This window comes from Hyperoodon ampullatus (genome assembly GCF_949752795.1).
Source record: "Hyperoodon ampullatus genome assembly, chromosome: 4".
Classification (NCBI taxonomy): domain Eukaryota; kingdom Metazoa; phylum Chordata; class Mammalia; order Artiodactyla; family Ziphiidae; genus Hyperoodon; species Hyperoodon ampullatus.
Window position 1 is genome coordinate 175,980,277 of NC_136917.1, and position 105,161 is coordinate 176,085,437.

The window sequence follows — 105,161 nt, forward strand, 5'->3', positions numbered from 1 at the left end:
CAAGTGGAGTCCGCAGACACTGTTTCCAAGAGGAGCCTACCCAGTGAATTCACAGCCCTTCCCATGTTGGTGGAAAGCACAGACGCCAGCAAGGAGGGGGCGCCCCTCGCTCCCTGGGATAAGAAAGTATCACAAAGCAGGTGGCTTCCGACACCACTTACTGCAGGGAATCGGCATCAGGTGAGGGCAGGGCCACGCCACCTCGGGCCGCTTTAGGCTCCGGTGCTCCTAGGCGGGTAGCAGCTTCACCACAACCCCGTCTCCACGTGGCGTCGCCTCATCGGGACAGTCACGTCTGCTTAGGGCCCCCACCTCCACTCTTCCACATTGGCTGCCCACGCAGGAGGGTGCACGGAGCAGCTGGAAGCCCCCGTGTAGGCCCCCAGCCCCGACTGACTTCCTTGGGAAAGGAAGAAACCCCGCTTCCGGGACCTGTCGTGAGGTGTCCTTGTTACGGCAGCGTGGCCTGTACGTGGGCAGGTGCAGGGGGAGAGCACGCCAGGCAGTGCGGAAAGACACGCAGGGCCAGGCGCCCCTCTCCCCTGCTTTTTGGAAACCCGCTGAGTAAAACTGAGAGTTGGAAACTTCCTGACCTGAAAGACGCTTTTCGGCTGAATGGCAGTTTATAGGGAGAACCGCCCCAAGACTCGGTGAGTCTGCCACGGCCTGACAAGGTGAAGCTGCCTTCCGGCGTGGGCCGCAGGCTGTCCGTCCTGGTATACCCACTTCCCCCACCGGGCACGTGGCAGCCTGATCAAGAGGCAGGCACTGGCCTTCGGTGTGGGTGCCTGCTAGCCTTTCGCCCAGTGACCTGGAGGTGACCCTCCCCTGGGTGCCGGTGTGGAGGCCACTGCCCACCCACCGGGACGTGGCCCTCACCACACCTCCCAGCACATCCTAGCCCCGCTGGAACATGGTGGCATCTGGCATTCAGCTTGGGGCCCACCATCACACAGGTGTCCCCAGCGACCGAGGGCCCTGCCTGCCCTGTGGTGACCACTGTGTAGTCAGAGCAAGGACAGCACAGGTCACTTGGGTCTGCTGTTGTGAAGAGTCACCCGGGTATTTATTCCAGAAGTAACTCAGAGTGAAACTTCTCTCAGCCAGTGGAAAGATAAATGTTATCTTCATCATCATAAGGGGCAATGACTAACGATTGTTAACACTCGACTTTATTAATTCAAGAACTGTGTACTGAGCAGCGCTACCTACTAGACACTAGGTCTCGTCACACAGGGAACTGGAGTAACGTGTATATTGATAGCACACAGGCGAGAAACCTTGAGGAAGACCACGTCTCTTCCGAGCAACACTTGTAAGAACGCCCTCAGGTCTCCACTTAGGTTTTGATTCTTCCAAGAAAAAAGTCCCACCTGTGAACTTCTCACCCCTCGTGAGGAGGAAGTAAGAGCACAGCACCCACACTTCCGTCCTGAAAGCCTGTGAGGAAGGAACTGGACCCTCAGAGCAGCCCAGCGCCGCACACGCCACGTCCTGCATGGGAGGAGGAACGGGGTGAATGCTGGAGCCATCCCCGTGGTTCCCTCGGAGCTCGGCTGCCAAGAAACCTGTCCAGCGGGGCGGCGGCGAGGGTAGGGACCACACGGGGCTCACCGTTTACTCAGGGTGCGACTCTGCAATTCACTTGGTGGAAAAGTAAGATGGATTTGCAGGCGGTGGGGATTCACGTGCCACACCCACCCGGTGGCAGGTGTGACCCCATGGGAGGGACGAGGGAGGGAGGGAGGGAGGGAGCAGTGCGCCCACCTGACCCCAGCGGGCTGGTCATCACCAGGAAGAGACCCTCACGGCGGGAAGCCCTCATGTCCCATCAGAAGTCCAGACTCTACTGAGCAGCAGTTTCAGAAGTGTGTACACAGCGCAGAGGCGAGGGAGAGCTCTCCCGAGACAAGGCAGCCCCCAGACACGCAGCTGACGCCCGGGGTGGGGAGGGCCCGCCGGCTACTTGAGGAGCTTGGCCACGTTCAGGCTGGGAACCGCGATATCCTTGAAGATGGGCACGTAGTCTGGGCTCGCCTGGGCCGGGCCCTGCTCCAGCGTCTCGATGATGGTCTGCTTCATGTCCCGGCTGGCGTCCCCCCGCATGGCCAGCAGCGCACCAATGTGGTCGTCCCTGGGCGGGGAGGGGGCGTCAGGGTGCAGCTGCGGCCACTCAGCCTCCAAGGCCGACTCAAGCCCCCCCGACCCCCGACCGGGCGGCAGGGCTCCTGGAGAGTCACAAAGGCTGGCGGGGAGCCGCTCCCCCGCCTTCCCCCCCACGCAGGAGGGGCCCGGCTCCGTTCCCTGGTTCCACCTCCACAGGGCATAGGATCAGCCTCCAGAAACCAGTCTGCTCGGCCACCTTCCCATCGGCGCCCCGAACACCAAGTGTGTGGCCTGGTGACGCCTGGGAACCGTGACCCACGGTGGGGCTGGCGGGCACCGCTGTCATCTCTGAAACGCACTCTGCCCGCATCGCCGTCCGCACGGCATCTGGGGTCCTCGCAGGAGCCCAGACCTGCCACACTCACCTAATGCCCGGGACCCTCCCTCTCCCCAGCGACCTCAGGAATGACCCTGCCGCTACCTGATGTCTGGGTATTTGCTGACCAGAGTCGAGACCTCCAGGTAGAGCAGAGAAGGGTCCGTGAGCTTAATGACTTCGGCAACGGCGACGATGGTGTCACAGTGCCCGTCCATCTCCTCACCAAACCCCTGCAGGACAGAGCACAGATGCTGAGTGGACCGCTCAATGGGGTCTCCGTCACACCCTCTCCGGCGGAGGCCACCAGGCCGGCAAACCCCTCAGGACTCACTCCCGGTGGGGAGCAGCCAAGCCTGCCGGCAGCCCGGCCCCTCTCCGAGGGACAGGAACACCAAGCGCTGGGGCTAGAGCTGCTGCCGCCCCCCAAGTGCCCCGCCCCCAACCCCAAGGCCAGGCGGGTCTACACACAGACCGGCTCACGGAAGGAGACAACCAGCGGGGCACTCGGCTCCCGACACGACTGGTCCCGGGGACCTGGCCCGGCCAGGCGCACTCACGGAAGCCAGCTTGCGGAAGAGAAAGCGCAGCTGCTCGGCCTCCCGCCCCATCCGCTCGGCGCCCTCCTTGCGCTCCTCGGCATTCCGGAACGAGATGCGCTTCTGCAGGACGGCCCGCAGGTACTCCTGCACCACGCGCCGGTGCGCCTCGGCGATCATCCGCTACGGGGCACACGGAGAACGGGGTCAGCCTGGCACGCGGGCCCCAAGGCGAGTCCAGGCCCACTGTGCACGGGCCAGCGCGCTCCTTCCCGTTTCTCATCGATACAAATTTTAGAGTCAACCAAGTAAGCACACCTACTTTATTACAAATTCTATTTTAGAAAATTGTAGCAGGGTCACCGTGTTTCACATCTGGGACACGGGCAGACGCACCGGCCACACGGCAGCAGCCGGAAGTCGGTACTGCCTGGGCACCTCGGATGCTCACGTCCACTCTAGAAAGCCCACAGAATAAAGTACGCCACGGGGACGCCTGCCTGCAGCCCCGCCAGACACGTCGTTCTGGGCGCGGACCCGCTGCAGAGCAGCTTCCCGTCGGGGGCAAAGGGGCAAGTGCCAGGGCGGCACCTGCTTTACTGAGACCCGTCCGGGGGCTCTCGGGCCCCCCCGGGGGATCCGGGTCTATTCTCCTCGCCCTGCCCGTCCTGCACACGTCTCTCAGCTTCTCACCCCAGGAGTGTGGGGGTGGGTTCAGCGGGGGGGCTGGGGACCCTGGGCCAGGCCCCGCTCTGCCCCTCCCAGGCGGAAGGGCTCCACACACATCACCCCTCGTGCACGGAGGCGAGTCAACGACCAGTCTCTGGAGATGGTGTGACGAGTTTCTGGGAAAAGAGGAGCCCCAAGTCCACACATTTGGGGAAGTTTTGGAGAAGGCCGTGGTTTTCTCCGGAGCCCACCCGCAGGTAGATGGACACTTGGCCGTCACCCACGAATACGCGAGCACGACTCTGCTGACACAAGGCGCAGCCTCAGAGTCCCAAGAACAGACATCAGAAGCTCTGTGTACCAGGGAGGCCGGGCAGTGAGGGGGACCCCAAGGGCCCCAAACAAGACAAAGCGAGGCAACACCCGGCAGCTGCAGGGACCCGGGCGGAGGCCAGGCTCTTGGCAGAGCAAGTGAGACTGCAGGTTCCCGGCCGCTCCAGGAGGCGAGCCACCTGGACCAGAAGTGGCTGAGACACAAGCCCCAAGGACTTCACACACCCGCTATTAGATCAAAGGACAGAATGCTGAGAAACCTAAAAGGTGGAACCAAAACTGTACAAGCAACAAGAAATTCAAGATTGAACAGAGCTGGTCCCACCGACCTCTAACCCCCAGAGGCTCCTGACAGCTGTGAAGCGACCAACCAGGGGGATTTAAAACACCTGGGTCCCCCTGCAAGCATCACTTTTAATGGCACAGTTAGGAGAATTTAAACTTCCGAATGAGACAAAGATGCCCCCGTGCTGGGGGGTCCCAGCCAGGGCAGCGAGACAAAGAGAAGACAGGAAGGTACAAGAACCAGAAATGAAATGACACAGTGACGCTGCTCACAAATGAGACAAGTGTCTACAGGGATGCCCGGAGGACCTGGAGACACGTCCTGAAGTGTCTGCACCCAAGCTCTGTGTGTCAAACCACTCACGCTTCCATAAACCAGAAACAGAAAGGCTGATTTTAAAGCAACAACAGCAAAAATCACCCAAGGCCCTGAGAATTCCCCCACGGAAAGCTGCCTGAGCCCCAGATGGGAACAGGGGCATTTCACGGGGCCTGGAGGGGACCCTGACGGCTGGGGACCCTGGAGTCTCCCGTGGGCCCTGTGCTGAGAGCCGCCCGCTGCCCCCGAGCGTAGACTTGAAGAGGGAACTGCGGTTCCTGTCCAGCCTCTCATCAGAGCCATGGCCACAGCCCCACCCGCCCTTTGAGGGGTCCCTGCTGAGGAAGTCCCCACTACCCACGGGGTTCTGGGCCTGCAGCCGTGTCAGCGTGGCCTTGGACAGCAAGGTGCATGCCCCATCACCTCCACCTCTGCCACCTTCAGACAGCAACGTCTCCGACCTGCTTGGGTTCACAAAACCACCCGTGAACTTCCACCCAAGAACTGATGACACCAAATTCTACACAAGATGCCAGGGGACTCAGGCCACATGTGTGCCCCACACTCTTACCTTTCTATATGGCTTTTTAATTTTGGCAAAATCATTAAAATAGTCTTCCACGGTGACACAGATGATGTCTACAGCGTTTGATCCTAACAGCCACTTCTTTGTCATCAGCTCATTGAGATGTTGCTGAAAGCACAGACCACAGAAAACACCCTCATGACGGCCTGTCATCGGGAGAGAGGCACTTGGAGCCACCGTCCTACGCCCGCCCGATGTTCTGATCACAACAGCGATGCTCATGCAGAAACTCTGCAAATATGTACTTTAACTGTAAAGACTTATACCAGACGCATCTGTGCGTACACATCTTACCTTAATTGACTGAACCTGTTTATTGTGTGGATGCTCTGTAATTTGTGTACCCAATTCTGATGAACATTTAAAATGTCTCATTTTGCAATTATCAAGAACGCTGCAGTGAATCTGTGCATTTTTGCAGGTGAAATTCCTAAGACTAAAAGTTACTAGTCAGAAAGTAGGCAAAGTACAACCCTGACGACTGCTGCCCTCGACACTTGTGCCAGCCGCCCTCCCAGAACTGTGCCGATTCACAGTTCTACACGGGATACGGGAGTCTCATGCCCTCGACATCACGTGGTAGCAATGTTCTTAATTCTTACCGTCCTGGTAAGGAACAAAAATATTCAGTTTTAATTTGCTTTTCTTTGAAGAGCAGTTAAGACTGGGCACTCTGTTTCCTACTTAGGACACATGACTCCTTTTTCTGTGAAACAGATATTCATGTCCTTTGTCTATTTCTCTATTATGTTGTCTTTTTAAGTACACTTTGTTTTCTAAACCATTTCTGAGAAAATTACAGATATCATGAAACGATACCACCCATCACCCCAGGAGCTCCTTCCCTGCAGGACCCAAGGTGATCGTGACTCTATTTTTTAAATACATTCCGGTTTCTGCCCGTTCCATACGACGCTGAGCCATTTTCACGCCTTCTGAAATAAACGTGCCTGCTCCTCACACACCACGCCTTGGATGGGATCTGAATGCACTCTGTTTATGGCTGTGCTCTGGGCCTTTGCTCAGACCCGAGCCCGGCCGTGTGATGGGCATGCAGGCCTGCTCGTGCCCTCACGCAGGAATCTGCTAATGACCATAACCAGTCTCCTCTCCAACGCCAGCTTCCACCCTGTAACCTGTTGAGTGCTCTGGTCTAACACTTCCTGGAAGGGTCTCTCCTTGACGCCACCCCAGGGGACCCGGCCCGCGGCGCCCACCTCCAGGTCCAGGAAGACTTCCTCAAGCAGGCTGCCGCAGCCCTCCTCGGCAATGGCGTCCAGAAGCCCATCCATGCTCGGCTGGCTCAGAGACACACCTTCTTCCGCGTCATGTTGCAAATACTTTCTTTTCAAACTGACTATGGATTCTCTGCGAGGAGACAGAGGAGGAGACCGAGGGCCCGGTGAGGCGGCCGAGCGCGCCCGCCCCGCCCCGCGGCCCGGGGGCCCCCGCTCACTTGAGGGTCTGGCAGTTGTTGATGAGCGCGATCATGTACTGCACGTAGCAGTGCGGGTGCCGCCGCTGCCGCAGGTGCTCCTCCTTGTAGAGCTGCGCCTCCTCTCTGTACCTGCGGACACACGGCCCCGTCAGAGCGGCCGCGCCGCACGGCGCCAACGCGCAGCCTAACATCACATTCTGCATCACATCGCCAGCATCGGGCTGGACGAGTCTTCAAAAATAAAGGATTCTGGGGGGGGGGGGTGACCTATGCTAATGGAAGTTGATCATCGAAAAACGATTATTACAAATTAATTTCATTATCGGGCTTTGAAATATGGCTCAGTGTTCTGATTTTACAAATATTCTGAAACATTTGTAACTGGGAAAGGAGTATTTCGTCTGACGTATGACTCACCTAGAAACTCATACACCAGTGTGCGGAACACGATCAAATGCTAGATAAAATGTCCTTTTCTGAGACTTTCCCCGAAAAAATCAAACTAAAAATAAATTAGACTCTTTAGGATGTCAAGAAAACAACTGAGATGGCTACATACTTCATTTTTGAATCTACCATGGAGATTCTCAAACATATATGGGAGTACAAGAAAAGCACAACACACTGTATAAATCTGTATGCGTTTTCAATAGATGTTAAGGAAGAAGTAAACCGAAAACTGGCAAAATTAAAGGGAAGTAATCAAGCATTTATCCCACCCTTCTGTCCAAAATATGATGCAGGTAAGCACACAGCTGAGGCTGCTGAGGAAAACATCTACTTTACAGAACAATACCAACGGGATGACTAACTCAGGCCATGACCCATGGTGGACAGCTGACGGGGATCCTAAGCAGGGGCCCAGCTGTGGCACCCGAGCCACAGGAGCAGGGGCGTGGAGCACACAGCCCGTGCCAGGCTATTGGCCAACAGTAAGGAAACACGGAGGAGCCCCACGGCCTTCAGAGCCAACCTGTGGTTCATGGGCAGACGGCAGCTTGAGGCCAGGCTAGAGGACACTGGACAGGAGGGTCTGTGCGTCTCCACAAGCCAGTGGCTCAGAGCAGGAGGGGCTGCCCTCCAGCGTCACACAGTGCAGGCCTTCTGCCAACCCGGTCTGAACACACAGCTATAAACAGGTGGGTCTGAGACCAGTGGGAAAACCCAAACACAAACCTGGTGTCAGGCGGCCCCACGGAACGCTCCTGACAGATTCGGTGGGTTGACGGCACTGCAGTTAGGGTAGGGAATGCAGGAGATGAAATGCCGCAACATCTGGGATTTGCTGTAAAGCACAGCTGACCCCTGAACAACGTGGGTCTGAAGTGTGCAGGTTCACTTACACGTGAATCTTTTCAGCCAACACGCACTGCAGCACTACACGAGCCGAGGCTGGCTCATCTGTGGACGCGCAACCACGGCAGGAGCGCCGACTGCAAGCTTACACGTGGATTTTCAGCCGCACCAGGGGGTCGTCCCCTCCAACCCCCACGTTGTTCAAGGGTCAAGTGTACTTCAGCAGAGCGAGGGGGAGGGGAGCCAGATGCGGCAAGGGGTGGCTTTAAAGGGCAGCTTTTGAACCTGGATGGTGGGCTGAACAGCTTTGTAGGCCATTCTTTCTACTTCTGTATACGTCTGAAAATCTTTGTGTACAACTTGTGGAGAGCACCCCGGGAAACGGGACAACAGGAAGGCTGACTGAAGGAGGTCCCCAGCTCCAAGCCTGCAGTAGCACTAGCCCACTGCTGAGAACCCCACACCATCACACCCGGGACCCCGGGGGAATGCAACCCATTCAAAAGGCAGATAACAAGAAAGGGCTTGAGTTCTGACTAACGGAAAAAGGTGACTACAGTGAATCCAGGCTTGAATTCTGTTTTACTACTAGCCAGATTAGGATCAACACAGCTTTCCTCTCCATTAAAAAAAAAAAAAAAACTTTATAAATCAGCACACTGGCAAGAATACATACCTACTTAAAAAAGAATTCATCTGCTGAAGACACAAAACGAGTACCTTTGTTTTCAAATCTTCACTTATCTGAGCAGCGACCTGAAGGTTCTGTTCGAACATCTAAAAATTGGAGAACTTATGAATTCTGATATAAACTCACGAGGGTGCAGATTTCCCATTATATAAACCCCCCACCTGTTAACTCGTAGTCAGGACAGTCCAAATTCAGAGGAAAAAATGAAGCCAGGTGAAAAATAACAAAGTTACTTAAACAAACACACAAAACTTTCTTACCAGGTTAAAAAAAAACCCCAGGGAATCATTTCCTAATTACCTGCAAACAGGCCGGTCGCCACAAGGGGGACACGTATGTTCTCACGGGGAGACAGGGAGACGAGGGGTCCGGGGAGGGCGGGTGTGGCTGGGGTCACACGGGTACCAGGGGCTGGGCTGTGGTTTGAGATGTGGGTTCCTTAAGAAGCGCTAGGAGGACACACGCTGGAGCCGGGGGGCCGGACGTGGGAAGGTGGAGAAGCGCCAGAAGGCAGAGCTCACCCCACGTGGTCACCGGATGTCAGCTCCCAAAATAAAGGAAAGGGTGAAGCCCAACATGTCATGGACTACTGGGATCACCCAGAGCCCGGCTAGAGCCCAAGCTCCGTGTCAGCAGCGGGAGAACCTCTAACGCGGCTCGGCCTCCTACCATCAGCAATGTTTCTCAAAGGAAGGGGACTGGACAGGCCAGACAAAGAGAGCAGACGACCTCTAAGAACACACGATGACACTAAAACCCGAAGAGACTCCTCCCAAAGTACGTCGGATTAGACTCGACTGTGCAGCACTTACGAAGACAAACCTTGGCCATTACATCAGGAAATAAGCAAACTCAAATTTGAGCATCAGACACACGTAACATATAATTAGCTTCTGGTCTGAGATCAAAAACCATTAGGAGGGCTTCCCTGGTGGCGCAGTGGTTGAGAGCCCGCCTGACAATGAAGGGGACACGGGTTCGAGCCCTGGTCGGGGAGGATCCCACATGCCGCGGAGCAACTGGGCCCGTGAGCCACAACTACTGAGCCTGTGCGTCTGGAGCCTGTGCTCCGCAACGAGAGGCCACGATAGTGAGAGGCCCGCGGACCGCGATGAAGAGCGGCCCCCGCTCGCCAAAACTAGAGAAAGCCCTCACACAGAAACAAAGACCCAACACAGACAAAAATTAATTAATTAATTAATTTAAAAAAAAAACTCATTAGGAGAGCAAAAAACATTAGGTTTTGCGACCGTGGGCAAAACTACTTGGCAAGTCTGACCCTTGGTTCCGCAGCTCCAGAGAGAAGCCCGTTCTCTCCGCCGGCAGCACGCAACTGCATGCATCTGTGAAGCCCGAGGCCCGGTACCTGGAAGACGATGGCGGGCAGTGTCGTCTGGTAGTAGCCGTCCTGGTCGGCCTCAGGTTCAGTCTCTTTCACCCAGTCCTTCTTGTCTGTTTCTAGGGCTTTCCGCAGCCAGGCAATGATGTTCGACTAAGCAGGAGGGAAGAACAGAACCAGGCTTGGAGTCAACAGGCCGCTCTTCAGTGGAGCAGCTGCAGAAGCAAACACGGCCCCCTGGGGATCCCAGTCCCCACACGAGGGGACAAGCCACCTCCACGGGCGGGACCCCACCAGCCTCCCTCGACTTAACCTTCTCGACGACGGTCATGCTGGAGGACAGGCCAGGTCAGTCAGGACAGGGAAGCACGAGACCTACATGCCTCTGGCAGGCCATTCACGGAGACCAGACCCCACGGCCGCTACCCAAGCCGCCCCTGCGTCCCAGCACGGCCTCGGCGCCTCCGCCAGAGGCTGCCTGATGTCAGGCTCCCCACGTCCCAGGAGCAGACCTGACCACGTCATCACACCCTCAGACCCCCGAGGGCACTGGGCGGTACCCCCTCCCCCCCGTCACCTGCCGCCCTCCCACTCCCGGGCTCGGCGCTGTGAGGCGGGCAGGCGCCACGGCACATCCAGGACACCTCCAGACCCGACTTCTCAGAAATAGCCGCGCGTCCTCTGGAAGCCCGACAGCCAGATGGGTCCTGGCTGCAGCCCAGCTCGACCCACGTGGGCCCACATCACTCCACTCACTGTCAGAGTCGACATGTAGGTGTCGAGCAGCTCGGCGACCACGTCTGGAGAAAGCAGAGGCTCCAGGACGCTGACGTCCACCTCCGGGGCCAGCTCTGCGTTCCCCATCATCTCTGCACTGCGGGCACAGCAGGAAGGGGACACAGGAGACCCTCAGCTGAGTGGTGCTGTTCCCTGTCCCAGGGGCCTGCAGGGCAAGGTTTGCTTGCTCCACCCACGGTGCCCCCTGAGGAAGACCAGGGCCTGGCAGGTAGGAGGTCCCATGAGTTGGAGAACAACAGACAAGCACTGAATTTAGAAACGCAGGGCACAGGGGCTAACGCCGCTGGTCCAGTAGGACAAGGACCAGAGCGGAGAACACCTGACGCCTGCAACCAAACGTGAGTCAGCAAGTGAAGTGTCAGCACTTGCAGCCTATGGTACTAAAGAAGGGAGGGATGTGAACCAAGCTTCAGAAAACAGTTTTCATAAAAAACAGATAAAAGCTAGGTATGTGGCTGGGTTCCTAAATGTCCAAGGCTGATTGCTCGGCTGATTCCCTAAGTATGGATTCAGAATGACAATCCTGAGCATTAACAGCTTGTCCACCACTCCTAAGACATCCAAGGTCTTCCTGAGTGAAAAAGCACTTCATGAGATTCTGCAAATATTAAGAGACCATCTACCACTTAGATTATTTCTGCCCCAAGAACCTTAACTCCGCATGAAAATGTTTCTAGTGTGAAAGCAGTCCAACTTTTCCCATAAGAAACTCCAATACGATAGGACGTGGTGACCAACACGAAACTGTCAAGAACTGCCAAGGACAGAAAAATGCTTACAACGTGGCGAGTGAAAACCAGAATCAAGGCCTAGAACCACGCAGGTCACACAGATGCACACCCCAAGGTCTGGTGGCTGGAGCACATGAGGGCCCGACCCCAGTTCAAGTCCCGCCCCCACCCGAGGGCCATCTGACCCTGAGGGCCGTGTGACCCTGGGCACGCGTGTCCCTCCCTGTGCCTCAAAACCAAGAGGATGGTGAGAGGTCTTCCTCGAGGGTGACCTGACAACAGGATCAGGCGATGGCAATGGAGGGCGGCACACAGGAGGCGCCGAGGCCCAGGCCCAGCACAGGAGGGCAGAGAGAGCACCAGCCACAATGGATACAATGTTTTCTTTCTCTTTATATGTTTCCGTCTTGAAATGTACATATCCTCTACTACAAGCAGCTACCAAAAAACAAACAAACACAGACCCAAAAAATCGTAAAACCTTATTGCTAAAAGGAGAGGTTTAATTAGTTTCTACACACCAGCAACAAGACAGGCTAGAATAAAAGGTGCTTTCCTCTCGCCAGCTAATCCTAAAAGAATTTCAGGATACCCCACCACTGGCTGGTTTTTCAAACCCGACCTCAAAGTAATGCCTGCACAAAGTGGCTCACACCCCTTTTATGAAGTGACAAAACCTCAAGGCTGAAGTGCCAAAGGGTAGCTGATTTTCCTCTCATGCTGGTGAGAAAAAACCAGACTCGGTGGTCAGAAGCCAGCAGGGGCAAGCTGGTGCCTCCTCAGCAGCACGTGACTCTGTGCAGGTCTCAGGACCTCCTGGGTCCACGTGTCCTCACCTGTCCAACAGGTGACACCACCTGCCCTCAGTGTCACCGTGAGAAGGCGGATCACGAGCGCAGGAAACGCTATGCCAAACTGCTCACTACGGACTGACCGGCCAGAGCACAGGCACCACCCAGATGCAAGAGCGTCCACACAACCACAGGCCGGGCCCGACCTCGGGGCACAGACAGACCAAAAGGAGACGCATCAGCCAGAAGGCAACGCCCGTGGGTGCTGAGCACCCGCCCTGAGCAAGAGGACTCAGCAGACGTTTAGAAACTGTCAGTATGCTTCACCCACAGTGTCTATGAAACAGGAAACGCCAGGTATACAGGTGGAGTTACCTGGTATAAGTGTTTAAGACCCAGGTCAGCAGGCTCACGATCTCGTTTGCTTCCAGGTCCTCTGATGCGAGCTCCTGCATCCGTGTGCTTAGAGCCTGGTGGTACACATTCAGGAGGTTCCTGAAAATCTGGTAACGAGGTGGAAAACACTGCACCATCAGGTTCCTGGTGACGATGAGGTCGTCCAGGACGCACCTCCTTATGATCTCCAGGTGGCGGACGAGCCACATCCTGTCAGACTCCCTGGTGTCCGCCTGTGTGCCCTCAATCCTGGTGGTCACGGTTCTGTCCAGGATGGCAAACATCTTCTCCTTCCAGTTCTTGGGCCTTCCAGGAGGAACAAAGCCAGTTTGCTTTTTTCGGTCAAGTATGCGCCTGTCAATTTTTTCTTCCCTTTCGATGATCCTGACAACTGAGACCAGCAAGGTGGGGTCACGGCGTACAGTGACCAGAGACCTCTGCAGCACCATCCACAGCTGCTTGGCCAGCTCGTCGGACAGCCCCTGCGTGCTCCCGAAGTAGCTGTGGATGAGGGTCATGTCACGTGTGTTCCCACTGTCCATGCGGTACTGCTCGTACATCAGCCCGTCCCGGGAACACTCCAGGTCCATCAGCTTCCGGTGGGCCTGCAGCAGTGCCCCTTGCTCTATGAGGTCCTGGGTCTCCCTCACGATCTCGGGCACTGGGGGGAAAGGCACAAGATGGCACCGTGAAAAACCACAGAGGGCCATGCGGGACTCTGGGCAGATGGGGACAAGGGTGACCAGCAATCTGTCTCCCACGTGGACAACTGCTGCACTGACAGACTCCATCTGAGTACCTATTTCGGAACTCTGGAGTCTACTGAAGGCATAAAACTTCCAGGGAAAGGTGTGAAAGTAAGGTGTGGTTAATACTGGTGCATTTCAGCTCTAAGCACCAGTAGAGAAGTAGGAACTGACTGCAAATGACCAGGAGAGGCACAGGCTCAGAAAGACCTGAGAAGACCTTGAGTTTACATCTCAGCCTGACCCTCAGCACAGACACAGCCTATGACAATCAAAACAACAAAAACAATAAACAGAATCAGCAGACCCTGGCAAAGAGGAAAACCTGATTTCCAGAGTTACACGTTATGAGATTCTAATGCCCAACGTTCAGCAACAACATCACAAGGCATACGAAGGTGCAGGAGAGAACGGAGACTCAAGGAAGAGATAAACCAACAGGAACCAGCTCCGAGAAGGACTAGACGGTGGACTAGACAGAGACTCTAAAGTAAACTCTTTTCTTTTTTTTTTTTTTTTTGCGGTACGCGGGCCTCTCACCGCTGTGGCCTCTCCCAATGCAGAGCACAGGCTCCGGATGCAGGCTCAGCAGCCATGGCTCACGGGCCCAGCCACTCCGCGGCATGTGGGATCTTCCCGGACCGGGGCACGAACCCACGTCCCCTGCATCGGCAGGCGGACTCTCAACCACTGCGCCACCAGGGAAGCCCTAAAGTAAACTCTTAAACATGCTCAAAGAACTAAAAGAAAACGTGGAGGAAAGTATAATAACTAAATGAAAAATTGACTTCAGATTTTCAAAGCAGATTTGATCAAGCAGAAGAAAGAAACAGCAAACTTGAAGACAGGACAAAGGAAATTATCAAGCATGAGGATCAAAGGAAAAACAGACTAGAGAAGAGTGAAGAGAGCCTAAGGGGTCTGTGGGGTGCACACTGTGGGAGTCCCAGAGAAAGAGAGAAAGACGGGCGGAGCACTACAGGCACGCCGTGTTTTTACCGTGCTTCGCTTTACTGGGCTTCACAGACACTGCGTGTTTTACAAACCGAAGGGCTGGAGCAACCCTGCATCAAGCAAGTCCATCGGCACCATCTTTCCAACATCATTTGCTCACTTCGTGTCTGTGTCCCATTCCAGTTATTCTTTCAATATTTCAAACTTTTCAGTATGATTATAAGTGTTACGGTGATTCGTGCTCAGTGAGCTTTGACGTTACTACTGTGATTGTTTTGGGGCACCGAGAACCGTGCTCGTATAACGTGGCAAAAACATAACTGACAAGTGTGGTGTGTGTTCTCACTGCTCCCCCTGCTCTCTCCCTCTCCTCAGGCCTCCCTATTCCGAGACACAAGAATACTGAAATTAGGCCAATTAATAACCCTACAATGGCTTCTAAGTGGTCAAGTGAAAGGGAGAGTCGCACATCTCTCACTTTAAATCAAAAGCTAGAAATGATTAAGCTGAGTGAGGAAGGCCTGTCGAAAGCCGAGATAAGCTGAAAGCTGGGCCTCTTGTGCCAAACAGTTAGCCAAGCTCTGAAGGCAAAGGAAAGTTCTGGAAGGAAACTGAAAGTGCTACTTCAGTGAACACATGAATGGCAGGAAAGCAATACAGCCTTATGCTGATATGGAAAGTCTGAGTGGTCTGGAGAGAAGGTCAAACCAGCCACAACACTCCCTTAAGCCAAAGCCTAATCAGAGCAAAGCCCTAACTCTTTAATTCTGTGAAGGCTGAGGGCGGTGAGGAAGCTGCAGAAGGAAAGTTTGAAGCTGGCAGAGTCTGGTTCATTAGGTTGAAGGAAAGAAGCCATCTCTGTAACACAGAAGCACAAGATGAAGCAGCAACTGCCAGTGTAGGAGCTGCAGCAAGTTCTCCAGAGGATCTAGCTGAGATAACTCATGAAGGTGGCTGTACTAAACAACAGATTTCCAATGCAGACAAAACATCCCTCTATTAGAAGGTGACATCTAAGACTTTCATAGCTAGAGAGCAGAAGTCAGTGTCTGGCTTCAAAGCTTCAGAGGACAAGCTGACTCTCTTGTTAGGGGCTAATGTAGGTGGTGACCCTAAGGTGAAACCAATCTTCATTTATCATTCCAAAAATCCTAGGGCCCTTAAGAATTATATTAAATCTATTCCACCTGTGCTCTATAAATGGAACAGCAAAACCTGGATGACAGCACATCTCTTTACAACATCATTTACTGAATATTTTAAGCCCACTGTTGAGACCTACTGCTCAGAAAAAAAGATTTCTTTCAAAACATTACTGCTCATTGATAATGCACGTGGCCACTCAAGAGCTCTGGCAGAGACGTGCAGCAAGATCCCTGTTGTTTTCACGCCTGCTAACACAACGACTATTCTGCTGCCCACAGATAGAGGAATAACATCGACTTGCAAATCTTAGTATTTCAGAAATACATTTCGAAAGGCTACAGCTGCCACAGATGGTGATTCCTCTCACAGATCAGGGCAGAGTCAACTGAAAACCTTCTGGAAAGGATTTACCGTTCTGGATGCCATTAAGAACACCCGTGATTCACGAGAAGAGGTCCAAATACCAACATTAACAGGAGTTTGGAAGAAGCTGACTCCAACCCTCGGGGATGACTTTGAGGGGTTCACGACTTCAGTGGAGGTAGTAATGGCAGATGTGGTGGAAACAGCCGGAGAACCAGAATCAGAAGTGGAGCCTGGAGATGGGACTGCACTGCTGTGATCTCATGAGAAAACTTTAACACATGCAGAGCTGCTTCTTATGGATGAACAAAGAAAGTTCTTAAGATAGAAACTACTCCTGAAGTTTGAAGATGCTGTGGAAATTGTTGAAATAACAAAGGATTTAGAATATTACATAAACTTAGTTGACAAAGCAGCAGCAGGGTTTAAGAGGATTGACTCCAATTTTAGAAGAAGTTGTTCTGTGGTAAAATGCTATTAAACAACATTGCTGCTACAGGGAAATCACTGCTGAAGAGTCAGTCAACACAGCCAACGTCACTGCTGTCTTATTTAAGAAACGGCCGCAGCCACTCCAGCCTTCAGCAACCACTGCCCTGATCAGTCAGCAACCATCAACATTAACGCAGGACCCTCCACCAGCAAAAAGATCATCACTCACTGAAGGTTTGGATGACAGTTAGCGTTTTTCAGCAATAAAGTATTTTTTATTTTAGGTATGTACGTTGTTTTCTTTAGACATACTAGTATTGCACACTTAATAAACTACAACACAATGTAAACATAACTTACATTCACTGGGAAACCAAAAAATTCACGTGACTCGCTTTGCTGAGATAATTTACTTTACTGAGGTAGTCTAAAAACGAACCTGCGTTATCTCCAAGGTGTGCCTGTATTTTAAATAATGGTCAAAAACTTACTAAATTTGATGAAAGACATAAATATAAACATTCAAGAACTCAACAAACTCCAAACAGAAAAACTCAACCCACCACCGAGACACATTATAATCAAACCATGGAAAGCCAAACAGAGACATAGAAATCTTGAAAGCTGCATGGGAGAAGCAGCTGATCACATACAAGGGATCCTCAATGGAATATCAGCAGATTTCTCTTCAGAGACTTTGAAGGACAAAAAAGCAGCCTGCTGGTAATATTCAAAATGCTAAAAGGAAAAAAACCTGTAACTCAAGAATCCTATATCTGGTAAAACTGTCCCCCAAAAGTGAAGGAGAAATTAAGACATTCGCAAACAATAACTGAAGGAGTTTGTGACCACTGGACCTACGCTGTGAGAAATGCTAAAGAAGTCCTGCAGGTGAAATGACACCAGACAGCAACTTGAAGCTGTGGGAAGAAATGAAGGTCTCAGTAAAGGTAAATACATGGGCAACTGTAAAGCCAGTATTATTGTAACTTTGCTTTCTAACTCTTTTTGTTCTACATAATTCAAGAGACTAATACATTTAGAGGAAAAAAAAATATTAGTCCAAAGCTAGTACTAATAGAAAGCTAGAATTGCTGTAACTCTGGTTTGTAATTCCACATTTTACTTTCTACATGATTTGGAAGACTAACGCATTTTTTAAAAAATAGCAACTAGTCTCTGTTTTTGGATGCACAATGTGTAAAGGTGTAGTTCTGCGACATCAATAACTGAAAGGAGATGGGAGGTGTTGTACAGGCGCAGGGTTCCTGTGGATTATTGAAGCTACGCTGGTGTAAATTCAAGTTAGTGGTATAACCTCAGGATGTTAAACGTAATCCCCACGGGAAAAAAAAGCGATAATAGCTATAGAATATACAAAAAAAAAAAGGACTGAGAAAGGAATTGAAACACTTTACTACAAAAAAAATCAACTAAACAGGGCCTCCCTGGTGGCGCAGTGGTTGAGAGTCCGCCTGCCGATGCAGGGGATACGGGTTCGTGCCCCGGTCTGGGAGGATCCCATATGCCGCGGGGCGGCTGGGCCCGTGAGCCATGGCTGCTGAGCCTGCGCATCCGGAGCCTGTGCTCCGCAACGGGAGAGGCCACAACAGTGAGAGGCCCGCATACCACAAAAAAAAAAAAAAAAAAAAAAAAAAAAAAAAAATCAACTAAACAAAAGGCTATAATGCAGAAAATGACAAAATAAGGGCATACAGAAAACAGCTGGGAAATGACAGAATTAAGTCCCTCCGTACCAGTAATTACTTCAAATGTAAGTGGATTAAACTCTCCAATCAAAAGACAGAGACCGGCAGAATGGATAAAAACACATGATCCAGGCTTCCCTGATGGCGCAGTGGTTGAGAGTCCGCCTGCCGATGCAGGGGACACGGGTTCGTGCCCCAGTCTGGGAAGATCCCACATGCCGTGGAGCGGCTAGGCCCGTGAGCCATGGCTGCTGAGCCTGCGCGTCCGGAGCCTGTGCTCCGCAACGGGAGAGGCCACAACAGTGAGAGGCCCACGTACCGCAAAAACAAAACAAAACAAAACAAAAAGACACATGATCCAACTTTACGCTGCCTACAAGACTCACTTGAGATCCAAAGACACAAATAGACTGAAAGTGAAAGGATGGGAAAAGTTATTCCATGCAAACAGTAACCGAAAGAGAGCAGGGGTGGCGGTACTAACATCAGACAAAACAGATTCAAAGTCAAAAAAGGCTGTAAGAGACAAAGAAGGAATTTTATATTAATAAGACGTTCAACCCAGTAAGAAGATACAATTATAAACATTTACACACCTAATGACCATCAAAATATACAAACAATAATTGACAGAACTGGAAAAACGGACCATTCTACAATAATGGCTGGAGACTTCAATACGCCACTCACAATAATGAACACAACAACCAGACAGAAGATCAGTAGGGAAATGGGACTTGAACCTCACGACAGACTAACTAGATCTAACAGACGTATACAGAACACTTCACCCGACACAACAGCACACACAGTCAGTCCTCTTAAGTGCACATGGGACATTTTCTAAGGCAGACCATACCCTTAGGCATGAATTAAATTAAATCATTAGGCATGAATTCATTTAAACCATGAATTAAATCTCAATAGATTTTAAAAGATAAATATCATACAAAATATCTTCTCTGACTACAAATGGATAAAGTTAAAATTAAGCAGCACACTCTAAAGCAATGGGCCAAAGAAGAAATTACAAGGGAAATTAGAAAATACTTAGAGACAAATGAAAATGAAAACACAACATACCAGAACTTCCAGAATGCAAGCAAAGCAGTGTTAAGGGCGAAGTACAGCTATAAACACTTCAGTTAAAAAAGAACGATTTCAAATCAACAACTTAACTTTACAACTTAAGGAACTAGAAAAAGAATACACTAAACCCTCAAGTACAATGGAAAAGAATATGGAAAAGAATATACCTACATATATGTGTATACATATGTGTATAACTAAACCACTTTGTTGTATACCAGAAACTAACACAACATAAGTCAACTATACTAATTTTTTTTTAAGTTCTTAAAAAAAAAAAAAGCTAAACCCAAAGCTACTAAAAGGAAGGAAATAATAAAGATTAGAGCAGGGATAAACAGAGAATCGAAAAACAAAACAGAAAATCAACAAAACCAAAGGTAGTTCTTTGAAAAGATTAACAACTGACAAATCTTACCTAGATGGACTAAGAAAATAAGAAGACTCAAAAACTAACATCAGAAATAAAAGTGAGGACATTACTACCAACTCTACAGAAATAAAAAGGATTCTAAGAGTACCATGAACAACTGTACACCAGCAAACTGGATAACCCAGATGAAGTGCAGATTCCTAGAAACACAAAGCCTAAACCACAAACAGAAAATCTAAATAGACCTATAACTAGTAAGGGACTTGGGGGAGGGGGCATGGGGAACTATCATTTAACTGCTGCAGATTTTTTTTCCTTTCAGTTTTACTGAGATAGAATTGACACAGAGTACTATATAATAAAGATTCAATTTTGCAAGGTGAAAAGAGTTCTAGAGATGGACAGTGATGGTTTCACAACGATATGAAGGTACTTCATACTACAGAACTGTGCAATTAAAAATGGTCAAGATGGTAAATTTTATATTATGCATATTTTATAATTTTTAAAAGTGTGGAGAAAAAACAGGCTGTGTGCACAACAGTACTGAGTTACAGGCAATGAGAAAAGTCTGAAGGGAGCCGAACAAGCACAACATCTTCCCAATAAAAACATCCTCCGAACAAAAACCACATCTACATCACAGCCTCATTGTTCATCAAAGGAAGAAAATTATTTTCAACCTCTGTGGATGAACTGGTAACTTTTTGGTCATGTGGATCCAAACGTGGTCATGTGGATGAAAAGGTAACTTTTTGGTCATGTGGCATCAGCTTACAAGACTGGAAGAAAATGTCGGTCAACAGGAAATTATAAGAGGGATATTAACTAAGAAGGCTGGTTGGCTGTCATGAAGGAGATTCTGGCAGGTAGACTGGACCAGTTCCAGGTCTCAACAGCCAGCAAGAGGAGCTGCTTCCAGAGCACCCGCCGCGGTCGGCAGTGCTGCGTCATCCATGGGGGGACGGAGAAGGCCCCGGGAAGCTGAGCAGGCACAGAGGGGCGGGCCAAGTACTCAATAACGCTGCCCTCAGACACGCAGGAGGAGGCCAGCCACGCCGCGGGTTCACACGTGGTGGGCTGGTGGGCGGAGGGGAAGAACTGCACCAGGCTACACTCCGGGGTCGGGCAGAGTTCGGAAGGAAGTGCAGACAGAACTCGCTGCGACCAGACACCGGATAAAGGCAGGGGAGGGGTCGGACCATGCCGACGCTTCGGGCTGGGATGCTGAGGACCCTGACAGCGGCGAGGCGGCGGACCAGCTCCAGGGAGTGGAGCACAAGGCAGGAGGCTGTGCCGAACACAACAGGGCACCCTGGGCTGCTGACGGCTGACGCGCAGCCCACTCTTCCTGCCGCCAGCGAGGTACCGGGACAGGCTTCTGAAAGGGCCCCTCCCGCGCCCCCACCTTCCCCACCAGCCCCAAGGACTCCCCCAGGCCCGGCTCCCATGGGGACCGAGACTCCAGGGGGTGCCCTATCCGCCCCCTGCCCTGCCCCCAGCCTGCGGCCTGTGCACACTCTTCCTGTCTGGGAACTGCGCCCTCTCGTCCCGCTCGCACGCGGCGCTTCTTCATCCTCCGGCACCTGGCCGAGTCCCGCTGAGCCACACTGCAGCCGAGGGAACAACGCTCACGCCGCGCTTGCTCAGTTACCCGTTTCTGTGCCTGTCCTGACCATTTCTGAACCACGAATGTTCTACCAGCCTTTATTTGCTCAACTGATCATCCGCCCGTGTTCAAAATAAGAACCCAACCGTGCAGGCAGAAATCACACCTCTGAGCAGGCGGACGACAGCTGCAACTGCCCTGCAGCGCCCACAGGGCAAGGAGACACACACGTGAGCCGCGGGAGAGGCGCGGCCGCGGCCCGGCTACCTGAGAAGATGTTCTTGAGGTTCTCCACGGCGGCGGCGAGCTGGCTGTGCCGCACGACGGCGTCCTTCACGGCCTTGAGGCTCTCGACGGTGTTGATGCTCCGCCTCCAGTCCTTGCTGACGTCGGCCAGCGACCGCTGGATGTCCTTGACGTCGCTCAGCGCGCTGTGCAGCTGGCTGAGGCCCGTGCGCACCCCGTCCAACTGCGACTGGATCGCGGCCTACGGAAGACGCCGGGCGCGTGAGCAGAGCTGGGACGGCCACGAGCAGGCCTTCCCCGGGAGGCTCAGGGGGCAGAAAAGAGGCGTTTCAATAGTGGAGAACAGTCAGTGCCACAGACAAGACGACAAAACGCAACAAGGATTCCACTGATTCATAAGGTAGCTTTTCCTTTTTTCCACTGCTGCCTTAGAACAAAACAACGTTTTTAAAGCTCTGTTGAGAAAACCTCACAACACCCCTCATCCAGGCCCTTGACCTGAAAACGCCAGACTCCACCGTGGGAATACCCCGAGTCCCAGGGCCGCCCCTTAAGTGGCGCCCTTAGAAGGACTGTACACACCACCTCTCAGGCACCCCTCAGCTTCCCAACAGGCCTTCACTAGATGGAGAAACCGTCAGGACTTGCTCATCATCCTGAGCGGAGAGGGTTTTCCTGCCATTCGGCCAGAACCAGACTCCGCTCCAGGACGGCCGGCCCCACGACGCAGAGCTAGTACATCTGAGATTCAGACTGAGAGCCCGTGGCAATGCCACCCAGTGAGCCGTACAGTCAGAATGGAGAGGGCGTGAAGGAGCAGCAGGCGGACGGGGAAAGGAAGGGAAAGGCCAGGGAGCACGACGGTGGTCAGGAATACCTTTCACCCCTGAAACACTAAGTAGCGTTTAGAAATAGTTAATGATTTCAACAAAACACAACAACCGTTAGCTAATCCCACAAGTTCCTAGAACAGATTAAAATTCTAAATAAGGGCTTCCCTGGTGGCACAGTAGTTAAGAATCCGCCTGCCAATGCAGGGGACATTGCTCCGCAATAACAGAAGCCACCGCAATGAGAAGCCCACGCACCGCAAGTCAGAGCAGACCCCACTCGCTGCAACTAGAGAAAGCCCGCGTGCAGCAACGAAGACCCAACGCAGCCAAAAATAAATTAAAAATAAAATAAAATAGGGCTTCCCTGGTGGCACAGTGGTTGGGAGTCCGCTTGCCGATGCAGGGGACACGAGTTCGTGCCCCGGTCTGGGAGGGTCCCACATGCCACGGAGCGGCTGGGCCCGTGGCCCGTGGCCGCTGGGCCTGCACGTCCGGAGCCTGTGCTCCGCAACGGGAGAGGCCAGCGTACCGCAAAAAAAATAAAATACAATAAATAAATAAAATAAAATTCTGAATGAGAACGTAGCAGGTCTAAACTATTCTTTTTTCCTTTTTTTTTTTTTGGCTGCGTTGGGTCTTCGTTGCTGCACGTGGGCTTTCTTCTAGTTGCGGCGAGCAGGGGCTACTCTTCGTTGCGGTGCGCGGGCTTCTCACTGCGGTGTCTTCTCTTGTGGACCACAGGCTCTAGGCGCACGGGCTTCAGTAGTTGTGGCTCGTGGGCTCGGGAGCGCAGGTTCAGTAGTTGTGGCGCACGGGCTTAGTTGCTCTGCGGCACGTGGGATCTTCCCAGACCGGGGCTCGAACCCGTGTCCCCTGCGTTGACAGGCAGCTTCTTAACCACTGTGCCACCAGGGAAGCCCTAAACCGTTTTTTAAATTGACATGAAACTGTTTCAAATTAGTCCAACAGGCCTTTGGCTGCTTCGCTGGTGCACATGAACGAGCCTCATCCTGTCTCAACAAACCTGCACTTACCCGGACGCTAATGTTTTCGACTGGAGAGGTGACCTCACTGCCCTGTCAGCATGAGAAGTAACCTTCCTCAGATGCGCCTGGAGTCCTCAAGACCGCTGTGCTGCCAGTCAACGACAGCAGGCCACGGTCTCAACATTTTTATAACCACACCAAGTGTGTGTAATTTTAAAAAAAGTCCTCTCTCCGTGTGAATTAAGTTGAAAGCCAATCCAAATCACACAAGATCGATTTTCTTTCATGCCTCACTCTCACACACTCTAATAAATGTGTTGAGCTCTCCTCCTTCCTGCGCCAGGGCCAGCAGCACGCCTGGTACGCAGTCAGCCGACTACAGCATGCGCCAGAGGAGCCAAACAAAATGCTCTCTGGATGCACTCCGTAGAAGAGCTTTTAATAAAGAAGAGAAGCTGTTATTCTTCTAGTGTTTTTTAAAAAGCTAAATGGACATTTCTGGGTGCTCAAAAAGGCTGTTCCTTTGGTGTTTTCAACATCGCCCCAGTCTTGTTTGTCAATCTACTGACGGCAGGATATTGTTGGAAGGAACGTGCTAAGTCAAGGTAACGTTCAAGGCTGCCCCCTTCCACATCATCACGAAGTCCAGTTGTTAAGCAGGAACCTGAAACTTGAGATAAAAGCCTCTGCCCGCCTGGGAGTGAAGCAGGTGCCCACGGCCACTCTGGCCTCTTACCTTCAATCTGGCCTCCACAGAGGCCTTCTTCCGGGCCTCTCTTCGGCGATACTGCTCCACTTTGTCCAGCTGGTCTGGGCGCTGAAGCATCCCAGCAACCCTCTGGACGGCTGTCGCAACAGCCTCCCGGTCCGTCTCCTTCATGGCTACAAAGCTGGCAGAATCTCTGCGCCTGTCATGCTAGAGGCATCCTGTGTCCACAGGCAGAGAGGGAACAGGAGGGGGAAGATGTGTTAGGGAGGTAGAAATGTTAGCAACAGAACTTACCCCCCTCCACCAACAGTGCTGTTCACAGCGGGGCTCTAAAGAGAGCATTCGAGATCGTTAACCCAGTAAACCTGAACGAAAGCTGAACTAGGATCATGAACTCCTCGATAAGCAATACAAACCCTCAAAACACAGTTTTACCTTTAAGCGGAGCAGGGGCGATTACAGGTGTAAGATATTGACATACAGACGATACCTCTATGTGGGCCCCAGACTACTCATCATATCAGATGTCAGTCTCCAGGGCACTTCTCTGCCCCAGAGAGGGCCAATTTCTCATCTCCAGAACCCTCACACCACCCCTTTACACACCGGGGGACGGGGGGTCGGCCACGCCAGGACACCTCGTGAACACGTGGAGGCACAGGGACAGCACGCACCTTACCCTCCCTAGCTGAGGTTCCAGCACCCGTCCTACCATTTCCCTCAAAAATCACTGTCTGCAGTATCCCAAATTCCATGTCCTACTGCTTAACAGCCTTAGTCAACAAAGGTGAGAGGGCAGAAGGCACTCTGCTCAGGTGCAGTGCACAGGGCACAGGTGCTTGGACACCAAGCACACCTGCCTTCAGCGCCAGCTCCACCAACATGCCAGCCACGGAGCTAGGGACACCTGGTGAGCGTCTGGCAGAGGAAGACTGACTTCAGCTATTAGCCGCCCGTCTCCATGCGTGTTTTCTGTGCAAAATTCTCAAAGACATTTCTCACCCCTCCCCACACGCTTTCAGAGCACCACCCAAGTCCGCGCAGACCCCCGAGGGCCCTGGACACGAGTGCCTTTCGTGCCCGCCCACGGAGCGGGGCTGCGGCGCCGTCCCTCCTCGCCCCCTTTCCTGATCACAGGCCCGCGCACAGGGCCGGACACCCGGGACGGCCGCGCGTCTCCCCGCCCGCCACCCGCGCGCGCAGCTCTGCACCTGCTTCCTCCCTCCTCGCGCGGCGCGTCGTCGGCCCCTTCGCGGGCGCGAGCCTCGCAGCTCGACTCGGCCGCCCCCCGGGACCCCACTGCCACCCGCACCGCCTCCCGGCCGCGCCCACACCCGCCGGAGCCCGGGGAAGGGACACCGGGCGGCGACCGCGACCAGCACCCGGAGACGGCCCTCCCGCGGCCTCACCGTGCGCGCCGCCGCCGCCCGGAAGTGAGCGGCCGGCGGGCACTTCCGCTTCCGGCCTCGGGACTGGAAGGGTGGGGTCTGGGCGGTCCCATCGCTGCGTGCCCGGCGCGCGGGGTGAGTGACCGGGCGAGCCGGCTGCCGACGGACGCCGCCCAGAGTGGTCGAGACAGCGCGACCAGGAGGGAGCAGAGCGGGGCTGCGGCGCGGCGCGGGAGGGCGCGAGCGCGCACACACACCGCACGCACGTAAACACACACCACAGGCACACGCCACAGACACAGACACGCACGTGTAGACACACCAAACACATGCACACCACACCCAAAGACACGCACCACCCGTAGAGATACAGCACACAGAGCAGACACACACCGCACAGACACATACCACATACAGACATGCCACACACATACGCACACGCCACGGACACACGCCATAAACGTACACACACACACCACACCCACGTGAGCACACACACACGGGGGCAGGAAGGTGGAGCTGTGTGAGCCCCCCATTGCTGTGGCCACGTACACCAACAATGACCAGTCAGCTGATCAGCGGATCGGGTTCCAAGGGCCAGGACTTCAGCACCGCACTGACTCTGATGGCTCATCCCTCTGTTATGTCATCTGCACCTAGTAATTTGTGAAAATATAGCGCCAAGCTGAGAAGTGAAGAATGTAACCAAAGTTAAAGTTATGTTTGAAACTCTAACTGTAAAGGCAGTTTGATCATCCCCAGTGCAAGAGTGGACCAGGGAAAACAAACGACAAAACCCCAAAAAGCCATACTGCCCAGGTACTGGGATCCCTGGGTCAGGAGAGGCCCCCCAAGAACACATAGCCAGGGGCCTGCGCTTCGCTTGGGTTTGGTGTCCTCCTCAGCCTAGAAGCTTTCACTGAAACTCACGGCTCAGCAGAAGCAAACCAGGAGCGTTTTTAGAGAGGCTTTCCAGCCTTGGCAGGAGTAAAGAAGGGAGCCAGGTGGTTTGCTTCTAAAGCGTCCTGAGAGAACGGAGGTCTTGATAAGCTCTAGCTTAGACTTTGTTAAATATGAAGAGAGAGTGCAAGCAATCCCACAGGGACACTAGGAAGAGAAAAGCCAAAGGATCATATGTAACTAGAAACACAAAGTAAGGAGTACAGGTATGTTCAGATATATCAGTTATCAGAACAGAAGCAAGTGGGGCTTCACTGGTGGCGCGGCGGTTAAGAATCTGCCTGCCAGTGCAGGGGACACGGGTTCAAGCCCTGGTCCAGGAAGATCCCACATGCCAGGGAGCAACTAAGCCCGTGCACCACAACTACTGAGCCTGCGCTCTAAAGCACATGAGCCACAACTACTGAAGCCCGCGGGCCTAGAAGCCACCGCAACGAGAAGCCCGCGCACCGCAATGAAGAGTAGCCCCTGCTCGCCGCAACTAGAGAAAGCCCGCACTCAGCAACGAAGACCCCACGCAGCCAGGAAAAAGGAAAAAAGAACACAAGTAAATTGATTTTAAACCAACCAGTTATTTATGAGAAAAATATCTAGAACATAAAGGAACAGGATGGTTAGGTGTGGAGGAGGTTTGCACGCCGGCTAGTCCGGGCCCGAGAAAGCTGGTGTGGCAATATTAATACCAGACAAAATTAGTTTTATATCAAAGGCACGGTCAGAGAGAGTCATTTTCTTAAGATACAAAACACATAAACCATAAAGAAAAAGATAGTTTGCCGTGCTAAGATTTTAAAGCCTTGTATTTTTTTTTTTAATTCTTAAAAGACAAAGCCATAGACTGAGAGAAAATCTTTGACGAAGCACTACTATCCTGAATTTTAAAATGACGCCCACAATTCACCAAAAACGGCAAACAAGTGCAGGACAGACAGTAGAGGAGCAGCCAGCGCGCCGGGGAAGAAACCAGGACGGGGCTGCCTCCTGGCACTGCCATGGTCCTTAGGGGGGCCGTGGGGCCCCTCTCCTGCCCTGCAGCTGACGCGGCCTCCAAACCACGGCCCAGGGTGGCTTTCACCGGAAGCCCTGCCATGCTCCCCTCCCTCAGACCTGCCTGTGACCCGCTGCCCCTGCCTGACCTCATCCACCCTCTCGCTCCAGCCCGTAAGGCTCCTCCACCCCTACCCTGGACACTGTTCCTGTCAAGTCTTGGCTCGAAGTCTGCCTGGACCACCTGGGCTACAGGATGCCAGTTGATCCATCTGCGCAGCGCCCGCCGCCGCCCAATGCATCACAGAACTTACACGGTTCTTTGGTCACTTGTCTGCACCCTGTCCCCTGTCCACATGCGCAGGGATGTCAGCTTCAGCAGCATGATTTCTGCATCTTTTCTTCCCTAATGTGTCCCTGGCACTGTCACAGGGCCTGGCCTTCAGCAAGGGCTCAACAACCAGCTGATTGAAGGAGGGAAGGAAATGCACATAAAACAACTCGCTGCCACCTCACCCCTCAGAGAGACGGAGCTAAAACGTCTGATGGTACCAAATCGGTGGGGAGGTAAGACCCCAGCGGGCGCCGGTGGGATGCTGCTACGGACTGAATGCTGTGTCCCCCCAGATCTCACATGCTAAACCAACCCCCAAGGTGATGGTGTTAGGAGGTGGGCCTTGGTGAGGGTGACTAGGCCATGAGAATGGGACCAGTTCCCTTCAGAGAGACCTCACAAAACTCCCGCGCCCCTCCCACTGGTGAGGACACGGTGAGCAGTCAGCAGCCTGGAAGCTGGCCTGCGCCAGACCCCACTGCCCTGCAGCCAGGCCTCAGCCTCCAGCCTCCAGAGACGTGAGAAATACGTGTCTGTTGTTGATAAGCCACCCAGCCTCTGGTATCTTCGTTCCAGCGGCCCGAACGGGCTATGACAGCTGCCCGCGTCAGGACACCTTTGGAGGACGCCTGGGCAGCCCCTGGTGAGGTGTGAGCCATGAGCACCCTCGGGTGTGTCCTCCGTCCCGCAGAGGCGCACTGGGCAGGGGCGGGGGCCAGCCACTGGGCACGTAGAAGTCTGGGAACAACCCGCAGATCCATTGCAGCAGTAGGCTAGGTGGTGGGAGAGTCACGTGACAGCGTGAACATGAGTGTTGTCCAGCCCCAGGTCTCAACACCGTGAGTCTGAAGATCACAGATAGGGGGGAGGGTGTGGGGGATGGCAAGCCGGGCAGGTGGCCTCCAGGGACGGGGAGCAGCTGGCTTAGACCCAGCTGGCGGGGGCAGGTTGGCCTGGTCTCCCCAGGAGGGACAGGGAGTCACAGAGTAGAGACGGGGGTGGTGGCCTGCTGGACGCAGGAAGGGGGCCTGGCCAGGGCGCGACTGCTGCAGCAGGGGCAGACCCAAGCTCTGTACGGGGCACTTGACGCTTGTGCAGTTTGGGGGTGCTCCTTGACCAAAGAAATGAAAACACGGCTCCCTGGGCCTTGGGAGGAGTCTCCGCCTGGGCCCTGGTGACCTCCCGGCCCTGCCCACACACACCTGTCACCAGGTCCTGGGCAGGGCGAGGCCGACCCCACCACACACATGACATGGGGCCAGGCGTCTGCTCCTCGCAGGAGAGCTTGAGTCTGGGGTGTCCTAAAGACACCTGGGATGGTCCCCCCCAACCCTCAGTGACGGGCGGGAAAGGGAGGGAGCGCTGAGAAAGCGGCCGCCGGAGCTCCCCTTTGGCCCCGGGTCCACTTGTGCTTTTATTACCGCCTCGTATCTGGTGGTGAAGGACAGTCTTACAATATAAATTAGCCTACACACGCTTTAAAGGAAATAAATATGGAAAATCAGGTAGACGTTTCCATTTACAGTAAACATGTACTAACACGTATGATTTATTTTACATCAATATTGCAAATTTAATACAAACCACAGTATCAGAAATGTATTTGAAAGCTTTCTAAAGGCACTGAGAAAACAGTACAAATAGTTATATTATAGTGGATCCATTTTTTAAAATTCAACAAGTCAGTCTAGATATTGAAAACTTTTTTCATCCAGTAGAAACTGCAAAAATATAAAATATAATTTGTGTTTATCTCCTCCCTTCCACCCCATTCCTACATCATATTTGATTTTAATATTTTTCAGCTATATAGACAAAAGCTACAGACAACAGAAAATACAAGCCCGTAATTAGCACTGGTAATGACATTTTAAAGCAGGACTGGCCACACCTGACCTTCTACATTCCATCCTCACCTTCCCCACACGATTTTTCAGCAGGGGCATGGCTGGAAAATAACAAAGGTGCTGACTGAGGGAGTTTTTTTTTTTTTTTTTTTTTTTTTTTGCGGTACACAGGCCTCTCACTGTTGTGGCCTCTCCTGTTGCGGAGCACAGGCTCCGGACGCGCAGGCTCAGCGGCCATGGCTCACAGGCCCAGCTGCTCCACGGCATGTGGGATCTTCCCGGACCGGGGCACGAACCCGTGTCCCCTGCATTGGCAGGAGGACTCTCAACCACTGCGCCACCAGGGAAGCCCTGAGGGATGTTTTGTTCCCACCGACCTAGCATGTCAGGACCTGGGCCCCAAGCATGATGGCCTCTCCAGAATGCAAGACCTGCAGTGCTGATGTCCAGATGCTGAATTCTGCATCAGCAACGCACGACTTGTCTACCCACCAACCGTGACCAATTTGGTGCACTTGGTCCCGGGAGAGTGGGTGCCATCTGAAACGTTTGGGCACCGTGGCCCTCATGGGCGGGGACAGCTGAATGTCCTTCAGCCTGCAGCTCTTCTTTGGTTACACTGGGATCCGGCTACAGTGTGCAAACATGCAATGGTGTCTCTCAAGTCCATCTTTTCGGTCCAGGGTTTTCCCGCTTTTGTGTTACGCGCATGCAGCGCACCTGTCTGCTGTACCCTGAGACGGGAGGGGCAAGCGTCACGCTGAGGGGTGCCCCAGTGCATCCCAGGACCCGCCCCGGTGCATCCCAGGGCCCACCCCTGTGCCGAGGGTGACATTGCACAGAGGGAGCTCCAGAGAGGCTGACAGTTACTTTTGAAAGACGGTGCAGGGCTGCCTGCGAGGAGCTGGGCACTTGCCTTGAATAGAAAGGAAGGAGGAAGTTTCCGAAATTCCACCCCTTGTCTTAGGGATTAAATCTATCAGGTGTGCTGGGCTCAGCGTGAGAACTAAGTGGAGAGGGATGCTGAGCCAGTGGGGGGGCGAGGGTGGGAAGCAGGTGGTCCTGATGGGCGGCCTGGCTGCCATCGTGACAGGGAGGGTGAGACTCTGGCGAGGGAGGGGGGGACAGCACAGCACCGATGTCACTTTTGCAAGGCCCCCGGGGGCTGGGCCGAGATGAGCAGGCTGCTGGGCAGGGCACGGGGATCCCAGGAAGCCACAGATTGATGACTCCCAACCCTGGGCTCCAACGAGTAACCTCTGTCAGCCCAGGGAGAGACCTTCAGCTCCCACCACGCCCCCCAGGGGAAGCGCCTCCACGAAGCAGGCAGCTGCCTAAGGGTCCAGAAGACCCAGTCCCGCTAGCCCAGTCCTGAGTCTGACAGGGTGACGATGCATTTAGCAAACAGCTTCAGCATTAACTCAGGAGCTGAACACTGACACCCCAAAGCCACAGATGCTGGACAGAAAGACCCCCCGCTGTACGCAGCGGGGCTGCAAGGGGCCCCTGCGCCTCCCGAGCCTCCTGGGATGCATGATCGCACCCGTAAGGAGGGTCTCCAGCCCCAGCACAGGGGGGTCTCCGACCAGCTTCCCCCTGCTCGGTGGTGATTTTGTCCCCTGGTGTCGTGTCCTGCGCTAACTGCACCCGTGGCGTGGCGTCACCCGGAAGGCGCAGTGACCTTCGCCCTGAGCCACGAGCCACCCCTGGTGATTGCAGGTGACCTGCGCTTTCAGATTTATTCTTTTGCATCCTAATTTCCTGCGTTCAGAATGTGTTACCTTCACAATTTTTTCTTTCTTTTTTTTTTTTTGGCCGCACCGCACAGCACGTAGGATCTCAGTTCCCCAACCAGGGACTGAACCTGCGCCCCTGCATTTGAAGCACGGAGTCGTAACCACTGGACCGCCAGAGGAGTCCCCACAATTTTTTGGTTTTTATAAAGCATTACCTGTCTGTCTTGTCTCTAATAGCTCCTCCTGGGATGATGATTGGCGTCTCATTTAAAAACATGTACAGAGTCAGCAAGACAGCTGGACAACTGGACTAACTCGTTCCTTTCCCTACGTCTTGTACTTCTCTAGACTTCCAGATCCAGACCCTGTAAACTAGGTTGTGTGATGCGGTGAGAGGCAGATGAACAAGAACCACCTTCGGGGGCCCCCTGACAACACCAGAGACGCTCACGGAAGGAGGAACAGCGGCCAATCCTCGCCCGGGCCGGCCTCAGCCTGTGCCAGCACCTCAGGCACGTCATGAAGTGCCGGCCCGGTGCTGACAGCCTCTTCTGCCTGGAACTTCTGGACTCCGCCCAGGATCGGGCAAGCGGTCACCTGCCGCTCAGTAAGCTTGATTCCCAACTTGCTGTCTCGGCAGTGGGACCCCCTGGGTGAGGCTGCTCCCCGAGGTCCACTCACCGGAGGCGGCGTCGGGGAAGCCGGGAAGGGGGGGGGCACTGGACGCTGCAGTCGGGCCAGGTCGCCGGTCGCCTGCCCTCGCTTGCCGCACCTCTCGGAGCACCGAGTGCTGCCCGGCCAGGCGGCCCGGCTCACTCCGGCCTCTTTCTGAGAAACCGTGTCCCCTTAGAGGGCAATACTGTCACACTTGAGCAGACTTAAGACCACTCTGCATTTAAGAACTTCAGTGGTGTTGGACGAGATACAGGATTTGCTATTGCACGCGCCTGCCTCAGGAAAGTCTCTGCCCCTGCACTGCCATCCCGGCCGGCTGAGGGACGGACCTCAGCCTTGACAGAAGCCTGCTCTATGGCAGGAACGTGCACTCGGGGTCTCTGGGTGGCATCCGTGTCGCCAAGGCACTCCTGGGGAGCATCCCGGGCACCCCACCCTGGCTGTGAGCTGCCCACGGGGGCGTGTCCAGGGGCTCAAGCTTGACTACAGGTGCAGGCCCGGGAGCCTGGCAGTCACAGCCCAGGCTGGGGGGTTGGTGGCCCCCAGCACAGAGGCGGGGCGGAGGCTCCAGGCAGGCGCAGTGTGCGGGGTGCAACGGGGCCAGCTCCCTGCCGGGCCTGGGGTGGGCCCCCAGCAAGCCGGGCCCCAGGGGTGGGCTGTAGAGGGGGTGCCTGGAGTTCGGCTCCATCTTCAGGTGCATCCTGGTAGGGAAAGTGACCAGCTGTCTCTTGGCCATGTCACTGGTCCCCAGCCACGCCTGGCTTGGGGACACAGAGTAGCCATCCGCCGCATCCTCGGACCCGGATTCACTCTCCATCTTGATGGGCACATCGAGTGACAATATGGGGTTACACGGGGCTCCCGGGGGCATTGGGACGCCTCGGAGCTTGTTCTCAGTGGGATAGCACCCCGCGGGGAGACGCTGCGCTCCCGGCCGAGGAAGCCCGTCCTCCAGGCTCCCCTGCGGGAAGGGGCAGCTGGTGGGAAGGGGCGCCTGGCCCTGGAGGCCATCCCGCAAGGCTCTGCTGGTCCGGCCGGCGCAGGGCCCGGGGGGAGGCTTGGGCTGCTGAGAGCCGGGTGAACTCCTGACGGCGTGGACAGTGCCCTGTGTGCCCGGGTAGGGCAGGCAGGCGCCACGGGCCGGCACGGCGGGGAACGGGTCACCCTTGCCGGGCTCCAGCTTCGGCTTGGTGCCGCCGTCCTGACCGTGTCTCCCCGGCGTCCAGTTCAGGTGCTGCGAGGGTCCCTGTGTCTCGAGGTGGCAGCTGTACGGGGGGACGTCCCTCCGCTCCCTTGGGCAGGAGGGGCCCCTCGGCACCCCCCCCATTTCCTCTCCTCGCCCATCCCTGCGGGAAGAGACGCCCGTCAGACAGAGCAGGGGCAGCGGGGCCCCAAGGGGAGGCCCTGCATCACGATGGTGCCAGCCACCTGCTGGGGCCGCTCTGCACTGCCTGTGCCCCTGTAACACCGGGCCAGCCCCCGCCCCTCCTGAACGGGCCTTCCCATGGCCTCCCCAGGACCCAGAGGCGGGGGCAGGTGGGGCCTGGGAGGGGAGGGAGGGGAGAGGGTTTCTGAGCAAAGGTGAGCATGGAGTTCGGGCGTCACCCGGGGGTCCAGACCACGGGCAGAGCCACCACCGTGGTCCCCACGTGAGTGATGACAACCTCCAGGGTGAGGGGTGGGTGTGGGCACCCTCTGTGCGTCCCCACATCCCACTGAGAGAGGTTCGGCCACGTGGTCAAGGCCGCCGACGCTATGCCTCAGCCACTTACCCTGCGGCCCCCTCGGGGTGGGGGTGGAGGAGATCGTGGCCGCCCCGCAGGCACAGGCAGGGGCCCCGGGTTGCCAGCCGGCCCCAGTGGCAGGCGTCTGCGGGCCTCCTGAACACGGACAGGCCGTTTCCTCCGCTGCCCCTCCCTGCCAGGATTCGGAAAAGGGGGCGTGAGCAGCGCCTGGGCTGGGCGGGCTGCCATCCTCAGCACCATCAACACACCCGTCTGCCCGCCCAGCCCTCCAGGCGGCATCGCCACAGAACGCAGCACGTCTCCAGGGGCACGGTCATTTTACCCATTTCAAAAAGACGAGATGGAGAATTTAACAAGTACCTGCTAAGTAACTGGGTTTTCCCTGCAATTCTGGTTCACAGAGACTTGCGGCAGCTTTTGCTCTGCGCAGGACAGAAAACAGCAAAACAACATGCAGATTAAACGTGTGTGAGGGCAGAAACTACAACACGACCCACGTTGTTGTCACACCCAAGAGCGGAAGATACAATGACTCACACTTTCTAAGCCTGTAGAGATTGTAAAGCCTTTTCCCAGTTACAGGTTTGCTGAAAATTCCAGTTTTCATCACCTTTCAGGCTGATGAAGCACTAATGAATTTCCCTCAGAAAGCAGACATACGCCTAAGATGACTTTCAGTGCATTTGTTTTCTTCTGGATGGTCAGAATGGAAATACAGATTCCTCTGATTTGCGGTAGTTATTTGCGGTAGTTTACAAAGTCATCATGAGCACTAAATGAGTGATACTGAGCCATCACCCCAGGGGAGTGTGTACACAGACACACACACACAGACACACACAGACACACACACACGTCTCACAGACCTTATAATCTTAGATCCTAAGGCAATGTGCAACTTATTCTGGGAGATCGTATTTTCTTCATATATCAAAAGAAAAAACAAGGCTCAGAAGTGCTAAGTGACTTGCCTAAAGCTGCCTCTATAGCAGGTACGAGAATGGGATTCAAACCCTGTCCAACTGGCACCACAGCCAGAGCTCCCTGCACTGCAGTTGGCCCTACCCCTCCATCTTCTGGGCGTCTCTGTAGGAGCCAGAGACAGAGACAGACCAGAGACAGAGGTGGAGACGGAGGTGGAGACAGAGATGGAGACAGAGACATGAGGTTGGGGCGTCACCCTTAGCGGGTAAGGCACCATCGGGCGACTCAAGTATCTTCTACACGGTTCACGTCCATGATGGACCAGGCAGGAGGCAGATCACACACACAGAACCTGTGAACATTTAGGAGTGGGGGTGTATCACAAAGTCCCGTTCAGGAGAAGTTGTGAAGGACCTGAAGTGCCTTCCAGCGACCACGACGTCCCTTCCGAGCAACCCTCCTGGGCCTCGGGTTCCCGGGTCAGTTCCTCACAGCCTCTGAGCTCAGAAGGGAACGAGCATGACGCAGGCGCCGAGGCCGGTTAGGAACTCAGTTCAGAGCCGAGTTCAGCTGCAGAAAACCCGAAGTCAAGAGAAGCTATTTGCTTCTTTCCTAAAATGCTGGCCGGCTCTTCCTCTCTTCGAGTTTTAATGATGTCCTGTACAATGTGTGTCTAGTATTCGTTGCACGGTCGCCCTGTGGGCCGCATCCTAGCCCTCACCGCACAGACCCTCGCCAGACCTCCGAGGGACGTCCCGGTGTCCACGCCGCCCAGGGCAGTGGCAGGTGAGCCTGGGAGCCCGCACCCACCGCCCCAGGCTCAGGGCTCCCGCGCGGCCCTGGCTCGGGGTGCCGTCCGCACACCTGCGCTTCCCCGCGTGGCCGCCGGGGGGCAGCAGGGCCTCTAGGAAAAGCGATAGGAGGGGACGATTTTCCCTCCATCTCTTTTGCAGGGCTGGGGAAACCTACAGAAGGGGGGAGCTCCTCGTGCGGGGCTCAGTTACCATCGTCAAGCCAGAGAGCTCGAAAGCAGAGAACTCTGAGACGGCAAAGGCAGGTGGAGGGTATTTCTCCCCAGCGTTAGCCCAGGTGGTGGGGAGAAAGCAGGTGCGGCAGAGCCGTCTCGCCGGCAAGACAGGCGTAGGTGGTCGAGCTTAGTAATCTACGTCCTTTGTGGCACCTCACGTTTTAGTTGCTTCATCAGTTATTTTTAGAGTTTTTCCCCGCGGGCATTCTGTTTTTCCTCCCTCCTATTTGACAACATTTTCTACCTTTGAAAAAAGAAGCCATATGTATTTAATTTTTAAATCCTCCAGAAAGCTGCTGCCTTAACGAGCCGGCACGTGCGAGACCCAGAGGCCGTGAAGACATGGCTCCATCTGCAAACCCGGGGCAGGAATGGGGACACAGGGGGCTCAGAGCCCGGTCATCTGAACGGGCGCTGAGGTCAAAGGGGAACCTGGGTACTGAGCAAGGACAAAGAAGCGGGTTGGGGACTCAGGTCTCCTGACATTCTGCCCCTGGTCGCAGCACAGGGCAGGGAATCGAGGAAGAAGAAAGGCAGACCTCAGACACCTCTCCTCTCCCCCGGGGTCTCCCTCACACCACGGGAAACACGGTTTGCACGCGCACAGCATCTTAATCTCTCCCAGAACCTGACCCATGCAACACAGACCTAACCCATTCTGAGAAATTACAGACAGGAATCTCCCAGAAAACCTAACTCTGAAGAGCCAAGAAGACGCAGGGGTGGCGCGATGTGTGCAGGACGCCTGTGTGCAGCATGTGCCCCAGCGGTGAGCCTGGTGTTGAGGGAGGGCACGCAGAGAAGAGGTGGGGAGGCTGCGGTCTGGCCTCCCGTCCCCCACGGGGGACACGGGCCCAGGTACGTGGAGGGCTTAGGCATGAAGAGAGGCAGCAGTGTTTGGTGCCACAGTCCACAAATATCAGTGAGAGGTTTGCTTTTTTCTAATAGTTGCTTCCTACGTGATGCAGTCACTTTAAAAACAACAAGCTTCTCATTATATTCCTTGCTGGAAATGAAGGAGGAATAGACAGAAAATACTAAGTGTGGAGACGCTGTGTTTGAACCACCAGCATGGGACTGCGGCTGCTGGGGGCTCTCACTCACTTTGTGTCCGGCGTGGCCGAGACGTCCACCCTGTGCTTCGCCCTCAGACACGCACTCTGCATCTTCACCGCAGTAGGCAGGGGCGCCACGACGCAGAACAGGGAGAGCCGAGGGGGCAGTGCAGCTCCCGACGGGGCCCTCCTCTTCTGCCCGAACAGGAATTTTAGTTTCCCTTGAAACTGCATTGTCTGGTGTTTCAAAGACAGAAGCAAAGGCATGTTCACAGAGTGAATCATCAACGTGGTCAAAGGCCGTGGAGCTCACATTCCCGGGGACAGAAAGCCAGAGAGCTCTGATCCCGAGTCTCTAAGGAGCCATGAACCAACGCGTCTTCCACGCTGGCCCTTGGGACAGGCGCTCCCTACCGCCTTTGAATGACTCGGGGTTTCTCTGGCATCCCCGTAACATCCTCTAACCTTCCAGCGTGTTCTCATGTGTGCACTCATGGGTGTGTGGGTGTGCGAGCCCTCACTTGGGGGCGTGAATGTGCATGGTCTTGGCCGGAGCCCCCGGGCAGCCCCCAGGAGGACTTGCTGGAGCAGCCCATCCCTGAGGACTGTCCTACGTGAACCCTCCACTTCCAAATTGTCATTCATTGACAACTGTCATGCATGCTGATAAAGCTTAGGGACAACTTGATTTGTTGATCTGGAGCACATGGTGTGAGTTAAAAAGCCAGAAAGTAACTCTGGAGTTTGTGATCAAAGAAAATAAAAGATCTCCCTGTTATGGAAGAGTTGATCTATAACTGAGTTAGTTCACAGGTGACTTCAGGGTGCCCCAGCCCTGGATGGAGGAGTAAGCCCACAGGGTGGCTGCACTCTTTCCCTATTCGCCCCTCCCTCCATCCTTCCATCTGTCCGTCCATCTCTCCCTCCATTCAACATCCCTTCATCTACCCATCCATCTGTCCATCCCTCCATTTGTCTGTGACTCTATTGGGTGAACAAATGCTTGCAGCGCACCTACTGTGTGACGGTCACATGCTTGGTGGAGCCGTCAGGGCAGTGGTGCTGGGACATCTTGAACATCCAGCTCTCCAGAGGGAAAAAGCCCTGATGTGTAGCTTTTGACAATTTCTTCGGTGTAAAAATTCCCACCATGGCTGATTTCGAGCTGCCAACCTAATATCAGCTGGATCTCTATATTCCTGAAGTTTCAACAACGGGCTCCGTGGGCAGCCCCACCTGCCAGGCGTGGACAGGCTCTGCACAGGCGCAGGAGCAGCTGTGGTGAGCCCGGAGGCCGTGTGATGCCGCTACCCACCCCCTGTCCTCGGCGCTCCCGCTGTCCGTGCCGGACCCCTTTCCTGCACGTGCACGTGCAGTGACCCACCTCACAGTAAAATATGATGAGACACTTTTCAAACTGATTTCTTTTGCTTGTTTCCTCTACTCGGTGCTTCTGACACAGCTTCACTTCAGCTTAGGTTTTGATCTCTGCCTCACTGTACAGTAAAATCTACCTACATTCACGTAGAGGGAAAACTATCTTAGTTTCCCACAGAACTGAGAACAAAATATGATCAGAACAGAACACTTGCTGGACAACCGCTGACTGCCTGAATAGGAGATGAGCAGCGGGGTGCAGGGGGTCGCCAGTACTTCATCCGCCCCAGCGGACGTCCCACTTGATTCTCACTCATCGGCCGTCACTCAGCCTTGCAGCATTGAGGCCGGACCCCGCGTGCCGCCAGCACCCTGGGCCCTGGCTTCTCCTGCCCAGCAGCTGCTCACTCACCAGGAAGCCCGAGGTGCTGTCCAGCAGGCAGCGCACACGGCAAATGAAGCATCGCGTCAGGAAGGCCGAGTACTCGGTGGGCCAGCCCGCGGCCCCCTCCTGGGCCCGGAGCAGCCTCCCCAGGACGGCGTCCTCTCCTGGCCGCGTTGGCACAGGCGGTGGTGGTCAGGGAGAAACCGGAAACACACTCTGATAAGCAAGTTCGTAATGTAACAGCAAGCTATCAGCACGTAACACACACGCCTGCCCCAAACTGACATCTGTCCCTGAGCATCCCTCCCGCCCCCACCCCCGCAGGGACAGCCGCCCTGACAAAGTCAGGTCTTTGCCCTCGAAAACGGTGTTTTGGTACAACCACGTGTGTGACAACCACACGTGGGCCTGTTGACCAGTTCAGGGTGTTTTGTTCTGAGCTCTGTGAAACTGTGTCGGCACCTGGGGGTTGCGTTTCTCTCTAACTTTACAGGGTGACTCGTGCTGCTGTGTGAAGGTGTGCTGCAAAGTCCTCCTGAATTACGGACCGCTTGTGGGGAGACGTGTGGGAGAACCAGGACTCCCTCCACCCCGGCACTGGACCCCAGGTGGACGCCGCCCTGCCCCTCGAGCTCCCGTCGGCTCTGCAGTCTCTTGGGCGCCTGGATGCCTGCCCGGTGTGTCCAGTGGGCGGGGGCCACGGGTCCGGGACTTTGTGGGGGGTCTTGCTCGCAGGGGGCAACGTCCCTGAATAGACAACAGTCTCTGGGGGATTTTTTCTGGTAAATCTAAAGTGGGTGAAAGGAATTTCCTGGAAGACGTGCGTCTGAGGGGGAGTTTGCAAAACCAGAGACAAGTACTGTGTCTTCGCGGCCTCACGCCCACGCCCTGGGGGGCACAGAGCAGCCGCCCAAGACACAGGCGCACTGGGGAGCCAGGGAGCCACGTGGGGCTGGAGGAGGGTGGGGCGGGGCTGGAGGAGGCCTCCGAGGAGGGGGCGGCGACCCCGCATCCACTGGACGGGAAGGAAAGGGGGCGATCCGTGTCTGAGTTAGACCAGGGCCCCCCCAAGCCCCACCTGTCTCCGAGAGCAGGTTCTGCCCACACCCAGCCTGGGGAGGGTCCATGGCCCAGTGCAGCTGCCGGCAGAAGTCCTGGCGGTCGTCCACGTGGATGTAGTCGTAAATATTTTGGTGCATCACGTCCGTCTGGAACATGGCAACAGTCATTTTAGCCTTACCCTGAGTGAATTTCCACACTTTATTCCAGTGTTAATAACTGCGAAAATGTCTCCTCCATCTGTCAAAGGCAAGTCACACCTGTGAAGAGAAAGTCCCTCCCCGGAGGACATGACCACATGGCCTGGACACTAGGCATCCGGCTCACGAGGCGCAGAGCCGGGCACACTGCAGGTGCCCCCCAGGCCAGGCGGTGCCTTCAGGGGCAGGTCAGGGACTCAGAGACCAAATGTCACTTGGGGTCAAGATACCCACTTTTCCAAGTTGACTCCAACCTCATCAAGCTGTGCGTTTGTTTGGCCACTTTCCAGCCTGTCTGCTATACTTGAATCACAAAAGTTCATTAAGAAAGCATCCCTGTGAAGTGAGCTGGGGGCCACCAGGTGAGATGGGGGCCAGGCCGGCACCTCCAGGCCTGACCACAGCCCCGGTAGGATGCCGTAAGGACCCACCAGTCCACAGCCCTCTCTCTGGTGCTGGATCCTCCCACCTGCTCGGGCCCCGAACGCAGAGGCCAACTCACAGGTCCATGCTGGGAAACTGCGGTCTGGCGCACAAAGGCCACTGCCACGGGGTACGAAGACTGGCTTCATTAGACTCGACGGTTGCTGTTGTCGGCACAAACGTCCGCAGAGTGTCGACAGATGACGAGCCTGGAGCACGTCTCCCCACTACCCTCCCCTAACTGAAGGACACCACTCATTACCCGCCTGGGACCCCAGCCCGCCAGGTGCTGTCTGTGACCTCTTCAACTGGCCCATTTCTGAGTTTCGATCATTTCTCAACTGGATCACTGTAACAACTAGATGGAGGAAAAGTTCCTGAAGGATCGAGACTTCACAAATGACGTTACCTCCTCAGCAGGTAACAGGTAACCCCACCCAGAGTGGATGAGGCGCAGCACCTCTCCACAGGCTCCGCCTGTAACTGTGGCCCCCGGACATCCAACGGGCAGCCTCAGGAAGGTAGAAAATGAGTATGATCGTAACTCGAAGGCTGGACTCTATCACCTGTGCACCCCCAGCCCGAGACACTGTTTTCACAGAAAGAAGAGGACCCTGACGTCAGAAGTGATTGTGGTCCTTGGTCAGTGCTGTCCAGGGTCAGGGAGTCTGGCGTGACTGGGGACCAACTCATGGTGGACGCGGGCACACCTGACCTTCCCTCCTGCCGAGACCTGGTGGCACCTGCCGCACTTTCTGGTTCTCACCCACCTGGCAACTAGCAGCCTCACCTGGAGGCTCCCTCTCACCAGAGGCTCCCACCTCACCTGGAAGCTCTATGGTTACAAGGGCACATCCCATAGCCATGCTTTCCTAATACACTTTTGTGATTCAGGCATAACGCATAGTCTGAAAAGTGCCCAAATCATAAATATGCAGCTTCACCACCCAGTCAGGAATCAGGACCCCTAGAGCATCTCAGAACCCCTTCCCTCCACCCTCCCCAGAGGTGGTCGTGGCGCAGAACCCCGCACTGCCGGCTGATACTGGATGTAAATGGAGCGCTGTGACCTCTGTGTCACATCACAGTTGTGACACGTCCCCTGGTGCATGTGACGGCAGTGTTTCAGCCCCACCATCGTGTGGTACTCCACTGTAAGAACATACCACAACTGATTAATCCACTCACTGCTGGGCCCTCTGAGTTATTTCCCGTCTGAGCCTGTTACAGAGGCTGCTGCTGTGTCTTCGAGGGCGTTTCTGTTGGATGCACACCCAGGCGTGGAATGACTGTGTCACGGAGTGAGCAGAGCCTCAGCCTTAGTGGAAAAGGCCAAACAGCCGTCCAAAGTGAGCATACGAATACACACTTCCATTGTGGCAGTGTGTGAAACTCCAGTTGCTTTATGTCCTGGCCAACCTTTGGTATGTTCAACCCTTTTTTTTTTTTTTTGAGCTGCGGTGGTGGATGCATCGTGGTTTCTTTTGATGGTTTTAATTAGCACGTCATGAAGACTAATGAAACTGAACATCTTCTCACATGGTTATTGGTTTTTAGATGTGAGTGTGTGTGTGTGCGTGTTGCTCGCTTCTGTCTTTCTCATGAATCTCCGTCGAGCTGTCTTGCTGGTTTGTCAGTGCTTTGTATCCTTCTGGGCAGGAGTCCTTCCCTGGGTGGATTCCTTTGCAAAACTCCTCTCCACTCCCCGGCGTCCCCTGCTGCTCTCTTGGTGGGTCTGACACAGCCTGATTCATCAATCTCTCCTCATGGACAGGGTTTTAGAGTTTTTGTCCTGTCTGTGTACTCTGTCCTCATATACCTCCTAACTCTGCCCTGTTGTCTTCTAGAAGCTTCCACCACCCACCCGACATTGACTGTGCATGGTGTGAGGTAGGAGTCAAGACTTACTTTTTTCATGTGGATCCAGTTCACGAAGCACCATTTACTGACGAGACCAGCGCCCGCCTACCTCTCAGCAGCACCAGCTTCACTGTAAACCCGCGGCTGCTCTGAACCTCCGCTCTGTCCTATGGGTCCACCTGTCCATCTTCCACCAACCCCACACGTCTCAGCCACTGAGCTTGACAGGCAGTCTTGTCTCCGGGATTGTACGTTCCAGGGAAAATCACACCCCCCACCGCCCTGCCCATGGGATTGCTCAGCCCTCTGCATTCCCAATTAGCTTGTCAGTTTCCTCCCAGAGAAGCTGCTCAGTTTTTACGGCAGTGTTATTAATTAATGTTATTCTATAACTTGATCTGATGTCTTTATGATAATAATAGCGAGTCCTCCAGTCCATGATATGGCATATCCTTCCATTTATCTGGATCTTCTTTAATTTCTTTAAATGTTTTATATTTTCTGTGCGGAGATACTGCATATCATTTGCTTGACTCATTACTAGGAATTTGGTGTTTTTCCATCCTGCTTTGATGGATGGCATTTTCCCCTCCATGGTTTTGATTAAAGGAAAAAAATTGTGCTGACCTCTGAGCGTTGGATACTTCTCACCATAAGCTGATATACAGGCCCTGTGATCTACGTTATTCTCTGGTGAGTTTTAGCAGGTGACCCCAAGCTTCGCAGAACCCCAGGGCCTCCCTGCCGCCCCATTTGCCATCTCCACACACCTCAGATGATTCACGAATGGGACGCAAGGTGTGGGTCTGTGGCTTAACAGGCACAGGAGGCAGGTTGACTTGGAGGAGACGTGGCTGACCAAGGTGAACTTGAAGACCAGTTATCTGGGGTGAGGAAACCAGGAAGGCAGCAATTAGTGTGGCTGTCCTTGGTCTTCCCTAATCTCCTAGGGTCTGATTCCTACAAACAGGTCAAGAAAAATAAATGGTGGGAAACGTGAGAAGGAGGGGAGAGGGCAGGTAACAAGGATTCAAACCGCACGAAACAGGCCCTGCTTTGGTTGGCTCAGGCGGTCCTCATCCTGCCTCTAAACCACCCTTTGCGGAGTTGAGGATAAAAGTATTGATAGAACCGTTTTCACAAACGGCTCGTTCCAGCAGTAACCATCTCTACTGTCTGTGCAGAGAGGGCGCATATCCACTCTCCATGCCCGTGGATTCCTTCCACAGGCCCTCACATCTGCCCCGGTTCACATGGGGACAAGCTGCCCCTACAGCAGACCTCCGAGAGAACAGACAACATCTTGAAGCAGCAAACGGCAACAGCAACTAAAATATACATCTAAAGCCTATCCATTCATCTCAAAGAATGCTGAAGTGCAAGATACTGAAACGCTGCACTCAGGTTGTGACAGGAAATACCTGGTTCCTGACTTTTTGTAAGGCGTTTTGCACAAGAAGCTTACAATAGCACAAAGCTATTCTAACATGTTCATGAAATATTTTGCATAAACTAGAGGCATGGCCTGATTTAATGGCATTTTGAAACAATTTCTTTACAATAAAAGGGAAAACTTTTTTTTTTTGTTTTCACTTCTAACGCTTCAGCGGAAATAACCAAGTTCCAAGAAAACAAAAGAGCCAATTAGCAAGTTCAGACCTGGAATCAGGTCTTCTCTGCAGGGCTTTTCCCACGAAGGTCCTACCGGGTGGTAAGACCTTCGAATTACAGCCAAAGGCAGGTGGCTCCGGGTGTCTGGAGAATTCACAGAGCAACTCAGGCGACAGTGATTGGAACGAAAAGAAATTCTGAGCACGCAAAAGGCAGACCAAACCACGTTTTTCTAGATCCAGATCCTGCACAGGACCTCCAGGGGAGCACGTGGAAGACTTCGCTATTTGGGGCTGGAATCCCTCGTGCCCACGGCCTCGCGGAGTCACCAGCCGTCCTGGAGGGGGCGCTGCTCCAGGGGACCCTGAGCCCGAGCCTGCACCCCGGCCACGGCCCCCGACCTCATGCGAGCGCGGCCTCCGCACAGCAACTGCAGAGGCGGACCGGGTGGCCCAGCTCCCGCGTCAGGAGCGCCCCCAGCCGCCCTGGGGGGTCCCGGCCGCGGCCTCGCAGCCCCACCGCGCGGAGGAGGAAGTCCGGGGACCCCGACTCGAAGGGGCGGAGCCGGCTCCCCGAGGCCACGCACCCGAGCCTCCCGCGGGGGCCGCGCCTCCGCCCCGCTGCTGGGCCACAGGCGGTGACCGCGCGATCGCTGCCCGCGAGGCCGCCGGTCCTGGGGCCAGGACAGGGCCTGGCGGTCACTCTGTGCGGTTCCGGGTGGCGGGAAAGTCAACCTGGAAACGAGCGTGGGAGGAATCGAAAACGATTCAAATGAGGATTTTCATGGAAATTAGATCACGGGCCCCATCGGCCTCAGGGGCTCAGGCGGACCTCAGTTTTCAGCCTATCGGGGACCGGGCTCTCCGACCTTGGCTTCCGCTGCCCTCAGCTTCGGGCACCCCCTTGGTGCTCGGCCCATCCAGGGAGGTTTTCGTTGTTAACGCCAGTCTCGCCTCTCCCCGCTTCCTCGCTTGGCTCTGATGCCGGCTCTGCAGATATTTCCCCTCTGCCGGCAGAGGTATCCCGGCCCCGCGGGGCTGTCCACGACCTCCAGGCGAGCACCCCTGCTCCAGTCTCGCCAGCGTCCCAGCGGGAGCCTCGGGGGACTCTCCACCCCCCCAGGGGCCGCCGCCTCGCCCCAGCCAACAGGGGGTGGGGCTGGGGGTGGGGCGGGGGCGTGGTCTCCGAAATGTGCTCCTCCTGGGCGCGGGGCTCAGCCCTGCGGGCGCTGCTCCCCCTGCGCCCACTGTGTCTGCACCCCTTTCTCGCTCACCCTGTGTCACTAGGCGATGATTCTTTCCACTAAACTTACATTAGTGTAAGTCTGTAGATTCTGTATATTAAGCCGTGCGAATCGCTGCACAGGCTCTGCCTCCGGATGCGGCCCTGAGGACAGACACACTATTCTCCGTTCTTCCAGGTTCTGTTTTGTTCTCTCTCAAATCCACCCGTTTTTGTCTTGAATTCCTCAGGGAGGGTGCCAGTGCTGCTGGTCTGCGGCTTCCTCGAGTTGACAACTCTGCACCGTGAGCTCCCTGCAGAGGGCTGCGTCTGGGGGGTGGCCCCTGGCAGAGCAGCTGCGGCCACTGTTGTGCCCGGCTTGTCCTCAGACCTCAGCCGTCGAAGTTCCAGAGCCGGGAGGCTGCACCATCAGGCTGGTGACTTTGGGTTGGGATTCTCACGAGAGACTCCTTTTCCTTCCCGGAGGCCAAGCAAGGTCCTTCTTCCTTTCCTGGGACTTTTCACTGAGCCACCCTTCTAGGACCCGGTGTTGGATGGGACTCCATCCAGCTCTGCCCCAACGTCTGGAATCATCCAAGCTAGGCTGGCCTGGGGCAACGTTCCAGATGAATTATCTGTACACCAACAAGAGCGTTTCCAGAACACACTACGTCCTGACTGTACCTCGTGTCTGGGCTTTGAGACACCAACGCACAGATGAGGACAGGTCCACTGCCCTGGCCCTGACCAGCCTCTCACAGCGAGGAGCCCGGGAGGCCAGGCCTCAGTCAGCACAAGTCGCTGCCCTTTAGACGGGGGACGCCCAGGACACTGTCACGCCTCTTGCTGTGACCCTGGGCCCCAGACAAAGCTAGGTGTGCAAATCCTCATCTGACAAAAGCCCCATGATTTAGAAAGAAAAAAAGAAGAAGATTGATTTTAGAGACATTTTAAATCTTGAAGACAACGCGTGCTTTCAAGGTAACGGAACCGAACCGCAGCAGATAGAGCAGCTGTGTTTACCTGGTGGAAGCCCAGATAGTCCACAATCGTTGCTGACGCGTAGAATATCATCCCTTCTGCGCTTACCACCAGAGCAAAGCCGTGGAGGGACTAGAAAAAACAAAAAATCGAGTTGGCTCCAAGATACATTTGTGAAATCATTCAAAATGAAAAAGTCAAGCATTGATTCTGTTCGGCTTTTCAACATTTCTCTCCCGTTTTGTGGTCTGTATTCATAACCTCCAGAAAGGTCCGCTTTTAATTTATTTATGACCATTTTGCAAAAGGTCCCAAGCTAGCAGGTGACACGGGAACTGGGTCACAGTTTATAAGGCTCAAGACTAGGGTTCTTCTTTTTCTAATGATTATCAAATTTATGTTTTATAAAATATACACCATCACTATGAGATGACACACCAGTACCTGAAACAGAACAGGAACCTTTATGCCACCTTGTGGATTTCCCCATTCATGCACCCTCCTCTATACCGTGTTCTGATTTTTCTAAGAATTTTTATCATGAAAAACTGTTGAGCTCCATCAAGTGCTATTTCTATATCTACTGAAATCATCACATGGATTTTCTTTAACCTATTAACGTGGTGAGTTACGTGACAGATTTTCTGGTGGTGAAATCATCCTTGCCTACGTGGGGTGAACCTTATCTGATCATAATTTTTAATATGCTCTTGGAATTGATTCATTTCACTTACGAAATATTCCTTTATATTTAAGGAAATCCAGCCTATAAGCTTCTCTCTTTATTTTGGTGTCAAGTATACCTAATCTTCCCTCTTTTTTCATTCTCTGGACCCACTTATTTATGATGAGAATGATGTATTCCTTGAAAGTCTGGTTCACCTCACCTCTAAGATCCTCCAGTTTGGGCGCATTTTGGGAGAGATGGTGAGTGAAAGGGGGTGGATTTTAGTACCATGTCAGTTTATTTAATGGTTGTTAGTGTATTCAGGATTTTTTTTCTTATATCAATTATGGCATTTAAAAATATTTTTTAGTAATGCACTCACTGCATCTTGATTTTAAATTTACTCATGTATGTTATTCACAATATTTTTATGATTATTAAATTTCAGTTATATCTGTAATTATTGAGGCATGTGCTGTGCTGGGCTCGACTTAAAGTCTCTCTTTGTTCGAAAAGCAGGCCCTCCATCACTAATGAGGATGCACGAGGGACCACGGTCACTAGAGCGCGTGATCAACGCACGTTCTACCTTCCTATCTATATCTATCTATCATCTGGCATCATCATCATCACTTTGATAAAGAAAATGGCAGCACACTCTGTGTAGGTCCTGGTGAGTGTCAGGCGCCGTATGTGGAATAGCTCATTCAGTTCTGCATCACCTCGGTGAGGTAGGAACAGTCTGATTCTACTGGGGCAATACAGGAGCTGGAGGTAAGGGAGCTTCAGGCAACTGGATAGTGGTGTTCAAAATATTTCAATTTGAATCTTTAACATACAGACATTTAGAGACTCTTTTTTTTTTTTTTAATTTTTGGCCACGCGGCATGCAGGATCTTAGTTCCCTGACCAGGGATCGAACCTGTGCCCCCTGCAGTGGAAGCGAGGAGTCCTAACCACTGGATCGCCAGGGAAGTCCCCAGACATATGGAGACTTTAACTTCTATGAAGTTTGTAGCTATCAGCAGTGTATTATAATACCCATTTCCCTTAATTCTTGACCATGCTGGATACCTTTTTCTTTTTTTTTCTAATCTTTGCCAATTTTATAAGTGATACATTATCTTACCATCATTATAATTTTCATTTCCTTGATCATTAATGAGATTGAAAAAATTTCATACATTCATTGGTAACTTGTATTTCTTCTTTGGTAAACTGCCTGTGCATGTCGTGTGCTGATTTTTCTATTAGGGTTTATACATATCAATATCCAAGAGCTTTTAAATGACTGATACTGAAGATTTCTAGGCAGCCACCTAAATTCCAATCCCCACACTTCTAAAAAATGATGGAGAACAACAAGAATAGGCAAAACTACACAAATCTTCACCCCCATCATAATGAGAACACAGAGGGGTGATGAACTTCAAGTTACATATAAGCAGAAAAGGCAACATAAAGTCCCAGTAAGCTTATGATGACTGTTTCAAAGGAACAAAGTGTGTAATCCCTCCTCAAGAAACTAGAGAAAGCAGAGACAATTAAATACAATGTAAGGAGAGGGAAAGAAAAATTTTAAATAAGAGAAAAAACAATGAAAATTGTTTAAACAGTTAAATGATAAAGATTGTCAACAAAGTGAAAAATTGCTTCTTTAAAAAGATTAATAAAATTGATAAACTCTTAGCAAGATTGATCAAGAAAAATACAAATTACAGACACCAGGAATTTTAAAGAATACATCATTACAGATCCTACAGACATTAAAAAGATAGTGAGGAAATAATAAAAATGATACTCAAGGAATTAATTTACCAGAATTGACCCATTAGAGACACAAACCTTAGAAGAGCAATTTCTGTAGAAGAAATAAAGCTATCAAGGAACTAACCCAGGATAATGCACCAAGCCCAGATGGTTTTAAAAAGGAATTCTACCAAATCTTTAAAAATCAGATAACACCAATATCCCATAAATTGTCTCAGGAATAGAAAGTGAAGGAAAGTTTCTAATTCTTTTTAAGAAGTATAACACTGACACTTGATTCTGATAAGGAAAATACAATAAAAATAAAATTGCTTACTTTGACTATTGGTGCAAATATGCTAAATAAAATATTAGCAAACAGACTTCAATTTCACATTAAGAAAAGAATACATCATGACCAAGTGAATTTATTCCAGGAATGCAAAGTTGGATATCAGGAAATATTAAGAAATTCATTAATATAATACACCACATTTATAGATCTAAGGAGAAAAATCTATGATTATCTTTTTTTTTTTTTTTTTTTTGGCTGTGTTGGGTCTTTTTTGCTGCGTGGGCTTACTCTAGTGTGGTGAGCAGGGACAACTTTTCATTGCTGTGCGCGGGCTTCTAATTGTGGTGGTTTCTCTTGTTGCAGAGCACGGGCTCTAGGCGTGCGGGTTTCAGTAGTTGCAGCACACGGGCTCAGTAGTTGTGGCTTGCGGGCTCTAGAGCGCAGGCTCAGTAGTTGTGGCGCATGGGCTTAGCTGTTCCGTGGCATGTGGGATCTTCCTGGACCAGGGCTTGAACCCGTATCCCCTGCATTGGCAGGCGGATTCTTAACCACTGGACCACCAGGGAAGTCCCTATGATTATCTTTATAGATGGCAAAAAGCTTTCAACAAAATTCAACACTCGTTCCTGATAAAAACACACAAGAAAATAGGAATCGTGGATACATCTTAACATGGTAACGTGTGTGTGTGAATGTTGTGTGTGTGTGTGTCTGTCCATGTTATTCTTAAGGTAGCAACTTAATGGGGGAAAATTCTAGGTGTTTCCAGTATGATTAGGAAGCAAGGCAATGATGCCTATGACATCCCATACTGGGGTGTGTAAACTACACCCCCCGACATATAGCCTGCCACTGGTTTTATAAATGAAATTTTACTAGAACACGGCCACACCTGCTCATTTACGTATTGTTTCGAGCCACTTTTGCACTACAACAGCAAGGCTGAGTAGTTATGACAGAGGCAATGTGGCCCAGGGGTCCCCAGTGCCCAGACGGCAGGCACAGCAGGAGGTGAGCGCAGTGGGCAAGTGAGGGAAGCTTCATCTGCCGATGCCCATCACTGCCCAGCACTAGCATTACCGCCTGAACCATCCCCCCAACCCCATCCGTGGAAAAACTGTCTTTCATGAAACTGGTCGCTGGTGCCAAAAAAGCTGGGGACCGCTGATATGGCCCACAAAGCCTGAAATATTCCACCATCTGGCCATTTAAAGAAAAAGTTTGCTGACTCCTGTCTTGTAGTATCTGGGGGTGTTAACTGTTGCAACTAGAAGAGAGAAATCAATGGGAGGAATAAGAATTGAGAAAGTAAAATGATAGCTATTTGCCGATGATACCATGGTCTACTCAGAAAACCCTAGAGAATCAATGATAAAATAACTCAGATGAAAGAATTCAGTAAGTAGCAAGGATATAAAATTAAATATATATATTCAATAACCTTTACATATGAGAAAAATGACCATATTAGAGGACATCATGGTGGTTAAAACCCCATTTACAGAGAAGACCCAGGACTTGTAAACTCAACAAGAGATGTGCAAAATCGATGCAAAGAAAACGTCAAAACATCTCAACAGACACAAAATTATATGTGAACAAATGGAAAGATATCCTTTGTTCTTGGACTGGGTGACTCACCATCATAAAGATGCCCATTCTTCCTAAGTGAATTTATCAACAGAGTGCAGTGTTGTCTATATCAAAGTTTTTTATTGAACTATAGTTGATTTACAATACTGTGTCAGTACAGGTGTACAGATATATATATATATTTGAATCACTATGTGTATTTTTATATACTCTTTTTTGGATTCTTTCCCATTATAGGTTATTACAAGATACTGAGTATAGTTCCCTGTGCTATGCAGTAGGCCCTTATGGTTTATCTATTTTATATATAGTGGAGTGTATATCAAATTTTTATGGAGCCAGCAAGTTGATACTAAATATGGAAAGTAAACATGCACTAATTGTTACAAAAACACTGGAAAAGAAAGTTAGGGAAGACTGTTATTTATTGTCAAAACATACCATCAGGCCTCCACAACTAAAGGAGTTGGGTGCTGGCGCGTGAATAGACAAGTGCGTCCATAGCCTGGGATAGGAAGCCCAGAGCAGGTGCAAGTACAGGTGGAAATGTGGTGTCATCCAAACTACTAGACAAAGACAGGCTTTTCAATAAATGGTTCTCCCCTGAGCTTTTGTCTTCCTGTTTAATAGGCTGAGTGATCATCTACAGTTGACCAATATTTCTTGTCGCGGAGCATCACCCATTCCAGATCTGCACTCAGCCACCATGCCTCATTCCTTCAAGGCGATGATGGACTTGGTGTGCCGTGCTGCGATTCAGGATGGTTTCATCTAGTCTCACAAGTAAAACGGGCTGAATTTCTCCCAAGCGCCGTCTCTGCCTGGTTTTGTACAGGGTTCCTGACCGCACAGAATTAGCTGCCCCTTCCCTCCTTTTCTGTGCTCTGGAATGACTCTGGAATGGTATTTTCTGTCCCTTAGAGGTTTACCTAAAATTTGCTTTTAAAACAAGTGGACCAGATACCAGAGAGGCAACAGTCTGAGCAGCAGCCACCCTGGTCAGTGTCCCCTCAGCTCCTGCAGCTGGAAGGCTGGAGACTCCACTGTCCAGCCCTGCCCCAGCCAACCCGCAGCTTCGGAGGCTGCTGTGTGCTCAGGCTTCTGCCTTGTCTTTCTTGTTTTCTCCCTACATTCTTTCAGTTAATTTTGTTGCAGATTTTCTGCCTTCTTCGTTTCACATTAGGATGGCACTTTTGTTTCAGATATGTGTGTTTCTCTGTCGTTGGGTGTCAGGTGCAGGGGGGACACTGAGCTGCTGACTGGCGTCCGGCTTAAACGGAGGTCGTGTGTTCTGCCCAAAGTGACATCACACCACACACAATTCACGAGGAAACCCCCTGGAAAGGGATGCAGCCTTGCAGCCTCAAACAAGACAAAGCCACAACTTAGCCATTAAAGTATAACTCAGAGAAGAAACGTTGCAGCACTCAGGAAAACATACAATAAACACTCAACAAAGATATTATTCAAGAGGGAAGCACTGAGATATTAAACCAGCCTAAGGCGTGTCTGAGACACTAGGTGCTCACAGGCAGCTGGGATAAGATTGCTGCGTTAGATGCAAAATGAAAACCCCCCCTGGATGATCCCTGAGCAGCCCTGTGCCCACATGGCTTGACAAGGAGGTGCCACCCAACTTTTCACTTTATTTCAAAATTCTGGACAACTTTCTGACACAGAGGTTCAAACACCAGGGTGGTGACTTTGCAATAGGATTTAGACTTTGTGCTGAGTTTTCTGAGCAAGAAACAAAGCCAAGCCTCACATAGCTCCCAGCTGCACCTCTGCCCTAAACAGTGTGGCACTGGTGACCACATCTCATCGCAAAGCCCGTTATCACTCACCCACCCAAACCCCAGTGAACTGAAAATCGACCCTGGGTGACACCCATGTCCACTGGAACAGAACCAGACAGACTGCGTCATTTGTCACTGTAATTCCTGTGCGGCTCCTGGGAGAAGTGTCTGGTCCCACTGTCCTCACGTCTTTGAGCCGCAGATGGAAAGTCCAGTGTTTGCCTGGATCTCATCCCAGTGGGCTAGTCACGAGTCTGTGAATATGCCGACACCCAGTGTTTCTTGGTGGTGGTGGGGGACCTATGAAACGTTCGGGATGTTCTATGGTTAACAAAAGGCCCAGTTTTCCTGTATGTGGACTGGCTCTTCCCCTCCCAGTGTTTGGCTCAATCACTAGGACACGAAGCCGACCCCGAAGGCAGGGTGTGAAGAGCCTCGTCTGTGAGTCCTTCCCACCCAGACTGGGTGCCAGCCCGGAGAAGGCAAGTCTGGACAGCACTTCTCACGGTTTCTGCGCCACTTCAGAGATGCTTTACCTAAAAACAGAAAACCTGCTCATCCACTTCCACCGGTCTGGAGGATTTTCTGAAGCGCTGTCAGTCTCAGAATCTAAGATGAGGCTGGGCCACTGAGGCTCAGATTCCTGTGCCCCTCAGACACTGACCCAACCGAGACACTGCACTTTGTAATGCCAAGTTTTCTTATATTGCGGTAAAATCTATGTAACAGAAAACTCACCATTTTAGCCACTTCTGTGGCACATTCACGTTGTTGTATGGCCGTCACCACCATCTCCAGAACTTTCACATCTTCCCAAACTGACACTCTGCCCCACCCCCAGCCCGGCCCCGCAGTCTACTCCCTCCTCCAGGGACCTCCTAAGTGGACTCACATGGGAGTGGTCCTTCTGTGACGGGCTTGTTTATGTAGCACCACACCCTCAGGTGCATCCGTGCTGAAGAACGTGTCAGAATTTCCTTCCTCTTTAAGGCTGACTAATATTCCATTGCATGTACAGACCACCTTTGCTTATCCGTCATCGCTTGATGGGCATCTGGGCTGCTTTCAGCTCCTGGCTCCCGAGGACGATGCTGCTGTGAAGAGGGGCTCCAGCAAGACGTGAGCGCACTTTCGGGAAGGAAGGTGTCTAAAGCAAGGAGGAAAGTCCACAGCCTTCTCTCCCTGCAACACTTCCTGGGAGGAAGGAGGCGTGTGATGGGGCGGACCTGCCGCCCGCTCAGAGCTGGGAGTCTTTCCAGAATGAGGATGGTGCCTGTGTTCTCACTGGCCCTCCTGCGCTGGCTTCAAGCGCCTCACCTGGGAAACCTGGGGTTCCTGTGCTGCTGGGATTTGATCTGAATGGGCAGCTGCCTCCCTCCCTGCCCCATGCCCATGCCCAGCGGGGTTGGATAGCCGAGACCCCGGGGGCTGGTGCCGCCCACTGCGGCCGTGACTGTGACCCTCAGACAAGGGAAGCCAGCTCTGGCCTCCGCAGGCCTCGCGTCTTATCAGGAGCCGGCGCAGCGCCCCAGGAGGGGGCCCTGCAGGCTGTCGGTCCAACACCCTCCCTCGGGGCTCTGCAGTGCCCCTCCGCCGGGGGTCTGGGCAGAAGAGGGTGGGTGGCACTGGGTCCACCTCGGGACCGTCAGGACACGGCATCCACCCTTCTTACAGCCTCAGCTCAGCGCTGACCAGGGAGAGGTGACGTCACCAGTGGCCATGCGGCCCAGGTGACTGAGCCCATACACCTCATGGGGCTGGGCAGTGGTGGCCGCGAGGGCCTTGCGCCCTCCCCCGGGCAAGCTGCAGAGTCGGCGCATTCGCCCCCCGCCCCCCGGCAGCGGGAGGGGGCGAGGTGGGTGCTGGCTGTGCCACCAGCCCTCGCGCAGCATTTCCCATTTCAGAGGCTGCACAGACTCATGACATCCTACTAATAATAGTCCAAAGACCAAAGAAATGTTCAGGGTTTGAGTATATAAAATGCTGTCTCAAAAAAGATTTTACGAGATTAGTCACGACCAAAAACAACCTTAATTTTAACTCCTAAGGCAGAAATTTTAAAAAGAAAAAAGACCATAAAATGCTGTTTGCCGAGTCATATGGATTCAATATCAGATTGACGTTCTGGTCCAGAACCATCACGCCAAATACTTTTGCACATGTGGGACCGTCTTTCAAATATGCGTCGCAAACATTTGTTTGTTTTCTCTCTTTTTAATCCTACAAGACTTTTGTGTTTTTTTAAACATGGTACATGGAAAATGAGATCACTTTTCCAAGTGGAAAAAAGAATTTGGCCCCAAGCGGAAGGCTGCACTTTTTTAAGGGGAGAAACAACCACATCCACATTCAATCACCCGCAGTCACAGGACCTGCACCTGCCACTGCAGGGCCTGCAACTCGCTCGGCCCCCCGCGCCGCTGCCCCAGCCCCTCTTCAGGCATCAGGGCAAACGGGTGAGAAAGCGGAACTTCCTTTTGCCAACCCTGGAATATCCTGATCTCTTCCAGCCCAGGCAGAAAAAATAGCCAGCATGTACTTCAAAGATTGCTCGTCAAGGTCACGGCAGAGGAAAAAGAAGAGGGAAAAAGGAACAATTCCAACGGCCCCTCTCACCGCCCCTCCCTGGAATGAAGGGAAGTTGGGAGCTGTGCCCTCCCCTGAGAGCCGTTGCCACGGTTACAGAGCAACACCGCAAGGCCAGGGCCGCCAGTCACGCGAGCGAGTGAGGGGCACCGGGCAGCCGCTCGGCCCTGCTGGAGCCAGATCACTCGCCAGGCCTCGCAGTGGGGCCTGAGTGCGTGCGAGGCGCTCCTGCTGGGAGCGGATCGCTGGCTGTTTATAGATCCCACAAACAGTAAACTTGGCCTTGGGCTCCTGCCACAGCGGCTACGGCACTTGAAAGCAGTTCTCCAAAGATGCAGTTGGCTGACAGGGGCAGGACCGCAAGGGTGGAGGCAGGTGCGGACCCCCAGGCCCTGGGGGCCAGACCCTCGTGCTAGCACGGCCCCTGCTCTGGCCATCCACTGCCCAGGGCCCTCCAGGTCTTTCTCTCCAGGTGAGTGACTTGGCTGTGGCACAGACACCTGGGTGGTGGAGGTGCCTGGACAGTGAGCTTGGCCCTGGGCCCTCCCCACCTCCCTGTGGCTGGTGGGAGTGGAGCCCAGACCCGGACACAGAACATGGCCACTGCAGACATCTCTCTTCCTTCCCTGGGGGGACGCAGCTATTCCAAAAGCACCTCAACCAAGTGCTGCCTTTTCCACTGTGTGACCTTGGACAGGCCAAGGGGCAGAGCGGGGCCTGAGTGACCACAGCGGTCGCTGACCAGTGAGCCTGGACAGTCAGGGGCTCCTGGTGGATGGCTGGGGGGCTGTGGTGGACAGTCACGGGTTTCACAGTGGAGAGTTCTGGGGGTCTAGAAGCCACGGAGAGGTCATGCCCAGCCAGGCCTCAGGCAGCTGAACTGCCTTCAGGGGTGGAGCCAGGAGCTGGGGGCTTCTGACCTACAGGGAGACCACTGAGTGGACAGAAAGCACAACCTTGCGGGCCACGGTGGGACACAGCCTGGGCGTGGCACTGCCCTCGGGCTGCTTGGTGTATGGTCAGGCTGGCGGGGACTGTGGGCCAGCGGGAATGAGGCAGGGTGTGGGCTGGCGGCCGCCGGGGAGTGGGGAGCAGGCTGTCCTTCCCGGCTGCGTCCACCTGCGGGCCAGCTCCCATGAAACCTCTTACACTTTTATTTATGTCTGTCGAACCCCTGAAAGAAAAGCCCCGTCAAAGAAGTTTGGGAACAACAGGGTCAGCGGTCACAACAGAAGGTGAGAAAGTGTGATTTCTCTGAGCACCAAGACCAAAGTGGGAGACGGAGCAGCCCGGCCGCAGCCTGCTCAGCGGAGGCCCCAGAAAAGTGTGGGTGCAGGTGTGAGGACATCAAGGAATTCTCCCCAGAGCGGTCGAGCTGGGCATCCTGGGGCTGCCCACCCCGGATCCCCAGACATACGCCCATCAGCCTCGCCAGTGCCGGGGACCCAGGGGGTTGTGCGGCCCGCCATCCCTTACAGCCACCCCGAGACCCTTGCTGCTGGGCCGCCTGGCCCTCCCTCCCCTGCCGGCTCTGCTCTGCCCTTCCGGCCGACTCTTACTGTGCCCCACCTTCTGCGCTGGGCGACTCCGTGATTCGGCCACACGTGCTCTGGGGTTTCACACCTGCGTTTCTGGAGGACGCGTGGGCCCTCACCTGCGCGCCCGGCACCAAGGGGCAGAAACCGCAGCAGGGAGCCCCCGTCCACGATCTGCCGGGAGCCGACACCCTCGGGCCCCCCGGCGACTCCTCCCAACCGGGGAAGGCTTTTCTAGGTCTTTCTTTAGAAGAGCGACGGCCTGAAGGTGAGAAAGTCTCCGCTCTTGCTCCCAGTGGGTCCCCTGTGGTTCCTGAGAAGTTCCCGGCAATTGTGCTGGCTTTTCCAGAAACCACGCCAGCACGGGTTGGCACGGGTCAATGGCCTGCTGAGTGTCTGCGGGGCTCCCAGACGCGCAAGGCCGCTCTCACGCCATTTCCGCGGGGTCCGTGGGTGCCACCGGGTCCAGGCTGCGTGGGTCACCTTCACAGGCCCGAGGCTGGCGGTGGGAATGGGTAAAACCCCTTCACCTCGGCGAGTCAGCACATGTGCCCATTGGCCACCCCCTCCCCTGAGGAGGTTTACTGTTTTAACCTTAGGGTCCTGCTCCAGCCTCGAACTCAGAGACCAAACACAATCCAGTGAGCCTGAGCCTCCCCTCCGGCTCCTTTTACCTCCTTTTGGCGTCCAGGTGAGGCACGGCTGCGAGGCTTCCCTGTGGGCACAGGGCGAGCCAGCGCAGGCTCTATCCCCTCCCCAAAGTCAGCCCACGTCATCCAAACGGGAGCGAGCCCCAGAAAGGCCACGGGGACCCCAGGACGCGCAGGGCTGTCTGGGTCACGATGAGGAGGAGCTGCGGTCTGCAGCCTGGGGCGGGAGCTCCGGGGGAGCAGAGAACAGGTAGAAGACAGCCTCTCTATGGTCTGCCGCGGCCCCTCCCCCAGCCGCCTGGGGACAGTCTGCCTGGTGGGATGACGGAGGCAAGGGCGCATCGGGCACTCACCCCTCCCTGCCCCCCGCCACAGCCTCATGCAAACCCCAGGCCAGGGCTCCTTCCGAGGTAGCCCTTTCTAAAGGGGAGCCCTCACCAAGGAGGCAAAACCACCGGCCCAGCCCCTCCCTCAACCCCTGCCCTCTGACCCTCCCTCCTGCCCCCAGCACACAGATGCTCAGGGACAGAACACACAGGGACCAGGAGACAGCCTGGGAGATGCCTGGCAGGTGGGGCGGCACAGAAAGGAGACCAAGGATGAGACAAGCATGAATTTAAATCAATATGTTTAAGGACATAAGAAAATAGATTAGCAAAATGCAATAAGAAGAAGAAATAGTACAAGCAAATCAAGGTGTGAGAATGTAAGGAAGAAAGAAAGAAAGAAGAAAGAAAGAAAGAAAACATTTGGGGGTGTGCTGTGAAGGGTACAAACCCGGAAGATCAGTCCTGAAGACAGCAGAGAAGGGAGACCACACAGAGCACAGAAGCAAGAGCAGTAGATGGGAGATACTGCCCAGGAAGAGCTGGGTAAAGGTGGCTCCAGAGGCAGAACCAGTACCGGAGAGGGACAGCGTTGGATGCAATGATGGAAAAAAACAATCCGGATTAAAGAAGAAAGACCTCAGGTGGAAAGAACCTGGAGCACCAACAGGCAAAACAGGACGAAAGACGCATTACAGTGAAACTCGGGAATATCAGGCTCACAAAAGCTCAGGAGGGAGCCAGAGCGGAGCCACTGCGGAGAACCAGCCTCGGACCCGCAAACAATGGGACAGTATGTTTGAAGGTTGAAGGGAAAACTTTGAACCTAAAATTCTATATCCCACCAAACTGTTATCCAAGCATGAAGGCACTGGGTGAGATGCAGCAAGATTTCACATCAAGACCCTCAGTGAAAGCACCGAGGGGAGGCCCTCAAAACAAGAAGTGCATCTGGAGGCTGCGAGGAGGGTGACCCACATCCTGAACCTCAGGGGGGGCCTTAAGAAGCCAGGAACACAGACCAGACCTGTGCTGTCCAGGATTCCACTTCTGGGCAAAGTCACAGTCCGTGCGGGGTCTGGGGGCCTGGACGGATGCGGGACTGTTGGGGAGACACCAGCCCTGCTAAATCTAGGGGGTCAAAGAGAAACCTGCTTGGAAAGACCTGCTCTGAAGGTGATCCCCCGAGAACAAAAGCAGAGTGTGTGACTTAAACTAGCATGAGAAAGCTCAGTCAGAATGGGGAGCTAGAGAGAGAAACCAAGGAAAGTGCAGTCAATAGAAAATACAAAATATGAGGGCAGAAATTAGCCCCCAAACAAGAGTAATTACAAGAAGAAGAAATGGGCTAGACTCGCCAACTATAGGATCCCCCACAAACACTGCAAGAGAGCCACTTCACAAGAAAGGAAAGCTGACGATGAAAGTACGAGGAGCGGTCCCAGCTGCAAGGACACCAGAAAACTGCGCAGCTCCAACGTCTGGACTCTAGCGGGACGAGGGTTGGAGTCAAATGTGCAGGATGTGAGAACCACAAAGCCACGGAGCCCCGGCCAGGCTTCCTGCTACAGCAGCCGCCTGGAGCCGGGGTGGCGTGAGCTGCCAGCTGACGGCTCACAGAGCTGCTGCCCCCGGGTTTCCCCAGGTTTCAGGCGTCCGCGTGTCCCCGCCGCCACTGCAGCCCTCGCTTCCGCTCTGCCGGGGGATTGAGCTGCGTCATGGTTCTGCTGGAATCCGCCCGGCGTCTGTGCTCACAGACTCTTCTGGCGGTGGCGGGGCGGGGGGGCGGGGGGGCAGGGAATGCACTGTCCTCAGTGACCGCAGGCCTGGGCCTTATCTCCCTGGGGGACAAGCCTCCCCCCACAGTGTCTGGTCCACCGCCTTCTCCCTCCACCCCTTCTGGAGGGGCCTTAGGCTCCAGGTCCCCACCTGCCACTTGGTCACAGCCTGGTCCATGCGGAGGAAGTGGAACTGGGGAGGGCCAGGTTGCCGGGGCTGTCCTCACTCCCCGCCGCCACTCCAAGGACAGGCAGGTACATGTGGATCCCCGGCTGGAAGCCCCTCCCCTGAGGCACCTCCTTGTGGCCTTCCAGCCTCCACCTTCTTGTCTCCAAGCCCGGACTCCCCTGTCCTGGGTGCAGAACTTCACACAGGCGAACGCCTGGTCCTTCTCATCCTCTGTGCTGGTCACCCAGCGGGGCCTTTCAGGCTGGAAGCTCAGTCCTGGGCTCTGGGAAACCTTCTGGGTTGCTTCCTTGATGATTTCCTCCCCTGTGGTCTTTCTGGAGCTCCAATTATGCAGGTCCCATGGGGCCTGGCAGTTTCCCTGACTTCCCTCTGTTATTCTCCACTTATTCTTCACTTACGCGTGGGAGGACTCTAACTCCAGACCCTTCTATGGATTTCTAGGTGTTGCTCTCATGCTTTTAATTTTTGAGTTCTTTTAAGATCTCTGAATGGTCGCTTTTACAGCTACCTGTGTCCCCTGTGTCCGAGGGGCTCGAGGGCCGTATGGTCTGCCTGTCTGGTCATCTCCACTTTGCACGTCTGTCTCCTCCAAGCTGACTTTCCTCCTGGATCCTGTGTTTTGCTCCATCAGCCGCTTTCCCGGAGGGTCCAGGATCCCTGTGTGTGCTGGATTTGAGGAGTGGGCTCAGGACGGCCAACAGGAGGCCCGTCACCACAAGCCCGTGCGGTCTCGGTGCCGCATGTCCTGCAGGGGGAGCCCGGACGTCTGCACTTTTAGTCCCTTATCCATATAAAGTAGCAAATTCACAGGCTCTGAGAACCGAGACGGGAGCACTGGAGGCCCTTCCTCTGCTGAGCGCCCAACCCCAATTACTGCATATGCTCAGAACCAGAATGTTAGAGTCACGCTCAAGGGAAAGGCAAGAAACAGATGCCACCTCTGAGCTGACACAAACAGCGGAATGATCAGGTAAGGGATGCAAACCAGCTAATACGACCCTCCTCCATGAGATAAAGGTAGCACTTTGAAATGAAAACAACAAAAAAGATGAAAAGTCTCAGAAGAGAAACAGACACTATAAAAAAAAAAAGAACCAAATGAGAATTTTAGAACTGAGAAATAAAATATATGAAGTAAAATTTTCACTGGATGGGCTTAATGGCAGAATGGAGGTGACAGAGAAAAGGGTCAGTAGAGACAGATAATAGGAAGTATCCAGCCTGAGAGAGAAAATATTGGAAAAAAGTGAAGAGAGCCTCAAGGACCTGTGGGACAGTGTGAAAAGGCCTAACACCTGGGCCAGCGGAGTTTCTGAAATAAAAGAGAAAGACGTTGGGGAAATAAAAATATTTGAAGAGTATGGCTGAAAACTTTCCAAATTTGATGAAAGACATAAATTTATAGATTCAGAAAGCTCAGCGAATGCTAAACAGGACAATCTAATAAACCCACTCCCAAGCACATCAAAATTAAGCATCAAAAGTCAACAGAGATACTGAAATGGAATACTAATAAATATTACTAAAATCAAAAAGAAGGCAGAAAAGATGGAAACAAAAAATAGAAAAATTATGAAATGGTAGACTGAAATCCAATAATACCAATGATTACCCTAATATAAATGGCCTCACACACCAATTAAAAATAAATACTGTCAGACTGGACTTAGAAAAACAAAAAGGTCCAAATTTGTACTGCCAACAAAAGAAAGATATACATTAAATATAATAATACAAATGGACTAAATGTAAAAAGATGAAGCAAGACATGCCAAGGAAACATTAACTAAAAGAAAGCTGGAGTGGCAATGTTAGCGTTAGACAAAGCAGACTTCAGAGCGAGGACAATTACCGGGAATAAAGAGGCATTTTATATAATGATAATGACAGAAAGGTCAGTTCATGAAGAACACATAATAACCCTAAGTGCGTTTGCAACATACAACAGAACTCCAAAACACACAGAGCAACAACTGGTAGAACTTAAAGGAGAAATACAAAATACCACAATTATACTAGAAGATGTCTTTCAGGTTAAGACTAGACAGAAACTCAACAAGGATACAAAAGCCATCAACATTATCAACCAACTTGATGTGACTGATGTTCATAGAACACCTCAGCCCAGGACAGCAATCTGGGGGCCCCTTCCTGGCTCACAGAGAGCCGCGTCCCACGTGGTAGAAGGGGTGGGGGCCTCTCGGGGGCCCCTTTTATAAGAACAGATCCCATTCATGAGGGCTCCACCGTCATGACCAAATCACCTCCCAAAGACCCCACCACCAAACACCATTGGACTGGGGGTCAGGTCTCCAATCTAGTATGAATTTGGATTATATATTAATTTGGGGGGGATACAAGTATTTGGTCCACAGCAACAATCAATGAAACCAACAGCTGTGTCTTTGAAAAAAATCAATAAAATGAATACACCTCTAGCCCAACTGACTAAGAAAAAATAAGAGAAGATGCAAATTACCAATGAAATGAGAAAGGAGACATAGTCACAGAACCCACAGACATTAAGAAGGCAACATGGAGCCCATGGTGCTGGACTGCGGAGGCTGGGAGACGGCTGGGAGGCACTGCGGGGTCTGGGAAGCCACATTCTGTGGAGGGGAGGGGGCAGTGGGAGAAGACTGGGCCCAGGTGCCCCAGAGGCCTTGTAGGGGGAGGAGGCGGCCTCCCGGCCTACCCCACAGCCCTGTGTGGGAGTGGGCTGGTAGGATGAGTAGGCCGGCTGGTGGTGGGCCCGGCGGGGCCCTGAGGGGCTGCCTGCGTGCTAGCGGCCCCTGCTGGGTACACGTGAGCTGGAGAGATAGAGGAAAGAGCTCACCATCCTGAGGCGGGGGGCACGGCGGGGGCCCTCCTCTGACTTTTCCTTCTCCTTATGACTTTTGGAACCAAGTTTGTGTGTCATATTCTCACAAAAGGATAGTAAGTGAAATCAACAAAGATAGGAAAGGACCCCCGGAACGTCACACTCTCGGAAGACCAATCACACCCAAACTGAGGGGGTCTCTGCAAGACGACAGGCCAGTGCTCTTTGGGAAGTCAGTGTCCCAGAGCCCCAGGGCAGGCCAAGGAACGTTCTAGATTAAAGGTGGTGAGAGAGGCAGGACAGCTAAACACGTGACGGGTTTCCTGTTGGCACAAATGGGGCACTGGGACCGTGTGGGAGCTGAGTCGGCTACGGACACAGTCACAACACGGCCTCAGAGCCCTTGGTCCGGCATCTGTGCCCAGGCCGTGGGGGGCATCCTGGTTTAGCAAATGCACCGAGGCCTCTAGGAGTAAAGGGCATCACGCCTGCCACGCACCCTAAATTGGGTCAGAAGAGAAAATGAGTGTGGAGAGACGGCAAGTGCTAACACGGAAACGTCTGGGAATCCGAAAAATTCTTTGTACCGTTCTGTCAACTGTTTCATAAGTCTGAAATCACATCGAAATAATAAAAGAAGAAAGAGGTTAAAAAAAGGCAAAAAAGGGCCTCCCTGGTGGCGCAGTGGTTGAGAGTCCGCCTGCCGATGCAGGGGACACGGGTTCGTGCCCCGGTCCGGGAAGATCCCACATGCCGCGGAGCGGCTGGGCCCGTGAGCCATGGCCGCTGAGCCTGCACGTATGGAGCCTGTGCTCCGCAACGGGAGAGGCCACAACAGTGAGAGGCCTGCATACCGCAAAAAAAAAAAAAAAAAAAAGCAAAAAAAAGGGCAACTTGGGAAAACCATGGACAATTTTGTACCCATAAAATCAATAATATAAATGAAATAGACCAACTCTTTGAAAGATACAAACTACTAAAGTTCACATTAGAATAGATAACCTGAATAGTCCTTTATCAATTAACAAAACTGAATGCATAGTTTAATCTTCTATGATTAAAACTATGATTTGAATTATTAAACTTCTAAAGAAAATGCCCAGACCAGTTGTTTTCTCTGGAATTCTAATAAGCATTTCAGGAGGAAATAATACCAATTCTACACAATCTCCTTCAGAAAAGAAAAGAGAGGGGAACACGCTCAAATAGTTTTATGAAGCCTCCACTAGCATGACACCACAACCAGACAAGAAAAAAACAAAAATGTTTCTCATGAACATAAACACAAAAATCCCCACAAATATTACCAAATTTAATCCAGCAATATATAAATAAGATCTATCCTGGGCATGCAAGGTTGGGTCAGCATTTGAAAATCGATTAATGTAATTCACAATATGAACAGACTCAGGAAGAAAAATCATGATTATCTCAATAGACACAGAAAAAGCATCTGACAAAACGAATCCATTCATAATAAGAACTCTCAGAAAACAAGGAATAGAGGGAAATTTCTTAATCTGATATAAGGCATCTATAAAAAGCAAAACAAGCAAAAGACTGAAGTTTTCTCCCTAAGGTTAGGGAAAGGCAGAGGTGTTCTCTCTCACCTCTTCTACTCTATGTTGCACTGGAAGGCCTAGGAGTGCAATAAGGCAGGAAAAATAAAGCATGGAGCTTGAAAAGTAGATAATAGCTGTCTCTATTCTCAGAAAACATGATGATCTATGCAAAAATTCCCACAGAATCTACAAAAAAGCTCCAAGAATTACTGATGAATTCAGAAGGGTCACAGACAAAAAGTCAACCTAGAAAAATAAATTGTATTTCTGTATACTAGTAATGAAAATAGAAATTAAACAACAGCTCCATGTACAATAGCAATACAAATATTAATAGAAAATACTAAGGTATAAATCTAACAATATACACAGGCTCTTTAGGCTGAAAGGTATAAAAACACTGATGAAAGTAATAAAAGACCTAAATCAGTGGGAGACACTGTTCATGAATTGGGAGAATAGTGCTGTCAGGCTGTCAATTCTCCCTAAACCGATCTGCTGCTATAACACAATCCCAGTCAAAATTCCAGCCAGAATTTCTATAGCTGTCAACAAGCTAATTCTAAAATTTATGTGGAGGGGCTTCCCTGGTGGTCCAGTGACTAAGACTCCACTCTCCCAATGCAGGGGGCCCAGGTTTGATCCCTGGTCAGGGAACTAGATCCCACATGCTGCAACTAAGAGTTCGCATGCCACAATGAAGATCCCGCACGTAGCAACGAAGATCCCGAGTGCCGCAACTAAGACCCAGAACAGCCAAAAAAATAAATTAAATAAATATTTAAAAAAATAAAATAGGGCTTCCCTGGTGGCACTGTGGTTAAGAATCCACCTGCCAATGCAGGGGACATGGGTTCGAGCCCTGGTCCGGGAAGATCCCACATGCCGCGCGGAGCAACTAAGCCCGTGCGCCACAACTACTGAGCCTGTGCTCTAGAGCCCGTGAGCCACAACTACTGAGCCTGCATGCCACAACTACTGAAGCCCGTGCACCTAGAGCCTGTGCTCCGCAACAAGAGAAGCCATCGCAATGAGAAGCCCGCGCACCACAACAAAGAGTAGCCCCTGCTCGCCACAACTAGAGAAAGCCTGCGTGCAACAACAAAGACCCAATGTAGCCAAAAATAAATAAATTAATTAAAATAATAATAAAATAAAATAAGTAAAATTTATGTGGAGAATTGGGAGATTAGGATTGACATACATACACTACTATGTATAGAATAGATAACTAATGAGAACCTACTATATAGCACAGGGAACTCTACTCAATGATCTGTGGTGGCCTAAATGGGAAGGAAATCTAAAAAAGAGTGGATATTTGTATACATATGACTGATTCACTTTGCTGTACAGCAGAAACTAACACAACATTGTAAAGCAACTATACTCCAATAAAAATTAATTTAAAAATGAAAAATAAAAAAGTAAAAGAAATAATACTTGAACTCTCAAAAAATTGAAATAAAATTTATGTGGAAAGACAGAGAAACCAGAATAGCCAAAACAATTCTGAAAAAGGACAACAAAAAACAGGGGCCAATTCACACTGTCTGATTTCAGGACTTATTATAAAGCTATATTAATTAAGACAGTGAGCGACTTATTTGTGAAAGGTCAGACACACAATCTATGCACCAGGACAGAGAGTCCAGAAACAGACACAGAAATGTGGCCAACTGGGCCTCCCTGGTGGCGCAGTGGTTGAGAGTCCGCCTGCCGATGCAGGGGATGCGGGTTCGTGCCCCGGTCTGGGAGGATCCCATATGTCGCGGAGCGGCTGGGCCCGTGAGCCATGGCTGCTGAGCCTGCGCATCCGGAGCCTGTGCTCCGCAACGGGAGAGGCCACAACAGTGAGAGGCCCGCATACCACAAAAAAAAAAAAAAAAAAAAAAAAAAAAAAAAAAAAAGAAATGTGGCCAACTGATTTTTTACGAAGGTGTAAAGGCAATTCAGCAGAGAAAGGATCAACTTTCAAATAAATGGTTCTGAAAGAACTGGAATTCATATGCAAAAAAAATAAATCTGGACCTATGCCTCCCACCTTACACCAAGTTAACTAAAAATGGATCACAGACTTCAGTGTAAAACTTAAAACTGAATGTAAGAGTATAAAACACTGGACTCAAACATAAAAGAAAAATCTTTGTAACCTTAAGAGTAGGTAAAGAGTTACTGCATGTGACACCAAAATCATCACCTATTTAAAAAAATGGATAGATTGGACTTTGTCAAAGTTAAATACTTTCACTCTCTGCAAGGCCTTGTCAAGGGAATGAAAAGACAAGCCAGGTTGGGAGCAAATACTACAGAACCTACATACAACAGAACCTACATACAACGAGGACACTTGTCCAGAACATTTATATGAGCTCTAAACTCAACAGTAAGAAAGCAAACAACCTGATTTTTTTTTCTTTCTTTCTTTCTTTTTTTTTTTTTAGTGGACAAAGACTCGAACAGACAGTTTACAAGGAGGATCTATGGATGGCAAATAGACACATGAAAAGATGCTCAGCATCATTAGTCATGAGGGAAATGCAAACTAAAACCATAGTGAGAGTCCAGCTATTAAAACCGCTTTGTAATACCGTGCAAACCACGGACTTGCAGCAGCTGGAACTCCCGTTCCCTGCTGGCGGGGACGCATCAGCACAGCTACCTTGGAAAGCAGAGTGGCAATTTCTTACAAAGTTAAACACACACATATGTAGGTATCATCCAAACAAAAGGAAAACCTATGTTCAGAGAAAAACCTGTGTGTGAATGTTTATCACAGCTTTAGTCATAGTCAGCACATCCTGGAAACAACCCCGACGACCTCAGCTGTTGGGTGGGCAAGCGCTGTGAGACGCCCACAACATGGGTGATGGACACTCAGGTGGAGGACGTAGCAGCGGAGCCTGGGGGTGGGTGTGACTGAAATGGACAGCAGGAGGGAAACTTGGGGGTGGAGGAATTGCTCAGTGTTGCTCACCCTACACTCCCCAAAAGAACTCAATCAGGAAATGTCCCGTGCAGCACAGGACACCCGAACTCCAGCCAGGCTCAAGTGATCAGAATGTCTTCCGGCCGGACAGGCCTGAACTCATGGCTCCTGCGGGCACGTTGTCCCGTCCCCACTGAACTAGACAGCCCTGCAGCCCAGCTTGGACAGAGGATGAGCCCCAGGCGTGGCACTGACCACACACCCAAGGTCGGTGCTTCCAGAACCACGTCTGCCCTCATCCCCCACTCCCAGTGCCTGTACCAAGGTGCTCACTGGCGGCAGCTCTGCTGGGTCCTGGCTTCCCCGGGGAAGCCTCCAAACATGGACCAAGAGACTGGGCGTCCAGTCCCACCCCAACGGGGACCCTGGACAAGCCCCTAACGGCTCTAATTCTTGGTTGTTTCATGTTAAAATCACAGATGTTAGACCACAGTCACTCTTCATGTCTGTGTCAGCTCTAAATCTTATAGGAATTGATGACAGTTTATCTTCAAGAGACTGAAGATTGGAAATAAAACCTAGGATTTTCTTGTTATTGTTGCTTGGTTTGCTTATTTTGCTCTGTTTGGGAATATTTTTAACTTGAAAATTAGTCTCTAATCCCAAAGTTTGAGAATCACTGCTCTGGCAGTGCTGTGAAGGGCCCTCGTCATATAACCAACCCTGACTCCAATCAAAGGGAGCTTCCAGAAACATCCTGTGGCTATAGAGAACGTTGGATATGAAGGCGGCCACTTCAGGAACTGCTGGACCTCATTCTCCAAAATGGAGCAGGTGGGTGGGCACCCTTCTGGCCTGGCCAGGGAGCCCAGTGGGCAGGGTGTGCACCAGGGCAGGCTGTGGTGCCCAGAGCAGACGGGCAGCAGACCCAGACCCCTCAGCCTCAGGACCTCTTCTTGAGAAAGTCCACCCGGCGGGTAGCTCCCCAGATGTCCCCAGGTCAGACACAGGACGCACCGCCTCCCCTGGCCCCAGGCCCCCAGGAGCTTGTGGGGACCTGGGAGTCAGGCCTGGTCATCACATCTTGGGCTTCAGCCTCAGCCAGGACGCAGGGCGGCCGTCCACGTCCCGAGGCCCCAGGGAAGACTTAATAGTCCAGGCTTCGAGGCACACCCACGAGCAGAAAGGCCCGAGGTGCCCCTGGCCCGCCCCCCGCCCCCCCACCCCTGAAGGCAGGACAGCCTTGCGGTGCCGCAGCTCTGCACCCGCTGGAGAAGCAGGAAGAGTGTGGCCCTGGGCACAGAGGTGAGGACAGTGCCCTGAGCACTAACCGGGAGATCGGGCTGTGTGCATTGGCTTCTGTATTTATAGCTCAGAACAAAAGTTTAAAAAAGATTTTATGGCTAAGATGTCATTTTAATTTTGAACATGAATAAGAAAAAGAGCAATGCCAGCTATCTTTTGCCAAGAATCAACTTCAAACTGGCAGGACATTTTTCAGCTCCATGTTTACTAGCACTGACAGAAAAAAAACAGTTGCAAAGGAAAAATAACAATATTTAAGATTTGCTTCCTAAAAACCGGATGAATAATGAATATGGGAACACTTCCTCTACCGAAAGCACGACATCTCCAAAAGCACGCTGCTCGTAGGCCCACACTCCGCTCCCACGGGCTCCAGGGGCGGGAGGCCCCGGGCTCCCCACCCAGGAGGCTCCAACGTGAACCGCGCGGCCCGCAAGAACGTCAGTCCTCGCCTGCTCTTATCTCTTTAGAAAGCGAAAGGTCCCTAAGCGCATAGATCCCCAAAGCACATCCAGACCCCTCAGCAGGGGCCGCAAGCTTGGGGGGCCGTGGGGCGGGGCCGGAGGGGGCGCCCTGGCCGGGCAGGTGGGAGAGCAGAGGGCTGCATGCGGTGCCCGCACGGTGAGAAGGGCACCAGGACGAGGGGGTCCGAGGAGACGCGGGCCGAACTGGAGGAGCCGGCTGGCCACTGCTGACCACAGCCGGCGCCCAGCCACCAGTCCCGCCACCTGTCAGTCCATCCTCTCCTCCTGGTCAGCGTCTGATGCTTCTAGTAAAAAGCTAGAGTAGCGTGGAGAGAGGCTGCCAGCCTCCGAGGGGCTTGGCTGACGTGGGACAGAAAGGGCGTCTCGTGGGCTCCCTTCCTCACGGCGGGGGCTGCTGGGCCGGGAGGCGCTGGCGGGGCCGCGGGGGAAGTGGGTGCTGCGGCTGCTGCCGTGCTCAGACGTGTGTCCCGTGGGCGGAGCACAATGTGTCCCCTGTGAGAGGCGCTGGCCCCGGGGGGCCGGGGACGTGAACGGGAGCTGACCGCCGTGATCACTCCCGTCGTGCTGGCGAGGGCGGCAAGCCCAGAGCGACAGGTGCGGGAGGGGCTCTGGCCGATGGAGCAGCCTGGGCTGCAGGGCAGCGCCTGGAGGAAGCCGATGGGCTCCTGCCCGGCGGAACTTCTCCCAGTGTAAGCGGCACCGATCCTGAGCCATGTCTGCCCTCATCGGGTCAACCTAACAGACGCACCGAACGTCGGGGTGCGGAGGGCATGGAGGACGCCGCTGGCTTCCCGTGGGGGCAGAGCTGCCCACCCAGCGGGGCTCTAGGGCCCGAGGTGGACAGGCAGGGAGACACGTGGGCACGGCCAGGGAGGCACGGCTCCAGGGTCACCTCGGCCGCCGGCTGAGGGGAAGCCTGCCACGGGGTCCTCTCCCTCAGCGCCCACACTGTCCTGTGCAGGGACGGCCTGCATCCCCCCAGCCCCTTGGAGAAGGGGCAGACCAGGGCCTGAGTCTCTCTAGCGGAGGCCTCGGCACCCTCGCTCTGTGATTTGATCCAACCCTGGAAGCTCCACCTCCTCTTTTCTCGTTTAAGAAACGGACCCATGAGCAACGGGGTCAGGAAAAGCAGTTCAGAACCAGCTGGCGGGGTCTGTCTCAGGTGAGAAGCCCAGCCCGGGCGTGATGCCCAGCGTGTAGTGCCGACAACAGGGCAGCTGGCTCGCCCGCTAGACCTGGGACGCACAACGCACAGTCTTCTGTCCTCACTTTGAGGGGTAAAAAGCCTGCTCAACTTTTCATTAGGTTCTCCCGTTGACAAGTAAAACCAGAAAATGCAGAACGGAAAACGATTTTCAGATTTGAAGCTCATGGGCCTCGAGGTCACCGCCTGTGCTGCCCCCAGGGGCTCCTGGAGCCACACCTTGCAACCCTTCCTGAGGCTTAACTTCCCAGTGGCTGTAAGCGGTCACAACGGAGGCCCACGGGGACACGTGACACGGGCGAAGGCTCACCTCCAGCAGCAGCCTTCCCTCCAGCACAGCAGACCCTCCATGCGGATCCCTGTCTCCTGGTGAGGGGGCACCGGCCGCCGGCTGCTGCAGGGCTGTGGGAGGAGAGCGCAGTTAGTGACAGTTCCCTGACGTTTCTCCAACTTCCACCCACCCTCCGCAGGCACGCTGACCTGTGGTCTCCTCGCTGCCCAGACACCCAGGGCGGCGGGCAGGGCAGCTGGGTGGGAGCCGGGTGACATTCGGGGGATCGGGACTTCACGGCTAGGCCGCACCTGAGGACCCCGCCCCACTCTGCTCCCCAGAAACTGCACTCCCCTCCCCTCCTGCAAACCCCTTAACCCCCCTCCCCACCTCAGGGACCCCCCGGGGGTCCCCAAAGCTCCTCTCTCTAGACCCAAGCGTGGGCAGGTCCCCGAACTGGACACCACTGGTCTGGGTAACCAGTCACCGGCCGGGACCCCCACGTGCCCTTCACCCAGAGTGGAGCAGCCAATGCCCCCGGTGGGCGGGCCTCCCCTGCAGGCTCACGCTGCCTCTCCCAACCCCCCCCTCTGGCCTCACGTCCACTTGGGGTGAGAAGCTCAGACAGACAGATGTGCAGGTCAGACAGACAGATGTCATACACATCCCAGCCCCTGGCGCTTGGTGGGGGACCCCCAACTCTGCGCTCAGCATCATCGGCACCTGGGAATTATGGGGGCCGCTGGGAGTTGCTGAGGGCACAGGCATTAAAGGGGGTCCCGGCCAGGAGTGGGCCTGGCGCTGATGCCTCTGTGGAGGCCGGGATGGCTGTGCCTACCGTTTCCCTCATTTAGGGGAAATGTCAATGCCACCAAGGGCCCTGCAGGCGGTCCCTGCCTCGTCTGGTTTTGGGGTAAAATATAACCACAGCATGGGACTCTCCAGCATTTCTCTTTCAAAATCAGCAAGCTGTGCTGAACTTTCCCCCCAGGGCGCATCCGCTCCCCAGGCGCTGGTCAGAAATGCAGGGTCCCAGGCCCCAGGACAGCAGGCCCCCGACGTGCTCTCCAGGTTGGGCCAGGACCACTGTGGACCGAGACCCCTCACACACACACAGACACACACACACACAGGCAGTGGCCAAGGTGGCCCTTCATTTACACCTCTGACGCCAGGCTCAGGGCATCCACAGGGGCAAAGTGCACGATGCAGAGGCCCTCAGAGAGGCCCCTGGACTGTGCCCCTTGGTGGCCCTGCCATGGCCTTCAGTCTCCGCCGGCCTCTCCGTCCCTCCCTCTCTCAGAAGCTTCCCTTCATCGCCTTCCTCTCCTGCACTAGGTAGAACAAGAAACGAACCCATTTCCTTGAGGGAAAGCAGGTGTGTTCTGGGAAACACGACAGGCACACCTGGGTCCCTGGGCAGAGAGGCCGACGCCGCCGTGTGTGCCGCAGACGCCCAGGCCTCCCTTCCCAACCGAAACCCGCCAGCAGCCAAGCTCCCCTCGAGGCTGCTGGTTCTCAAGGCAGCGAGACAGCTCTGAGCAGAGAAGCCAGAGGCGTTAACTAACGTTTAATCCATTTTGTGCTCCACTCTGCTCAGAAAGCTGAGAGGTGAATGCGTGAAACTCACAGAGCTCGGATTAGTCAGACCCAGGAGGAGCCCACCAAGAGGCGCCATGTCCGCGAGGGAACCTTCTGGCCTCAGAATGCTCCGAGCCTCTGACAGAGGGTCACACAGACCCCGTGCTCTGCTCTCAGGGGCTGAGAAAGCTAAAGGAGGGAAACGCCGACCGGCGGGGGCCCGGGTCCCACTCCCACCCCACCCCTCCCCGCAGGCCCCTGACAGCACAAGGCCATGTCTCCCAGCTGGGTGGGCAGAGCCCATTCGGCCTGGGCGGACGTGGGGTCACAGCGGCGGGGCTGGGGGGCAGGACCCCGCCTCGGTGCGCCCAGGGGGACGGCCACAGCCCAGACCGCCAGGGCCTGCCCGCCACACACACCGCTGCAGGGGCCGCCCGGGCTCCAGCCAGCTCCCCGCCCCCGTGCGCGCTGGGCTGAGGGGAAGGGGACGCTGGGACGGGGTTTCCCTGCTCGCCGGGCCTGCGACGCCGAGCGGGCTGTGCTGCCGCCCACGGCCGGAGGTTGGGGAGCCCCAGGCGGTGACGTCACCGCGGCGGACGCGGTTCGCCGACCCCCGCCGGGACCCAGCCCCACTCCGCGGCGCGCAGACAGATGCGCTCAGTCGCCCCCAGACTTGCAGGGGCCGCGGCCCGCACAGGGGCAGCCGGGTTGGGGTCCCCTCCTAACCGCCCTCCCCTCCCCCCCACGTGGCTCCCCAGCCTCGCGTGTGCCCCCGCCGAGCACCCGCACTTCCCTCCTCCGCAGCCACATTCCGCGGGGCACGCCCGGCGGGGCCTCCTCGGGCTCCTGTCACGCGATGGAGCGTCAGCGCCGCAGTGACAGCCGCCTGGACCCCGGCCAGGGCCTCGCGTGCGAGCAGGGCCGCCAGCGCGCCCCACCCCCAGGCCTGTGGTGAGACTAGAAGAAACCGAATGTGATTCCGAGGCTGTCCCGGAGGCCCAGCCAGGGTGGGGGGCGCCTTCCCGAAAACTCATCTGAGCCGACAGCCCCGGCCCCCAGGTCAGGAGCGCCCGGAAGTTAACTCAAGGGCAGCAAACGCCAGTGCGGGTGGGGGCCGCGGGCAGGCCCGCAGGCTGCGGGCCCTCTTCCGGGTGGGGGACAGTCCGGAGGGGGGAGCAGCCCCGAGAGGGGAGCGCCCGCGGCGGTGGGAGAGGGAGCAGCTGGGGGAAGAGCCCCGGGGCGGGGCAGCAGCCCCGCCGTCACCTGGGCCTGGTATTCATCCCAGCGTCTCTCTCCAGGGTGCCGCTTCCTCTCCTCTCCCGGCTACCACACGTCTCACCCGCGGGTCTGAGCGGGGCCCTGGAGGGGAGGCAGGACTCTGGGCAGGGGCCTCTGCAGGCGAACCCCCCCCCCACCCCCGCCATCGCCGGCGCCCTCTCTGCCCGGTCTCCTTCGTGACAAGCGGCAAGCCCGCCGCCAAGGCTCGCCCCGCCCCGCCTGCTCCTGGTCGCCCCTGGCAACAGGCCGGGGAGAAACGCTGGCAGGGAGCAGGTGTGTGGGGCGAGGGTCCGCGGGGAGTTGGTGAACGTGTGCAGAGGAGGAGTCGCTGTGGCCCCCTAGGCCCCGCGAGGAGGGACGTTTGGGGACGGGGTGTGGGGAGCAGTGCCCCGAGGCCCGGAGCTCGAGGCGTCCCCTGCGGTCCAGCCAGGGGCGGAGAGGCCTGTCACGTCGAAGGGCTTCCTGCCCCTGGTGGGCCGCTGTCCCCAGAAAGGGGGCCAAGCCACATGAGACGGGACCCCGGTGGCACCCTTCAGCCCCAGCCTGCGGGCAGCTGGCCCTCCTCCTGCCCAGCTTAGCCTGAGGGGCAGTGGCAGGTGGGAGCGGCCAAGAGCCCTGGTCCCACGGAAGCCGTCCTCCCGCAGGGCAGAGCCCGGGCCGCCTCTGGTCTGTAGACAGAGCTCAGGGTCTCGAGGCAGAAGAGGAGGCCCAGCCAGGGCCGCCCCTCCCGGAGATGAACGGGCTCCCAGGGGCTTGCGCAGCCCAGCCTGGACCCTGAGACCAGCCTGGACCCGGTGCTCTGCCTGGAGTCCTGGCTCCCTCCCCCACTCAGGCCCGGGCTCAGCCGCACTTGAGGTTCTCACTGCCCGGTCCAGGCTGTCCACCAACTGGCTGTAGAATCAACCGGAACCAGCCTTCCTCTCACTTCCTTGATTTCTTGCATACCTGAAAAGGCTCGTTTGGAACAGAGAGAACGTGAGGAATCGTGGTGGAAACAGTGGGCGTCCCTGTGAACATGCTGCACACACAGCCGTAGGGGGAGGGTGAGAATGGAAAGGCCACTGCCCTTTGCGGCTCGGACTGGGGCTGACTGCACCCCGCCAGCCCCACCCGGTACCCCGCTTCCTTCCACGTCCTTCCCACAGAGGAGACTCAGGGCAGTTACCACCCTGGGCCGAGCCCTGGGCCATGGACACCCCGCCCCCACCAGCAGCTTCTCAGGGGTCCTGTGCCTGGGTCTGGCCCCTGAGGGGTGCGAAGTGCTCCCGGTGGAGGAGGAACCAGAAGACGACCCATCTCTGCCCCTAGATGGTGTGTGACACCCAGAAGCCACTTTGCTCCCAGCCAGCTCCTCAGGGGACAGGACAGGTGAGCCCAGATCGTGGGGCACGCTGAATCTGGGACTTGTAGGGCTGTCCGGGGATTGGGGTACAGGACTTCTGCCACCCGGGGTGATTGAGAGAGAAGCTGGGGAACCACGGGAAGCTGGGCTGAACCCCCGATTCTGACCAGCTGGAGCTCCTGGGGTGGATAGGTCCACGTCCACAGCCCAGCCCCTGCTTTGAACGAACACATGCCTGGTAAAACCTGGCATCATCTCAGCATCGAGGGAGCGCCCTAGGCTCTGCACTGTGCTCTGCACAGCACACATGGCCTTGGCACCTGGGTCGTTTCCCCTCCAGCCCTGGTCCAGCAGCGCGCTGGGCCCAGGCCCTCGAGTTCAGGGCTGACATCCACGCTTGTCTGCGTGTCCCTCTGGAGGCAGCTGGCATGACCACGGCTCTGCCCTGCTCTCCCCCATGCTGTGCCCAAAGGGCAGGGTGGAGGGAAACAGTGAGCTTGGAGCTCCCGGGACCCCAAGGAGCAGGCATGCCTCCCACTTCTGCCCACTTCCAGCCCAGACCCCCTCAAAGGCCTGCTTTTAGCAGAGGAGCTCGAGCTCAGAACAGGGGTCCTGGGAGCCTCAGCGCTGCCATAAGACGGGCGTGGGCTGTCGTGAGGATCCAGCAAGGACACACACACCTGGGGAGCTCCGAGCGGGGGGGGGGCAGCAGGTGCCCCGTAAACATCCTGATATTCTGCGTCCACATCTTGTTGCTGCCAACTCAGCACCAACCTCCACGAGGTCTGTGGATGGATGCCTGTGTCCCCAGATTCCTGGCTCCCCAGGGTGGTGGTGTTCAGAGGGGCCTTTGGGTCACAAGGGTGGAGCCCCACGAATGGGATTAGTGTCCTCATAAGAGACCCCAGGGAGCTCCCTCACCCCTTCCGCCATGTGGGGACAACCCAGAAGCGGTCCTCACCAGAGCCCGACCCTGGGGCACCTGACCTCGGACCTCCAGCCTCCAGGACTGTGAGAGGTAAAGTTCTGTGTATTTGTCACAGCAGCCGAGCCGGGTAACCGGCGAGGCAATTCCCTGGTGACCATCCCCTTCGTGCGGCTGAGGCCAGGCGCAGGGGCTGGGTGAGCAGGACCTTCTGGCGGACTCCCCTGTCACCTCCTGCAGGGCCGGCGTGCCCTCCTGTGAGACAGAGGTCCAGGACGTGGGGGACCAGCCGCCTTCACAGGCCGGGCTGCTAACCGGCTCCACTCACCACTGCCCCCACCGCCAGGCCCCCCTCTGGGTGACCCTGGCGACAACTCTTGGGGCCCAGAGGCCACGTGAGTCCAGGGGTTGAAGGAACCCCGAAGAGCCCCAGCTCACCTCTCCCGACACCCGCTCTTCTCTGTGATGAGCGGGCGCGCATGGGGCTCCCGTGCAGTGCAGTGCACCTGCGGGGGGAGACCAGTGACCAGGCCTGATGTCCGGGACGGGGCCAGATGAAGGGCGTGGAGCTCCCCACCCCACTGTGCCTTCAGACCCCGCTGCAATCCTGGCCTCAAACTAATGGACCACTTCAGTTTTCAGACATTCAAACTCTCCTCCCTTCGCTTTTCAAGAACTAAACGATAAACTCCTTGTTTTGCCTTTGGAAGATGCACATGCATCACACAGGCTGGAAGAAAGCGCTGCAGCAGAGGACACTGCTGACTCTCAGTCTCCTTCTGGACAGGCTGTCTTCTGCACCTGGGCTTCCAAGAATGGACTTGCTTGCCGAGTTCTGTGCCCTCACGTCCAGCTGTCCGCCCACCCAGCACGGGGAAGGTGACAGGAAGCACGTGGGAATAAAACAGCAGGCGCCAGAGGAGCTCTTATCTAACCATGGAGGGAGGCGAGCTGGGGAGGGGGCACCAGCAGGCGCTACGGGCAGGGGTGCCTGTCCTTCCTAACCCCACGGTTAGGCTGCGGGAGAGGAGGGATTCAAACTGCCCGTCAAAGCCCCAAGTTCATCCGGGCGAGAAGAAACATCAGGAGTGTGAATAAACGTGCTCATTTCACGCAGAGCCGTATTTAGAAAACAGAAGAGTCCAGCCCGGGATTATACCGCATCCGCTTGTGGACTTCCCTGTGGCGGGTCACTCGCCTGCCCACAGTCATTCATTTCTCCAGCCCCCGCCTGGGGACACAGGCGAGCACTGAGGGTCCCAGTGTGGCTGGAGGACGCCTCCAGAGGGGGTGACTCTGAGCAAGGCCTAGAGGAGAGAGACCAGCGGGCCGGGCTGTGAGGGGGCCGCAGGGGAGCTGGGTCAGCAGCCCCCGGGAGCCCCTCCCCGCCCTCGAGACACTTGTCTGCACAGGCTGCTCCCCACGTGCTCACCCACTCATCTTAGCGTCCACTGACGTTTCTGGCCTGAATTATTCCCGCATTGGTTACCAACTGGGGATTTTATAATTCACCTCTTCTCTACAGTCATCCATCTAGAATGGATGTATTGTTAGGAAGAACTTTCTCTTGGTATTTATTTATTCATTCACTTATTTATATCAGTGTGGATTTATGGAATCCCATTTTATTCGCTGGATTATAATCCATCACCATCCTTATTCATCTTAACGCTGAAACTGTCCCAGACCTGGCCAGGGAGCCCCTTCAGGGTGGCTTGTGTCCCAGGGCAGGTCTCCTCACGCTCTGAGCACAGCCTGCTGTCCAGCACGGACATTCTAAGCTCATCTTGTCCTTTCTCTGCTCCAACTCTAGACGGAGGCCAGAAAGCCTCCTTTTAATGGTGAACCATGTCTGGAAACCGAGATCTGAATGTAAGCTGTGCTCCCTGCTACTGGTGTGGCCCTTTCAGCAGACAGAGCTAGCGCACACACACACACACACACACACACACACACACACACACACACACACACACACACTTATATGCGTGTGTGCATAATGTGAGTTCACACGATACCTCCAGTTCCAATTCTACACCACAGGATTCAGTACAGAGTGGACTTATTTTTCCTTTAATATTTGATAGAAATTGCTTTAATTCTATCTGGGCCTAGATTTTCTCTGTGGGAAGATTTTAACCACTGATTCAAATGGTCATGTGACTATTCGGGTTTTCTATTTCTTCTTGAGTCAATTTTAATAAGCTATATTTCTAGGCATTTATTATGTTTTCAAATTTATTGGCATAAATTTGTTCATGATAACCTTAACCCATCTTTTAAATATGTGCAGCATCTATAATTGTGTTCCTTTTACATTCCTAATACTGTTTGCTATTTTTCCTGATCAGTCTCACCAGATCTTTGTGTTTTCATTTTAAAGGAACTCTATTGTATGTTTCCTTTCTATTTCACTGATATCTTCCCCTTTATTATTTCCTTTCTTTGACTCTCCTTTTGTTTTACTCTTCTTTATCAAAACTACAAAACTGAATGCTTAGCTCATTAACTGCAGCCCTCCTTCTTTTACATATAAACACTCAAATTTATTTATTTCTAAGAATTACATTAGCTGCATCCCACGCATTTTGATTTATAAATATTTTCTCAGTTCCATCATGCTTTCTTCTTTGATCTATTTTATTTATAAATATGTTTATTTCCAAATATATCAGGGTTTTCAAGTCATCTTTTTTATGGATTTCCAGCTTAACTGCCTTAAGGGCTCACCATGCATTCTTCATGGTTTTGTCTTATGAAATTTATTGTGACTTGCTTTATTGACCAATATGTTTTCAATATATTTACAAGTTCCATGTAGGTTTGAAAAGATGTGAGTTCTGAGTTTCAGAGTATAGTGTTATGTAATGTCCATGAGATTAACCCTTTTTTGCATTGTTCAAATCTTCTATAATCATTACTGATTTTTGTTTATTTGCTCTGTTAAGTACTGAGAGAACTATCTAAAATCTTTCTCTCTGATGATGAATTCATATATTTTTCCTTGTAGTTCTATCAATATCTGTTTTATATTTTTGAGATTATGTTATTAAAGGCACACAAATTTAAAATAATTTTATTTGCTTGATGAAATAAAATGTTTAATCATTACTAAATGATTATTAAATGATACTCTCTCATGATCTCCAGTAGTGTTTTTCATCCCCAAATCAATTTTTTGATATTAATATAACTTCATCAGATTTATTTCAGTTCACTTCAGTTTCCAATATATCTTTTTCCATCCTTTTACTTTCACCCTTTCTGTGCCTTTTGTAAACAGATATAGTAAATCACTTTAATAATCCTTATCTGTTAGTTGGCATGTTTAGTCCATTTACATTTATTGTAACTAGTGACACATTTGGAATTTTACGCTTTCTATTTGTTCCATTCTTTCACATTTCTTTTTTCTCCCTTCTTGTCTTTTTTCTTTTGACTGTTTATATTTTCTCCTTCCACTTTTCTCTCTCCATTAGTTTGAAAATTATACCTTTCTGTCATCTTGATGGTTATCCTGGAAATTTTATTATGAATTAGTTAATCAACCTCCAAAGTTAATTAATACTAGAACTGTTGAAATCTTTAACTCAAATCTCCCGCTCCAAATTTATATGCTATCACGGCTAGGGATTTATTTCTATTTTTGTTCTTACAATACACCATTACTACTATTTTATTACATCAGTGTTTGCTTTGATTGATACATATAGTCACCACCTTCTTATCCATTCCTTCTCGAAGCCCAAACCTTCCTTTCCTTCTGCATGAAGTGCATCCTTTAAATTTTTTTTTTAATATGTTCTCTTTGGGTTCTCAGCTGCACTTAGTTTTTGATCTCTGAGTATTCCTTAATTTCCTGCCGGCTGATCAATATATTTTTAAAGGTTTCAGATATTTTATCTTAAATTTTGGATGTTATCTACAGGACAGCTGATTGGTTACTTGCCGCTGTATCTGCTGAAAATGGAAGAGGCTGTATGTCTGGTGGCAGATCTTCTCCACTCGACTCTAAATTCTAGGAGGCGGGGACCATGGCAGCTGTTCTGTTTACTTGCATTAAAACTGGTTTTTAAAGTGAAACTTTTCAGTCTGAATTTGGGCCAAGGCCCCACAACTACACATGTGCCAACTATACCTGGGTCCCAAAGTGAGATCCCAGGTGGCCTCGGCAAGGCTGCAAAGATGTCAGAGGTGAGAGATGTTTGAAGCTGGGAGAAGGGCCTCCTTGGAGGGCTGTGCTGTTCATCCCACACCCCCACCTGCACCAGGAGATGGGTAGGGGCTCTGTCCTCACCTGATGCCCAGTGAGAGGGGCTTCATGATGGCCCTGTGAGGGCCTGCCACGTGCCTCCAGGGGCTAGCGGGGCTGGGGTCTGTCTACACTCAAGAAATCCAAAGGAGGTTGGACTGAAAGTGAGAAGTACCACGTGCCCACCAGCAGGTCAAAGATGTATGTTTCCTGGGGAGCAGGTGGGGCCACAACATCCAAGCACTGGCCTAGGGTGTCTCAGCTCCTCCCAGGAGGGTGCCTGGAGACATGAGAAGAGACTTCAGACCATCTGACACCCAGGCTAAGGAAGGAAACACAAAGAACCAGCTGGAGAGGATGGGTCGCCCATGTTGGCCACCGAGGCAAACAGACCCTCAGGTACATGGTCCTCAGAAGCCAGGAAAACACCAGGACCACCCAGCCTTGTGTGCCAGCTCAGGGCAGTGCCAGTCAGGCAGGAGCTCTCCCAATCTTCACCTCTTCTACCTGCTGCTACTCCAACCTGGAAGGGCTGGGAACCATGGCTCCCAGTGAGGCAGGACCTCAGGGAGGCGCAGCCGAGCTCACCGCCAGGCGCCCCCCACCCCTGCCTGCTGCAGCCTCTGTGCAGGCGGGGAGAAGGCTCACACTTGAAATACTTTCAGAGATTTAACTGTTTTGACTGAAAGGCACTAAATGACCCAGAAGGGACCCAGAAAGGCTGGGGCCACCCCCAGTCCATCCAGGGGCAGCGAGAGAAAAATCAAAGTTGTTTTCTGTGTCCTGGGGCGGGGGGGGGGCACATGTCCTGAGGAGGACGCAGGTACCAAGAGAAAGTGAACGAATGAGTGAATGAACCAAGAGCCTGCCCCTCCCCCGGGCCAGACTCACCTTTCAGAGGTAATTAAGAGATGATGGGGGAAATAAAAGCAGCACAAAACGATCCAGGGTGATCTTTCTGCAGGATGGCTGTGCAGGGGCCTGCCTGGGGTCTGGGGTAAGAGGCAGGTGTGCACACAGCAGGGCTGGCTCCCTCCCCTGAAGGCCCGGACACAACCCAAGACAAGTGTATCTTTGCTGGAAATGCCCCGGGGAGGCTGTCTTCCAGAAAGTGCCAGTGATAGAGGGAAGGGGGCTCTGGCAGCCGAAGGGCTGGAAAGTAAACGCAGCAACGACCCAAATCCAATCCCCGGTGGGAAGGAATCCACCAAACACTCCACGTGAAGAGAGAAAAATCCGGTCCCAAACCTCCCTCCCCATCACATCATCACAGGGGCCTCGGCCGCTTTGACAAAACCCCACACTCAGCAGAGCCTTACTTCCTCACAGCTCTGAGGCCAGGAGCCCAAGCTCAGCTTCCAGCGAGGGCTCTTCTGCTTACAGTTGGCCACCTCCTCACTCTGTCCCCTGAGGCCTTGGCCGCAGGGGACAGGAGAGGAGAGGGCCCTCTGGTGCCTCCTCTTATGCGGACGCTAACCCTCCGGGATCAGGGCCCCACCTCGTGACCACTTCCTACCCTAATTACCTCCTCTGAGGCCCCATCTCCAACACGGCCACACTGGGGGTAGGGCTCAACATACGCCTTTGTGGGGGACGCAGACATTCTGTCCATGACAGGGCTCACCAGGGGAGGATAACTCTTCAGTGAAAGCTGAAAACCGGTACAATTTAGCTTAATAATTGCATACACTTCACTCCGGGGTTACAGGATTGCTAAGTCTCAAGGAGCATTTCACCTCTGACCTGCTAAGGAGCACTGTATCCTGTGTGGGGTCCCGGACACATCTCATGACGTGAGGGCTTCTGGACCTCCCCACTGGGTGGGGGTAAAGCAGACCCGCCCAGCCCAGGTGAGCCAGGGGCCAGGATCGACCCCATCACAGAGGGTGCAAGTGGACAGAGGCCCAGATCCAGGCCAGGGTGCACAGTGAAGGGGGGCAGCAGCCTTTCAGCGTGGAAATCTCCAGATTTTCACGGGAAGCTGGAATCGTGCTCTCCCTTCCCTTCTTGCCTGCTGAGACTGTCCCCTCCCTCTGTTGATGCCCCCGACAATCCTGCCTGCAGGCCACGCGTCAGGCATGGGTGAACCGCAGGCCCTTGGTCATCTCCAAGCTGGTCCCCACTCTGGGCGCTTGAACCCCAGACCCAGCGAGTCTCCCAGCTGGGCCGACGCCGCGGTGCAGACCGCTGTTGGGACCTCACATCCTGGGCCACATGTCCTGGAAGGAACCCATGTCTGGTCCCCCTCAGTGTCCTTCATGTTCTGCACTCACCCACCCTCCCTCCCTTTTCTTTTATCGACCCCCAATTTCCCCTCTTTCGAACAGTGAAATTTGCAAGAATGGAAAATCCCTCTCTTTGGCACAAGCAGACGGTTTGTAACTTAGAAGCGCCAGCCCTCAGTCCATGCAAAAACCAAATAAATTAATTAAATAAGCCCACTGCCTTTTAAAAATTCATGAAAGTCAACACCAACACAAACATTACAAGCAAATTTTCAGGCCATTATTGCCCTTGGAGGTTGGAACTTTCCAGTTCATGTCCTTCCTGAAGGTGACTTTTTATGGAAGCTTTAATGAAATTAGTTTATCCGTTTCTGAGTCAGGAAGCACAGATTAAGATCCAATTTTTATAGCTTGACTTTTTTCTAACTATGCAGAGGAAATGAATTCAGGAAAATATTTAGAATTTCCCCTAAAATGTACAGCTTGAGGGGGATTACAAACTTTGGAATCCTTGGGAGAAAGGTGTGATGGAGAAACCAAGTTCAGGAGCTCACCCCACTGTGACCGGCAGGGCTGCCCACCTGCAGCTCGAGGGCTCAGCAGACCTGACAGGCATCCCCCTGCCTCAGGGGAGGGGGTGGGATCGGCCGTAATCTGGGAAAAGCACTCTGCTCCTGGTCAAGAAGAACCATGGGTTCAGGTGGACACCTGGACAGATGCCTGAACTCCTGGAAACAGCAAAACTGAAGCCTTTCCAAGACCACCAACCCTGGCATGGCTGGGCACAGCTGGACCTGAGGAAGTGACCAGAGAGGAAGAGACCAGTCCCTACTAACGTCCCACATGCAGCTGGATGCTTCTGGGGGAGGAAGGTGAACAGAAACCCCACCTGGGCAGCTCCAGAGCTGGCCTAAGCTGTCCAACAGGTCACTGTGAAAGCCCAGGGCATGGGGAACCCCAGGCACAGGGATGGAGACCCCAGCATGGAAATGGAGACCCCGTATGGAGATGGAGACCCCAGCATGGGAGATGGAGACCCCAATATGGGAGACGGAGACCCCAGTATGGGAGATGGAGACCCCAGCATGGGAGACGGAGACCCCAGTATGGGAGATAGAGACCCAGTATAGGAGATGGAGACCCCAGTATGGAGATGGAGATCCCAGCATGGGAGACGGAGACCCCAGTATGGAGATGGAGATCCCAGCATGGGGATGGAGACCCCAGTATGGAGATGGAGGTCCCAGCATGGGGATGGAGACCCCAGTATAGATGGAGATCCCAGCATGGGGATGGAGACCCCAGTATGGGAATGGAGACCCCAGTATGGAGATGGAGACCCCAGTAAGGAGATGGAGACCGAGGCACAGTGATGGGGACCCCAGAATAGGAATGGGGCCCTCAGTATAGGAGATGGAGACCCCAGCATGGGGAGGCCTGGCATCAGGAGCCAGGGTCTGACAGTTTCCACAGGCTGGGCTGTGAGTCCCCAGCACCTCCCGGGGTCCCAGAGACCTCCTGTCATCCCCCTCCCCGCTTCATGAGCACAGCCCTCAGTACCCCAACCTGGGTGCTGCAATCTCTACTTTTCCGATTTCAGAGGTGTTGGCTCCTGAAGAGATGGAATTCCCGCTGCTCCTTCAACGTTTTCCAAAGCCGGCTCCCTGGGCCCCACAGGCTGCTCCATGCCGACCACACGTTTTAGACTGTGTGTGTTTGCATGTCCTGCACTTATTTGGAAGCCAGCGATGCTTCAGCAGTCACCTGAGCAACTTGCACCAGCAACCTGGCAGCACCGGCAGGGCCTGGGTTCCAGGATGAGGACCCTGGACTCCACACCAAGACCACAGCAGTGCTGAAATGATTGTCTTTGCTGTTTTACACATTTGAGTTTTTCCTACCTAAAAAATGGATGCATTTCAGTAAGACTTTGGAAACCTGGAAAGTAAAACAAAACTCCTGTAACCGCGTCTCAGAGATAAATGCTGCTAACGATTCTGTGTGTCAGCTCCAGTGGGGGCTCGGGCAGGGTCTGCGGATGTCCCCACTGCAGGGCTTCCTTCGGCAAGGCGCAGGGCCCTCCCCATTGTCCCCACAGCAGGTCCCCTGTAGGACAGAGACCCTCCCCCAGAGGGACACAAGGAGGGCCTGAGAGGCCTGAAGGCCTGACCCCAAGTCAGAAAGCTGGTCACAGCCCCTGGTCTCCTTGAAGCCCCCGAGGACACGGCGTCCGGCAGTGAGCCCACTGCTGACCTGGAATTACGTGCCCTGGACCCCACTCGGGAGGTGCCACTGGCCGGTGGTATTGACTTTTAACTTTAAAGTAGTATAATTCAAAGCCACTCTAGGGGCTGTCGCTTTCAACTTCCACTCGGAACAGACGAGCTGGGAAGAGCGGCTGCCCACCTCGCACAAAGCACCGCACAATCCGTGAACTTCCCCGTTTTCCTGAGCCCATCGGAGAGCCAAGTCCCAGGGCAACGGTAACCCGAAATCCAGGGAAATACAGGCGCTTTCGGGGAGGAACAGGACACCGTGGGAACGAGAAGGACTCAGACAAAATTCAGGCCCAGTCCTGAATGTGGGCCAGTGGGATATGCAGAACCCCTGGAGGCTGCAGAGGTCGGGAGACGGGGTCTGCAGGGGCATCGCAGCTGCCCACAGGGAAAAGGGGGCTGGCAGGGGGAGGGCGCCAAGCCCCAGCACCGGGGGCCGGATGAGGTCCCGGTGCCACTGGGGGAGGAAGAGAAAACCCCTCTGCCCCGGGAAGGGGGCCCAGACCACAGCTGGGGAGCCTGGGGTGCCGAGGAGGCCCCACCCCAGATGCAGGAATGCAGCAGCAAGGGTCCTTTAGACGGCTCCTTGAGAGGGCTGCCTCTGTGTGGCCTGCAGACCACACCTGCCCCCTTGCCTCCTCCTGGAAGCCCACCATCCTGCACAACCCTCCTGGTGACCCCCCGCATTCCTCCCCCCGTGGCACCCACCATTCTCTGCCGTCTTCCAAACCTACTTTTCCAGAAATGTTTCATGAGCTTGGGCCTCCAGCCATAGTGGGTCTGGGTGATGGACACCCAGTAAAAGAGCACGATTTACTAGGGGGACAGACCTGGGCTGAGCACTGGGTGAACCCCAGGCCAGGCTGTCAAAGCTCAGCCCACGAACCTGTGGGGGGATGGACACAGGCAGGTGTCACAGGGAGCAGGGACACCGCCCGCCCCCAGGACCAAGCCCGGCTGTGCAGACACAGAGCCCTGTGAACTGGGCCTTCCCCAGGAGGCAGAACGGCTTTCCACGAGGGACAGCTTGACACACTCAGGTCTGCACTACCAACAAGGGCCCAGGCCCCAGCACGGAGCAGGACACAGGTGAAGGGCCCGGGGTCCTGCGGAGTCAGACAGAGGCCGCAGGGAGCCCAGACCCCTGTGCAGAGGGTGCACACAAAGGGTGCTCTCAGAGGCCAGCAGCGGCAGGAGGGGCTGGGCTTCCTGCTCCATGAGAGGAAGTGAAGGCCAAGGTGGGCCCTTTGGAGGGGCCGGTCGGCGCTGGCCCAGCCGGAGGGCACAGCGGGTGAAGCTGCTGGCGGTCCCTGGAGGGTCAGGGTGGAAGGCAGGCTGAGTCCTTAGGAAAACTGCCCTCCCTCTCCCGGGGCCGAGAAAGCCAGCAAGGCACAGAGGCTGTCCCGCCTCAGACACGTCGGAGTCACGTGGCTTCCCGGGCCCAGCAGCAGGGCCGGGCAGCGGCACGGGCCTGGGTCCCCGTGGTTGCAGGGCTGCAGCCTCACCAGCTGGCCATGCTCACCACACCCCAAGGTGGGTTTTGGCCGCGGGAGGCTGTTCCAACGCCTTGAGACGGAGCCAGAGCTCAGTAGTCTGCCGTAGTCCCTACCACCGGCCACGGTCCATGCCTGCCCCCCCAACACTTATGCTACCTGCTCCCAAAGACATACAACAAATTCGTGATTTTGTAAGAAGCTCAGACGTAACTGAGGGGTGACGGCAGCAGTCCCAGGTCTGAAGCAGAGTAGTGACAGCCACGTTTCTTCCTCAGGGGCTCAGCCAGGCCACATGCAGAGTAAGGCTTGGCCTGGGGCACCGGATGTGGGCAAGTACCCAGAGCTACTGCAAGGATCCGACACACCAGGCACCCCCGTGCAGAGAGGGGCCGGTGCCTGGCCGGAGCTCCCAGCATCCCCAGGGCCCTGGGGCAGGGGAGGCCAAGCAGGGCGAGGTCTGGCCCCAGCCCCTTCCCCCAGAGCCACTCATGTTGGTCTGCATTCAGCGCTCCGCCTCTAAATGGTTCCCCAGGACGAGAGGCGCCAACCGGCTGATCCCAGCAGAGCCGGGTGGGACCCAGGTGAGGTCCAGGTGGGCACAGGTGAGAGTCCTACCTTGGAAGAAGCTCTTCACCCGGAGGTAACTGACGCTGAGGCGCAGGACCGAAAGCTTGTCCAGCTTAGAGATGATGTCGGGGGGCAGTGGCAGCAGGCCGGCGAGGCGGTCCAGCTCGGCGTTGAGGCGATCCCGGTGTCTCTTGGAAGGGTTCGACTTCTCGGCGCCCATGGCGGGCCTCCTGTGGGGAAAGATGACCGTCAGACTGGGGCTCCCAGGCTGAAAGCCGTCCCAGGTGGTGACCTCAGGAGGAGCAATCAGCTTCAAAATGCAGCCGCCAGACGACAACGTGCCCATCCCCGAACTAAACCATCGGCCACGCCAACCGTGCCAGCCACCGGACCGCAGTAGTGGGAGGAAGCACAGAGAGACAGGGACCGGGCAGCAGGAGCGCCGTGTGACCCCAGCAAGCTGCCTGGCCTCTCTGTGCTAACCCCCCCGACGCGGCGGGAGGACACTGGCTCTGGCCGCACCGCTCACCTCTCTCGGCGTTCCTCTAGGGCCCTCAGTGCAGGTGTAAGCGGCCCCTCTGGGCCCCAGTTTCCCACTACACAGCAGGGCTGAAAGGTTCTGAGGCGAAGATGATGGAGGCAGCCCAGGTACCACGGCGCTGTCCTACCCGCCCCTCCGAGGCCCCAAAGTGCGGTGGCCAGGGCCCCGCCACAGGCCTGCTCTCCCCACAGAGGGAGCGGTCCCTGCCCCGGCTTCCCCACCCACCACGACCCCTTCCTGGGCCCTCTCAACCCCGGGACGACGGTGCCCTCCCCCGCCCCGCCCCCACCTTCCTAGAAAGCAAAGCCAGGACGGCTGGGGAGGGGCCGCTGCCCCAGGCCTGCCCGTCCCTGGGTCGGGCTGCCAGGCCGGAGGCTTCCTGCTGCTCTTAGGGGCTCGGTACTCTTTTGTCCGGAAGTTCCTATTTCTCTACCGTGTGTTCACTCCTACGAACGTGGAAAGCTGCCTTATGCCATCCTTTCTGTCAGAAGCCCCGGGGCTCACCCCCCACCCATGCTGTCGGCGCCGAGGCCACACAAAACCACACAAGAGCTGCAGCTCCAATCCCAGAAGCGGCTTCTTTCTTTTAATGGAGATGTAATTCACATAACATAAAGCTGTTGTAAAGTTTTGGCATTTACCACATTCACAGCGCTGTCAACCTCTATCAAGCTCCAAAATATTTTCTTCACCCCCAAGTCAGCCCCCGCCCGCCCCACTAAGCAGTTTCTCTCATCTTCCCCTCCTCTCAGCCCCTGGCGGCCACAATCGCTTTCTGTCTCCCCAGGTTTGCCCGTTCTAGACACTTTGCGTCAATGGAATCAGACTTTGCGTGCCTGGCCTCCTTCACGGGCCATCAGGCGTCAGGGTTCATCCACGGCACAGCCCGGGTGGAGCTTCACTCCTTTTCCCGGCTGTGTTCCACGGCCTGGATGGATGCACCTGCTCATCTGTTCACCAGTCCACGGGCGCTTGCCTTGCTCCCACTTTATGGGTATTGTAAACCCTGCAGCCGTGAACTTCAAGTCCACACTTCTGCTTGAACACGTGCTTCCGGTTCTCTTGGGTATAAGCCTAAGAGCGGGACAACGGCTTAACCTGGTGGTTCTAGGTTTAACTTCAAGAGGGGCTGCCAGACTGTCCTCCACAGCGGCTGCGCCACGTCACGCCCCCAGCCACACTCCGCAGCCTCGCCAGCACTTGCTATTTTCCTTTTTTAAAATAAGACCCATTCTCATAGGTGTAAAGCAGTATCTCATTGTGGTTTGATTGGCATTTCCTTAATGACCAGTAAAGTCGAGCATCTTTTCACGTGTTTGTCGGCCATCTCTTTATCTTCTTTGGAGAAATGTCTACTCAAGTCCTTTGCCCATTTTTGAATTGGGGTGTTTGTTTTTCTGTTCTTGAGTTGTAGGAAATCTTTATATATTCAGGATACTAGATCCTTAACAGACATACAATTTGCAATTATTTTCTCCCATTCTCTGGTTATCTTGCTGCTTTCTACTGTTTCTTTTTAATTTTTTTCCCCTCATTGAGGCTCCTACACCAACATTACTCATGCTGCTAGCCAAAATTTAAAGGGTCAGGAGGCCTGGAGAGACTGAGCAGACCCCGTGTGGACTGGCACTTGACAGCTAGAGGAGAGGCCCGCCCAGGAGTGAAAGACACTCGAAGCCGCCCCAGAAAACAAGGTAGCACTGAGGGCAGGTGTGGGGGCCAGAGAAGGGGAGAGGGCGGCCCGGCTCAAATCTCACCTCTGGGTAGACCTGTGGGGAGCAGTCGCCCCTCCCAGCCCACGTGTGCCTGGGATAGGACGAGCCGTGACTGTCCCCAGCCCGCACCCCTGAGGGGCACCTGGGGGGGACACTCGCAACTGAAGAAACAGGTGCTGGAAAAGCTCTAGTCCTTCCAGCTTTCTCAGACCCCCTGGGTGCCCCTCCACGCAGCCCCCCTCCGGTTCTGGGCGCCAGAGCAGGAACCTCCCCGCCCCCGCCAGGTGGGTGAGAGGAGCCACGTGGAGGGAGATGCTCCCCTGAGCTGGCCTCTGGCTCAAGCCCAGGGCCACAGGGAGGAAGCTCCGACTCCCCAGGGTGGAGACTCGGCAGGAGGTGAGGGGACAAGGACCACCAGCACGGGAGGCGCCTGGCCACTCGCTGACGGGAGATTCACAAAGGAAGCCAAAAACATAAAACACCTGGGACAAGTCCAACAGAAGACATTCCAGACGCCTAAACGGAGACTATAAAATAGTGCTGAGAAAAACTTAAAGAGACATAAACAAACAGAAAGACATGCCACATACACAGACTGTAAGACTCAATATTGTTAGGATTGTGTTGCTCCCCCAAGCTGATCCATGGACTCAATGGAGCCTCAACTGAAATTCCAACAGGACTTTTTACAGAAATGACAAGGAGTCTAGACTTTACGTGGACATGCAGAGGACAGAGAATAGCCAATCCGAGGGCAAAGCTGGAGGCCTTGCCTGACTGACTATAGGCCTCTCTGAAGCTGCAATGTTCCGAATGCTTTGGTATTAGAGAAACGATGGAAACATAGATCAAGGGAACAGAATAGAGAGCCGAGAAACAGACTCACATATTTTTGGTCAATTCATTTGAGCCAGATACTGAGGCAATTCAATAGGGAAAGAAAGTCTTTTCAATCAATGGTGCTAATCAACTGGACATCCATGAAAACAAGTAAACATCAGCCCTTACCTCACACAATACTTGAAATTAGCTCAAAATAGATCATAGACCTAAGTCTAAAATGTACCATGAAAGTTTACAAGAAAATACGCGAGAAAATCTTTGAGACCTCAGAGTAGTCCTGGGACTCTTAGGACACACACTAAAAAAAAAAAACTTGTGAAGGAAAAAAATGATATATTGATCTTTTTCAAAATTTTTAAATTGTCTTTGAAAATCACCATTAAGAAAATGAAAAGGGGAGGCATAGATTGGTTAAAAATATTCACAACAAGAGCCTGCATCCAGAATATGTAAAGAAGTTTTACAATTCAACAAGAAGACAAACAGCCCAATAAGAAGATAGGCAAATTATTTAGAAAACTCTTCACCAAAGAAGCTGTATGGACGGCAAATAAGCACCTGAAAGGATATCAACACCATTAGTCACTAGAGAAACACAAATTAAAACCATGGTGAGCTACCACCACAACCCATCAGAGTGGCTGAAACCAAGACTGACACCCCAGGCAACGCTGAGAAAGTAGAGGAATCACACGCTCAGCTGCCAGGAATGTAAACGGTGCAGCTGCTTTGGAAAATGGTCTGGTGGCTTCTTAAAAAGTCAAACCCTCCTCTGCTGTATGTGTGACCCACAATCCCACTCCTAGGTGTTTACCCAAGAGAAATGAAAACATTACATCCAAAGACCCGTATGTAAACATTCACAGCAGCCTTATTCGTGATACCCCAACCTGGGAACCCCCCAAATGCCCACCTGAGATGAATAAACACACGTGGCTCATCCACACAACGGGCACCACTCAGCGTGAGAAGGACATACGCGGCACACACACCACGGAGGACCGACATCATCTTGACAAGGGAGAGAAGCCCCACACGGTGTAGGGGCCCATTTATAGAAAATTCCAGGAAATGCAAACCAGCCTACTGGACAGGAGCGCAGGCAAGGTTGCCTGGGACGAGGCTACTGGAGGAGTGACAAGGGCACAAGGAACCTTCGGATGTGACAGGAGTGTCTGTGACCTTGGCTTCGGCAATGCTTCTCGGGTGATTACACATCTCAGAACCAATCAGACTGTGCACCGTAAGTACGCGCAGCTCTGCATGCTTCGGTCACAGCCCAATCGAGACCAAAAATGCAGACGAGGGGGGAGCCCCACTGCTCACACACCTCCGAGCTCAAGGTGCCCATCCGCAGTGCAGGGACCCGCCGCTGCGGTCATGCCCCAGCCCTGAGGGCCTGGCAGGGGGCAGGTTCTACCCTGGGGTTCTAGCAGGTTCCACCTCCCGGTTCATGCATCACAGGCTCGCGACTTTCACGGCCCATCCACGGAGGATGGGGCCAGACCACAGTCCACAGCCCTCGGCGAGGCGAGGGGGTAGTACTGCAGCTGGCCCGTGGGGCTCACACCCCAGGAGGGGCCGTGGGCCCGGGCACCTGCACATGTGCGCACTGCCAGCAGCTCCTCTGGCCTTTGTGATACACTCGGACAAGCCGGCATGGCCACGTGCCCCAGAGGGTCCGCAGGCACAGCCAGGGGAGTGTGTTCAAGTTAATCCACTGTCTTTCACTGCCCCTCAAATCATGTCTAAATGCCATTACAAATCGGTGAGGAAAACACTGATTATCGAATAGAAGTATTAGGAAAAACCAGTGGCCACAGGGGAAAAGAGAGAGCTTCAGACCCACACTTTACACCAGGAAACATTCCAAGTGCTCAAAATTTAAATACATATATTAAGGAATCCAAAAAATTTAGAAGAAATCCTGGGGAAATTCTCATAAACTTGAAGCAGGGAAGATCTTTCCAATTGTGACATAAAATTAATTAGCCACAGAAAGTAAAAGATGAATAAATTCAACTTCATAAAAATTAAATGCTTTCTGCACTGCAAAGAACACCACAAGTAAAATAAAAACTGGGGAAAGGTGTGTGAAATACATTTAAGAATTAGTCTCCCCAATGTACAACAAGCTCTTACAAATCAAGAAGCAAAAACATAAACAATACAATAGAAAAATTATCAAAAGTGGTCAACACAGACAGTTCACAGAAAAGGAAATACAGTGGCTGCTAAGCCTCATGTATGAGGAGAACACGCAAATTCACCAAAGTCTGAGGCACACTGTGTGCCCGGCAGGGCATGCCTCCAGTTCCGGCCAGTTTGGCAACACCTATGAAATCACAAATGCCACACTCTTGGCCTGAGCAATCCCACTTGCAAGAATGCATATGCCTGTTGGGTCTGGCCTTGATTTACCTGCTTGCAAGCTAGTAACCTGCTGCTGTTCACGGATCTTGGCAGAAGGCGTGAGCCTCCACGGTCAAAGACAGGAAACTTACTGCTCACAGCATGGCAGGCAGCGCAAACCTCTGTAAGCATCACTGACCCAAGTCTGTGAGGGTGACACAGAAGGGGCCAGGCAGGGGCTGCGGGCACAGGGTTTGTGTCAAAGCCGAGGAGTCCACCACTTTCACAGTAAACAGTTAACAAGCCTGTTCGGGCCCGCGAGGGAACGGCCAGCACACAGCCACGGCGGTGGCCTCTCCAACGACGAGCACGAGTCCAACACCAGGCCCGAAGTCACTCAGCACAGCGGCGCCTGTAAGCCAGTCGGAACGGACGCTGGCGGAGGGCTAGTGACAACAAATCACGGCATGCCCCGCACAGCTGACAAGGAATCCATGAGGAGCAATGTCGAAGGTGCACGGCCGTGTGTGTGGACGTGGCCCCTTGTGCATAGAGGCAGGGAGCTCCTGTGCTGCACACCGTGTTTGCTGATTTGTGCGTTAATGCTCTCAGGCCCCCAGATCCCAGTGTACACAGCCCCCAGATCCCAGTGTACACAGCCCCCAGATCCCGGTGTACACAGCCCCCCAGATCCCGGTGTACACAGCCCCCCAGATCCCGGTGTACACAGCCCCTCAGATCCCGGTGTACACAGCCCCCAGATCCCGGTGTACACAGCCCCTCAGATCCCGGTGTACACAGCCCCCCAGATCCCGGTGTACACAGCTGCCTCTCCAGGTACTTCTTTTCTTATTTAAGGTGACAGATGTTCTCAGCAGAACAAATGAGCTCAGGACACAGGGCCCCCGCACCACCTCCTCCTGGTGCATAGCTCTGCGCCCCCCATCTGCCCCCTCTCACCTGCAGGCCAGGCTGAACACTTCCCTCAGCACCCTGGCTCCATCTCAAGGCCCACAGCGGCCACACAAGTGACTCAGGTGACAACCAGTTTCCAAAGTCCAGCCTCACCAGCCTTTGACACCCATCCTTGGGACTGGAGGTGCCCGCATTCCTGTCGACTTCTCATAGGGTCCTGCAGCCCCTGGGGGCCCGGAGGGTGGCCTGGGTCCCAGAAACCCAGATCCCCACATAGACACTACAGCAGGTGCACACACACACACACGCCCACACCCAGACAGGGCTGGGTTACACACATGAAGCTACATCACACATTCACACATCTGTATTACACACACACAGAGGCTCACACACACATACACACACACACACACACACACAGCCCCAGCCACGGTGGACACACCACAGGACCTGTCCCAGGATGGACGCAGCCCTGGGCTCTGGGAGCCGCTCTCTGCAGACCAGTTCCGTGACTGCAGGCCACCCGCTTCATGGCCCCGAGCCCCACTGGCCAGCCACGGGCAGGTGGGGGATGTGAGCGTGGTGCTGTGCCCCGGGGCTGGCGGGCGCCGTACCTGGGGTTCCCTGTCCCCACCCCACTCCGTCTCCCAGAAGCCCCAGGCCGAGAGGACGAGCCCCGGTCTCCTTTCGCTTGGGGTGAAGCCCAGAGGCCCTGTGGTGCTGCAGCCAAGGATGAGGACGGGGTCTTACCAGGGCGGGGGAGGGGCGCCCTGGGCCAGAACTCAGCGTCCAATCAGGGCTGGGAAGGCGGCCCAGGGTCCCACCTCTGCTCCCAAGCACCAAGAGTGTCCCCTGCCCGGCCCGGCCCCCGCTGGCCCTGCGGGTCCCCGCACCCTCAGGAAGGCTTGACCGAAACCTCGCCTCACTCACTTTGTTTCTAAAATTCACTTTTTTCAATGAAAACACAAATGCCTCCCCTCCACCAGTAACAGTCAGCAAAACCAGAAGACGGATACTTTACTGTTTCTGAATGGGCTTCCTTCTTTTCCTCCCGGCATACAGGCACTCCCCCGGCGGAATCATCGTCTTGGGCCCTAAGGAAAAAAGGGGGATCAAGTTGGTCACACTGAAGAGACCCCAGTGCCCCCATACCCCCCCAAATCACCAAGGCGGCGGGACCAGCAGCGGAGGCCCAACAGCGCTGGCTGAGCGAGATGCCCGAGGGCATGACCGGCCCGGCGGGGGTGGGGGGCGGAGTGGGGGATGGGCGGTGGGGGTTGGGGGGCTGTGTGTGTGAACCATCCCCTCCTCAGCCCAAGGCTGAAGCCGGCTCATGACCTCTCCCCTTCGATGGGCGGCCTTGCGGCCGCCAGCCTAGCCAGACAACACAGTCCTGTCACCACACTTCTGAGACGAACAGCCCTGTGCTGGGAAAGCTTCTGGCAGGTAAACACCCTGAGGCGCCAGAAAACAGGAGCCACTCCGCAGGGTGTCTGAGAGCAGGATGCGTGGCCGTGGGCACCGAGGACCGTGTGCTGGGTCAGGGTCCCGGGCAGGCAAGCCATCCCAGTGCCGTCTGCGGCCACGCTGCCCCTCCCACTCCTCCCCTACGGCCTGTATTTCTAGGCACACAGGCTTCCTCTTTTCTACTAAAATCTCTCTCCACTCCACAATGCTGGGCTTCCACTTTGGCCACTAACTCACAGCTGCACTGAGCCCAGCTGACCATGCCTGCTGGCCTCCACCAGCAGTGTGGACAGGGACACTGCAGTCGGTGTCTGTGCCCTGAGGCTGGTCAGCTCGCCCATCACCTCAGGGAGTGCATCAGAATCTTAATTTTCCCGTGCAGTGAGGATGTCTGAGCCCTCACAAACATCCTGCAGACCGGTGACCCCTCAACACCAGGCTCTGGGCCAGCTGACCCAGAGAGGAGGTTAGGAGCCCTCCCCTGGCCTCAAGTGGGTACTACCTGCAAGAGGAAGCAGAGTCAAACACTCGATTTCCACCCTGTCCAGAAAGTGCAGTGAAAATACTGGAAACATGTCATGGATCCACTTGAAGTATAAGAAACACACTTTGACTATTGACATCAGTAGGTAAAGTAAATGGATCAAAAAGATACACTAATCAAAAGTACAGCTGGAGTAGCTGTGTGAGTATCAGACAAAGCAGACTTCAGACAAAGGAATATTACCAGGGACAAAGAGGGATACTATAAAAGAATAAAGGGGCTAATTTTCCAAGAAGACATAGCAATCCTAAATGAGAATGCATCACCCACAGCTTCAAAATACAGGAAGCAAAAACTAATAAAACTGAAAAGATAATTCATTAGTAACTTCAACATCCCTCTCTGAGTAATCAATAGAGCAAACAAACAGAAAATCACAAAGGATATAGAATATCCAAACAACAACAGATGTAGACTAATTGAAATATATAGACTACTCCAGCCAACAACAGCAGAATACACATTCTTTGTACATGGAACATTCATCAAGATAGACCATATTCTTGAACTTAGAACAATCCTTAACAAACTTAAAAGAATAAAAATACAAAGTATGTTCTCTAACAAGAATGGAATTAAACTAGAAAGATATATGGAAAATTCCCAACCATTTGGTAAGCAACCCATTTCTAAATAACCATGGGTCAAAGAGAAAGTCTCAAAGAAATTTAGACATATTTTGAACTGAATGAAAATGAAAATACAGCATATCAAACTCTGTGGGATACAGCTGAGCAGTACTTTGATGGACACTGATAACATTAAATGTTTATATTAGAAAAAAATTAAACGTTTCAAATAAGTAATCTAAGCTTCCACTTTAAGTAATTAGAAGAAGAGAAAACAAATCCAAATCAAGCAGAAAGGTGGAAATAGTAAAGAGAAAAAAATCAATGAAACTTAAAATGGAAATACAGAAAAATCAACAAAACCAAGAGTTGGTTCTTTGAAAAGATCAACAAAATTGATAAACCTCTTGCCAGACTGATCAAGAAATAGAGAAGATATGAATTACTAATATCATGAATAAAAGAAGGACATCACTACAGATCCCACAGACATTAGAAGGAAAATAAGAGAACACTGCCATGAACTTAGCTGTGTGCCCACCAAATTCATATGTTAAAGCCCTAATCCCCCATTTGACTGTATTGCAGATGGACCTTTAAGGAGGTGATTAAGAAGAAATGAGGTCATATAGGTGGAGCCCTGATCTGATAGAACTGTTGCCCTTATAAGAAGAGGAAGAGAGAGGAGAGCTGTGTCTTCACCGTGTGCAAGCCAAGAAGAGCGCTCTCATCAGAAACCAAATCAGCAGGCACCTTGATGGACTTCCCAGCCTCCAGAACTGTGAGAAATAGGTTTTCATCGTTCTTAGGTGTTGGTTAAGCCACCCAGTCTGTGGTATTTTGTTACGGCAGCCCAAGCAGACTAAAACAAATACTATCCCCACAAATTCAACAATTTAGATGAAATGGACCAATTTCTTGAGTGACATAAACTACCAAGCTCACTCAAGAAAAAACAGATAACCTGTTTAGCCCTGTATTTATTCCAACAACAACAAACAAAAGCAAAAGCCCAGATGGATTCACTGGTAAATTCTACCAATTTAAGGAAGAAATAATACCAATTGTTTGCAGAAAACTAAAAATAAAATTAAAAACTGCCAATTCATTTACAAGTTCAGCATTACCCTGATACCAAAACCAAAGACATTTTGAGAAAATGATGGACAAAAATCCCTCGTGAACATAGGCACAAAAATCTTCAATTAGATATTAGCAAATGGGATCCAACAATATATAAAGAGCACAACACATCACAAATGGGGTTTGCTCAAGGAATTCAAGCCTGATTCGACATCCAGAAATTGACCAGTATAATTCACTTTATTAATAAATAAAAGAAAAAGGGGCTTCCCTGGTGGCGCAGTGGTTGAGAGTCCGCCTGCCAATGCAGGGGACGCGGGTTCGTGCCCCGGTCTGGGAAGATCCCACATGCCGCAGGGCGGCTGGGCCCGTGAGCCATGGCCCCTGAGTCTGCGCGTCCGGAGACTGTGCTCCGCAACGGGAGAGGCCACAGCAGTGAGAGGCCCGCGTACCGCACAAAAAAATAAATAAATAAATAAATAAATAAATAAATAAATAAATAAATAAAAGAAAAAAAATATATGGTCACCTCAACATACATAAAATGCATTTGACAAAATCCAAATCCATGCATAATAATAAAAAAACCTCTCATCAAACTAGGAATAGAAAGGAACTTAATTAACCTGATAAAGGACATCTACCAAAAAATCCTACAGCTGACATCACACCTAACAGTGAAAGACTGTATACATCCCCAGAGATCATGAATAAGACAAAGATGTCCTCTATCACCATTCCCCTTAATGTTCACAGACAACAGGATGGTACATACAGAAAATTCCAAAATTTGGCTAAGACAAATCTTTTATAATAATTGAGTCCAGTAAGGTCACAGGGAAAAAGGACAATATAAAAAGTCAATTGTTTATATACACTAGCAATGAACAACTGGAATACACATTTTTCAAAAGCCATACTGTTTACAACAGCACCAAAATAAAAATTAAATATTTAGGTATTTCAATAGGTTTAATATGTGTAACTGGGGCCCTAAAGAATAGGAGGGTAATAGAGGTGACAGAAAAAATTTAAGTAATAATAGCAGAAATTTGTCCAAACAATGAAAACTATAAACCTACAGATTCAAGACATCAATGAACCCCAAGCACAAGAAACAGGAAGAAAACTACACCAGGCACATCATAATCAAATGACTCATAACCAGAGATAAATAGAATAATCTTAAAAGCCACCAGAGAAAATAGCATTGGGTACAAAGAAACAAAGATAAGTATGACAGCAGATGCCTCCTGAGGAACATGTAGACGAGGGGACAGCGGAGCAGCATCTTTAAAGCACTGAAAGAAAAAACCTGAAACGAGAATTCTGAACCCTGTGAAAATATCTTTCAAAAATTAAGGCTAAATGAAGACTTTTTCAGGCATAAAAAAGCTGAAAGAATTCATTGCCAACTGACCCACACTATAAGAAATGTGAAAGAGTGTCTTCAGGCCAAAGGAAAATGATACCAGATGGTAACGTGGATCCACAAAATGGAACAGAAAGCACAGGAAGTGGTAACTGCATGGGTAAGAATGCAAGTCCTTCTTACTATCGAACTATCTCTGAAAAATAATTGACTGTTTAAACAACAATGACAACAATATGTTGTGGGGTTTATAACCTACGCAGATGTCAAGGTTTGGCAACCACAGCACGAAGGCCAGTAGTGGGAGGTGGTGGCACCCCACTGGGAAGCGGGGCTGGACCCTTCGAGCATTTCTCTTCTGTAGCGAGCGCAGAGTGAGGGGCTTCTGGTTCCCGTGCGTCTCCCGTGTCTTCTTGTTCCTGCTCACCTCTTACGGAGGCTGGGAAGCTCAGTGAAACATCTCCGCCAGCCCAGAGCCTGAACCCCTACATACAGGCAAGCCCTCTCGGCACCCCCTCAGCCCTGAGTACCCTTCCGAGCTCTCCTTCTGCTGTTGTTAATACTTCTTTATATGAATTAAAGTCTCTCCATTCAAGCAAAAAATTAAGTAAAAAACATAAAAAGCTGATTTTTAAAGTTCACACGTTTTAGAGAAACATGCTAACACCTGTGAAAGGATGACACGTCAGCGATTGTTTCTGTGTAATCTGCGGAGCAGGGTGGGGTTTACGTGACACTGAATCAGCCAATATTGACAGCTGACCATCTATGATACTCGATGAATAAGTTGGACTCATTATAAACTTCTCTCCACTTTTGTAAAAGATTTGAAAATTTTCATAATAAAAAGGTTTTTAAAAAGCATTGAGGGCTTCCCTGGTGGCGCAGTGGTTAAGAATCCGCCTGCTAATGCAGGGGACACGGGCTAGAGCCCTGGTCTGGGAAGATCCCACGTGCCGCAGAGCAACTAAGCCCGTGCGCCACAACCACTGAGCCTGTGCTCTAGGGCCCACGAGGCACAGCTACTGAGCCCACGTGCCACAACTACTGAAGCCCATGCACCTAGAGCCCATGCTCTGCAATGAGAGAAGCCACGCGAATGAGAAGTCCACGCACCGCAATGAAGAGCAGCCCTGGCTCACTGCAACTAGAGAAAGCCTGCGTGCAGCAATGAAGACCCAACGCAGCCAAAAATAAATAAATTAAATAAATAATTTTTTTTAAAAAAGCATTGAATAAAGAGAAATGTGGCACAAGAATAAACATAATGTGGTCAACTGATTTTCAACAAAGCCATTCAATGGGGAAAGAACAGTCTCTTCACCAAAAGGTGCTGGCACAAATGGACATCCAATACCAAAGAGTGAAGCTGGACCCCTACCTCACACCCTTTACAAAAATTAACCAAAGTTAGTTAAAGACCTAAGTGTAGGAGCTAAAAGAAAACATAGGGCTATATCTTCATGACCTTACATTTGGCAATGGATTCTTAGATATGTCACCAAAAGCACAGGTAAGAAAAGAAAAATGAGATAAATTGAACCCCATCAAAATTTAAAACTTGGGCTTCAAAGGACACCATCAAGAAAGTGAAGAGACAACTCACAGATGGGAGAAAATATTTGCAAATCATATATCGGATAAAGGTCTGGTATACAAACTACATAAAGAACTCTTAAAACTCAACAACAAAAAGACAAACAACCTAATTAAAAATGAACAAAGGACTTGAATAGACCTTTCTCCCCCAAAAAACATACAAATGGTTAACAAGCACATGAAAAGATGCTCAACGTCAATAGTCACTAAGGAAATGTAAATCAAACCCACAACGAGACACCACTTCATACCCACGACAATGGCCATAATATTTTTTTTAAAAAAAGAAAAAAAAAGGAAAATATCAAGTGTTGGTGAAATTGTGGAGAAACTGGGACCCTTGTGCTGTGCTGGTGGGGATGAAAAATGGCACAGCTCCTGTAGAAAACAGTTTAGTATTTCCTCAAAAAGTTAAACATAGGGTCACTACACGACCCAGCAATTCCACTCCTACGTATATGCCCGAGAGAACTGAAAACATATGTTCAAACAAAATCTGGCACACAAATACTCACAGCATCATTATTCATAAGAGCCAAAAAGCAGAAACAACCTAAATGCCCATCGACTGATGAATGGATAAACAAAATGTGGTCCATCCATACAGTGGACTATTACTCAGCCATAAGAAGGAACGAAGCTCCGATGCACCCTACAACACAGATGAAGCTTGAAAACATCATGCTATGTGAAAAAGAAGGCAGACACAGAAGGACACATATTGATTGCATTTATATGGAATGTCCAGAACAGGCAAACCCACAGAGACAGAAAGTAGGTGAATGGTTGCCAGGGGCTGGAGGAAAAAAGAATGGGGAGTGACTGCTTAAAGGGTATAGAGTTTCCGTTTGGGATGAAGAAAATGTTTTGGAATTAGAGGTGGTAGTTGCACAACTTTGGCAATATACTCAATAAATACCACTGAACCTTAAATTTTTAAATGGTTAATTTTATGTAGTGTGAATTTTACCTCACTAAAAACAAAGAACACAAATTTGTATATAAATATAAATTAGATGTCTGGAGTGGCAGGAGAGAACCGTGCAGCGGGGCTAGGAGCGCCTGTGGGGCATTGTGAGAGGAGAGGCAGGGATGGGTGGCAGCTGCGGGGCCTTGGGGGTCAAAAGCTGGTTTTTAAGCTGCTGGGGATGACGTGGCAGAGGAGACAGGAGAGCTCTGGAGAGATGGGCTGGGGTGGGTGAGCACGGATAGGGCCCCGGTGGCCACAGGCTGGAGCAGGAACGGGCGGACGGAGGCTTCGGAAGGGTCCAGCCTTCTCGGCTCTCCCTGAGCCACGGCCACCAGGCCTGCACTGCTCTGGGAAGCTGGAACCCGGCAGGCAGGTCATCCCATCTGAGGTGCAAGGGCTTTCAACTCAAGCAGGAGAGGCCGAAGCCGGACCCAGGCCTGGCCCCAGCCTGGGGGGAAACCGGTCAGGGATGCTTCCCCACACACAAGAGGGGCCGGACACCCCTCAAGATCAAAGGTGAGGGGGCTGGCTGACCTGCCTCAGCCCCAGGAGGCCCATCCCCAGCACCACCATTCCCTGAGTGAGTCCGAGCTCAGAGCAGGGGTGGTGCGGGCTGGAGGCGACAGGGAAGATGAGCAGGGGCCAGAGGGCAGAGCTGGCCCCTCACTTTCCTCCAGCAAAAACCCCCTCCCCACAGCAGGAGCCGAGACTGGGTCCAGGCTCCCGGATGCGGGCCCTCCCCAGCCGCGCACGTGGCCTGCCAGCTGGCCCACAAGGCCCGTCCTCCCTTGGTGGAAGGGGCCTAAACACGGGCTATGGCGAAAAGCACCAGGGCAGATAGATAAACACTCTCCAGGTACCCCTTCGGGGGTGGGGGAGAAATCAAGGGGGCCAGCCGTTGTCCCCTGGAATAGCCGTGGCTTGGGGTCCAGTTCCTGCCAGTTCCTGCCCTAGGAATCCTAAATATGGGCTCCATTTTACTAAATACTGTGCACTTTCCTCAAAAAGATGAAGCCCTCATCGGATTGGACCAAACTCCCCACAGAAATGCACCACTGAGGCAGCACGAGGGCCAGCCCCCCAGAAGCTCTGAGCTGACTGTGTTTCTCAGAGAAATCTGAACTTTTATAAGAACCTTTTATGGTAAAAATAATAGCTGACCATTTCAGAAAATACACATAAGCAAAAAATAAAATCGTCCCATGCCATGTAGTGGTGCCCTCGGCTCCCGCCCGGCATGTGTGCCCCATCCACAGGGCCGCACGGCTCTGGGACTGAACTGAGAGGGAAACAACGCACGCGGTCGTTGTCCAGACTGCCCGGTATCCACCTGGAAGTCATCATCCGTAAACAGGGAGCCTGCAGCCACGGCTGCTGGAGGTAGCACAGCCCCCGTCAGGGCCACACTGCCCACCGGCTGCTCAGCTGCCCACGAGCGGGTCCTGAGGCCTCCACTGGGATTGGGCGTGGGCCCAGGAGGCTGCAGAAGGCAGGCTCTAGGCCCTGATGGCGGACGCTGGGTGGAGGCCAGCCGGTCAGAAGCCCGCCTCTGCCAGAGGCCCCTGGAGAGTGTCCCGGGTGGGCTGGGCTGCTGACCAGGCCGGGAGAAGTCCAGTTCACCACTGTTGAGTGCCCAGAGCAAGGGGGCAGATGCCCAGGGCACACACTCGCGCAGCCCCTCTGCGCCCGGCCCCTCGAGGACCGGAGCCTGTGGCTGGTCACACAGAGGCCCCGCGTGAGTCACAGGGCGGCCACAGCTGGAGACCCACTGGATGCTTCCAAGGGGGGCTGACGCCTCCGGCCCCAGCCCTTCAGACCAACCAGGAAGCAGACGAGGAACCCAAGGGCAAACTGCCCAAGGCCTCTGACCTCTGACCCTGGCTAGTCACCTGCCCTGTGGGCAGCCCCCTCCCCAAGGGGGGGTGTCACAGCAGCAACACCGGGTCCCTGAAGTGTTGAGGGCCTGTGCCTCTCACAAAGTATCCACAATCTGGGATTTTCCGCCTCTCAAAATAAGGCTTTAGGGAAAAAAACTTTCTTGGTGCCACTAACTGAAACCCAGTGAATTCCTGGAACACGCGCCTTCCGCCCTTCCAGAGTGTGAGAACCAAGGCTGGCGCTCCTGGCCCCGAAGGAGGGGGCTGAGCTGTGCACCCCCAGCTCCGGGACCCCCCGGCTGGGGGCCTCCCCTCACCAGCTGCCCTGGAGAGGGCTCGGGAGTCCAATTCAAAGTCCCCCCCACGCCCCCCAGCATCTGCCCCAAACAGTTCCGAAGGAAACTGGGCCAAGAGCAAAGGGCAATTAGCCCAGCTCCCCCAGCGCGGGGGTCGGGCGCTCCCAGGCTGGGAAACTGAGGGACCGCAAGCAGTGAAAGTGGACTGGCTTTCCTGAAAAGCCCTGTTTTTAGTTTTAGGTGAGAAGCTGCCCGTTGGACCCCAGGGGGTGGCGACGTGAGGATGGGGTGAGTGGGGTTGGAGGGGAGAGGGGGATGGGGGGCCGAGGGTGCGGGGGCCTTGGGAAGATGGCCCTGCGCTAGGGTCTCCCTCGCGGAGTTGGACCTGCGGAGCACGTCCAGCGCACTTACCCGGCCGGCGGGGCGCGGAGGCTCAAGCGCGCCCGCGGGAGGTGTCCGCGGGGACAGGGAGCTGTGGCTGCGCGGCTGCCGGCGCTCGCATCTCGGGGACCAGGCGGCGGCTGTGGCCGCGGAAGGACAGCCCCACCCCGGCACGCGAGCCGCCCCGCCCCGGAGACGACCGAGCCCGGGAGGCGGCAGGGGGCGCGCGCGCGCATCTCCGCCCGGCCAATGGTCCCCGGGTCTGTGTGCACCACCGTGGGGTCCTGCCCTGCGCCCCTCGCGTCCCCGTGGTCCCCGGGATCTCTGTGCGCCACGGTGGGGTCCCGCCCTGCGCCCCTCCCCGTCCCCGTGGTCCTCCGGATCTGTGTGCGCCACGGTGGGGTCGCGCTCTGCGCCTCTCGTGTCCTCGTGGTCTACCCAAGGGTCTGTCGGCTCCAGGGTGCCTGTGCCCCTCGAGGCCCCCGTGCTCCCCGCGGGAGCCCCCAGACCCTCTGTTCCTCGCCCACAGTCGCGCGCCCCCTTCCACCTGCGCCCGCGGAGGCCGAGCGCGCACCTGCCCGCGGGGCGGATGTGCGGGTCCCAGACTCCCCTAGCAGCTGGGTCCCGGCGCCCGGATCCAAATGTGTAACGTGAGCGTAGCGTGTCCTGCTCCGCCTGCTCCAATTAGGTTGTTGCTAAAATCAAAGGGTTTTACAGTTTAAAAATATTAATGTAATACTTTTAACCCTGCACCTTCCTGGAGCCGCAGGGCAGCTCGTGGAAGTCTCATCCCGACATTTCTGGTTCGAAGGAGCCAGGCCTCCAGTGGGGCCTTTTCCACCCCTCTGGCTGCTCCTTCCCCCTCCTCCACGCGGACCATCCGGCCCCTCCCCTCCTCCGTCCAGGAGGACACGTCCAGACTTTGAAAGCTCCCCTTCCCCCGCTGGGCTCGGACTGTGCGTCTGGTCCCGGAGCGCCCCGGGACACGCCCTGAGCCTGGCCTCACATCCTGGGCTTTCTGCCCCAAGGTCTGAGGGGCACCCCCGGAAACCTCGCCCAACTGCTTCCACCATCCTTGCCCCGGCGGGGGTGGGGTGGGGGCTTGTGTTGCCCCCTCATGTCCAGTCCCTTTGCGGTCCCCAGGCAACCCCTCAGCACCAACCATGTCCCCACCCAAGCCCCACCGACCTCTGCCGCCACTGCCAGCCCCGTGGGGTCTCCAGCGCTCGCTCGCACCCCACGGTCAGTCACAGCCAAGGGAGTCATTCCTGGCACCTGCCCGGCTCTGAGCAAAATCCTGCCCCCATCCAAGCCCCAGCTACCTTCCCCAGCCTCACAGACCAGCGTGTATGCCTCAGGACCTTTGCACTTGCTCCCACTCTGAGAAAGCTCTTTTCCAGATACTCGCAGGGCTAGCTCTCTGATCCTGTGTCCTCAGAGAGGATATCCACCTCAGTCAAAGGCCACCGCTGTCCACCTCTCCCTGCTCTGCCTTTTGTTGGGCATCTTCCTGCCTGAAATTACAGCAGATGTGTCTTTGCTCCTGTGTCTAACAGGTAAACTCACCAGGTCTGTTCACCTCTATCCGAGGAAGAGCAGGGCATCTACTGCAGAACAGGGGCTCAAAAGTGTCAGCTGAGTGAATGGTCTTATACTATTTTTTGACCTGGAACAACATGCAGCTGTATTGCTGTATTTTTTAAGTAGTTAAAATCAGCAGTTGCACTTTGATCCAATTTTTGTAAAGTGCATTATGCACAGAAAAAAATCTGAGTGAATAACTCAGGTTATAGGTGAACTTTAATTTTTTACTTTTTAAAAATTTCCACCATTCCTGACCATTTTGCAAGAAACATGGAGTGCTTTTGTACCATTTCTGTAGTTTTTTTTTCTTTTTGCTAAAAAGAATAAGTGAGCATGTGTATGACGTTGGGAGGGCATATCTTGGAGTGGCAGAGGTAAGGTGGGTCCACCCTGTCAAGTCCAGGCCTGTAAGGGAACCCTCAGACCCAGGAATATGGGCAGAGACACCTGGGTGGGTGCCCCGAGGATTTGCAGCTTTGTAGTCAGAGCCTGCATCCCCTGCATGGGAAGACAGAGCCTACGTGTCTCAGGGAACCCCTTCTAGCCTGTTGTCTAGGCATCAGTCACCTCCACCCACCCAATCCCCTCGGGAACAGCCTGAGCGAGATGCCTCTTTGCTTCTTGCTGCCACTTCCCGGGGCAGGACAAGGGCAGGTGAGGCTGCGCAGCCTGAGGTGCAGGAGCAACCAGTGTCCACTCCCCCTCCTCCCCTCCAACCCACCTTGGCTGTGCCTGTCCCCAAAGCCTGTAGTCTCTGTAGACCCGGGGGGCAGTCACTGGGACTGGACACGAAAAGGATGACCCTTGCCAGGGAGGTGCCACCTGTGAAGTCCCAGGAATTCAGGGTGAGCCCCCTTTGTGGGAGACCTTGGGCGTTGTTCCCACCAGAACGCGGGTGACTCCAGGCCCCCCAGGCAGCATTCCCACGAGGTCAGCCGGACACAACTTCCCTCTGAACTTCCTGTTCACACAGGTCCTGCAGACACACAACAGTTTGCAGAGTACGTCTGGGCGTCCCCTATTTTCTTCTGCACCGTGACCACTCTGACCCAGCCCCGCACCGCAGTGTTTCCCCTCTGGGGCTGCAGCTCGGGAGGCCTTCTCAGAACCCCCCTCCTCTCTGCACTCGGGACCTCCAACTGCAAGTAGGCTCCGTGTTGCTGCATCCTCCCACACCGTCCAAACTTCTGACCAGCTGGGGACAAATTCCTCTTTCCTGGATCATTTGTCCTCCCAGGGTGGGAGGGTGGCCGACACCTGGCAGGAAAGAGAGCTTGGAAAAGAGACAACGCCCAAGGTGCCCCCTGGCCCTCACTGCCCACCCTGTGTCTCCACGTCTGTGTCTCAGATGTGGCCATCCTGGGAGCTCAGTGATGTGACAGCTACATGAGCTTGACTGCCATCTGGCTCTGCCTGCCTGTCCCCTCCCTTCCTCCTCCACACCGTCCCCCCCAAGACACGCCAGCCGAGGGGTGTGCTGTCACCCTGCAGGTGCCTAGCACAGGTATCAGTCCGCACGGTTCCCCGGGGGGACAGCCGTGTTGCTCGGGCAGTCCTTGTTCAGGTCTGTGCTTTCTCTCCCCCACCGCACTTCGCCTGGAGGGCAGAGAAAGATCTGGAGCATTTTGTCAAGAGCCGCCGCTGCCCTTGTCTCTGTGGGCCGTCCCTTGAGGGCCCCTCCCG

General features: G+C 53.5%; 2 protein-coding genes across 2 annotated transcripts; both read right to left on the reverse strand.

The window, feature by feature from the left end:
- Positions 1 to 1,156: 1,156 nt before the first annotated feature.
- On the reverse strand, positions 1,157 to 24,094 carry EXOC3 (exocyst complex component 3). The gene is made up of 12 exons (XM_079703258.1): positions 23,916 to 24,094; positions 21,382 to 21,601; positions 12,673 to 13,354; positions 10,734 to 10,851; positions 10,005 to 10,130; positions 8,624 to 8,724; positions 6,670 to 6,780; positions 6,431 to 6,581; positions 5,199 to 5,321; positions 3,043 to 3,204; positions 2,588 to 2,715; positions 1,157 to 2,134 (listed from the first exon to the last, which is right to left on the reverse strand). Exons 1-12 carry the CDS (start codon positions 24,057 to 24,059, stop codon positions 1,963 to 1,965), a joined length of 2,238 nt encoding a protein of 745 aa, XP_079559384.1. The 5' UTR covers positions 24,060 to 24,094; the 3' UTR covers positions 1,157 to 1,962.
- A 4,994-nt stretch (positions 24,095 to 29,088) lies between these two features.
- AHRR (aryl hydrocarbon receptor repressor) lies at positions 29,089 to 92,830 on the reverse strand. Its single transcript, XM_079702013.1, has 10 exons — positions 92,758 to 92,830; positions 85,416 to 85,597; positions 69,465 to 69,556; positions 45,726 to 45,815; positions 39,407 to 39,536; positions 38,356 to 38,492; positions 36,616 to 36,803; positions 33,921 to 33,982; positions 33,588 to 33,732; positions 29,089 to 33,161 (listed from the first exon to the last, which is right to left on the reverse strand). The coding sequence occupies exons 1-10, from the start codon at positions 92,817 to 92,819 to the stop codon at positions 32,168 to 32,170; spliced, it is 2,082 nt and encodes a 693-aa protein (XP_079558139.1). The 5' UTR covers positions 92,820 to 92,830; the 3' UTR covers positions 29,089 to 32,167.
- Positions 92,831 to 105,161: the final 12,331 nt, after the last annotated feature.

Coding starts and splice junctions, on each gene's coding strand:
- AHRR (XM_079702013.1), bottom strand. CDS start 92,819: ATGATTCCGCCGGGGGAGTGCCTGTATGCCGGGAGGAAAAGAAGGAAG. Junction 38,493..39,406: donor GAACCTGCTCTCGGAGACAG/GTGGGGCTTGGG, acceptor CAACGCGGCCAG/GAGAGGACGCCGTCCTGGGG. Junction 33,162..33,587: donor CACCCCGAGGGGGCCGCAGG/GTAAGTGGCTGA, acceptor CTCTTCCCGCAG/GGATGGGCGAGGAGAGGAAA.
- EXOC3 (XM_079703258.1), bottom strand. CDS start 24,059: ATGAAGGAGACGGACCGGGAGGCTGTTGCGACAGCCGTCCAGAGGGTT. Junction 10,852..12,672: donor GTCTTAAACACTTATACCAG/GTAACTCCACCT, acceptor CTGTGCCCGCAG/TGCAGAGATGATGGGGAACG. Junction 2,135..2,587: donor AGCAAATACCCAGACATCAG/GTAGCGGCAGGG, acceptor CTCCCCGCCCAG/GGACGACCACATTGGTGCGC.